Source organism: Callorhinchus milii, unplaced genomic scaffold, assembly GCF_018977255.1.
Source record: "Callorhinchus milii isolate IMCB2004 unplaced genomic scaffold, IMCB_Cmil_1.0 Scaffold7, whole genome shotgun sequence".
NCBI lineage: Eukaryota > Metazoa > Chordata > Chondrichthyes > Chimaeriformes > Callorhinchidae > Callorhinchus > Callorhinchus milii.
In genome coordinates this window covers 24,122,731-24,266,909 of record NW_024704748.1, presented here as the reverse complement: position 1 = coordinate 24,266,909, position 144,179 = coordinate 24,122,731, and the positions used below count along the sequence as shown (strand labels likewise).

Below are 144,179 nucleotides of genomic sequence, written 5' to 3'. Positions count from 1 at the left end.
AAATGCCTGATAATAATCCCTCAAGAAAAAAAAATAATAATTTGGTCACTCAATCCATGACTGTTTGTGGGACACTGCTGTGCGCAATTGGCTGCCGTGTTTCACCCACAAATATATAGTCAATTCACTTTACACTCTATTCTGTGAAGCATTTTGAGACGTCTTGAAGACGTGAAAAGCGCTATATTAAATGCAAAGATTATTATTATTATATTATCTTGCGGTCACACCAGACCAATAGCAAATAGGAATGATTTGGAATTATTCTGTATAGAATCATCTACTATTACCTGTATTCCATGTACTTTTAAGGCCATCCATGGCCTTGCCCCCTCCTACCTCTCTGACCTGCTGATTCCCTACCACCTGCCCACTCCCTCCATTCATCAGGCTCCATGTCTCCTGCCCGACCCGCCCTATCATGGTGGCGGGGCTTTCAGCCTATCTGTCCTCACACTCTGGAAATCCATCCCACAGTCCGTTCACCTCGCTTCCTCCCTTGCATCCTTCAAGGCCGGTCTCAAGACCCTTCTCTTCGACCGTGCCTTTGGTCTCCCTCTCACCTCTCTGCCTTCCCTACACCACCCCTCCCCCATGCTCGGGCCCCAAAATCTGACTGTTCAGCGCTTTGGGACGTCCTTCCGACGTGAAAGGCGCTCTATAAATGTGATGACGGACGGTCACTGAATCCTACCGTTATGTATCATGGTCTGTTCTATGCTAGACCAAGATTGAGCGGGTGTGAATGACGACTGAGTCAAGGTCGGTGAAACCAACAGTATGTACAGTGTTAGACTTCAAAACAACCACTCTTCTTCTCTGTCTGGGATAAGCATAAACATACTGTGAAGAGGACATGTTTATCATTAACTCTCCCAGGGAGATGTACATAAGGTCTGAATTATTTAACTGATGTTAAAGCCACTAAGAGCACAAACCACATTACTGTAATAAGACTAACTGCACTGTGAACAGGACAACAGCCTGGCTGTTATAAGTTGTTTCCATATTTTCATAAGCCTCCTTTCATTTAAGCATCTTTGACAGGAAGAATTCAATTGGGAAATGTTTATTTTTCCACTTTCTGACCCAGGAACATATGCTTTCTTTTGTGACTTATTTCTAATTCTCAAAGTTTATTTTACACAAGATGTCCACTATGTTGTTATGTGAAACCCTTTCAGAAACCCTCCATCAGTGTGTGATGGCCCATCTAAACCAGTAAATTGATCACATTATACAGTTTCTATTGTACAAATAATACCAACCAATTGCATTTGAATAGTGCCTTTGAGGTCGGGAGGACGTCCCAAGGCTCTGGACAGTCGAGGGTTTGAACCCTCTGGATGGTCTGTTGCTAGCAGAGGGAAGATTGGGAAGTCTGGTGAACCGAGAGGTGATGTAGTCTAGCCTGGTCTAGTCAGGATTGTATCTTTATTTCCCTAAAAAACTCTAGTGCCAATTTTAGGATTGATATGGCAATATTAGAAGCTCACCTGCAATCATATAAGCATTGCTGTTATAATATTAGGTTATTTTTTCTACCCTCAAGTGTGTGAGCAGCAAACGTTTAGAAGATTCTCTGACCTCAGACTGAAAATCTCTGTAGATCGTGGGAGTTTCTCCAGCAAGTGATGAGAAAATGCAGTTCCCAAGTAATTAAACATTTTGTTCTCATACACATGTTGCTATTTTAAAGCTAGCGGAAGATTCGCTTTCTATTTCAGTCCAATTACTGCAACATACAGTTTATTTCACTCAGTAATTCAATAGCTCCACACGTTCAAACTGTAATTGTGCATTACATTTGCTCTGCTGACATGCCTCGATCACCTAGTACTGAGACGCTAGGTTGAGTACAATAGATGCGGAAAAGTCTTCTCGAGTCAAGTTAAACTGGGAGGAGTGTCATTTTCCTATCCCCAGAAAGAAAACGCAAATAATCCACAAGTTATTTTTTTAACAGTTTAGTTAAGAATACTGTTTAGTGACTCTGTAGGTTCATCTGAAACTATTTTACAGGGAGTGCAAACAATCTCCCCTGTAACGTAAGCCAACTGTGAACTGTTAAACTTGGATCATTCCCTTCTCTCTCCAGCTCAGTGGTAAAGTGGGAACTTGGCTCAGGTTCAACATTCCATTCCCCCAACAGAGAAAAATATATAATCCAGGCTTAGCCCAGCTCGAATGTAGCACAGTTTGGTTTGGGCTTGAACCACCCAAGTATGGATAAACTTTCGTTTGAAGCTAGGACTCAATTTGACCTCTGCCACTTAAAGTCGAAACGGTCATTTGAAATTTACAAACATTAGGCCCGAAATTCCACCGTTTGGTCCTAGCCATTTGGACTTATTTAAGATTGCATAGAAATCAAAGTATGTTTTTTTCCAGTTCAGTCTTCGTTTGGAAAACCCTTTTCCACAGTTGTCAAAAATGAACCGACTTGACTTGATTGAAGAATTTTCTGTAATTCTTCACAACTTTTAAATTTTACAGCGAAATGAGGCTAAAGGTTAAGACTAGATGGAATCTCAGGCCTCTTCAATCTTCATTACTTGCTGTGTGTCTGAATGATAAGTTGATATGAACAGTACAAAAAGAATCATATCATTTATTTTATTATGTATATTGGAAGGAAAAGAATCCGCACTTATAACATTAAATATGTGGACTTAAATGTAGTGTATAACCTAGGTTTAGATTTTTTTTTCAAACAGCAACACTCACTTTGCTGTGGTACATGAGACTAGCTTGTATATTTCTCTTCAGCTGAAATAGCCCTTAACAATAAATCTTCTTTACACTGCTGTTACTTCATTTTATGGGAAATTTATGCACCAACATAAATAAAGCTTCAGCATTCGTTTCCTGGTGCCTACAAGTTGGGTTTTCAATCTTGTTTCAGTTACCGATTGTCCTCATTATATATGAGAGAATACACAAATCACCAATGGAGTCTGAATGCTGAATTTATGAACGTGATACAGTAGTTATGTTTTGCTGCTTCTTGCACAGCTGTATCTAACTCCTCTTTCACTCCATAATATTTGCTCTTGGTACCATAAGTGTAACAGCTTTATCATTGTAGAAAGGATGGCTGGAGAAATTTATTTTGCAGAGAGCATTTCTACAGTGTAAGGTTGAAGTGAAAGTGGAGCCCAGGTCTGGGGAACTTGTTTATACAAGAGCTCTACCACATATTATTACATCGTGGGATTGAGTAAAATACAGAGTTTCCTCCAAGCAATTCTTTAGCAAATGCTTCATTGCTGTTCTGAGAAAGGCACTGTTCAAAACTGTGTGTGCAGTTTCAACTCTTGAAACCTATCCAGCTGTCAGCTCCTAGAAGCAGTAGCCACGTCTTCATCCAAGAGTTCAACCTATCAGTTTAACATATACCAAACATTAAGCAGTGCTACTCGTGCCTCATTGCCAGAAAAGAAAACTACCACTGTAATCTAAGGAACGGTTTTTCAACACTGTTTTGTGCGGAGTTAGCTCTATGAATTTTGTAACTTCTTCCTGAAGTTCTCTCAATAATAATATATTATAAGTTCTCTCGATCTGGTCCTACTTCATCAAAACTAAGCTCAAATGTTCTCAATTTGTCCAAAATAAAAGCCTAGGCTTATCTTCTGGATTCTGATTAAGTTGCTGTACATTTTTAACTTCTGCTGTTCTTCATTTCGGATTTCCAGTTTTGACAGTTTTGGTTTTTAACCTCAGGAATACCAAAAGAGCCAAACAAGACCAGGGGCTCCAGTTGTTTGTTCAGACTGATTTGCCTAAACTTAGCCGGTCCGAGCTTCCTGAGGGAGCACGGCCTCTCGGGTGAGCTCCTTCCAGGAATCATGCAACCATATGCAGCTGAGCCAATACTTCAGGAGACGGAGAGGAGAAAAATGAGTCTCTACATAGGATTCTACTTAACAAAATTATTCCACAACAACTTCATATAGCGCATTTATATTGCACCTCTCATGCAGGTTGGTGTCCCGGAGCTCAAAGGTTCCCATTTTATAATAACATAGCATTTTCCCATTTTATAATAAATAGTTCCCATTTTATAATAAATAGTTCCCATTTTATAATAATATTCCTTCTTGTTTTCTCCTCCGCCCTCCCTCAGCATCCGACATTGTCCCTGTGAAGCGCTCCCACATGTAATCCTATGTGAAGGGCTCTCAAAAAGCAAGTTATTGTAGTACTTTTCATGAACATTTCTGTCTCATATGCTTTTAACTTTACTCTGCAAAATTAAGACAGTGTATTTCAATAGGATCCGATTGGGTTTCCGATTGCTTTGAAGCATGTATGTTGGAAATACATTTTGCCAGTTTGTTAATAAGTCTGTAATATCTTTGACTCTATTCCTATATGAAACTGTGTCAAACAGAATGAGTATTCTTCTGATTCTATTGTGATTGTTCGTAAAATAAAATGAGGTGTAGGAATGAAAACAAATCTACACTCCTCAAATTACACACAAACATTTAAGGTGACCTTCCATTCGATCAAATCTTAACATCTCCTCAAGGCATTATTATGATGGCTGATAAAATAATTGTCATTAAAGGTTTGGTGTCTTTGTATTTATACACCAGCCTAAATAGTTACACCATGCAGAATGCTGAGGGCTTTTATGGGAAATAGAAAAGAAAACAGAACTTTACTGACCTTAAACTCTGATTTCACAGAGTTTTAATTTAGCAAACTTATCCCTTGGGTAACACCCTCAAAACATACAATAACCGTAAGCTAATAGATTTTGCAGAGAGAAAAATCTGAATCGTATGTTCCATTCAACATCGGTTCCAGCCAATTTTGACCAGACTATTTGGAAAAGCAGCTTATGAGCTTTCCACATAAGCATTTTCATATAATCTCAAAGCTAAAACCACCAAAAACCCAGGGCTAAAAAGCTTTCTTTGTCATTCTTTTTCCCTTTTTATCGAACATTTACCAGATGCAATAGACAACTTTCCTTTCAGCTGCTTTTGATATTCTTTACTTTGTGACTCGAATACAAGTTGATTTAGTTTTAAACTGTTTTCTACCGTCAAATATTCGGATGCCACCAAAGTTACCGCGAAGCAAACACATCAGCCAAACACTTTAAAGATGCCATTTATTCCCTTCTTATTGTACCATTTAAAAATTAGACTGAGAAGTGAATATGTCATACTGCAGATTGTGAGTCTGTGTTGAAATGGTAAGTAAGGAAGAGAAGCCCCTCATCATTGGTCTATTTCAGTGGTAAATAGATGTAAAGAGCTGGAGGCTAGATTCTCTTCCTCTTGGATGGTAGCAGTGCTTTGGCAGTAAATCAGTGGTAAATCCACCAATTTCTAATCATGATCTTGCTGTTGTGTAGCTGTCTTGACATTCCCTGCAGCTCGTTGTCTAACATCCCTGAGACAGATGTCCTACGGATAACATGTCTAACTGAATGGAGCATGGCGTTCAGAAGTGGATTGGTTCAGTTAGTTGGCTGTTCATTGAGCCAACCTGTTTGTTCCTCATCAGATTCCTTACTAATATGTTTGGTTGAAGGAGAACCAAACTGGGTTGAACCAAACTATTTAAAACTGAGATAAATACAATTTTCTTTTGTAAACATCATCTTTGCTGTTTCTAAAACATTTATAAACTTTTTAACAAGACATTTCATAACAAAATTACACAGTTGTATGTTTCATCCACAAAATACAGTCAATTCACTTTACAATATATATTAGGCTTTGAAGCGCTTTGAGACGTCTCAATGATGTGATAAGGCATTATATCAAATCCAAGCATTATCAGTATTGTTTGCGGAGAATGATAGCCCCTGAAGCTTCGATTTATAGACTAAATAAATTAAAATAAGGCATCCTTTTCCTGTAGTCATTATAGATTGCAATGTAAATGCAATGACATCCAGCCTGACTGATACCCAGTTAAGAATTGCCGAACCTAATTCTAGATCCACTGCTTAATGTATGAATGTAGTATCCTGCATAAGGTTGAAGTACTTAACATATCATCTCACAGAATCTTCCCGCATGGCAAAGTATTGAGATGAAGAGCTGCGGCAGTGATTAAAAAATCATCAGATGATCCAATCATTTGGTTTAAGTGACCTTAATTTGCAGCTTGTCTATTGAATTGGCAGATGTTAGATTTATGGGTTCACTCTGCTGGTATTAGGATAAGAGCTTTTTAAAAAATCATTAACAATCAGCATGAAATTATTCTTTCCCAATGTTTTAATAACAGTTAGATTTTTTTAAAAAAACAGGATGATATGAAAAAGTTGGTTTTAGAAACAAAAATCATTAATAAAAAGAACTACTAAAAAAAACTGTCTCGTGGAAAATAAGTTTAGACAAAGCATTACATTTTTACCGTATCCCTGTAACAACACACTCTGCTGTCCAGAAACATGCTCATCTCTAACCATAATGGATTGTCTGCAAAAAAATACCAGAATTCTCATATTTTCTGCAATAAGAATTGAACTGCAGGATTTGTCAGATTCACACAGAAATTGGTGTTTTTAATGGTTTTGCTATACCTGCGATAGAGTACAATTTTCTCAGCATCATTTATCAAGTAACAAATCAATGAATTTTGTCACTCCCAGGAGTTGTTCAGCTGAATCCCTCTCACCTCCAAAATCCAGTTAAAGAGTCTAATCCTTTGCTGAAGATGGAAATAACCCACTAACTGCTCCGCAGTGAATTTCCAATTGCTTACGGCAGGGTAAGAACCACAGCAATGACTTTAAAAATAACCAGAGCTAATATTAAAGACAATATTATGCACGATTCACTTGGTGAATATAACTATCTTATAACTTACACCTTCACATAACTATTGGCTGCCACATTCACCCAGAAAACATAGTCTCTACACTTTATAGTAAATCTTGTGAAGTGCTTTGAGACATCCTCCTGACGTGAAAGATGCTGTATCAAGTGTGAGCATTATTATTATTATTATTATTCTACACAGAAGTAGAGTATTGCTCTACTGAGAAGTTGCTGCAGATGCAAGTTGAGGAGGTGAAGAATTTATAAGCAGCTGCAAAGGATCCCAGAGAATGAACAGAATGGGGCTATTGCTTGTAGTTATAGATCATATTTCACTAACATTAGCTTGGCTGCTTAGATTAGAATGCTAGTACTGACAACATATCAACCTGTCCGCTCCCTCCGCTCAGCAGGCTCTGGTCTGCTCCATGTTCCCCGCCCTACCATCAGGAGTATGGCTTTCAGCTTCTCTGCCACCACCCTTTAGCACTCCATCCCATATTCCCTTTGCATTGCTCCCTCCCTTGCCTCCTTCAAATTACGTCTCAAGACCCTCCTCTTCAACCATGCATTAGGCCACCTTCCCACCCCTCCAACCCTCCTGATCCCAACCCTCAGCTCAGGTCCAAATCCCTGACGTGAAAGTCGTTATGCAAATGTAATCTGTTGTTGTTGAAAAGGTGTATATCCAGCAAATCCTTCACTCTCACAGTTCCATGCTCCCATTTGCGAACTCGCCCTCAATTTACTTGATGGAAAGATCAATGGGCATTGAAAGAGCATTGAATACTGAACCACATCTTTTCTCTATTTCTATCAACGGTGCTCTTTATTTTTATTATATATATTTAATTTACACGCCATTAAGAAGCGTACCAAAAAAAAAAAAACATCCGTGCTGGCTCAACTGATAATGTGATTGAAACGGAGCCATACTGCAGCGGTGGGGGCTAAAATCAGCCTTAGCATCCCTCGGATAAAGCTTCCAAGTCCTCATTACTAGCCAGTGACTCTTCAGGTTAAATCAGACCAGTAACAGCTCGGTTATGAGGCCCAGTCACACTCAGATTGAAAAAGTTGCTGATGCTCACAATCGACTTATCCTTGCATTTTAGGTCCCTTTTCTGCAGTTCTGTCAAAAGTTATGCAATGTACCAGAGGGTGACTGATTCCTATGGAACTACAGTGCAAGCACAGCTCTCTGTCGCTCTCTCACTCTCTCTCTCTGTCTCACGGCAATTGGAACAGAAGCAAGAACAGCTGAAATGGGTGTTGGGATCAAATTCACAAGATCACAAGATTGGTTTGGATGAAGAAGGTCCCTTCAACCCATTGGAATTGTCCATCAGTCTATTCAAAATGTAACTTGCTGCTAAGAAAGATAAATTGGATAACATGAGGGAGAAGAGAATAGAGGGTTAAGGGAGAGGAGTTTAGGAGGGGTAGATGTGGAAGATAAACACAGGCACGGAATCGGAACAAATGGCGCCTATTTTGGTGCTGTACAGTTTATGTAATTCTGTGTAATAATATTGTTGTATATAGGGTAACTGTTCAGATTTTCTTTGGTACAGTTTTCATAATAGTTCAGACACCATCAGAATCCTTTTTGATTTCCAACCATTGAATTTTAGCCAGGCTGCTTATTCTTGGCCGGGTAATTTGAAGGAACATCAAAGAGAGGAAAGATATTGGCCTTTGTAATAATATTAATCCTTGCATTTGATATAGTGCCTTTTACGTCAGGATAACGTCTTAAAGAGTTTCACAGGAAATATTAATAATAATAATAATCCTTGCATTTGATATAGCGCTTTTCACGTCGGGAGGACGTCCCAAAGCGCTTCACAGAACACACTGTAAAGTGAATTGACTGTATATATGTGGGCGAACGCGGCAGCCAATTGCGCACAGCAATGTCCCACAAACAGTTGTAGATTGAAAATGACCAATTTATTATTGTTTTCGGTTTTGGAGGGATTATTATTAGGCTCTCTGTGGAGTAAGGAAACTTGCCCAAGGTTTCGCCCTCTGCCTGGAATTGAACTCAGGTCTCTCGCTTTCAAAGCGAGTGCTCTAACCACTGAGCTACAGGACTCCACATATTGTGAAGTCTAGGTACTGTGTGTTTTTGTAGAGCACAGTAGCTTATTAGGGTACAGCATAGCAATGTCCTAACACAGCCATGAAGTGAATGATCAGTTTTATTGGGGAATTGTTGGCCAGGTTCATGGCTAGTGATGAGGAGAAATTCTCTATCGAATACTGGCCATAAGAACTTTAATGTCCACCTAAATAAGCAGATCCTTAATAATAATAATCCTTGCTTTCGATATACTGCCTTATCATGTCTTTGAGACATCTCAAAGCACTTCACAGAATATACTGTAAAGTAGATAAAACGGTGGGGTTTTTCTTAGTGGGCAAAATGCAGCAGGCAATTGCATACAGCAGTGTCCCACAGACAGTCATGGATTGAGTGACCACATTATTATTATTATTTTTTGGAGGGATTATTACCACCCAGAAAGTGATCCGCCAATCGACTAACAACCCGGGTGCTACTTACTGCCTGGTTTAATGTCTTATCCGAAGGATGGCACCTCTAACAAAACAGTATATCTCCAGCATTCACTGGATAACAACCTAGACAATGAGTTAAAACTCCCAATGTGGGCTTGAACCCACAACCTCTGACTCCGAGGCTAGATTGCTATCAACTGAGCTAATGCATGAGAATGAATTAATAGGATATAATTAATACAGTAAGTAGATCTTTCTACTTATTAGGAAGCTGTACTAACAATAGCCAAAGACACAACTAAATCCAGAATTTCTCTGAGGGTGAAGGATAAGTCCATATTAAAATAGGAAATATAAACAAGCAGGATTGCAATAAAGTAATAACCATCACATGGCTCTAAATATTTATCGGCAACATTAAAGGTCAGCATCAGAATATAATAAAACACAGACGTTGAGAAGGAAACTAAGGGAATGTTAAAATAATTCACCCGAGGCAAGTTTCAGAAAGAAATTCCAGCTAGATTTGAACAGGTGGAGCAATCTAAATATCTTTCTAAAAGTCCCCATATTTCTTTCCATATGTTTGTATGTTTTGGCACTTACCTTCTTTCACAGATAATTGACCTGTATCCCACTCTACAGTCAATGGCTTACAGTATAACCTTAACTCGAGCTAAATTGGTTATAAGAAAAGCTTAAATCAAATAGAAATTGTGCTAAACTGGAGAATCATTAATAATGGAATGATGTTCCTTGCTTTATTAGGAATAATACAGGTTGTGACTTTTTTGAGTTTCTGAAAGTTTTAAGAAAATGAGAATTCAGCTAGTGACTGAAAATCCCAAGCATATCGAGAAACACAAATGAATCCCATTGAAAAATATACTTCCTGTACCATAAAGTAAAACTGCTGCATTCCTTTCTTCACCTTGGCAGCAATGAGATTGATTCACTGCGGCAATGCCTATCAGTGTGCCAGCACTGCCCAACCAGACTCTCCCAAGGATCCAACAGGCTATTCTGGATCACAGGAAAAATAGATATACGGTACCAAGAGTGTCCATCCTTGTTGAAGGTGCCATCCTTCAGTGGAGTCCCATACCATAGTGGCCCAACACTGACTCTCTGGTCCAGATGAAATTGGTCATTCATTTCATGGCTGTTTGTGGAACATTGCTGTGTGTAAAATTGGCTACAAAAACACAGTCACTACACTTACAAAAACTTTGAGACGTTCTTGCATTATAGGCTGCGTAAAATGCAAATGTGAGAATTATTATACAGAGCAAAAGGAAAAAGGATCAAGATAATGATCGGTTTGCTTAACAAATTACAATAATTGTTCGACACAATTCCAAAATGAATAATTCCAAGGAAACAGTCAAAATGTTGAATGTATGACATTTTACACATCAAACACCAGAAGAAAACCTCTGTTAACACTGCACGAAATATAGACATTTTAATGATATTTCTCCCTCACTATTGCACAGAAGAGTTTAATATCCAAGTGTTAAATAATATCATTGTGAATTCAGATGAATAGTTTAGCAGTTATGTAGCTCTAAGCCCAGATCAGTGCCCGCTTCTATAATAACTTTCAGTAATAACTTTCTCTTCCCTCCCTTTGCAGCTTCCAGCGAAGTTGACATTTCATATCCATGCTACTGCTATGAAAAATGGCTTGTCATACACACTGAACAGAGTAACCCATAAGGGTGCAAATAATGTTTTCAGGTACTGCGCAGCCTAAATGTGAAATCAGTCTGTATGTACCGTCAATCTCTCTCCTTCTGCTGATGGTGTGAGATTGGGTTAAATTGCACTAGATGTCACTTGCTCCATAAATTTTTCTAGTGCAGTTTATATTTTTTCAAAGGTCCTGTTAGCACGGAAATGCACAGAATAATTCAACATCGATGACTGCAAAATACCAACTACTGTAGTAAAAGTGCTTGACAAGCATCAGGCTTCTCTTGAAGTAGCAGTTCTTTACTTTTTATAAGGTTCAGACATAAAGGCGTTTTAATGAATTTGTGTTGACAACTACATATAGTCACCACAAAGCCGAGGGCACCCATGTTTTGGCTGCATTCATTTTGGCTCCACCAAGAATTTGGTTGAAGCCTGGACACGGGACTCATTTGAGAAACCACTTTGTGCTGCAATGGGACAATAGTAACTCTTCATCCAAACCGCTCTTATGAGATATTGATTGATAATATTCAGACCTCTCCTTGTTTGCCTAGGGAAATAATACTAATAACAGTCCTTGCACTGGAGGATTTACAATAGCCACTTCATTCATACAAATGACAAGACATATTACACTGATCGTACTGAAGGACCGCAAATAGCAGCTGAGAATAACCGTGTGGTTATGCTCTCCAAAACAGAACTTCTTACAGTCACAACACAATGCAACAACAGATGAAAGTCAATTGACCGTATATTTGTCCACAGTGTATTCTGTGAAGTGCTTTGAGACGACTCGAAGATGTGATAGGGCTCTTTATCAAATGCAAAGAGTATTATTATTATTCCTAGGAAGTTAATCATGCGCATCGATAACAAACAACAGTTGAAAACTAGGGTGTATTACTGTCAAAGAAATTCGACTGGCAGAGTACATGCTGTCACAAAAAATGAAATGATCTGAAAAGAGGCAGTAAATTGATACTTCAACCTATCGGAAAAAGAACTTATGGGAAAGCTAAAGGCCAGCAAAGAAATGTTTGCACAACCAGATTTGATCACAGGGGTCAGGGCAATGTTAAATCCTCATCAAAGTCCAAATCTGGTAAACGATATTATACTTGTTGTCCCTGGTAATCCTAAATTACATAATATGTCGTAGATGTTTATACAGCCTTCTCCTCAGGGTAGGATGAGTTTATGATAAAGTCTTGTAAATCCTCACCTAATTTTGTAACATCCTGTAGCTAAATAAATGAGGTGGTTCTTCTCTATCGAGTGCATCGTGCGTGCATTGAAAATAGAAGAGAGCTTATCCTGGACAACAGTCCCCCAAATAAGATGGTCATTGTTTCATAGCTGTTTGTGTGACAATATTGCATGTAAAATTGGCCGCCACAAGAGGCTACAAAGTACACACTTATTACACTTTACAATGTCTCTTATGAAGCACTTTCAAATGTCCTCCTGACGTTAAAGGTACTTATTATTATAAATCTAAAGGTATTTTTTATTAATATAAATCTAATCATATAAGATGCCTCTCACCAGGCAAGTACTGAGCTCATCATAATTTCTGAAAGTAAAGGTAACATGGACAGAGATAGTCAGATATCTTACAAACAGCCCCAACGGCCCAGTCGGTGGTCTTGATGATTCACCAACCAGACTGTTCTTCTGGTGTGGGTCAATCTTTCACCCAGTATTTCCTGCTTTTTCCCACAGGCTGGTAGACTAAGAGATACATCACCCAAAAGCAAATTCTGCAAGCCCATCCACACCTTCCTCGTGTCCAGAGTAACTGAAGAAATTATTGCAAAAATATTTCATGTGGTGATAGATCCAGATACATATCGATCGGCATTCTTCACTTAGGTTTTGTTTCAATTAGCAACCTGGTGTCCAATCAACCCATTAACCACACTGGTCCCAAACTAATCAGATAAGGGAATTTACCCCAAACTTTAACATATCTTTCATAGATACTGATCGACCGGCTGTGCTTTTCCAGAAATTTTGTGTCAGAAAATGTGGCATGATATTACCATAGTGCAAGCAGACTATATTATCACATTTTCCACAAGGCAGTAAGTTACCATAGAAATAGGTGTACTGAGACTTTTGGAGGCCACCTCATTCCAAAGGGTAAGCAGATAGTGGTTAGGAATACTTTTCCTTGCTTCCCACAAACAGAACAAAGTTTTAGTTTTCTATAATCTGTTTACATTGTACTCCATGTCCACACACAAAAGGGTCATCCAACCTAGTATCAGTTTAGATTTTTAGGTCATTACAGTTGGGGCCAAAGTAAACAGAATGGATAAAAAGCTGGTTTGTCTCCAAGTTTGTTTGTTTCTTTTTGAATTATTTAACACATAAATCGACCAGTTTTAAATAAAATATGAATTTAAGCATAATCTAATGTGATCAGGCAGGTTTACTAGGATATGTCCTTTCCCAATTTTCTCAATATTTTCATCAAATGCCAAAGTCTAATCTCTGTTGCTGACAAGTTACTAGAACAAAGGATGGATAGCAATTACTTTGTCAGTGCATCAATTACTAATGAGGCGAAAACTGCAACATCAATTGAAACGCGGCTCACCTTCTCTGCAGTTGTTCTTCGAGAAAGCATTTTATAATTTGGGAGCATATCTTCACAATTATTTACTACAAATGGAGGGCTGAAGACAAGACAGCGAGTGACAATACCTCACATATTATTCCTTACAGATAGAGGAGGGGTGGGGGGAGAACTAAAGGGAAATCTGGTATGTGATGTTATAATTATAACATAATATGTAGGAGCAGGAGTAGGCCATTTGGCCCTTCGAGCCTGCCCCGCCATTCAATCATGGCTGATCTTCTAATCTAACTCCAGCTAATAACCTGACCCTGCCTTATCCCCATATCCCTTAATCCCTTTTGCAATAAGAAATCTATCTCAGTCTTGAATATGTTCAAGGAAAACTACTAGTGGTAACATATTATTATAATAATAATCCTTGCATTTAATATAGCTCTTTATCACATCTTTGAGACATCTCAAAGAATTTCACAGAATATACTGTAAAGTGAATTGACTTTATATTTAAATGTTATATTATATTTCTATTATATTTATTTTTTATAAGATTATATTACATTATAACATTTCTCCTTTCTTCCCCCCTTTCCCCAGGTTTAATTTCATCAAGTCAATCATGGTTTTCATGCACAAGTCAAATAACAGAAGTCAAGTGTAATAAATAAATGATAACACAACAGAAATATAATCTAGCATTTGGTCGAACTCTTGTGGCTCACTGTATTCTCAATTCTTGAAATGTGTTATTTCACTGTTAATCTTGTGAATGCATTTCTTGTTGGGTGGAATGTTTGAGTTTAATGGTAAGTCTTCATTTCTTGCCTCCACATCAGTCCCTTTTTATTTCCAGTATATTCCAGCTGTATTAGACATGTCTAGGTTTTCCCAAGGACAGTAGCAGCAGATTTTATAATACAACTTACATAAATCAACTGCAATAAACAAGAGAGCTAAAATCAATCATAGCAGTCAGGCAAAATCATATTAATTCTTAGAACTGAGTAAACATTGGGTTTACCTATATTAATTCTATAATAAATACTAATCAGAGACGTGACAATACTGTCAGGCCTCGATGTCTCTGGTATCAATCTGCAGATCAACGCGTCCAATCAAATGCACTCCAGTGTCCGCACATTTTATCAATTTAGAAGCCTGTAATAGGCAATTGTTTGATAAATCCATTAACTTAAGAGATATCGGGATTCATTTTGCAAATATGGTCGCCACAACATAGGTGGGCTGGCCAGGCCCCAGAGGCAGAGCAGGGGAGAGCAACAAGGATGATCCCCATTGCTGAAGGAATGAATTATAAACAACGATTAGACGAGCTAGGGCTCTTCAGCCTTGAAACAAGATGTTTCAGAATAGACCTTATAGAGGTGTATAAACTTTTTTTTAAAAATGGGATTTAAAAAGAAACCCAGAACAATACTGCAGGTTGCACCAAGATAGTACAACAAGGGGACATGGGTTTGGAGTTGCAAAGAATAATTTCAGGCAGCTCTTCTGCTATTCTGGCTGAGCTCAGTGAATTTTGCAAAGGCTGCAAACTGTACCCAAGACTTTCCAGACCTCGTGGCTCAGTTTTACGCAGGGCACTGACTACCCAGTGAACCATCAGCCGAGCTTATACCAGAGGAATGTAATTGTACGGTATTAGAGTTCCTGGAGGCTTATCCTGCAATATAATCACACAGTGCATGCACATAGAATGGTACAACTGGCCATTCATTGAAATCCATATCATACATTTTTATTGCAATCTTTATTTGTTTTAGAAACCAGTATAGAGAGCGACAGATAGACAAGCAGACCACAGCATATGGGTATGCTGCCATAGCTGCCAGACCCACATTCCACGACTGACACAGTATAACATGTCTACACAGAGACTCCAAGGAATTTCACCACTTGCATTGGCCATTTATATATAGAATTACAGGTCTGATGGGCTTTTACTTTTACTAATTGAAGAAAAGGGAATTATATCCCAATACTTACTTGAAGGGAGCTACTCATGTATTATGCAATACCATAACATTAAATATACTGATTCAACGACACACCTCATATTTACTTCTCTAGGTATGCATGGTCAGAATTCAGACTCACTGCTAGATTGAATTTAAAAAGATTTGCAGCAAATGATTAACTCTGGCTGATTTCAAGCAGTGAAAGTATAGTTGTCCTATGAAGGTATCATGCTTTAGAATTAGAACATTACAGTGGCTGCACTTAGAATAACAAATGCAAGTACACAGCCTTTGATAAGTCAGCTTTTTTGAGTCTATTTGTGCAATTTATGCTCTTCAAGAGATTATGCCTTTATCAGACCACAAGTTCCAGCTTTACAGGGATGAATATCTAATGATTGGGTCTTTGGCATTTATTCAAGTAAGCAAGACATTGTGTACAGTATGTTGACAGCTCCATCCTTTTCTTTGTGGAAGCAAAGTCTATCTGTTAATGGAGCCTGAAGGAAATACCCTCAGATTTTCAGCCAGTGACTAGCAGGTTAGGAACGGTGGCCCGGAATTGCACTGTATCTGCAAATGAAATCATTGATGTGAATCTAACACATTCGTATAATTTAAAACACAATTATAAGCACACACAACTTTACAGAGTACAGCAAACAGCAGAATTGCCCCCTTGGAGATAGAGCAATTGTGCAGCCTCCGAAGCTAGGCATTAAAACTAACTGCATCTGCCTTTTTTATTGCAACAGCAGAGCAACAAATGGCACAGCAGAGAGAGCAAACCTGAAGCCTTTCTCTATGGCTGAGTACCACACAATACTAAGCAATAAAACACTGAGCTATCAGGAAGCAACAAAAGTAAAACAATGTTATGTTTCCTGGGATTTCACAGCAGAGCTTTCAACCAGAAATAACCTTCAATCCAATAATGGACCAATTTGTAGTGAAGTCTGTGTTGTTTCAGTGCGATTTTCTTGTGGAGCTTTTTGGTTATTAATACAGCTTTACACGAGATAACCTCAAGAAGATAGTCTCACTCTGTGAAGCTAACTTTCATTGAAACTTGGTGTCATCTGCAAATTTAGCTACTTTACACTGGGTCAGGAAATTGGACCCATTTTGACGGAATCCACTGCACTCACCAATATTGTAACTCAAGTCCGTTGCTCACATCATTCTGCTGCGAGCACAGTGCTCTTACTTTAACTGGGCATCAAAACCCCAGTTAAGAGGACAGGGCTTAAGAAAGACAATTGCACTTTAGTGTTTAGCTAGCCAGCAATGGCAGAAGACTTTCTAATTCAGTAACTATGAATAGCTCCCCTCCAGGAATGGAGATTTGGAATAGAGTCCAACAAATGGGAGCAATTCCAATTGAAAAAGGAGAAAATTAAACGATAATTTTCTGTCCTGGTCTGCAGAAGCTCTTAGTACACTTTGTATTAAACTTCTGGGATTGATATTGTAGACAAGAGAAAGTGCCTCACTTAAAATAGTATAGAGCTCATTCAAGATCTTCCTTTTTTCTTTATAACTCCAAACCACAGGTTTCTAAACTATCTTTATACAGACTTTTTAATGTTTTTTAACTGTTGCCTTTACTAGGGTTTATGAATGAAAATAGACAATATGATCAGAGGGAAACGAGATCAAAGAAGGGAAAGAAAATAATTATATCCTTTAATCATATCAAAGAACTTTTGGAGTATCGCCTGAAGTGGTCACACTGGAGAATGTGGCTGGTTAGATGGTGCACAGCCCCTTATAACCATTCACGAGAATCATAGAATATTACAGCACAGAAGGAGACCATTTGGCCCACCGTGCCTGTGCCAGCTCTTTGAAAGAGCTACCCAACTAGTCCTACTCCCCCGCACTTACCCCTTCAAATTTAACCGGTCCATAAAATAGAAAACGGGGCTTTTTTTTTTGCTTTTCATCGGTAAAAAAAACATAATTATTTCCATGGATAGCCAACTATCATTTGTACCAGTGGATTGTTACTGTGACCACTAGACTTTGGTTCACATTACAAAACGGTTTTGAATATGTTCTCAGGGAAATCACACATCAAACAAGACCCAAAATGAAATAATTATGGTCAAGGATTAATTTTGGCTTCAAATTGAAGGAAATAGAATAAAGCTATTTGAAAAATGTTTGCTCCATTTTTTTTAATTTGGAAACAGATTTTTCAAAATTTTATTAGAAACAGATTGTCATTATGCTGAGCTTGGTTTCCTCTAAAGCTCCAACGCCACAGATGGATTGGTAAAACTCTGGCATGGTAACAATCAATTTTTTTATTAGAATATATTTAAAACATGATACGTACATTACTGAAATTGGCGCCAGAACGCCTCTAAAGTTAGTGCCATCGGCAGTGTCATGCAAAGTGTTTGTGGTCCATGCCCATGATATAAGTGACAGCTTACAAAAGATTAGCTTTATACACACTTTTAATGTTCAGACAAATACAAGCCCCTTAAGTGACACCTGCTTACTCCGTCCACAAGACCGCAGAAACCTTCCCCTCAATGGGTTTCTTCAGTAATGCCAGTCTTACTGCTGTAACTACAAGTCTGGTAGATGAACACACTCTACATATCTTCTACACGTCAGTAAAACATTCCCTGGCATCCATCCAAATTCTCCTGATTGATGAGATTTGAGCTCAACTATTTGTAACCTCCTATTACGCATCTCATCTTCAAGACTTCCTAAGTCTTTTTTTGTTAATTAACCATTCTGTGCAATTTGGGACAATATGTCACTAATTGGTAACTTACACAACCTATAGTCTGATTAAATAATTATTAAAAACGTTCTGATTTGGTAGCTTACCATCAGCCGCTGACAGGGAGTTCCATAGTGTTGAGATTCTGGAAGAGAAATCGTTGAAGCAGAAGGCACGGTGATGATGTTTGGGTTCTGTGCAGTGATGAACAGAGAAGCAGAAAAAGTACTGTAATAAAATATCCCGTGCACTTGCAGACATGCCTCATCAGATGCCATTGACAGATTACTGTGAAGAGGTTGAAAGTTCCCTCTTCTTTTTGGACCCAAGGAATATGAAAAAGAGGTAGAGAAAGAGACCAAAGAAAACCTATATACTAATTTACAATTTAAAGATCGCAATCCCATGCAGCATAGTTCTCAAGGACACTTCACTGTACTGTATTGTTATACTACAGAGTAATGAGCCTTGGGGATATGTCTGGGATTCCAGATTTTACTGAGCAGTCACCAAATGGAAGCCAGGCAAGATGAATGGTTAAATAAAAACCTACAACACCAATAGATTGGTCAGAAGATGGCATTACATTCAATACAAGAAGCCTTTCATACACCTTAAAATGAACAGCACCGATTGTTCCATGAAAACTCTATTGCAATAATTGCTTGATCTATTGATTCTGGCAAAGCCCTGTGACCTAATAGCAGTCCCAAGCCTTTACTCATCGCGGGGCAAGCAAAGTATAGCAAACAGCACTGACATCATCCCATGACAGAGCAAGCTGCTTAGGAAGCCCCCCAGAGGCACACAGAGCAGGAGGTCTACCAAGGGCCAGAGATGAAAAGGGGGCAGGCAGGCTATTAGTGCTTTCTGGCCCTCTGTACACAAGTGGCACCTGGTATCAACAATTGCTCCTCAATGATCAGGGCGTGATGCACATCACTTCCAAGGTGCAACAGGCTGCAGTCTGTGAACAAGTCTTTTATAAAGCGCTCACGCGATTCATTTTTTATTAGTTGCTGCGAAGGAACTTCTGCTTTTCTCTGATGCGACTGTTATTGAAAGATTTATGATGCACTTTACATCTAAAATGTCCTTGTCTGACAGAATAACTTTCGTATCTATTCCTAACAGATTTATACTTTTAATTAATGATGGCTAATATTAAAATATTTTAATCTGCCTTTGCCGAGCTTCATGTCTGCTTTCCTTTTCTGCTCGCTCTCATTTCCGAGGATGACAGCAACAAAGATTTCAGTAGCATCTCTGCTTGGTCTGTGCCCAGAGGTTAATGTGCTGACAAATTTAGAATATATGTGATACGGTGGGGGGAAAACCAATGGAGCACGCATTTTGCATTGATACTGACTGCCTGGTCAGAACAGGACATTTAATTCAATACAAAAAGCCTCTCATACACCTTAAAATAAGCAGCTGCAGTCATTTTAAAGTCTAAATGGTGATATTACTTGAGCATGTTTTCTTTTAAAAAGAGAATGTGTGGGACTTGGGGCTATAATTAGCAAACTAACCAAATAGTACCACCTTCTGGCCTCTGTAGCCCTCAGCAATTTGTTCCAATCTGCAGCCTCAGACAGTAGATTGCTGTCTGCAGTTGCTCATGCATGCAACACTCTACTTTTTCTGTTTTTAAGACAGAAGAGCACAGTTCAGTTTTCTTTTAAAAACCTTTCTTCCACAGACCGCGAGGCTTTTGCAACATGGCTTTATTGAGAAGATGATGTGCACTGCACTGGAAGGAATTTGTTAACATTCAGACCGAATATGAACTGGGAATGCCCAAGTGGGAACCACTCCGAGCTTGTCAATGAAATGCCTGACTGCCTCCTGGTTCATTACATCAGGGAGCTCACAGATTGCATCTCCTCTCCCCACTTGGTTTTTGAGAGTAACCCAGACACTATTCATCGAGTAGATGTAGTTGAATAATGGAGCAATAGTGATCATAGCACAATCACATTCGATTTGATTTGGAACACTACATCCCCGGTAAACTTCAAGAGTAAAAGACTGCACTTAGTAACAGCGACTGGGGCACTAAGGATAATAATAATCCTTGCATTTGATATACCACCTTATCATGTCTTCGAGGCGTCTCAAAGAGCTTCACAAAATATACTGCAAAGTGAATTGACTGTATTTTGTGGGTGAAACACGGCAGCCAATTGTGCACAGCAGGGTTCCACAAACAGTCATGGATTGAGTGACCAAATTATTATTATTATTTATTATTATTATTTTGGGGGATTATTACTTCCCGGAAAAGCGATCCGCCAATAAATCAATTGAGGACAAATGGACGTCATTCAATGCAGAGCATGTACTTAGGTTCATACCTAAGTGATAGAGAAGCAAACTCAATAAAAAGTATTTCAGAATAGATTAACAGAAAAATTAAAAGGGAGATTGAGGGATAGAGTGCGTTGGGATTGTGGTGACGGTAGGTCTATATAGAAGCAGAAAAAAAGGTTTAGGGAACAGCAGATTAAAAGCAAAATACCAAAACTATTATAAAAGCAAATAGATATTCAAAGATATAAAAGCAAATAGAAGTGAAATTCCTAAGAGGATCAAAGGCAGCTGCAAATGAAGATAAATATATCAAATGGTTTCTTCGAGGATAATTTTAGCAGATAAAACCCAAACAATATAGCTTGCCATATCCAGCACACCAGAGTTAAATCAGAGTCCACGGGATCTCCAAGCCAATCATGGATAATACTTGCGAGAACGATGTCAGGAAATGTCCATTCATCGAGACCTAGGATTGCCAGGGTAAATATACACACACACAATTGTCACACCAAGGTGCTTTCACAAAAGACTTATTAAAAGTCTTTAATCACCGGATACATTTTGTAATTCAGTGCAATGGTGATGTTCACAAAATCGTTCCTCACATGGCATTTACCCTCACTTTTTTTTAAAAAACTCAAAAAATTGTATTACGTTACAGTCATTCATAATAACATATCGTGCTCTGAGAATTGGTTTAATAATAATAAATCTATTAATTTTTCAGTGTCAGCAGGGCTGCTGATGTGATGTAAGGAGCACCACAGACAACAATGGAAGTATTTTTTGCTCCTAAACCTGCATTTGTGAAGAACACTCACTTTCACACATACTGACTTTCCTGTCTATCACCTTCCATTCGGATAAAATGTTCCACATTCACGCTTGATTTTGCTGCTGAATGGAAGATCCTTACATCTGCAGTAGTAAGGTCCATGAGCAATCGTTCCATCTAAAATGTTTTTTTTCTATGAATATCCCATAGCTCCACGGAGCATGAAAAAACTGGAAGGGTTCATTTCCAGGAATGCTAAAGCCTTCCTGTCACTTGGCTGTTTCAACCGATTTGCTGGGGGGGGATTCTGTGTTTTTTTAAGTTCATTTCCCATCATAGTTAATAGAAGGCTATTATAATACAAATTTGATTCAGAAAAAGCACCGGAATAAAATGTAGGTTTTCCTTTCCAACAGATGCACATGAATACACAGAATAAGAAACGATCATTTGGTTCATTACCCATTTATGTCATCCCTTCAGTTTTGGGGGGAAATCCTGCATAGATACTCTCTGAACCCCAAAGGTACATACAATATTCAAACCTGATGTCTTTTCCTCCAAAGATAACATTCCTCCCCCATCTCCACAGCCTTAGTAGCAAAGAGTGCTTGCATTCTACCGAGAATATTATCATCTGATATATTGTCTTGGAAGATAATTTGTGGCTGTGTCTCCTCACAAGAACATCAGATAATCAGATGAGACATTAAACTGAGGTTCTGTCTACCTGTTCAGGTGGATGTTAAAGATCCCATGGCACCATTCGAAAAGAGAAGGGCAGTTCATCCCAGTGTCCTGCCAACAATCCCCCAAATGAAAATGGCCATTCACTGCTTAGCTGTTTGTGGGACATTGCTCAAAATCACAGTCACACTTTATATTATATCCCCTGAAGAAACGTCTCAATGACATGATAAGATGCTATATTAAATACATATAAGTTAATATTATATATAGTAATCCTATAGTGGACACCCACTTCAACATTAGGTATGGCAGCCAACGTGTAGGTCAAATATCGGAGCAGGCTGTTTGTAGCTTTTCCAACGCCATCTTAATATGATGGTAATAATGGCCCCTTTTAAAGTAGACTAACGCACAGCTTTAGGTCTGTGCCACCCAATAGCTCCACACAATATTAAAAAAAGAAAAATGATAAAAAATATGTCAAATGGCTATATTGTCATTTCCTGTGCTGACAAGCACTTCAGGACGCTACCCCATGTGATATTTGACTTACATGTTGGTTGCCATAGCTAGTGTATATAGTAATCCACTGTAGGATTACTATATATAATATTAATTTATAGGTATTTAATATAGTCAATAAAGTAATTCAATGTCCTAGTGAAGGCTGCATTGTAAATGCAAGTTGTTGTTGTTGATATTCCCTAGCATTTTGCTGATGGTTTCTTTTCCCAAATAGTCCTTTTCTTCATTGTTCCAAAATCTCATGTTTACCAATGAGAATCATTTAAAAACAAGTTTTGTAACAGTATAAAGTATAGGAAACCAGAGTCCTTGGCGATTAAACGATAGCAATGCATTTATTCCAAGATGCGCAAAAAACAGCATTTAGAGTCTCAATGTCCACAGATATAAAAGTCTGGATGCAGTTCATGTCCCATCATATTTTTACAGCATCTTAACAAAACTGGTGAACCATCAATTCTACTTAGACACAAAAAACATCTCCATTGCCCAACATGTCATTTAAACAGAAGCCAAACAGACTGTGCTCAAAGACAATTACTCTTCTAACATGTAATAAAGAAATCATTTTCAGAGCCCTGTCCCCAAAATGATTTTCCTTTTGTGTGCAGATTTGCTGACCTGTGAGTGTCAGAACTGAAATTATTCAGCATGAAGTAGATTGAAAAGTATTGATGAGTATATCAGTCAGCTCACAGCTGTCCAGTCAGACAGTGCTCTGTCATTTCTTATTTGCCATCACATTAATCTCTGCTTGAACTCTCTAAACACTATGCTCTGATGTATTTATTTAACACTTATTCATTTAATGGAGAGGTGGCAAGAAGCTAAAGAAAAGGCAACAAAAAAGCATGAAGCTTAAGCTTAAGGAATGGCAAGAAAAATAGCATGGATTGAAGAGTGCCTAACGGGTAGAAAACAGAGAGTAGGGATAAACGGGTCATTCTCAAATTGGCAGGATGTGACTAGTGGAGTGCCACAAGGATCAGTGCTTGGGCCTCAGCTATTTACGATTTGCATCAATGATCTAGACGAGGACATTGAATGTAACGTATCTAAATTCGCGGATGACACTAAACTCGGTGGGAGAGTAAGCTCTGAGGATCACGCAAAAAGATTGCAACGGGATATAGATAGGCTCGGGGAGTGGGCGAGTAGGTGGCAGATGGAATTTAATGTGGGGAAGTGTGAAGTTATTCACCTAGGTAGCAAAAATAGAAAAACAAATTATTTTCTAGAGGGGTAGAGATTAGATAGTGTTAGTGTTCAGAGGGATTAAATCTTAAATTGGAAAGATGAGAGATTAAACTGGGGTCCCTCCTGCCTGTTCAGTTGCACGTTAATAATCCCATGACACTCTTTAAAAAGAAAAAGGAGTTTTTCCCCTGTGTCCTGCATGACAGGCCCCTAGATAAAGAAACATTCATTCAATTCATGGCTGTTTGTGGGATATGCTGTGAGCAAATTGGCTACCATGTTCACCTACAAAAAACAGTCACGACATTTCACTGTATATCCAAAAAAGCACTTTGGGATGATGTAAAAGGTATTTTATCAAACTGAAGGATTATTAATATATTCATCCGATTGGACCCACACTCTAATATACTTTCTAATAAAACAAAACTTCTGTGTAATCAATATACTAGACGCTTCTTAAGGGCAACAATTCTGACCCAGCATAATGTGCTCTTTGTTTAATCCTTGTTGCTGTTAGGCAAACATGTGCGCTAATCTAAATGTGGGCAGAAAAGTCTACTGTAATTACACAAGAAATAATCTCATTAAATCTTCTAAAGGCCCACATTGTGTGATAAAAGAATGTAAAACTGTTGCATTAAATAAAGCTCTACCAGCTGTAAGGCTTCGAGACAGTCTTGACCGAGTTCCTGGTAGACCAGGACACACAACATGAAAGTTCCTGCAATATCTCCCAAATTAGCACCAGATCAAGCAGCATGCCCAAAACCATTTTTCTGGAATCTGAGTTAGAGCAGAATTTAGGTCTGACTATTGCTCTTCCTGAACTGGAAATATTGTACTTAACACTGACCCTGGGTATCTAATTTGGGAATACATTCCATTTCCCAGCACAGGCCTCTGACCGCTTGATGAACGCAGCAACAAACATTGAAAGTATGCATTGAACTCCCTAATGGGAAATACCAGTTGTTTTTTTCAAAAGCTTATTGCTGAAGCCTTGCGACAAAGTCTACAAATGTAATCCTTCCCAGGGTAAGCAGCTTTGACATGTGATCTTGTTATTTATGACATGAACAAGCTGAATCAAACTTTTTCCCTTCGTGGATCCCAATCACCAGCTCGGGTGTGGATCCCTGACTGTCCACAGCGCCTTGGGATGTCCTCCTGACGTGAAAGACACTATACAAATGTAATTTGTTGTTGTTGTTGCAAATATCTATACTCGCTCTCCTCCCGCTTTTTCTCCTCACCACTACCCCTTACTGTTACAGAATAGCTGTCCAGCTCATCAACCTGCTAAGCCAACTGGCATGTAATAAAAAAGGTGTCTGATAAATTTTAGTTTTGTGGCTGTTTTTGCATTTCATTACCACTATCATTAGATGGGAACAATTGGATTGTGAATTGCAATCAATCAGATATACTGTACCGAAAAAACTTGAGCTTCCTTTTTAAGACTAAGTAACATATATTTTATTAGCAGGAGATACATTTCTAGAGGTTCCCTTTTTAATTTTTTCTGCGCAAATTGGCTGCCATGTTTGCCTAAGAACGCGTACCACTACACTTTACAGAAACAAACTCTGAAGTGCTTTGAGACTTTGGAAAAACTCCTTTTTAAAGCAACAGCTCAAATGCAATACTATTAATTATTATATAAGGCCAAGTAAAGTCTACGATATTCATAGGAGATCCTATAAAATAATTGTTCTTTAACATATAATGAAAAAATATTGCTCACAAGCTACTCACAATAATTGGGAGGCAATTAAATAATTTCAAGCAAATGATGGATTCCTTGCACTTACTCTGCAATTGAAATACAGAATAACAATTGATTACAAAACAGCCGCCATCTGAACTGTTTCAAAAAAACAACAGCGCTCACTTTTTTTAAGAGCACAGCGAATTAATCTCCGTCTCAGTAAATACCTTTCACCAAAATGCTGTCACTAATTGTGTGTACTCGACTCTTATCTATGTTAATTAGGTTTAATTATGTTATCTTTATTGATAGTTCAATTAATGCTACAGTAGATCTTGCAATTTTCTAGCTTTGTTGAGGAAATTAGCCTACATAAGTATCATCTCTATGCAACATCAACATCTGTTATTCTTGTTAGCTCTAAATTGGTTGCAAGAAGTAGTTTTTTTTACTAAATTGCTTTCAACACATTGAAACGATGTTTCTTCATTGGTTTGTGGCTCTATCTTTATAAAATCCTGCAGCGCTGAAGGAGGCCATTCGGCTCGTCTTGCTGCTGTGCCTTTCCATTTGTTTGTATTTTGTGCTGCATTTGTCCTAGAGGTGTGGCAGCAATTTGTCAAATGTGCTGAATAAACAAGAGCTCCATATACAGAGGGAACTGTATAAGCATCGTCAACTAGACAGGCGCGAATCACACTTAGGTTGGTCTCCACAGGCCACATGAGCCTTTGCAAACAATCAACCCGGCTGTTTTCTAATGTCATTAAAGAGCAGATTGCATGACCAGCTCTTTAATAACATTAAACCAAATAGTGTTCTGTGTGTGTGCCTAGTGATGTTGGTATAAATCAGGCTTTAAACTCCAGGTCACTGGAGCTGATTTAATTTCACTTCGGCAACTGATCTCAATTCACTTCAAACAGTATAAATCAAGACATCAGACTGACTTTGTAATGAAAGATTATGAACAATAGGCTTTTTTTGTTCTATCATAGAAGCCTAAACAAGAATCAGAGAGCACAGTGATGAAGGATGTTGCTTATTGTCACAAGATCAAAAGAGACGTTTGGATGAAGAAGGCCCTTCGATCTCAACCTTACAGAACACCATCCTATCGTCTTCCCATTACAATATCAAACTGTTTCTTTAAGAGTGCTGGAATTTACACACTGCACATTTAGCGATCAAAATAACCAATTCAGCGTCTGTACAGGATGAAAAGCATCTCAGTACAGCATCCAGATTGGTTTGTCAATTAAACAGTTTAGTGCTCGTAATGTTCTGCCATTGAAAATAAATTGCCTGGAAATCAGTTTAGACCTTGGAGGGATCAATAGAAACAAACTGGATGCAATTTTGGAAATTTTAATACAGGTTAACAAGGACCTTTAAAGTGTAACTACACAAGATCTTGGTCAACCAGATAAAAGTAGTGAATTGTTAAGCCAAATCTGTTTTATTTTGCAATGATGAAGAGCTGTGGAGTAATACTAGTGGGGTTCAGGTGACGAAAGTTCTTCAGCAAATTCCATCTCACCCTTCCAGAATAGCAATCCTGCCATATTCCCAATTACATGCATCAAGCAGTTTCTTAGTACAGCTGTTGATTGCCCCCTGTATAAAGAAATACTTCCTGAGTTAGGCCCTAAACGTGCTCTTCAGAACCCTGAACCTGTGCTCTCTTGGCCTGTTTTTTTATGTGTACCTGAATGTATTGTTCTGGGTTTATTTTCTCTATCCCATTCTCTACATATAATCTACGACACTCCATTCTCACATTTTCTCTTATAAATACAATTTTAATCAATTGTTTTGTAAAACTTTATGTGAAAGGTGCTGTATTAATGCAAGTTATTATCATATCATTCAAGGTATCATTCCAAGCCCCACAACAATGTTTTGTTTTTTAAAATAAGATATTAAATTTAAGATATTAAATTCAACTTATATCTTCCTAACGATCCAAATCCAGGAAAACAATTGGGAGTGTTCTGACAATGGAGTTAAAGGAAGAAGTGTTGTGATTCTTGGCATCTCCGTGGCAGTGAATAAAGAAAAGGAATGAGACAACCAGAATGTGGAAAGCAGAACATTGTTCCAAACTATAACTTCCTGTTTCATGTAAATTTCAAACACAATTCTCTCAGGCCTTGCAATAGTTTAAGTTTTAACCTTCAAGTCTATGTCTGTGTATTTAAAGGTTATGTCCTTAAAACTGTTCTGCCAGACTAATGTACGAGTCAGCTAGACTGGCACAGCACAACAACTGGGTAACACCATGAGCTGAATTCAAGGACAGACAGGTGGAGAGTGTGGAGATAAGAGGCTATTTAAAAGGAGGGCGCAATGAGGGAATAGAGATTGAGAGCACTCAATTGAAAACTTTTATTCACCGAGTTTCAGCTTCAAAGACCAAATCTGATATTACACGTTTAAAAACAAAGCATGGAATGTGAAAAGGTTATTCACCCAGTGAGATCCACTCCATTCACACAAAATGCAAACCTTGCTCTCCCTTTCCTCTCTCCCATCCTCCCACGGATTTCAGTCTGGGTGGTATATACAACCAAAGCCTAAATAAAAAGCTGTAGTCTCTGAATACTAATTCAGGCAGGTTCAGAGACTGCGAAGATGGCAGATGGCCAGATTTCAGGCTCCTTTAGCAACAGCCTCTGAATTTTGGATCACAGATTGTTGCCTTACAATTTAATGGAATCAATATGCTGTGAAGTGGTGTCTAAAAAAAAATGATCCTGTTTAGAAAACAGTGGCCTTGCTAAGTGGAAATCCAAGATGGGGACTGGCTTGTTTTTTTAAGTTGGCTTTGCCAATACCATTATTCAGCAATTGGGAGCACATTATAATAATGTCCTCACTTAATAAAAAATGAAACATCTTTAGGAACCCTATCAATTTTGGATTCATAGATTACTAAGAGATGGCAAATTACTCCCATAGTACTTACTGTTTATCTAGAGGTAAATTAAGCACATCAAACTACAGGAGTACTCACACTTTTCCTGTCTGCACTTTAGGCATGTATAGCCAGCAATATAATACCTTCAAAGTGTCACAAAGACCCGGAGAAGGAATAAGAGTGAACTATACTTTCTGCTTATGAAAAGAACATAATGCAGTATGTCACTTTCAATGTGGTTGCTAGGGCAACATTTAGTATTTAGTGCACAATTTTTTCCACCTTGTGGGAAAAGGAAAGGCTGAGTTTCGACATATTCTGTTATGCTCAAATATGAAATGAAAATAATTCCTTGGAAGTTATATCTCATGGGCGTTCTCTGGTCTGAACAGTACTTTCCCTTGATGTCAAAAGAAAAACTTCCTGCCTCATGTCTGCATTTGCAGTCACAACACAGAAGAGTCCTACCCTGAAGCTTGTCAAATCAGTACAGAAGTTATGACAAAATGTCCTAACAGTACATCAGGTTAGATGTGTGCTGGCGGGAAGTTTTTAACTCATGAATTTCTGAAACAAATTATTTATCCCCTCCAAAAAATAAAACTTGCGGCTACAGAACCTCATATAGACAGACCCTGGGCATTGTAACTGACATCCCAGTCTTCCTTCTTTCTACGTCTCTAACCATAGAAAGAAAGTAAGCAGTACTGAATAATGACTCGGTCAGAAGATTAACTATCTGGGCGCACAATCATATGGAATTCAGATAGGAAATATATACAATATAATTGACATTGATATAGTGCCCTTCACATCGTGAGGACATCTCAAAGCACTTCACCATCACTGCTAAGTGGTGGAAGCGGAAAAGGGTACGAATTGAGGCTGACATGTAGGGGCAGGTATGTGCATTGAGGGAACCTCAGGAAAACACATTGAAGTTGATTAAGCAATCATGTATATACTCAGTAAAATTGAAAGGAATCAAGTAAGACTCACTCAAAAGCAGAGACAGGAGAAAATAATCATAAGTCAATATTTTTGTCAGTTATTTTTCCCTAGTAAATTAGACACCAAATGAAATTTGTTACAATGCTACTCGGAGATGAATCAAGTGAAGGCAGACAAAATCTGACCAACTGAGTTTTAGATTGTTATTTGCAATTAGACTCTGGATCTGAATCCACCGGGCCATGTTTTGTGGGATTGTCATGAAGGAGGGAATATTTGGACCAATTCCTTGGAAAAGAGACATTCCTACTGATCACAGACTTTCAACATGTAGAGCATGTGCTAAGCACCAGATCAAAGTGCTTTTCTGTCCAAAAGAATTAGCTGAACTCATGACATAACTCACATAGCACATAAACAGAGCCGTTACATTCTACTGGTTGTATTTATACTGCAGTGGTGAAAATCAATGTCCTGCTAAAACCATCTTTTCATGGTAGCTCTGCAGCTAGACTCCAGGACCAGCACCTTTTTATTGTGTTGCTCAATATCTCTTTATACTCCTAAAAAATACAGAACATCTACCGAATTGGTCCAAATCTGAAGAAAGTATCATTGATAACTCAAGGATGTTTAGAAACTCTTAACCATTTTATGTCATTTTTATGTCAACTGTATCAATGGACCTTCTGATGTTATATATGTGGCTACTCTGTGTTGGGTCAGCATTCCCCAGGGAACTACAGTATATTTTGTGCTACACAGCAATTTGTGACTAAAGCTCTTTAACAAGCCATTACTCAGATCTGTCTCCACAATAAATTATATCTGTCACCAAAGTGGTTGGGGGATGTGGGGTGTACTGTAACCCATCTAGCATTTGTTACACACAGTTAAACTCAGTTTCCTCTGCTTGCTGAAGAAAAAATGATTCCTCTGTAGGATAAGGTGATCTGATTAAATATATAATATGCACAGGATGCTATTATTTCATTTTAGCCATTTTTTCACTATTGCTAGATGCCCCAATGTACACACCTGATTTTCTTAGCCAAAGTATGAACATGGGCTAGAACACGTAGTGAGACTGCTGCTATTATTGCTCTTCAACAAGCCTCAGTCACATGCGTTTTATTGTGTGAAGTGTCTAAAATTAACTTCGCATCTACTGTATTCTGATAGTCTAAACAAGAGTGTTAATTTGTACAACACAATGTCGGTGGACGATTTTATCCCCATATTAACTTCAAGACTATATGTAGCACTTGTCTGTTTAACGCACCTCCAAAAGTTTGAAATTATGCTTATTATGAGCCATGTTATTTTACTATTATTTAAATTAAAACTTGCTAAAATTAGGTCATTGAATGGTTTGCATAAAAAAACACATTTCTGTTGTTTTAACTTCACTTGTGTTCAGCGCTTTGGGAAGTCCCCCTGATGTGAAAGGAGCTATATACAAATGTAATTTGTTGTTGTTGTTTTTGCTCCTTAATTTAGAAAGGGAAGTGGTAATTTTGTGCTACAAATTACAAATCATTGTAACCGAAACAAAACATTGTAAAACCAACCTCAAAACCAGGATAAATCAAGAGGCGTGTTCATGTTTTTATTGCATATATACTGTCTCGTTAACTCGATAGAGGAAATCCTTTAGTGGAGATGCCTAATGGATTCAGTGTTATTCGAATAATCCTACTCAAACTACATATATTACCAAGATCATCAGACGCTCAATAGCAGATTCCTCCTACCCTCTGGTGGACTAACACATTGGGCAGAGGAGAATGTTGGCATTGTACTCAGAGCAAGTGATTTTTTGCTGAACTTCTGATTAGTGGGAATCAGTCCACTATAGAGGACTGTTTGGATGTCCTGGGTTTAGGAGCACAGTGAACTCTAACAACAAGAGGCAAGTTTACAATCTACTGTATTTCCGTGTTAAAACTAATTTAATAATTTTATACAATCCTGCACCATCCTAATTTAAGAAAAAATGGTCTTGCAAGCTAAGTGGAATTCTCATCATTGTAGCATTCCTGGTATAAGGACTGTAAAACGTTGAGCCACAAATGTTGGTTTTGTTTGGATTAGGGATGATTTTCTTACAGCCTGCGCCGCACAAATCTTTAACAGATGCTCAAAGAGCCAGCTGCACTGGTCTCAGGCAGGTTAATGACTCCCCGGGCACTCTTGTATAATGTTATTTTAAAACCCTTTAGACAGAAGAGTGGGTCAGTGTTGTGTGTGTGGGGGTGTGTCCAGTTCCAAACTATGAGTCATTTGAAACAGAAGTTCCATGACTCCCCAGTGAGTCACCAGAATACCTGATATTCAGAGTGGAAGCAACAGTCACTTTGCCATATTCAGCCTCATTTAAAATGTCTGAATGTAGAACTCAATTCTTCTCAAGCAATGTTACCTCTAGTAACATATAAAGGCCACAAACTGAACCAACTAAGCACACACTGAGCAGTACATTTCTGTACACAACTGTGGTTCTATCCATACAGCTTTTTTGTATCTACTAATTCATCTGCATTATACATTATTGTGGGACGTTGTCATTATTTTATGGATCTCTCTCAATTTATGTCAATTCTATTTAAAGAAACCCAGCTGATTAGATACTAGCTTCACTTTAAATTGTATAAATCAAGAAACTTCAAGGAATCTATCTAGAAACATTGTCTGCATTAAATATTTGATTTGTTTTATACTTATCCTGATGAGAGATTCTGGGGCTGAGGAAGAGAATACTTTAGAGATTTAGTCACTCAATGAGTAAAATTCCACCATCCAGTAGTTATCAATGAATGATTATAACGATTGTCATTAAATTTGTATTTGCCATGTTAATATATATGCTGCATATATTTATATTTCTTTGTTGAAGACTACTCAAATTCCAGATCCAATTAAATAGATTGTGAATGTATATGAAAAGTGACCAGTGGATTTCCACAGGGATCCTCTCCAAGTCTAGTTATATACATGATTATAAACAGTACGGAGAAGGTGCCAATATTTTAGTAATATCCTTTTAGTAACCTTGTGATGATTACACTAAGCTATATGGTCAGGTGACGAGCACCCAATGCCTCTTCCCATTTCTAACTTTTCAATGATGTATAAAATAAACGAGTCCATATGATATTCCTGAGTGAGCAAACTTCAAAAAGGGTCTAAGTTTGTTGGAAGCTGTAGTTAACCTAACTTAGGTATGACTAAACATTCTGAATGATGTCGAGAGCATTTCTTTAAGGTGGATACCTTTCTTCCTACAATTCAATTATTGTTCTTTGGCACCCCCTAGTGTAATTGCATGAATGAGATACAATGCTGAGTGTGCATTCTCACAGTAGAATATATACATACAGGGATAATGCCATCCTAGCTTGTAGTCTAACTAGCACGATTAATATAATATATAATGGACAATGTGTAGATACAATAAATTGTCTGGCCTATAAATTCATACTTGAGATATTTGGTGTGAAACTAAAAGAATACATGTGATTCAAAACTACCTTAACTCAAAATCACGTAAAAACAAATTAATGTTAAGTGTCAGTTCTCAACATTCTTACTCCAATCGTTTTATTCATTATATGCCTTATAGACCTTTTTAATAAATTGCACCTAATACAGTAGATGCCCTTGATTTGTTTTGTGAGCATTTTGCAGGCAGTTTTTCCAATAATGGGAATCCAAATAATGCCAAATAATGAAGATGTAACTAGCAGGTCAGATAGGGGGGAACCAGTGGATTTAGTGTTTGGGGATTTTCAGAAAGCAATCGACAAGGTGCCTGCCACATAAGATTAGAGTTCATGGAATTAAGGGTAATATATTAGCATGGATCGAAGAGTGGTTAACAGGCAGAAAACAGAGAGTAGGGATAAATGGGTCCTTCTCAGATGGCGGGTTGTGACTAGTGGAGTGCCACAAGGATTAGTTCTTGGGCCTCAACTGTTTACAGTCTACATCGATGACTTAGATGAGGAAATAGAGCTTAATGTATCTAACTGCGCGGATGATACAAAGCTAGGTAGGAAAGTAAGCTGTTAGGAGGACACAAGGAGGATGCAGAGGGATATAAACAAGTTAAGTGAGTTGGCAAGAAGGTGGCAGATGGAGTATAATGTGAGGAAGTGTGAAGTTATTCACCTAGGTAGAAAAAATAGCAAAGCAAATTATTCTCTAGAGGGGGAAGAGACTAGATAGTGTTCAGAGGGATTTAGGTGTCCTTGTACACCAATCACAGAAAGTTAGTATGCAGGTACAGCAAGCAATTAGAAAGGCTAATAGCATGTTAGCATTTATTGCAAAGGGGTTAGAGTACAAGAGTAGGGAAGTCTTTCTGCAATTGCATAGGGCCTTGGTTAGACCGCACCTAGAATATTGTGTGCAGTTTTGGTCTCCTTATCTAAGAAAGGATACACTCACCTTAGAGGGAGTGCAACGTAGGTTTACTCGGTTGGTTCCTGGGATGAGGGGGTTGACCTACGAGGAGAGGTTGAGTAGACTTGGCCTATATTCTCTAGAATATAGAAGAATTAGAGGTAATCTTATAGAAACCTATAAGATTCTTAAGGGTCTTGATAGGGTAGATATTGTGAGACTGTTTACCTTGGTTGGAGAATCCAAAACTAGGGGTCATACTCAGGAATAAAGGTCAGCCTTTTAGAACTGAGTTGAGAAAACATTTCTTCACTCAAGAGGGTAGTGAATTTATGGAATTCTCTATCCCGGATGGCTGTGGATGCTCAGTCATTGAACATGTTCAAGACTGAGATCAATAGATTTTTAAAAACTAAAGGGATATGGAGATAGGGCGGGTAAATGGAATTAGGTTAGAAGATCAACCATCTTATTAAATGGCGGGGCAGACTCGAGGGGCCGACTCATAATGTTCTTATGTTCTTATTCTTTATTGGTAATGGTATTTTTAAATTTCTTTCAACACATAAGGTAAATCCTTACATCAAAACAGGTATATAATTTCAGACATTGAAAATACCAGATTACCAGAATAAAGCAACAGTGACCTCTAGTGTTCAAACCAATTCTAGATACAATTGATGAGTTAGAACTCACATGCAATCCTATCTTTGTTAACATTATTTTCCCCGAGAAAGTATAATGTTGGAAAGGCTGGGAGAATTTACACTTTGTAAGAATTTCATTCTGAAACCAGGCAATCCAGCTCAGAAAACACGCTCTTTCGCAATGATGCTAATCTTTAAACTCTTTGTCACATCCCTTTTGACCAATTGCAATGATTTTTTTTGCTACAATATGCATTGCTTGAAGATTATTGTTGTAACTTTCAAAATAAAGATTGCCGTTTGTTTTCCACCTTTCAACAATCTGAAAACCTGTCACTCTAAAGCTGCCCTGAAATTTGTATAATCAAGTGATCACATTATCAAAATAATCCTTGCATTTGATATTATCATGCCTTCGAGATGTCTCAAAGCGCTTCACAGAATATCATAGAATCGCAGAATTGTACAGCACAAAAAGAGGCCATTCGGCCCATCGAGTCTGTGCCGGCTCTTTGAATAGAGCAATGTAATGTCACTCCCACTCCCCAGCCCTTTCCCCATAACCCTGCAAACCCGTCCTCCTCAAATACCGGTCCACCGCATTTTTAAAAGTAGTTATCGAATCGGTCTCGACCGCCCTTTCGGGCAATGCGCTCCAGATTCCAACAACTCGCTGCGTGAAAAAATTTCTTCTCACCTCCCCTCTGCTTCTTTTAGAGACTATTTTGAATCCGTGACCTTGAGTCACCGACACACCCACCAGTGGAAACAGTTTTTCCCTTTCTAACCTATCAAATCCCTTCATGATTTTGAAGACCTCCTTAGGTCTCCTCGTAACCTTCTCTGCTCCAATGAGAATAATCCCGGCCTCTCTAGCCTTTCCTCAAAATCAAGGTCCCTCATTCCTGGTACCATCCTCGTAAATCTCCTCTGCACCCTTTCCAATGTCTTAACATCCTTCCTATAGTGTGGTGCCCAGAACTGGGCACAGTATTCTAACTGAGGCCTAACCAGTGTTTTATATAGGTTAATCATAACCTCCTGACTCTTGTACTCTATGCCCCTATTTATAAAGCCTCGTATCCCATTTGCTCTTTTTACAGCTTTATCTACCTGTCCTGCCACCTTCAAGGATTCATTTACCTGCACCCCCAGGTCTCTCTGTTCTTTTACCCCCCTTAAGACTGTATTACCAGCCTGTATTGCCTCCCCTCATTCTTTCTACCAAAATGCATTACTTCGCATTTCTCTACAATGAAATTCATCTGCCATGTGTCGCCCATTTTACCATTCTGTCTATGTCTTCCTGCAGTTGGCTGGTAACCTTCTCACTGTTTACTACCCTACCTAACTGTGTCGTCCACAAACTTGGAAATGGTACTTGCCATACCCAATTCCAGATCATTTATGTTTTTCAAGAAGAGCAGTGTTCCTAATACCGATCCCTGAGAGACGCCACTGTACACTTCCCTCCAGTCAGAAAAGCAGCTGCTCACCACAACTCTCTGCTTTCTGTCTCTCAGCCAGTTCTGGATCCATGCTGCCACTGTCCCTTTTATACCACGGGCTTCTATCTTTCTTACAAGTCTTTCATGCGGCAATTTCTCAAATGCCTTTTGAAAGTCCATATAAACTACATCAACTGCACTACCTTTATCCACCCTCTCCGTGACCTCATTGAAAGATTCTATTAGATTTGTTAGACAAGATTTGCCTTTAACAAATCCGTGCTGGCTGACCCTAATTAATTCATATTCTTCTAAGATTTATTCTGTCCCGGATTATAGTCTCCAGGAGTTTCCCCACTACTGATGTTAAGATGACTGGCCGGTAGTTCCCAGGATTGCCTTCTGTCCTTTTTGTACAGGGGAGTCACATTGGCCACTCTCCAGTCTACAATATATATTGTGAAGTGAATCGACTATTTTGTGGGCGAAATGGAGCATCCAATTACACAGAGTGTCCTACAAACATTCATGGATTGAGTGAGCAATTTATTATTTTTTTTTGAAGTAATTATTACCTTTGGAAAAGCGATCCACCGATCGACTAACAACTGGGTCCCTACTTATTGCTCGGTAAACAGAGGCGTGTGGAATAAGGAAACTTGCCCAACATTTCATCCTACCGGTAATCGAACCCAGGGCTCTCGCGTGCGAGGCGACTGCTCTAACCGCTGAGCTACAAGACTCCGACATAGTTGGGCCATAACCAAGAATTTCCAGTGAATCATATATTAACCTTCTCTAGAAAGCTGGTTGCTGGTGTGGGATGCATTTTCCTAAATCAGAAAAATATTGGCATGTAGACTAATAATCTTTCTGAACCATATTTTTTGTAATCTTGCACTGAAAATGCAAAAAACTAAACTTTTTACTGACAATCCCTTCCTCCAGCAGTTTCCCCACTCAGAAACCTTTCCCAAAGGATATCTGTTGCTGCAATACTCATTGGTTCACTAGTTTCTTATGAATGCATGAAACAGATCATTACCCCATCTATATCATTGCCCAAGTTTCTAGGATGCAAGTCCTCACTTTCTCAGTGTTAAAGGTTATACCTTATGTAGACATGTGAGTTTTAGGAAAATTGGAGGAAATTGATTTTAGATGAAATTGCACAGGCCTGCAAACAACCACTTAAGGGCATATGACCTGGAATCTGTACTATTACAAGTATAACCCATATGTTCCAAACGGGCTTCATGAAGTGCACTAATAAACATTGAAGATCAGTGTGACTCAGTCAGTAGTACTCGCACCTGAGCTGCATGAAACTCTGGTTTGGATATCTTGATGGATTTCAGCAGGTCAAACATCCAGTTGGTCAAAAGGAGTTTAATTTTCAACAGTGCAAGATGAAAGATTCTACAAAACTATGAACTATTCTCACTGCACCCTGTAAATACAATAATAATCCTTGCATTTGATATAGCGCTTTTCACATACACAGTATCCCAAGTTATGATCGTGATGCATGTATATTTGCTGCAAGCCTTCATCACAAAATGTGTTGCTTAAGGAGTGTTAAGATTACAAAAGGATTCAATAGTATATTCTGGTTCCATCAGAAAATGATTTGCATAACAGCACTAATTTATTGAACAAAGCCAAAACTCTAGACATTCAAAGAAAATTCACCGACTGGGAACCATTTCTTGTATTATAATCCATCAGCCACTCCACTTTCAAAGTACAGGATGTAGAGAACTGCATTTCAAGCAACATTGAAATCAAATTAACATTTGTTACGGATCAATTTACACATTACAAATAATAACAGGTCATTAAATAAATGTTTTAAATTTATGAAAATGCAGAGATTTCAGACCATTTATCAGTTAGTGCTGTACACAAACGGGCCAAAATTACTCACATGGTAGCCTGAAGCAAAATAAGGGTGACTAATGTAAACATCAAAACTGAAAGATATCAAAGGAGACATATAGGACTCCATGGTTTTGCATCTAGAGTTTTTTTTCCAATTACTCAACAGGCACCATTAATTATTGAAGTTATTAACTTGTATGCTTCTCTCAACTTCGATGTTTTAATTGGGAAAATTATTTAGATGCTTGTATTACACACCAGTTGAACTCTGCAATCAGTTTTAAAGAATTACTCATGATGTATACTACATTAAGGTTTTGTTTCCCCACATTCTTCAAGAATGCATTAATTTCTACAATATTAAACTTTTTACAGATATCTACAGATATTTTCAACTAGACTTAAGAAAACAAATGTATCCTCTACTTCCTATGAGCATTTGCAAGTTACTGGCAGACAGGGTTTCAAAACCACTTTAAACATTCAGGATTGAACAAGCATTCTCCCTACCTATCTTAAATACAACCAGCTCAGTAACCACTCAATAATGTATTGTCCACCCAAAGCACAACATTCAAGTTTCTAAAATATGGCTTTGATCAGCTTAATGAAAATATGCCACTTTCTCAATTCAGGTTTTCGTTCTATGAGAACTTAATAATCCAGAGTACACACAGGCTTTCCCACCCAAATCTTACAGATCAACAGCAATGTTTTTCTGACGGTCTAGATTTTAAAAAAGCACCAACGATAGAGACCTTGAGCCCATTTAAGATGAATGGGACTGCAATTTCACTTCAGACCAGCTACCACCCAAGTAAAGTGAACAGCTTTCAAATTTAACAGGTTTACAAATATTCCAAGTATTATCTGACCACTATAACTGCTCAAGATGTAAATATGAAGAATTGAGATGCTTAGCAATCTCTCAAACAGAAGCCTAGTTATATTTTGTATATTGCCAACAATAAATGTTAGCTGGAGGATGCCTGCTACAAATCTAAATCCAGTTTAACCTTCAAAAGATATTACAACGTGGCTTTAATTTCCTTCAAAAGGACAAGATAGTTTTCTGAATGATATCAACACATTCTCTTATTTCATCCTCCTTAATAACGAGAGGTGGTGAAAATCTAATAATGTCTCCGTGGGTCGGCTTGGCTAAGAGACCATAATCACGTAGGCGAAGGCAAACTTTCCAGGCATCAAAAGCTGAAAGAAAATATGAAAGAAAATGTTCAATAAAAGTTAATTGCTGAAATCATCAGTTTTCTCTGCTTGCTCAACGTCAGTTATGTTTCATGTTTTCTACAAATTGGTTAATTCTAAACTGCAATTCTTAAACCAACTCTAAGGACTCGTGGACCTCAAGTCAAATTTTGCACATCTGCCCCAAACTAGGTTACCATTGTGATGTTCACAATTCATAAGCTTACAGCAAAGGGAATTAGAAATTCAAGATAAAGTATCAAACATTCTATTTAAATGCATTAATTGAATAAAGATCAGAATGAGTTAATGTCTTTCGGAGGCTTAATCTCAAAATATATTAGTACAGGTGATTTGATCCTTACAAATCAGTAACATTTTTGCATTCCTGTCATAGCAATTGAATTGAGTGTGTTTAAGGTAGTATAGCTGAAACAATTTTCACAGTAAATTGCCACAATATTTTCATACTTTTTGTTTCTCTAATGACAATGGCATTCAATAATCCTTTTCCTCTCGTAGTAGTCACAATATCTGAAGGAAGTTTCATCAGTTCATCTCGAAGGAGCTTGCCCATTTTCTCTGCATTCTCTGACAAATTTTCCTCCTCAAGAACCTATATACAATAACACATAATAGAAGCACTGTAGATGACTGAACAATTCAAGAATTATAAAGTTTAGAGTAGAGTGTGTAATTAACAGTACAATCACGATCAGAAAGACTCTAAGGATAATCAGGCATTGAATAAGCACATCTTTCTAAAAGCATGCAAAACACATGTGCACAAAAGGAAAATTGGGGGCATCATAAAATTTAAGTTCGCATTAGTAAATGTTAACACAATCACTAAAAAAACTATTACAGCTATTACCACTGTAAGCTATTCCCCCCAGGTTGAACCTCTCAGACATACCTCAAGAGCAGCAACAGCAACACGGCATGCCACTGGATTCCCACCATAAGTAGAGCCGTGCTGACCGGGTTTAATGGTTAGCATGATTTCATCATCGCACAATACTGCTGATACCTGGAAACAGTGTCAATGTACTTAGTTAAAAAGGTTTTTGCTTGTTCCACCCTTGTTCTGAAGTTCCAAATTTTTCTTAAGACAAGAACCTACACTCATAACAAGTATACCTAATACAAGGTGCCAGCATTTAAATGGCAATTAGTTTCTATTTAAATGCTGGAATTGTTAATACAACACTTCTGTAGACAAAAATGACTCATTGCCTAACATGCTATGTAAATTGGAGTTTGGAGATATCATATTCAAGCTTTGCTCCTTTCACTACAAGAGGACTTAAGAAACCCAAGATATCCTGGATGCATTCATTCCATGTAATGTAACATCACTTACTGGATATGTCCCTCCAGAAAGGGCTTTTCCAAGAACCACAATATCTGGTCTGACATTTTCGTGGTCACATGCCAATCGGCGGCCAGTCCTAGAAAGTCCAGTCTGTACTTCATCTCCAATAAACAGGACCTGTGCTCATACAATGAGAATTAAGATGCTTAATTTCTGGTAAATATACAAAATAGTCAACTCATTTCACAGTATCTTGTGTGAAGCGCTTTGAGATGTTTCGAACACATGAGGCGTTATATTGAATGCAAGGATGACTATTATTATTAAATGAAGTACTCTTAATTGTTAAACTTTATTACAGCTACATGGTTTACAGCTTACATTGTATTTTGTGCACATTTCTCGCACTCCTTGAAGGTAGCCAGCATCAGGAACGATTACTCCAGCTTCTCCCTGGATTGGTTCTACCATAAATGCTGCAACATTGGGGTCCTGAAATGCCCGCTGGAAAACAAAAATCCATTATCTTCTAGCGCAACTTCAGCAAACAATAGAACAAAATCAAAATGTTAATTAGCATAGAACACAACAATTTTTGCAAAAACAAATTTATATTTGTAGAGTGCACTGGACTGTTCGGGGTTTGCTCCTGAGCTGGGAGTGGGGGCGAGGGCAATAAATGGCTAAAAGCACATTCAAAGAGGAAATTCTTGAGGCCGAACTTGGAGGTAAGGGAAGGGTGTAGCTGAAGGGACTCCAGGAATTCCAGAGAACGGGGGGATGGAAGGCAGATACACTATGAGCCTCTAGATACCTCTAATGCTGATAAATCATTATAGGGCACAAGCTCAAATCCAGGCATGAATGGTCCAAATCCATCATAACAGCTGGGATCTGAAGAACTCGAAACAGCAGCCATTGTCCTACCCCAAAAGTTACCAGCTGGAAAAAAGGAGAGAGAAATCAATATTGAATACATGGTCATATTATCTACATTTTTAAAAGATGGTTCACGGCACAGCCATGACAATACATGATAAAGGTAGGAACCCCACTATAATACAAACACTCAGATGCAGTAACAATCTGCATCATAAGCAAGGGGGCTTACATACAGCCAGGCCAGTCAGTGCTTCTGAGTTTGCCTTGCAGTGAGGCATGGTGGCCATGTGTTCAAAGCTGGCCAGCCACCCTTAATAATGCTCGTACTATTCTCATGATACGCAACTTAATCCATCAATTTACTAGGACAACTAAACTCAAATGAACATTCAGGTGGGATTAACTGATGTAGTTTTAATTAAAGAAAATTTATTTTAAAAAATTTCCNAAAAACTTACCTGCAAAAATTATTTTTGCTTTATATTTTGGAATTCCCTTAACATCGTATGCCCACTTGCGAGCCAATTTACAAGCAGTTTCTCCTCCTTCCACACCTGAAGCAAAATGTTATCAAATTAAATGATTTAAAAGGCAGACAGAGCAACATGAGTGGAACCTAGCAGCAAACACAGTAAATACCAACAACTATTGACTTCCAGATAAAAGTAAACAAGTGATAATAATACTAATCCTCATATTGGGTATAGCACCTTATTAGGTCAGAACACTTCACGGGAATTACTGTGAAATGGAGCAAATGTATTCGAAGGCAAATGCGGAAGCACAATTACCACTGCAATGTCCGACAAATCGTAATGAAATGAGTGACTAATTTTATTTGGGGGGGGGGATTGCTGGACTGGACACCTGGAGAAACTCTCTTCTCTTTTTGAATAGTGTGATGCAATCTTTGACATCTACCTGAACAGGCAGGTGGAACTTTGATTTAATGTGGTTAAAAGGACTAGTTTATAAAATGCTGATGATCAAAATTTCACAATCAAATACTATAGATTACAAGAGCTATGCAGAAAATTAAGTGGGAGACCTACCAAATGTTTCTAAAATCATTGTAAGGAATATTTATTATATTTATAGATCAGTTTTACAAATAAGGATATTAACTGAATAGATATGCTGTCATTTAACAGAATTTGTTGGCATCACTAGTTTCTTAGCCAGTCCTACAGCAGTCTATTTCTATTAGGCATAGGGGATTAAAGTCTGAAATCTCTAAAACCCCAGGCATTGAAATTAAATCTCAGACAACATAGTTGTCAGGACAGCAGTGAAATGATTGCCCATTGCAATCATGGGCAATAATTCACTGACTTATTTTTGTGAAAGACCTTTTGGAAATTGTCCCTTCTGTTTTGAAATGGAGCTATTTTGCTCAATCTTTGGTGCCTAATTTTAACAATTTAAACAAATTGACAAAACCACTGCTGATACTAACCTGTATTCATTGGTAGCACTTTGTCATAGCCAAACAGTTTGGTAATGTACTCCTCATACTCTCCCAGTACATCATTGTAGAAAGCTCGTGAGGTGAGGGTAAGTTTTTCAACTTGAGCTTTAAGTGCTGCAATGATCTTTGGGTGAGAATGGCCCTGATTCACAGCACTGTAAGCACTCAGGAAGTCAAAGTATCGTCTGCCTTCCACATCCCATACATAAACTCCTGAAAAACAACCCAACTTTATTTTGTTCACATTACCAGTACATTTCACATTTACAAAAAATACAATGCAAATACAAACAGAATCACAATAGCAAAACACTTTTTTTTACCAATACAGTGCAATTTGCAAAACTATTTAATAAACCTATATGAAATACTCAAGATAAAATCCCAATAAAACAGTATTAAAAACAAAATAAGATCACAATATATTAATTATGTTCAGCCCACAAATACTAGCAATTTGACAATTTATGTTTATATATTCCATGCTTAGTGTAAGCCTTGGCTCCTACCTTCTCCTCTCTCCAAAGCTACAGGCAGTGGGTGGTAGTTGTGTGCACCATACTTTTCTTCACGTACAAAAATTTCATCTGAAGTCAGTGCCTTCTCAGTTTTTAATGGTGCTTCTGTGGTGGCAGAATAAACTGCTGTCTTCAGGCTTCGGTTCACTACTGAAGCACTGGAGTTGATGTAACGTGACAGTCTGCACAGCATTTTTTCAGCACGTTTCAGAGTTTACTGTGTAGATTAAAAAAATGAATTCAGCCTGCAAGACTTGATAAGCTTAAGCTTTAGGTGATTAACTTATACCAAAAGATTCAAGTGGTTTCCTATGCAGACAATGAAGTACATAGAATATTTGCATTTTTCAATTATTATTGCTATTTTAACCTTGCAAAAAAAATTCAGCAAGGTAAGCTCCATTTCAAAGGATCAAATTCAAAAAAATCCTTTACAAAAATTGTATTGGATTCCATGTGGGTTAATAAATGTCATTATTGCCCACAATGATGCAATAGACGATCAACATTTCACTACTGTCCTAGAGATAGGTTAGTCTGATTCATGGATATACAAAGCTGAACAGTTGGCAGATTGCTACAACACATACAGCAAGTTAACTCATAAGAAGGCAAGGCATTATTTTGTTTTTTCTTCCTCATTTCTTTTCACCTTCACCCCCAAGAGCAGCCTCCTAAATCTATAATGCATTGCATTATGAAAGAGTATTTCAGCATGTCATTAAATATTTTTACCTTTCTAGGGAAGGAAAATTTGGGAATGATTCAGTACAAGTGTCTTTTTAGTCTAATATACTACTTCAGCCATTTGTCGGTTTGAAAGGAACAGTTGCTTCTTTTCATAAATAGTACACTCTATTCTTTATATCCAAATTGTAAACAAAGCTTCATTTGAAGTAACCAGTTCCTGGGTACATTTTAAAATCTCACTCAAAACTTTTCAGTCTCTTTACTACTGCTATGAATAAAGTTTATTCTACTTTATTTAAAAATAGTTTTGTCACATTAATTGCAGTCCTTGTTGAAAAGTGGACAGCAACAATTGGAAAGACCCTCAACTTTGTAATTAAACTTACATTCAATCATTCTATGAGCAAAAGTGTTACATATATATTCTTTTTGTTAAAATCCTAGGCAATTTATTCAGAATGTCAATGACCTTTTTTCCTTCCATTTATTTCAAGGCTTTAGCTACAACAGTCTTCCTTTAATAATTGACCTTCTATAATTTCATTCTTCAAAATAAGCTACTCACATATAACTGTGGTGACTGCAGTAACTAGTTTATATACCAGCACTAGGCTTGAAAAAAATCCTATTTAAATATTGTCTTTGGCTAGAATAATCAGTCATTACAGATTTTTGCCTGCCTGTCATTGAAGAGCCATGCAGCTACATTGAAGGAGAACCACCCATTGCGTCTGAAATATGATGCGTTTGTGTAGACCGTGCAGGAAGCCAAATAGTCAAGCATGTGACTGCCAGTTGCTGATTGGTCAGAACTGTCCAAACCCCTTACAACACCCAACAAAAATATGGCAGCATTGCAGATTATTTTTAAGAATCATGTGAACCCTGAAACAATTCTACTTAAATGATTGTGCTTGTGCTGCTAAGCCTTAAACCCTCTTTTTTAGTAGATTATTTGGGCATTATGAAAGAGTTTGAACTGTAAACACATTTTCAAAGGTAAAACAAATATTAGTGCAAATTGTAACTATGTTTCAAATCACACTGAAGATAAGTCCTGATTAGACAATACTTAAATAATAATCCTTCTATTTGATAAGAGCCAAAAGAACATCTCAAAGCTTTTCACAGGGCCCATACATTAATTTTTCAAATAATATTTTCACCAGAATACAACACCTGTACGTTTCATCCAGAGATCAATACTCTGCATCTTTGTTAGTTTTTTTTGTTATACATTGTTAAGAATACAATACTCTCATTCAGGTATCAATTTAAAATGAAACATTAACTAAATCCTGGAAAAACCATTGTGTTCTAAATAATTCAAGAGATTCAGAACAAAGAATCTGAATTGTTCAGAAAATGCTGGTGCAGCAGAAATTATTGATGCAGACTATTAAACAACCAACAAGCAAGCAGTTTATGGTTAAGAAGATGAATACACAATATAAACAGATTACATATTAGAAAACAGTCACAATCTTGGTATTTAAGATAATTTGCAGCGAAGCTATTTTAAAGGGAATGCTTGTACAAGGATTAACCACCAAGTCTACATCAAGTCCAAATCAAAAGCATTGCCTCACAAGCAAATAGCATTTAAATTATTATTAAATTATTGCTGGAGGCAAAAAAAAGTACACAATGCACACAATTTCCTGTAGCTCAGTGGTTAGAGCATTCATCTCGCAAACAAGAGACCTGGGATCGATTCCCAGCAGGGTGAAATGTTGGGCAAGTTTCCTTACTATACACGCCTCTAGTTACTTAGCAGTAAGTAGGAACCCATTTGTTAGTCGATTGACAGATCCCTTTCCCGGGGGTAATAATTCCTTCAAAAATAATAATTTGGTCACTTCAATGCACAACTGTATGTGGGACACTGTTGCGTGCAATTGGCTGCCACGTTTCGCCCACAAAACCGTCAATTCACTTTGCAGCACGTCCCGTGAAGTGCTATGAGACGTCTCGAAGATGCGATAAGACGCGATACCAATGCCAGAACCATTAAGGCTCCAACATTAGGTGCAATCGGTGCCTGTTTTGCTTTCACCTGCACCTCAACGTTGCCTGACGATTGACCAGAGAGGCTCAATTGAATGGTGCAGCTGCTGAAACTTTCGTTTTGGAGCCGCCAGACAGCATTCAGTGGCCGAGAGCAAGGGAGGGAGTGAGAAGGGCAAGTGAGGCGTTGGCCACTGAGTAGATAGGAGGCTGGTGGTAGCAAATGATGCGTTTCGTGTATGATTAATACCACCTGAAGAGTCTGTAATCTGAATCTCCGCTAACCTGCACGTCAAGTATCCGCAACAAGCCTCTTGCTTTCCACACGCACACGCAAACAATCAGTGGCCACACATCGCTCCGATGCTCGCTACATATAAACAGCTCGTCACAGTTTGCGGATAATTGCTAACAGATTAAAAATCTTACAACCGCCATAAATTCCCCATCAATTCTTAGGCACTTGGCTGAGCAACTCAATTGGCTGGTTCCCCCCCCACCCCACACACACACACGCACACCCTTGCGGGTGGTTATGCGGCAAGAGACCGGGCACCGCTGAGACAGAGCGGCCCCGGGGGTGGGTGGGTGCGAGGAGGAGAGAGTAATAGTGGGGGTGGAATGGCAGCGAAAGCCCCCGGGATACCGACTGGCAGTGGATGAGTCCTCGGCTTTGGCGGAGGCGCGGCGGAGGAAGTCTGGGCCGCTTCAAGCCGACACCGAGGCTTGTAACCACGGCCCGTGGGGAAGAGAGAGGGACCCAGTCACTTCCCTCTCAACCGCCCATTAACATGGATACGCATCTCCCTCCCTCCCTCCTCCTCCTCCGCCGCCATCCCTCAGACTAGTCCCAACTTCACACCCAACACTAACTCTCTCTCTCTCTCTCGCGCGCGCGCGCTCTCCCCCCCGCCATCTTCCCCTTCCCCAGTCCCCTCAGCCTCTCCCCGGGGACCTCAACCACCGTAACGTGGCGCTTTACATGGCGACGTCTCGTGTCAGCAGGACGTTCCCGAGGCGCTTTGGACAACGAAGGGTTTGCACCCGAGCCGCGGGCTGGGAGTCCAGAGGGGCGGAGAGGGGGAGTGACCAAAGTCGCGGCCGAAGAGGAAGACCTCTCTCTCCCCCCCTCCTCACTCCCCCCCCTCCTCACTCTTTTTCCCTCAGGTCTTGAGCCTCCTTTCCTGGCTTTCCCCGAGAATTTCCCTCCTTCCCCCTCTCCTTTTCTTCACTCTCTTTCCCCGCCGGGGGGGGGGGGGAGGGCTGTGGAGGGGATGGAGGTGTGTGTGTGTGGGGAGGAGAGAGGTCGGCGGTCCTCACCTGACGCTCGAGAACCTTTCCGGACCAGCAGTGCGCGAGCCCCGCCTGTCGCAGCCGTTTAAATAGCGGCTCGTGCGCTGCTCGCACGTGGCGACGTTGGCGGTTGGCTGGTGGAGGGGGGCGAGTCTGAGTCTCGCGCTGGGCGGGCGGGGCTGGGGGCACGGGGGGCGGGGCTGGGGGAGCAGGTGATGGAGGTGGGGGCGGGGCTGTGGGAGCAGGTGATGGAGGTGGGGCGGGGCTGTGGGAGCAGGTGATGGAGGTGGGGGCGGGGCTGTGGGAGCAGGTGATGGAGGTGGGGTCTGGGGGGCGGGGCTGGGGGGCTGGGGGCGGAGCTGGGGTCTGGGGGGCGGGGCTGGGGGCTGTGGGGGCGGGGCTGGAGTCTGTGGGGGCGGGGCTGGGGGCTGTGGGGGCGGGGCTGGGGGCTGTGGGGGCGGGGCTGGGGGCCAGGTGGGGGGGAGGGTTTGAGTGAATTGGTGAGTCCTGATTTGGCTTCCATCTGAGTTGAGCAGAAGCCAAGGGGCCGCCAAGTGGTTCGAAGCAGAGGCCGCCCAGCGACGTGTTCTCAGGGCAATCAAATACCGGCCCCCGGCCAGTGTCTCTCACCCAAACCCTGCGGAGTCCTGTGGCTCTCGGTGGTTGGGGCTGACCGAGCGTGAGGACCCGGGACGGATTCCGCCCCTCCCCACCCCACCCCACCCCACCCCACCGGTCAGGGCGAAACAAAACCTTGGGCAAGTTTCCTTGCTTTACTCCAACACGCCTCGTGTTTACCCAGCAGTACGTCAGTAAGTTGTTAGTCAATTGGTGGGATCGCTTTTCTGACCGCTGACAGTCCTGACCCCACCCCCTGACTGTCCAGCGTCTTGGGACGGACGTCCTCCCGACGTGAATAGGCGCTCTATAAATGTAATTTTGTCGTTCGTTTGTTGTTCTGGGCGTAATCATCCCTTCGAAATAACAATAAAGAAATGAGAAGAAATCGGTCACTCAACCCACGACTGTCTGCGGTACACTGCTGTGCGCCCACAAAATATACAGTCAATTCATTCTTCACGGTGTTATATTCTGTGAAGCGCTTTGAGACGTCTGGGGAAGACATGATAAGGCACTGTATCAAATGCAAGGATTATTATTATTGTCATTATTATGGGTGTGAGATTTGCTTGCTCCCGCTCTTTTACTCTCAAAATTTCTTTGTCCGTGCTTTACAAATCTCGTCCCTTGTGTCTGCTTTTAATACTCAACGAATCGAAATCAGGCACTACCTGCATCTTGTTAGGAATATTGACACTGAATAACAGAATCATGAAGTGACATTTATTGGATTATCGTTATTGAGAACCGTCTCGGCAAACATTTCACACACGTAACAATTGTCTTCTACTTAAATTTACTTTTATCCTTACGTTACAAAATCGTTGCTGTACAGTTTCTGTCCTTCACTGACAGTTTCTGATCATCTTCACCTCACACAGTATGTACAAATATAGTTTTGTATTATATATTGCTTGACATATTTACAAAATCATTTACATCAACACAAAATATGGTGAAAAGCATGCAGTGGATTTGGATATTTATCTAATATAAACTGCATTGTTTGTAGAGAGCAAATGAACCATAAGAAATTATAAATGATACCGTAACTGAATATTAGTTACAATTGATAACTGAAATTAGATGTGTACGACAAAGGATGTTTTAAATATGGAAAGGATTAATGACAAAACACTCAAGTAGTTTTATTTTGATACAGGTACAACTGGAAAACCGAATTTCTTCAAAATTACTTTTACTTTCCGAAACATTGCAATTTTGACGTTAAAAAGGTACCATCTGTAAATATGGTGTTTTGTTCCTAAACAAATCAGGCTGTCCATTTACCCCTACAATCTTATGTGAGGTTTAATAGTCTAAAGAACTGTTCCTAATTTAAACTCAGTAAATTCTGATTATTGCAGTATTGTTTAAGCCCATGAAAAAATATAATTCACCTAGTTTCTAAAAATCTGCTTGTAATATGTCAGTAAGTTATATTTTGCTAGAAATTATGCTATTGTTGGTGTTGACCCTCAACTGATCACCAATATCAGCATCGAAGGAACCTGTCCATGTTATTTTTCCTTTTTTAAGATCTCAAACCTCTGCGAACACAGAAACAGTGACAAACACTATATTGCTATTATCAGAACTTCAGACGCTTTGCTGGATAATTGGCATCAAACAACAACTACGTTGAGAAGTCATGTAGCTCAGTGGTTAGAGCACCCGCCCCTCAAGCAAGAAGACTGGGTTGGATTCCTGGGCAGGGCAAAACATTGGGCAAGTTTCCTTAGTCCGCACGCCTCTGTTTACCTAGCAGTAAGTAGGAACCCAGTTGTTAATCGATTGCTGGATCATTTTTGCGGGGGTAATAATCCCTTTATAAAAGTAAAAAATAATAATGATTTGATCACTCAATCCACAACTGTTTGTGGGACACTGCTGCGCAATTGCCTGTCTCATTTTGCCCACAATATCTACAGTCAATTTACTTTAAAGTATATTCTGTGAAGCGCTTTGAGACGTCTCCAAGATAGGGCGCAATATCAAATGCAAGGATTATTATTATTATGACTATTGTTTAAACATGATCCCATCCATCTGCTTTTTTATTCTTCCAAAAGATTCACTGGAAGATGTTAGTCTTCTACGTTGCTCCTCACCAATAACATTTCCACTAAAATTAATATTAAAAAATTAACATAAAGTTTTAGTAAATTGAAGTGTATGATTTTTATCAGTTTAGCATCATTAGTAAATAAATTGAGAATGCATTGGGGTTTACTAACTTCAGAGTAAACTTCACATTTGCACATGGGTAAATTGGAAAATATATTTAAGTGTATATTTAAATATATTAAAGTGATTCCTAATGAGTGATAGATAGAATTTGCCCCCAATATTATTTTGAATAATGTACCTGAAAATGTGCAATGCAGCACATTTGAATTTAATCCTGTTCAGCCTAGAATTTATTTGCATGGCCTACTTTGAGTCAATAAAGATAAAATAACAACCGGGAATTATCTGTTTTCTCCTAAGCTTATTGATTTATGTTAAACTTTTATCTGAATACATTGTAGCAGAAAACCCAAAGATGGTTCATTGCACGATGTTTTCTATATGAAGTTTAAAGTAAATTAAATACTATGAAACTAAAATTAAATAAGTAACATCATTTGATAAGAATGTAATATTTGAACTACATCAATAAGTGAAATAACGCAACCTCCATTACTCAGCATTTTTACAATTATTTAGATTGTGTATCGCAAGTGTTATCTCAGCTGCAGTCTCAATCTCAATAATTGACAAATACAGTATTTAACAGCTCAGATACTATAAGCAGAGCCAAAAATAACATGCTAAAAATTGAAAATGTTGCTTCCCCCCACAAAATGAACCTTGTACCGTACATGCTTCTATGTATTTATAACACAATGGAAATAAGAACTTTGCCAAATTTATTGAACACTATATATTCCACATTCTTTGAAATTGACAGAAATCTGCACCACCCGCACCACGTGTATTCTGAATGCCGTTAATAATTTACATCAAAATGTGTTATTATTTGTTTTGATTTGAGCAACTCTTGCAATTATTGATTTTTTTCCCTTTTTATTAGCAATAATCTAAATGATGGGTGTCAGGTGTAGGAGACCTCCCTCTCTGATTAACGTTTCAGAATGTCCACAAATGTTTCTCCATAGCATCAATGCACAATGTATTGTCTTTAACAACAAGTAGTTCATCAAACAAAAGTAAGCATATTGTTAGAAGTTATTTTAATTTTACCAGGAGACCTTTCAGAAAGTATAACATCATAATACTGTAGCATGTATTAGGGCAAATGTCAAAAATCGGGTGCCTGTGTTGATGGCTAATCATTTCAAAGTTCATAAACCACTTTCTTAAGTTTTGAATTGCCTGCACTGAAATGTTCCAAATGTGAAAAACATACTTGAAATGACGCAATGTGTTCAAGCACACTCCTCATCTTTTGAAAATTATTGAACATGTTTGAACAGCCTATTTTTATAGGCAGTACCTGTCTGCTTTGGAATTCACAAAAACAACTTCATTTGCCTCCTGGAGCACGGTATAGTCATTGCAAATAAAGTACTCTGAACTGTTGTTATAGTGAAGCATAGAGCGCTTGCAAGAATATAACTGTGACTTTTAACCCACAGTAACTTTAGCTTCCAATTAACTTTCTTGCTTTACTTATCTGTTTCAAACCATTATTATCAAATAGTTCACCATATGCTTGGGGGACATTTAAATACAACACCCCTATTTAAATCACACTGCTGTTTTTCACAACCAGGATAGTTCCTGCCACTCAAGATAATCTGGGCTATGAATACTTTCATACTTGGCTGTTAATATTGTATTGTTTATATTAGTACTATATCTGCAGGGCCAGATGTTCCAAAGCAGAGTATGATTACTTCAATAACTTGTTACCACTTTAATCCAATATTGAACCTCTAAACCCAATCTTGGCTTTCTGAAAGCTGGACACGAAAGTGTAAATAAGTTCATTGTTTAAATTCTTAGACCTGACAGTACCATTTAATAAAGAGTCTAACAAGTAACTTGTCTGGGAACTGTTGGAACATCTTGAGTCCAAATCCCTGACTTCCAGCACCTTGGGACGTCCTCCTGATGTGACAGGCCTTATACAAATCTAATGTGTTGTTGTTGTTGACAGTGAAAAGCAGTTCAGTCCAAGTGACTCATGAAGGTCATTCTAAACTCTCATACAGTGGGAAGCAGTTCTCTTGGGGATAAAATTGTTCTTTAAATTAGCACTTTTTGAAAGAAAAAAACAGAAATACATCTGGCTTGTACAAATGAGAGTTCAAGTAACGATCAGTCTATCGACGTAAACTGTGTCTACAAGTTCTTAATTTGATTGAGCAAATCCGCATAGTCTTCATAAATGTGGTGCGTAAAATGGGCTTGGGTAGTGAGAATTCAGGAAAGGAGACAGGAGCCCTCCAGTGGATGACATTAAAGGGATCGGAGTTGCTGGGGGGCAAATAACATTCCCTGCAGAATAAGTCTGAAAAGTGTGGAAGCTGAGAACACTTGGTCCAGGAGGACTTGGACTGACACGAGATAGGCTTGTAGATCCAGACTGAATTGTGCTGTCTGCCCCAGGATTTTGTTTTTTCCACTTGGTGCGCCTATTTTGAAACCAGATTTTAACCTGTGTTTCTGTAAGACTGAGGGCCAGAGCTAGATTGAGGCGCTCGCACACTGATAAATAGCGGGTTGTGCGGAATTTGTTCTCCAGGGCCACTAGCTGTTCATATGTGAAGGCAGTTCTCGCTCGTCTTGGTTTGGCACAGCCCGGCTCAGCTCGGCGACGTTTTTGTCTCGATGGAGTATGATCAGATCTGGATTCTAACTCAGCAGAAGACTGGTCGGTGTCCAATTCATGCAGCACAGTGTTTTTATCATCTTTAACTGGTTGAAGATTTCCATGTGGTTCCAGAGACTCGTTTGAAGTAACAAGAGTGGAATGTTGTGTGCTTTCTTCCCGATCGCTTCCATCTACAAACAAACAGTTAAAATCATATCAGCCAGATACATTTTTGAAATATATTACAGTAACATATTGCAAACATTTTTATTGTCTTACATTAAAACCGCATGCTCCATACATCTTAACTGTGCTAAAATGCTGCACAGTTCTGTAAGCTCGCTCATGGCGTAAGACAGTTATTCCCATAGCCTAGCAGTGGATAAAGGTATCAACAGATATAGCATAAAGTCACACAGATAAGTAGGTTTCAGACTAAGTTAAATACTATTGATGAAGACTCAGACATATCAAAGAAATCACAACAGCATAGACATATTTTATGTTTTGTTTCTTACAGAGATGGAACGGTCCAGTGTTTATCTTCCTTAGGATAAAATGTTAAACTGAGGAACCGCCTGCCTGTTCAGGTGAACATTAAAGAGAAGGGAGTTTCTCCTGGTGTCCTGGCCAACAAACCCGCTGATAAAATTGGCATTAACTTCATGGCTGCTTTGGGGATATTGCTGTGTGCAAATTGGGACTTAAAAAAAGAAGCAAAATTGAAGATATGTAACATGGGAGAGAGTGAGACGATGAGTGACAAAAGGGAATAGACGAGAAAACAAATAGTGAGAACCTGGAAAGCCTAAGAAAGACACGAAAAGAAAAGCAAGGGACGAATGTGCCCACAGTTTGCTGAGAAGCAAACTCTTTGTTGCTGATTACAGTACTCGGAAAGTTGTAAACAAATGATCTAAAGCAATACAATCAGTGCATATACTCCCCATTGAAATGTCAAGCAGAGTACAATTAGACACTCTCACTCTTTCAGAAGTTCTATCAGAACAACCATTTGCATTTATATAGCGCCTTCACCAGGGCGTTGTCTCAGACCGCTTAACAGTGGCAGAGCCTGACAGCAAGCCGGGGGTTGGGGGGGAAGGGGGGAGGGAGGAGGTGACCGTAAGAACCGTCAAAGAGGGAGGACTTGAGTCATGATCAAAACGATGGGAAGGAGAGGGCAAGGCGGAGGGATTGAGGGAGAGAGTTCCCAGGTTTCGGGGCGCAGTGGCTGAAAGCACAGTCGGTGATGGTGGAGCCCAGGGGAGAAGGGACAAGCAGGAGGCCAGAGGCAGCCGAGCAGAGGCAGTGGGTAGTGAAGTTGAGAGAAAGCAGGTCAGAAAGGTAGGGAGGTGCCAGGGCGTGAAGATTTGTAGATGTGAAGGGATTGTACACCATCACATTCATCTGTCTCATATTAAAGCTACACTTTGTTGCATTCAATCTGCACAACTATGATTAACTAACTCACAAGCAAGTAAAATGCATTATGATTTTAAAATCTGATACTTTGCAAACTAAATTGAATTTATTTAGGGGTTCTTTTAGAACCTCAACAATACGTTCCTTTCGTCTTTTCTCATTTCTCCCTTTTTTTCCTTTTTCACTTACTATTTGATCCATTCTGGTTAACGTTGGCCACGACTATTATCAGTTGTAATGCTGATGGTACTGACATTCTAGGTTAGCCATGTGCGAAAACAGAACAATATTACACTGTTTGTTTTATTCTGTAGGTTTAAAATTGCAATATCTGTTTGGGTCGGACCTTTTGATAGTGAATTTTCAAATCAGGTGTTTTTTTCTTTTGAAGGTCCAGCTAAAAAAATAGTCTGAAGTCTTGAGCTATCTCTGGTTAACTGAGTGGGAAGTTTGAGAAAAGTATGTAATGCCAGTCTGGAGGCTTCACAGGATATTTATTGAACAAAGCAGAGCGATGGGCGATCACCATCATTCGTGAAATAAAAAAAACTCAAATTTTTTTTTGTCACTGAATGAGAGTCACACGAGGGTCACGTTAATGTCTTGGGAGCTCATGCTATCTCTGAACATCCCCCCCCCCAGATGGCAAAGCAAAAGTAAGGTGTTTTTTTTTAATAAGGACGTCGTTTATCACTCTTCCAATAATAATGACATGGTTTAAGCATTCAGTTTGGGGACAGCACAATGCATCGTGGGCGTGAGACTGTTTTTGTTTGGGATTGCAAAGCATGTAAGGGGTGTGTGTGTGTGTGTGGGTGTGTGTGTGTGGGTGTGTGTGTGTGCAAATGCACACTGAATCCCTTCAGGTCGCAAAGCACAGTCATGTCTCAAAGGACAGATGGGGGGGGGGGGGGTGAGTGGTGGTGGTGGTGGTGGTGGTGGTGGGGATGGAGGGGGTTTGGGATTTCTGACAGGTTACGCGAAGAAAAAAAAAGGTCTCCAAATCTACACCCCCAGCCTCGGTGTTGCAATTAGAGTTTCAGATTTTAGCAGAGATCGATAATGCCATCTATTAAAGGTAAGTTGTAATCGAAAAAAATATTTGGGGGCTTCGATCTGCTTGAGACATGCGTGTCCGGGCTGTACCTGCAAGCTGCTGGAAGGAGATATGCACAAGTCAGTAATAGGATATCGATCATTCGAGCAGCCGCATCCTCCATGGGACGATTTAAACAATTACCCAAAGGCTTCTCTCTCCCAGTGCCAATCACACACAGCAAAGGGCTGTTATTGAACAACCGTAATTGTTTTTTTCGAGATATATATTAAAAAAAAAAGGAGCAGAATGTCATATTTATCATTTCGGTAGAATTTCACTCTCTCTCTCTCTCTCTCTCTCTAAGACGCGAGAGAGAGAGAGAGAGAGAGAGAGAGAAAATAGGAGAGCCAGATATCAAATTGGAATGGTTTGAATGTCTGGGAAGATATAGCACTGAACATTTTATATATATATATATGTGTGTACAGTGTGAATGGTAGGAAAACGCTTGATTCTCATTTAAACACTCTTTTCCATTGTCTTCCACTGCGTAAGTGGCCCCCAATGCATATGAATAAATAGGTACAATTTGCCCATATCCATTGCAAAAACTCATGTGTGTAAAAAAAAAATGCATCTGAGTCGCAGAGGGAATAAAGTTCATTTTCCAATCATTGGGATCGCCTGGAGTTACACAAAAAAAACACCCACAGCGAATAGTATAGCGAACAAACTAAAAGCTACAGCATTCATTCATTGCCTCTCTCTCTCTCTCTCTCTCTCTGTCTCTCTCTTCCAAACAACTTCTTGCGAATTTCATAAATCACAGTGACAGCTGTTGGCGGATCTCAGCGTCGGTTTCGGAACCACTGGAAAGTTAGACGACGCGAATGATAAATGCGGTCACATTTGTGCTCATTTGGGGAAACCGCGAACGGAACACGAGACACACAAACCATCTTTTACGGGTTTGCATTCCGAAGAACGGAACGGTGCCACTTTCTGCATCCAGTCTTGGTGGCGAACTAAAGCCAATCGGTTTTCCTGGTCGACGGGTATTTAAAAAGAAAAGAAAAAAAAAAAATAACGCATCGCATCGCTGTTAAGCAACGCTGCCCCTGTAACTCACCAGAATCGGTGCAGCTCGGATTGCTGGTGCTCACACCTGCCGCCTCCTGCACACTCTGCCCCTCGCCAGTGTGCAGAAGCACATCATCGCTGCATTCCTCTGATCTGTGCTCCTGAAGCTCAAGCGGCAGGACTTTGCCTGTGAACTTGTTGGGGTCGAGTATATCTATGATGGAGAAGGATATCTTGTGAGTGGGCGCCATCTCTTCCCCACTGTCCAGGCTCTCCAGCATCACCACCACCTTCTTTCAACTCCGAACGTGACACTGTCCGGCTGGCAGGTAGATCTCGTTGTCCCCAAGTCAGACGGGGGGTGGGATGGGGGGGGGAGTGGGGGGGGGGGGGGGTGGGATGGGGGAAAGCAGGATTTGCTGTATCACAGTAGCACAGGAATGCACCAGCAATTCGAGATGAATGGAGAGCTTCCCAAAAAAAAAAGAAAGCTCTATCACTTTGCAATGCACACCTGCGACACACACACCACACCACACACTCACACACTCTCTCTCTCTCTCTCTCACACACACACACACTCACACACACAAAAAAAAAAAGAAATCTGACCTGGGTACAGTACTTTAGCTTTGCAAGCAAAGACGAATGAGATATTTAACTGCGATGGAGAAGTCGGATCGGTCTTAAAAAAAAAAGGGGGAAAGACCAAAAAGGTGATGGATGCGTTTGGGACGAAGGTGCGAGCGGTTAACGTGGAGCCTTGTGCTACAGGGGGACTCCTCTCCCGGTTTGACTGGTCGGTCCTGGTAGTGGTCTCTGTGTACAGAGACAGTGGCTAATAACACAGCACACGTGGTGCACAGCCCCAGCGGCGGATCAACCATTAACACCACAGAGGCCTGTGGATCTGCATGGACAGGTTTGCCACGTGTGGTTGGAATAATAGTTGAACTGCACTTCAAAAGGCATTATATGGCCATTACCTCGTGTGCGCAAAACAAAAGGTTCCTTTTGTCTCCAGAGACCTCGTTTCGATTGCACCGTTGCAGCGAATGAGGAATTTAGCACAAAGTGTATATATATATATATATATGTGTGTGTGTGTGTGTGTGTGTGTATAAAACTTCCTTGCACAGTGTTTTGTTTCGTGTTGTGCATTCCACTAACAGTTTGCATGCTCTGGGTAATGGTTGTTTCGATTTTAAAAGGGCAAAGACGCACACACCAGATTTAATGCGACTTTTCTTTTTTTTTAAAAAAAATATGCACGTGGCTCTTGGTCATGTTCCTTTGAAATGTGCAGGTTATAAAATGTATCAGGTTCGGTGTATTTCTTTGCTGTCACGCTCTTTGACGTATCCACCTATTAGTTTCCATTTGATTGAGTGTCGCATCACTCTTCTCAGAGATCCCATTAGCTTCTGGAGGTTTGCTCTCTGAATATTTTCATTCCTTTTTTCAAAAAAAATCGAACAGTCAGTCTCCGGAAAGTTAAGCATTGCTATATACATAGATTAGAAGATCCAACTGCTCTTTCTGGACTCTGGTTATTATACAATTTCAAGTAAATAATCGTTGCATTATTTGATATAGACATCTTTCACGTCATGGGGGAACACATCGAAACACTTCACAGGGTTGGTTGTAAAGTGTAGTGACTGTATTTTTGCAGGGGAACTTGGGCAGCCAATTTGTGCACACATTGAACAAATGACCAATTTTATTTTTTTTGGGGGTTGGGGGGGTTGTTGGTCACAGGTACACTGGGAGAAACTCGCTTGTCTTTTCAAATACTGTCATGGGCTCTTTAATAACCACCTGAACAGATGGGCCGGACCTTGGTTTACTGTCCCGTCCAAAGGATGGCAGCTGTGAAATCAGATTTACACACTGTTTTTCACGAGCTTCCTCAATATTGAAAACCTGTAGATTTTAATTAATCGATCACGCCCTCAAATGACACAAGTAATGATTATTTCCACCACCACCACCACCACAACTGAGTTATTCTTTGCTATTTTACGTTGGTTAATTATTCGTACGACTGTAATAACTATGCTGGGAGAGGACATGCAGTATGTGATATGATAATAATCACTAGTGACAATTATCCAATCACACAGTGCATTCTCTCTTCTCTCTCTTCCCCACCCCCATCCCTATGTGTACATTTCATTATAATTCAAATTCAGATAAGGTTGACCAAGGAGGACAGATAAGCAAATAGGTTGACTGAGAATGAGAACTTTCTCAAAATAACTGACATAAGAACTGTCTCTCCAATACGCGTCTCATCCTCGATTTACCCAGAATCGTAGATACATATGGAGATTTCTCTGTTGATGTTGAAGTGAAGTAGGTAGATACTGTCTTACTTTGAAATACCCAGCTGCAGTGTCTAATATTTCAAGCGTTGAGTTGAAAAAAAAATGTTCTAAAAACCCATTAGATCCAGTCCATCTGGAACTTTTCTCACAAATCAGTGGAGCAATTCATGTTGCACTTTAGAAACCCATCCATCCCATCCGGCTCAGTAATTATACCCCACTGTCCACGGTAATTACATGGGGCTTTTTAAAAACATTATGTAGATCAATGCAATTCGCATCTGATGGTACCTTCAGAGGCGTTTCCAGACGAATGGAAATGTGGAGAGGTGGGGGATACTTCTACTTTTCAGTGTTATAGCCATCCTGCACCCAACTGGCAATACACACAGAAGCACTCTACATCCTTCTTCTTTTTTCACCGACATTGCAGCCCATGCTTTGAAAATTATTCTGATTCTTTCTTCCCTTCGAATGATATTTGAGATGCAATACTCGGACGAACATATGATGTATAAAAAAAAATTGCAGTTCCAACTAAATGTGCTGTCCTAATGCCAACGCCGAATGGGGTCCCACCATTTCATTTCGAATTGTTATAACTCAGTCTCGGGTGAACAGACAGATATACACCAGATCAGACAGTCTTATAAATTATGATACGGAACGTCGATGTCACTACAGCACATATGTACTGCCTACAGAACACTAAACACATCCACCTCCCCCAGGACTCCGATATATATATATATATAAATTTTACTGGAGGGAATAATAAATTAATGTACAAGAGTTGGTGTAAAATCTTTTGAAGTTGTCAGTGCTCACTCTGGCAGCACACGTACTCCACTTAAATTACACCTGATGCACTATAAGGTCGAGCTGGGATTTAACCTGAGATCAGTGACTATCCGAGTACCGTTTTTTGATATCCATATCAGCGTTAAAATGCGTTCACTAAATGTTCTGCACACACTTTCTAAGAAAGACCCAGTACTGTGCAGTGTTAATTCCAATCACGAAAGCCTGAGTACCACTTGTTCAGGATTCAGACTGGGAGTGAAGCATGATTTCGTGGTGGGTAACACAATAAATCGATTCAGAATCAATGTAGCTATCAATGTCGGGCCACATTGTACCATTATGTAAAGAACGTGTCGCATTCAAAAATGGTAATTTAACCAAACTGCAAGGATTCCCTGCGTCCGTCCATCCATCCAAAACATGCAATGAAATTCTCAGAATATTTCTATATGCACCACCCAAACCCTACACCTGGGAAAGCTTGCCATTTGGGAAACTGGGGGTCCTGTACTCATGCGACATCAACAAGCCAGGATGGCCACCTCCCTAGTTTATGTAAGTCGACAAAACGTATAGGGAATCTGCTGCCCAGAATAGTTCAAATCTCTTTATTTCCCTTGAAATATTCACCCAGAGTCTTATTTTAACAGGCGGCCAAAATGAAGAGGTCGAGTAGTAATCAGTCCTTTGCAAGCTGTGTTAATGTGATAAGGGACCTGAGTCAATAACACTTGCATTATCCATAAGAGAGGAGTTTGCGCCTTTCTTCATAGTTACAGTTTTGCCAGGACCAGAAAGCTGATGAATATATTCTTTAAGCCATTCCAGATATTAATCAGTTACTTTACAGTTGATAGTTACAATATAATTCATATCATTGATAAATATTGTAGGATTGCACTGGGATCGCCATTAAATCCATTGGCGACAATGAACGATAAAACTAATGTGACATATTCTTGGTCTTATGAGTGAATGTTTTTTTTCCTAAAACAAATTGCAATGCAATTGCAATGGATCCCTTTGAGACAAGAAGTGACATAACCTCAAATCCTTACTAACATAATTTCCTCGTAGCCACCACCAAATCCCCGTGTTTTTAAAAACAGATATTAGATAAGCTTTCCTGAATTGATAAACTTTATAGAGATCACATGTTAATAATCACAAAATATAATTCTATATGTCAAGGCTGTTGGTGTTCAAGCCTCGGTTCTTCCAAAGAGATGCTAAACCAAACATGGGTCCTTTCTGCCTATCATCAGGTGGACAACGACGATCATATGATATTATTGGAAAAGAGAAGAGTGTTTCTTCCAACCTTTTAGTCAACAGTCATCCAGATAAGTTGGTCATTCACCCAATGCTGTTTGTGGGACTTTGCTGGATGTAAAACACCTGCCATATTTGCTTACAGATACTCATTACACTTGACATTTATTATTATAAAAGGTTACTATACTTATATTACCATATTATTATACATCGACATGGTAACGCACTATAAAAATGAACCAAGTAATTTCTTCTTAAGGGAAATACAGACTACGCAGATCTTTTTTTTTCTTTTTCAGAAAGTACATCATTTCACCCCAAGTTTTTTTTTGGTGGGGGGGGGGGGGGGGGGGATACAGTGATACCACTGCAGCTCTCAGAGGGTTCGTTTGTTTAAGTTTATTTCCCGCAGAGTTGTGGTGAAATGTCCTGCCTTATGGCAGTTTAAGTGGCTCTTCCAGGGTAAGGGGATTAGCATTCAGCGTGAGTGCTGCCTTTAAATTGCTTTGACGCCAGGTGGGATTCAGACCTGACCTGTCCTGATGGCAGCTGATGGCTTGAAACACACTGGAATCAATATTCACAGCGGGTGTCCTCTGCTGATAAGACTGTCCAAGACAATGTTCACTATCAAAGCAGACAGCTGAGATATTACACTATTAGTGATGTTGTTTTAAATAACCTGCTCAATCGCTTATTCTGGTTAATGAGTTTTACAGTAGAGATACTATCTGTCAGGAGAAAATCCTGTAGAACCTTTGGAAATTGCAATACTCAAAACACTGGTAAATATGTAGCTTACCATGTACCATTTTACGTACGATATTACATATTTTGTATGTTTACAAAGTTTAGATGTCCAATGACATTATTCAAAAAAAAGGGGGGGAAAATGAGTGTATTGTGGACCATACGGTGGGAAGGGCAATACAGGCATTATTGATCTCTTATTTATTAGCTGCAGGCAATGCTGGATGACTGCAGCCAAAACTCTTTATCGTGTTACCACACACTTTATAAGTAGGGAATGTTATCTTTCTTATTACCATAAAGAGTGATTGATTACACATTCATTGGAAAAGTAATTAAAATCGGTTTCCTGATATCTGGACATAAGTCCTACCTAACATGACTTACCTACTATTTTTCTCATAACATGTGTAGCTTACGATAGACCCTTTCATGTGCGATATACATATTTTATTTCCAACACTTGTTTCTTAAAACTAAAACTCCTCCTGTGTGTGTGTGTGTGTGTGTGTGTGTCTCTTAGTGGGGGCTTTGTGAAAGGAGCAGAAAATATGTTCTTGCTGTGAGTTCTCACTCGATGGCTTACAAAGTCAGAGAAGCAAATCCTGCCTGTAAACCTTGGGCACTCTTTTTCTAAAGAGATAGAGATAGAGAGAGAGAGAGAGAGAGAGAGAATACAGGTTGCTACGTTCAGCGATGTGTGCATGAGACTCCTGTGCAGACTGTGGGGGTCGCTTTTAAGTCAAACTCGTGTTAAAACTTTCAGCAGCAACAGATCCGTCCGAGTGGCAGAGAACACAGTGTGTGATATTCAGCGCTGGGCGATGAATGCAATGCCTGAAGTGGTTCTATATTAGTATTCCTACAGTCAGCACATTGTGCAGATTCACCCCCACACACCCACACACCCACAGAGAGAGAGAGAGAGAGAGAGATACAGCGCTGTGCAAAGATGCAGCGCCGATTGGGCAAAAGTGACTACATTGGGGGGTGGGGGGGAGTTGTGCAGCGATCATTGAGTAGGTCCGGGGTAAGTCTGGCGCACAGTGTCCTGACCCCTTGTAGTCACTTCCCTCTGCAGCTGTCTCAGAGGCAGATCTTTGCCCAACACCATCTCCCGGAGTGCAGTGCAAGTGCAAGTGCACACACACAGAGAGAGAAAGAGGTTTTATTTTTGCACGTCCGCGATGGCTGTGTGGTGCGAGGCTGCGGGTGGTGTCAGAGGAGTGGTGCTGGACATCAGCGGAGTGCTGTATGACAGTGGGGGCGGTGGAGGTGTCCCCATCTCTGGCTCCACAGACGCGGTGAAAAGGTGTGTGATTTTTCAGCCGCACCACCAGCAGTGCTGCCGTTGTCAGTGCGGGGGGAGAGCCAACTCCCCATCACATCTGCAAACAGCATCTGCCCCGTGTGTGTGTGTGTGTGTGTGTGTTGTGTGTGTGTGTGTGTTGTGTGTGTGTGTGTGTGTTGTGTGTGTGTGTGTGTTGTGTGTGGACAGACACCTTTGTCAGTTCTTCGGTAACTAACCACTTCTTTCTGTTGATCACTCTTCCCAAGGATAATCCTTAGCAGGTTTTTCTTTTTGTCCCCCCCCCCACACTACCCCACCCCCCCACCCCCCCACCCCCAGCAAAGCACATCATGGCCATTCAACATGAATGATAATGATCATAATAATCCTCGCATTTGATATATCGCCTTATCGTGTCGTTGAGACGTCGCGAAGCGCTTCACGGTGGATTGACTGTATTTTTGGGGGCCAAATGCAGCACCAAACACAAGATGTTTAGGTTCCCTTGTAACTTCCTTGATCTATGTGCTGGCACTATCTACTGCACTAAATAGGATGTATTTTATTGGTGGGGGGGGGGGGGGGGAGTTTATTTGGAAAAGCAATTAACTTTTTTATGTATGCCTCTTCCTTGTAAACCTGCCGCGTTCGCCCACAAATATACAATCAATTCACTTTACAGTGTGTTCTGTGAAGCGCTTTGGGACGTCCTCCCGACGTGAAAAGCGCTATATCAAATGCAAGGATTATTACTAATTATTATTATTATTATTATTATTATCCTAGGCTGTTTAATATTTTATACAATAACGAGCAATGCTTCTCAGAATACGGTACCACTAGGTAGATATTTCATACTGCAAGTTTCCTTATGTGATATTTCATTGATGCTGCCTTAGAATCCATTGATCTGGTAAGACTAGATCTGGTCACTGCAGGTAAACCTTTCTACCCAGCACTTGCTGACGGGCAGCTTTATATCAGTGGAAACCTGATAGAACAGAAGACAAGGACAACCACTATTCATAATGTCTGGAAAATGTGGTCACTCTATTTAAAAGCTTTTAGACTTTTTGTCCCCACTTTCTGGAACCCTGTCGCTGATCCCTTCACCTCACCTTGTCTCTCATCTCCTTGGAGGTCCATCTCAAGACCTTCTTCTTGGACTGTGCCTTTTGGTCATCTTCCCACCCTACCCTCACTCCCTTGGCCCTCACCTTTCTTGTATAAAACACCCAGCTCGGGTGCAAGCCCTCAATTTTCTAGCACCTTGGGATGACCTCCTGACATGAAAGATGCTATATAAATGCAATTTGGTGGTGTTATTTTTCATGTCGTATTGACTGGGTTATCATAGCTGAGCCTATTCATGTCCTTCCCTGATATCACCATGTGCACACCTTTCAGCACGAAATGGGAGCAGGAACACAGGCTGATTTCTCTTCACCCCCACCTCCACGCCCCTTACCTAACCCAGAGTTTGTCCCACCTGCTCCACAGCTCAGACCAGCTAACTCAGTACCTCTCAGGATTACATAAAATTATATAGAACTTTACAGCAGGGAACTGTAGCTCAACTCGTCTGTGCCAGTGATATTTATACTCCATATCCCACCTCTCCTAATCCCTTCTTCTATATCCCTTCATTCCTTCTCCCTCATGTCTGCATCAAATTTCCTCTTCAAAACTAAACATTCTTATCTGTAAAACAGAATAATAATAGGATTTACAGTAATGTGTCCAACAACTATACTTTACATTAAATCCTGTGAAGTTCTTTAAAACTTCCTCTTTATGTGAAAGACATTATATCAAATGTAAGTATTATTATTTCAAAGGTTATTCGCATAATACAGTACCATCTGAGATAGCAACTAATTAGGAACTATATTTGGAGACAACATAACCTTTTACATGATTTACGTGAATGCAGTAAAAGGTAACTCGAAATGTAAAGATTTTCATTATTCAGTGGTTTAATTCACTCTTTTGTATCATGCAAATTACTGGTGTATATATAAATAACTTAACCTTTGTGTTTTTTTCCCAAAATATCTCTATACTAGCCTCTGTTTAACATTCATGAACCATTTTAAAGGGAATAGGGTAACGTTATGTCTTGCACATATTATATTGTATAGTGGTCATGTAAACCTAGTGATGTAGAGTAAGTCATGGTTGTACCAACTTGAGTTTGGCTGCTGGTAGGATTTATTTTCTCTTAACAGCAGGATGCAGTTGCAGTGATTCCTTCCTTTGTGAAAGGTAGGAATCTGAAATCCCTATTCAGTGCCAGCGCAGTTTACTAGTATTTTACATTTGTATCCTGATGGCCTGCCCATTGAGATTGATTCCATATGAAAAGCAAAGACTGGCTGGTGTTTTACAACATCCTGTTGCTTCGGTATAGTACATCTGTTAGCAGAACTTTAAACAAGGAACATGGGATATTAACAAAAGACCAGCAAAGGCCATACACAAGGAGGCAGTAGGAGCAGCTGGCCACTGTGTGTCCAGACAAAACCCTGCAGAGCATTATAGTGTCGAGATCACAGGAAAATCAGCAAGGGGCTTGTTGCTTACACAAAAATAAACTCATAAAGCAATCTGCCAGTAGGGAGCCCCGCATTTGTTAATTATCTGCAAAGTTTGAAGCTCGGGTAAGAAAAGATGAGCAAATTTCTTTGGGTTTGGGCTCAACCCAAGCTGACCCCAAACCTACATGACTCCAAACCATCTCCAGTCCACAAGTGCTCACTACAGTGTCTTAAACTGGTAACGTGTAAACTTAGCTTGGTTTTATTTATGGATTGCAAGTTTAAAATTATTACAAAATGGACCATTCTGAGACTTCACCAGTAACCATTACACGACTTGATTAGACAATCCTCATTTGAATCGCTTGGGACTTGCACTTACGCTTGTTTGAGTAGGGGAAATCACTGAATTATAAAGCACACATGAGTATATCCCTAACAGCAGCTGTTCTCTTTAAACAGAAACTTTACTACCTGAACTGTATGACCTGAAGGAGAAATCTTCAGTCCAGATGGAACCTTCTAGTGGAAGTAGTTGTGTAAAAGTAATGTTAAAAATGTCTATCTATTGTTTTTCTTATTTTAAAAGTTATATGCGTCAGCGTCAAAATATAGTGCAAAATGCATGCACTACCTGCTCAAAGGCCTCAATTCTTCCAAGCTGTGAAAACTGGGGAATCGGTCAATACATTCCACCTGCATATAACCTCAGTGCACCAGCTGGTTAATGAAATAACCCATTCCAGGCATTCAATAATGCTGATAAACTTCCTGCAGCATTTCTGTTGCACAGCAACTTTATTCACTGTAATAAATGTCTTTTTATAAATCCTGATAAAATTGTTTGCAGTAATGACAAGGTGAAGTCAGTGCAATATTAATGTAGCTTTAGCACCATACTTTTATGCAATTTAAGGTAGAGATTTCAATGCTAGAGAATGAAACACTAATGTGGGCATTTATTGTTTCCACAATATGTCTGCATGTCCAGGTAAAGTACAGCATTGTGGATATAAAGTGAAGTATCCCTGTTCTAAATCATCTGTTAACCTCTGCCTCAATTCACCAGTAGGAATATTATATTTTAATTTTACACATTGGCTATTCTTTTTGCTTGATGGTTAGTTCTGTTTTCTGGATCTCGGATCCCTTAGTGCTTTTTGCAGCTGACAAACATATCATGTCAGTCGGCACTAGATTCAAACCTGTTTGCCTGAGGTGAAAACCACACTGTTTCCATTCAGCATCAGTTTTAAGTCAACTTAGTACTGTATATAATGTAATCAGAAAGATTAACTTATCCCTAAGAAATGGGAGTGTACAGGACCTATAATGTGGGAGTCCTGTAGCTCAGTGGTTGGAGCACTCGCCTTGCAAGCAAGAGACATGGATTCGATTGCCAACAGGGCGAAACCTTGGGCAAGTTTCCTTACTCTACACGCCTAATAATAATGCCTCAAGAAAAAAAAGCAATAAAACTGCTCACTTCAATCCACAACTGTTTGTGGGACACTGTTGTGCGCAATTGGCTGCCGCGTTTCACCCACAAATATACAGTCAACTCACTTTACAGTATACTCTGTGAAGCGCTTTGAGGCGTCTAGAAGACATGAAAAGCGCTATATCAAAAATGCAAGGATTAAAAAAAATGCAAGGATTATAATGAGCTATTTCCTTTCACAGATTGTTGGTCTGAATTCACTAAGTACATTATAATTGTATTTGTCTTTTGAAAATACTGTATGTGTATAATGCTGCAGATAATTAATCATCACTTTTTATTTCCATTTTCTGCCTGGCTCGCATGCTTTTCCACTCTATTCTCTCTGTTTTAACTTTGCTTTTCATAGTTAACTGAAGAAATTTTCATTGGGTACAAATAAGGAAAGCTGCACAGACAACACTCTGTTCAATAGATATTGACGATCATTCAAAATATCCTCCATCAACAACTGCTAAATCTCACCTAATATATAATCAATAAAATAAATCAATCTCTCCGCAGAGGTTAAATAAACTATCCTGGGCAGGCGTTGCCTTTTAGCCTTTCAGATCTGTTTACTTGCAACAACTTTAACTTTAATTGCACCTTTTTAATACTTGTCCCCTTTATTTCTTATAGTATCTGTGCAGATAGCAAATCTAACTGAACTGGGGACTTTGAGAGCTAATGTATTTCACCATCTGCATGAGTGAGCAGGTGCTCCTTCAAACCTTTGTATTCTTCAGGGTTAATATTTCTCTTTTGCCAGATGTCCGATTAGGATATACAGGAGAGTTAATGTGTATTTGGCAGCGGAAATAATAAATTGGCTTAACGTCCTTGTAGGTGGGATATTCAATTCCATCAAAAGTTAAAAGACTCAAATGGAAAAGCACTGACTACTGACTGAGAACCACAAAAGACAACAGCAAATCCTTATTCAGTGGTTAGAATCAATTAACCCTTTGAAGCCCCCTGGTGCTTCAACACACTTGTCACCACAAATAGTAACTCAAGCATGATGTGCTTTTAAACCAAATTGTAATCGCACTCTTAAGGTCACTGTTTCTTAAACTGTGACCGCAGAGAAAATTTACTCTTTTTTTTAACACGTAACCAATACGTTTATGTTAATTTTGAGGCAAAGGGATCCAAATTGTATTTGCATTCAATGTCTTTATCAGGACATGTTCGAAGAATAATCCTGTACTTGTTACCATTTGGTTGATTTCAGATTTTTGCAGGAGTATCGAAGGTAAAATACATTGTAAATTCAAACTTCTATGTAAATAAGCACTCAAATACTGGATACAACAAAGACTTTGTTTACAGTCTCTGTGCTAAATTATACATGGCACAGAAGAATTAATTACAGCACAATGCTCTATTGTGCTCTAAAACTCGATATTAAAATGAAAACTATTTGGAGGCATTATACCTTGCAATGGTTGCGACAGTTAACATCAAATTGGGAGGAGGAAAGGGAAATTAGCAGACTATAGGAAACCTCGGAAATAAAGTCAAATTATTGCATTAGCATAAACTGATGCTATCTTAAAACTGTCAGTTTATTGGGATTGAGTATTCTGATTGAAGCAGAGTGCTGATGGCTACTTTTGTACTCTGTGTCTGTGTCAATGGTAGCTGTGTTAAATAAATAACCTCTTGCCTTGGTATACCACTTTTCACATTAGAAGGACATCCCAGGAGAAGGGATCTGAATGGATCGCTCTTTCAGAGAGCCAGCATAAACACGATGGGCCAAATGGCCTCCTTCTGTGCTGTATAATTTCTATGATTATTCATGCGTCGTTTGGAGGTGCCAGAATATGTTTGCTTTGGACAGGCTGCAGAATTTTGTGAATGGACCTGGAAGCAACAGTGCAGCTCTTGCCTCTGCTTTTAATATTCTATGACACAGTTCGAAAGGAGAAGGAAGTTTCTTCTGGTGTCCTGGCCAATAATCCTGTAGATCAATCGATCTACAGAGTTGTTGGCCAGGACACCAGAACAATCTAATCATTGTTTGGGACTTTGATGGTGCAATTGGTCATGTTTTTGCCTACAGAAAAAAAAACGCTTGACGATAATTACTTATGCCCTTGCATTGAGGACATGGCACCTCCTTAAAACCTTGTCTGTAGATCTGGTGACGGGAGCCAGATGAAAGTATGGCAGTAAGCGACTCAAGGGGCTCTGTCCTGTTTGTTGCCCTTCCAGCAACACATTCTCCTGTTGGCTTGTGATATACTCCCTATCGATTGGGATCAGAAACCACTTTCATCTGACACTGACTTGAGGATGGTGAATATGCCAGTAAGTATGGTGAAGGCTGCTCCTTCCACATGACACAGGGGTTGTAGAAATTCAATTACTTTATTTAATTAAGCACAAGACTGTTCATTAGTCATGCTTCGACATCTCATTTATTCTTCAGCTAATGGTGAAATTCTGCCTCAATCAACCTGATCTATCTGATTGTTAGAAATGTATTTTACTACTACATTGCCCTTTGGATAAATGAACCTTTGGATAACGGTGGTTGTTATGTTACGTCTTTGCCTGGCTGCAAACTTTACAACGAACCTCAGAGGGAGATGGACCACCCCCCCACCCCCACCCTCACCCTCACCACACCCCACACCCAGATGTTGTCAAAACTAGTGTGTGCAAAATGCTACTGATTTGAAAATAGAAAGGATATTGAATTGGTAATGGTGCTGCATAGGCCTTTGAGCCAGAAGGTTGTCAGTTCAAGCTGGGGGAAGCACTGTGTTGTTGGAGGTGAGATGTTAAACTGAGTTCCTGTCTGCCTGTGCTGGTGAACTTTAAAGATTCCATGCCACTATTTAAAGAGAGAAGAGAGTTTCTCTTGGTTTCCTGGCCAAGCTTATGAGCTGAGCAATACATAATGTAGGTTGAAGTTGGATGCTTGGGCTACCATATGGTTCCTCTGTCATGTTCTCCTATGGAAATTGCAGTGACTATTTTCCATGTGTATTGATATCATGATTCTATTAGAATAGAACCGAGAGAAGCTAGAATAGATATATAATGTACCGCACTTAAAACCTATTAAAGGAACAGATGGCTTTCTGTTTCTAGTCGCATTTGTGGTGCATAAAACTGTGGCAATGGAATGGCTTTTGAGATTTTTCTTTGCTCATTAAATGAGGGGCTTCAGCAATAGAAATTGAGAGGGCTTTTACCTATTTCAAGTGCAGTGTCACCACTGTGTGCTTCTGATGAAACAGTTAGCTCCAATGTGAAGTTCCAGAGTGGCCAGAATTTACCAAATTGTTGAATTCAGTTTTCACTTTGAAGTCTGTTTTCTGCAGATCTTAATAGAAGGGGCGGTAAAACTGGCTTAAAATTAAGGCTGTCTTGGCCCAAATTCTGGACATTCTAAAATGCTACTGAAATAGAGTATATCTAGGACAGGGGTGAGGAATTTCTCCCCAAATACCATTGGGCTTAATCCTGTATCTTGCAAGTGCACCCCTGCTGCCCCAGTGTGGCATTGAGCCCTCAGTTTCCTGTGTGATATTGTGAATTTAGTGCCACTTTAGGGCAGTTCTGTATTTTGGGGAAAGTGCCCTTTAGGAATTGATGCGAGGTTGCAACAGAGGAGAGTTTTCATGCCATCAGTTTGTCTGGATTTGAACCCAGAATCTAAAGGTCAAGGATGTTGACGGTGATATCTGCGATCATGATCCAGACATCAACCCACCACAACTTGAACTGTGTCTCGCAGAGCTTTATAATTGCCCAAATTCTGGACAATCTAAAATGCTACTGAAATAGAGTATATCTTAACCCAGGACAGTGATGGAATTTCAGTCACCCTAAATCGAGATATTTCACCGCATAACAGCGAGTGGTGCTGAAATTTATCCGTTAGGGTTTGTCAAGCACCAGCTTAAAGGGACATTTCTTAATTCTAAATTTCAGAATCCACAGCTGCTGCCTTACACGTTGTACTCGGAGGACACTTGCAAATCTAGCGACGCTGCGCATCATTCATCTATCGTCCAAGCTCGCACCTGACGATCAATTTGTCCACAGAAAAACTCATTCACTGATTTCGATGACGCGCTCCGCCCACATACACAAGGTTTAAAGGGATCATGGAATTTAGATTTACACAAGGTCAGTGGGGATGTACAGTAATTGTCATAACGCTTACCTGTTCTGGGCAGTAACAAATGCTTTTCATTATTTGCACATGAGCGAGCCTGGCAGATGCTGACAGCCAACAGATGTGTAGAATTCTGGGTGATTTGTAAGGAGTTGCACATCAGATGCCCTGTAATTGCACTGTGGGACACCATCAGAATATTGACCTGTCAGGGCGAGGTAAAGGTCAGTGCAGTACAGCCTTGTAGTGACTGAAGTACAGATCTTCAACAGACGTTAACTCCTCTGACAGCCCTACATTTCAATCTGCCTCGTGAATAGATGATGCTGCGTAGGGAGGCCTGGAGTGGGGCAGTAATAGTAATCCTTGCATTTGATATAGCGCCTATTCATGTCTTTGAGACGTCTCAAAGCCCTTCACAGAATATACTGTAAAGTGGATTGACTGTATACTTTGTGGGCCAAAGGTGGCAGCCAATTGCGCACAGCGTGTCCCACGAATAGTCGTGGATTGAAGTGAGCAAATTATTACTTTTTTGAAGGGTTTATTACCCCAGGAAAAGTGATCCGCCAATTGACTAACAACCTGGTTCCTACTTACTGCTAGGTAAACAGAGGCGTGTGGAGTAAGGAAATTTGCCCAACATTTCGTAATGCAGACGGGTGGTGAGGAGTATCATTTGCTCTCACTCCCGCTGGCCGAGGGTGGCTGGTGGGGGGTTTGGTGAGAGACAGAGAGAGGAGAAGGTGGGTGAGCAGCAATGCACTCGCAGACCGTACTGCAGTGTAGGATGGTGTGTTGAAAAGTCAGCCCGCTGCAGTACACTCAGCCTTTTAAAAAAGATCATTCTGTGTGAAAGCGATCACCACTCGCCTACCAACTGGAATCCTCGTCAACGAGTTTTGGTCACTACACTGGTCACTGACTGCCTCGCCTGCCTGATATTTCCTGGGGTGCCAGAGCTTTCTGTGAAGCCAGATGCCCATGGGCTTCACAATTTGAGGCCTTTCCTGGTCAAATTCTCTTCCATTGAGAAATGTGCCACATGTTGAGCGTAGGTTTTGCAAATTATCTGCATAAACAGATCATGTTTTTGAACTCTCCTGCCATTTTTGGATACAAACCCAGATTTACCTTGTGTGACTAGACATTACTGAGGAATGAGACCGTCGACAATTCCACGTTTTTTTTCAAGAGCAATGCACCCATTTCTCTTTCAACAATGTTTATACCAAACACACGGGTTGGTGCACATTTTACAAGTTGGCGCAATGCTGAATAAGTTGTACATGTAAATTTCATTCAAACTTCACACCGCTTAACATGATCTCCAGTTTAGCTTGTGACCAGTGACTTTTGTTTGATTACTGGAAAATGATTCAGTCCCCAATCCTCCGAATTCTACACGTCATTGAAATCAACGTTCTGTGTGACTCGCATACAAACAAAAACTTATTTAAAATGAAAGTTGAGAAGCAGATGTCATCTGTAGTTATCCAAAGGTAGCATGTGTTGTCCATTACCCTTACAAGGTCAAATTATAATTCATTATCGCTGATTAGTCCCATGATACGTTCTCTAGTTATTCAGTCAATTACATCAGTAAATTATGAGAGGCCTTCCTGAGAAAAATGAAATTACTTCACAATTCAGAACAATGGAGATATATTTGTAATGTAAATTTGACCGTTAATTGTAGCATTATATTAATGGTGCTGAGTGAACTAAGAAAGCTTTCTGTATGAAGGGCAATTACCTTTAACTGTAATTGATAATTCACACTAACTGTAATTAGCTAAGATAAATAGTGCTAAAGAACTTGATTGTTGCTCTCATTATGAAAGACCTGTCCACTCAGGCATTTTTTTTCCCCCATCTTAAAAATTCAGACTGAGTTACTCTGTTCCCTACTGTATTATATATATTTAATGAGTTTGTTTAACACCTTTATCCCTTCCTCTCCTGAAGGAGCTGATTTGTGCTGGAGTGCATTTCCACAGGTATCTATTGTCCTTCAGTATCTCACGTATGTACCTATTATTGTGTTATTCTTATTGCCAAGGAAGTAATACAGCAGCATTTGTTTAACACTCGCAGTCTCTCAATTTGGACTCTCTAGATTGCAGTCAAGTGCAAAAACCCTGCTTGTTTTTATTTCCGCTCCCCTAGCCCAGGACAGTGAGACCAATTGCAGAGCCACGTGTGTGAGAGATGCTAACACTGCACAGTTGAATGAACTGGAAACCTTCCAGGATTGAATGGCTCATGTTCCTAGACTTTCACAAAGAAACTTCCCTAGTAGTTCTGTTGCTAATGCCGTACATTTTCAATTTTGCTGTTCACGTGAGATCATTCTTCCCAGTGCTTGGCGGTTACTGAAGGGCTGCACGTTCTTTTTGGTTTATTGATTAAGACTAATTCTGTTGTAATTAAATAATTGCATTGGACTGAGGTGAAAGTACATGGGTGCATCATTCAATTATTGAACACTGACCGAACAGATAAGTAAAATGGAGGAAATGGCAAAGATAATTCAAATTCAAGCATTCCTGCATAAAATAAGGCATCACATTCTGAGATTTTTTTTAAAAAAACAAGTTTTTTGTGAAATCTTGATTCGTATTTGAAAGGAAAAAGCGCAATTAACTTTGCTTGTGATAAGAAGCTGGTGATTTTTCCAGATTTCTATCTAAGAATCGAGTGCTACTGAAACTTTAATGTCTTTTTGTGATTGCTACTGAAACGTTATCCTATGTGAAGGTCGCTGTATAAATGCAAGCTGTTGTTGCCACGATTTTCCTGGATCAGAAACTCTAGTTTCTCAGGTCTGCGAGAAACCTTGCGTGTTGTGACTTCAATGAAAATACAGTGTGTCTGTGGCCCACATTGAAGCTAACTTGCTGATTTGTTTTCTGCCACAAGGATCAAGGAGTCTGGCTTGAAGTTGCGATTCTGTACCAATGAAACGCAGGCCACCCGGGAGAAATTTGTGGCGAAGTTGCAGACCATGGGGTTTGACATAGCTGTTGGTGAAGTTATTGCTCCTGCCCCAGCAGCCTGTCGAATTTTAAAGGAGCGAGGACTCAGACCACACCTTCTTGTACATGATGGTTAGTGGCCGAGACATTCTTTCGCTCTTGTGCGGCATTTATATTTTGTTATAAGCACTTCATTTATTGACACTAAATCCATCAATGTGTTATTTGGGGACTATCTGCCCAGTGGGAGGGGTGAATTGCATGGTATTCTGAGTTTGAGGAAGTCCTGGACTCCATGAGATGTATAGTCTTCTCTTGTTTCATGCTTTATGTTTTATTCTTTAGGGGAATTAATAAATAATTGCCAGATTTTTACAAATAAGGTGCAAACAGTCTGTATGAAACACTATCTGTGAATTCATGGATACGGAGAGAAATACAGGTGCCCTGATTGTGTATTTACCAGCCCCCTCAAACAGGATTAAATAAAGACTCTTGTAGATCCATCTGTACACATGTTAATGCATGGTTTTCGATGGATCCCGTAATATGCAGCACCAACAGTATATGTCATAGCAAGTAAATCATCGATGCCCGTGGCACTGTATGTGAAAACGGATTCAAGATATCGAAATGTGCATCAGTAAGTGAGATGTTAAGTTGATGGTATTGCATTTTATTGTTGAAACGTGACCCCATCTTTTTAGGAATCCACAGTTTTCCTAGAAAGTACACAGTCGCTACATTTTACAGTATATCTTGTAAAGCGCTTTGAGGCATCCTCCTGACATGAAAGGTGCCATATCAAATGCGAGGATTATTTATTTACTGATTTTTTTTTAACTTCAGGTCTTCTACCAGAGTTTGACCAGATTGATCAATCAAACCCGAACTGTGTAATAATCGGAGATGCTGCAGAAAACTTTTCCTACGAAAACATGAACAGGGCGTTTCAGCTTCTGATGCAACTGGAAAAACCTCTCCTGTTCTCACTTGGGAGAGGGTAAGAAGGTTTACTTCTCCCTAAAATAAGAATTCCCTAAAGCCTCTTTCACCTGTCCCGGATAATTCATTTTTACATTGCATCATTGGAGAAAATTTAATCCGTCCAAGTTAATCAGGTGTAATTCAGTGAGAAACTAACAGAACTTTTGGCAAGGATCACAAGCCATTAAGGATAAGAGTGAGAATACAAGTTGTAATAATCTCTTTCTTGCATCACATCCTGACTTTGCATCACATACCTGTTCTTAAAGTGTCCCAAAGCTGCATACATTTATATGGAGATCTAATTTGCAATATTTCTTAAAGTTTGATAAACCAATTTTTTTTTACATTTTAGAAATTTGATAATTTGCAAGTTTCTTATATTTAAAAAAAATCTCAGAAATTCCACAAATTAGATGCCATTGGGTAGAAATTCCAACTTGGTCTAGCTTTACTCTATTTACATAGTATTTCAGAATGCCAGGATCTGACAAATTCTTAAATGCAGCCTTCATTTTGAAGTTTGTTTTCTGTACGTTTCTTTTAAGAACCTTTATGAAAACATCAAAATGAAGAGTGAATTCCACAACTTGCTAACACTGCACAGACCAGGAACTTGGAATATCTCTGATCTGTATGGCAGAGTAGTTTTCTCTGAAGAAATCGCAATGGCTATAGTTCTTCCCAGTAGGGAAAATTGTGAATACAGAAAGGTAAGGGAGGAAAAACGTCATCAGTTTAACATTACAATACAAAAGAAAATCTAATTCCCACGATGGTTGGAAAAAATGCTGAATTGAAAAGATCCTGTACAAAGTGCATCAACTTTGTATTCAAGTGTTTGAACCACAGTAGAAACTTACAAAATCATCCCTCTTAAAGACAGAGAAAGTAGGGAAGGATAGCAGCTCAGAATCATGTGAACTCCCATTGATTCAGTGGCATACATCTAGGTTGATGGAAATGAAAAATGACTCGGAAATGAAGTCAAAATTGGCAAGGCAGATCCACACTTCATTCAGAAAATGATAAGTTTAAAAAAGTTAGGCCAGCATGACTGAATCACTTCCAGGAGAATACCTGTAAATATATTGATTTACATTCAGCATCTATTTTAGATGGGATATGGAATTGGCTGTGTAATTTTTCCTGTCACGCCACTGTCAGGAAATGAACCTTGTTTACGCTAGCCTATGGAAGGTTAATGGTTGCTCAAGCAGAGGTCAAGTGGTCATTTGAAAGGGAGCCTTTGGTGTATAATCGAAAATGGCAGCACGATAAGCCATAAAACCATGTCCAACCATGTTGCACATTTCTCATTTGCTGTCAGATCTTAATGCAGTCCATCTGACACCCAACGGAAATAGAATTGAGGGAGGAAAAAAAATAATTTGCTGCAAATTCTGTCACTCCGCTGACATTATCTGCTTCAGAGGAGATGAATTACATTTCTATGGAAAAAACAATATAAATTAATCCAGTCTAACCCCAAATCTGAAATGGGTCATGTGGAGCCTATGGTAATACTTCATTAGGGTATAATTTATTCCCTTTTGCAGAATTGTACCAACAAAAGAAATTGCTGGATCTGTATGCAGAATAGTTTCTCAGGTAGAAATTCTCCGTTCTGTCTCTTGATACTTTTCAGCCTCTTCCATCACACGTACAAAGTTTCTAAATGTGAAAAATAAAACTTCTAGAAATGTTTCTGTTGCCTAAAGTAGCTTCTCTCTTGAACTAATAATGCCTCTGTTGGATTGTGTATTCACAGTTTTTCCTCATAAATGGAGAAGCTATATAAAATGCTCTCTGTATAACACGCTAGATATTATCTGAGTTTTTTTTTGTAGCTATGGTTTCTGTAAGGAAGGGTTACTGTATGTTTTTAATCATGTTCACCTTTCTATGTTCTAGGCGCTATTACAAAGAAACTGACGGGCTGAAGATTGATGTTGGTGTTTATATGAAGGCCTTGGAGGTACTGGAAATTAAAGTTTTTGCTGTAATAATAAATAATAATCCTTGCATTTGATATAATGCCTTTCATGTCGGCAGGATGTCTCAGAGTGTTGTGGTGTACAACAAGTACAATATAAGATGAATTTGAAGCATACAGGGCCTATCAAAGCAAAACCATTTGAATGTTGTAGCCATTTTGGGATTTAAAGTTGTGAGGTGAGGATTTTATTCCCAAAGTAATAACTGAAGAAAATTCATGAGTTACATGAATTTACGTTATTCACAAAAGCTTTAAGAATTTTATTTTGTTGCTAACCTTTTGTAAACTAAAGACTTTTTTTTATAAATTGTTCCCTTTACTGGTTGGCTTAATGGTGACATTTTCTGTCATTTACTTTTAATGTAATTTTTAAAAAAAATACAAAACACTGCAATTTATTCAGCTCTTAATGTGACAGCTGAGGTGTGTCAATCATCTCCAGCTCTGGGTTTTTGAGAGCTGATGATATTCTCTCTCACCAGCTGTTAGTTGAACCAACTCCTTGTCATGTTCAAAAGATTGATGTTTCATTTTAAAAAAAATAATAGCCTGCCTGACAGTGTCACACTTCAAAAAGTGAACTCGGGGCTCTTAATAATAATAATAATAATAATAATCCTTGCATTTGATATAGCGCCCTATTGTGTCTTCGAGACGTCTCAAAGCACTTCACAGGATATCCTATGAAGTGAATTGACTGTATATTTCTATCTTGAAGCTGTAAACCGAGGTAATGATAAAGCATGAGTGTGCATGGTTATATCTGGCTCAGTGTTGTGAAATAAAAACTAAGACAAGGTTGGAGAGGAGCTTGCCTTTTATACAGGACTTGCTTTCGACTTCAGCTGGAAGTATTATGTGATGGAACGCTAACCTGCGTCTGAATCACACAAGCTTCTTTAGTGTAGACCATTTAGCCATCATTAGCAATCGTATCTGCTTTCATTGAGGTAGTGATGGGGAGGATTGGAGGGGGAAGAAGAAATCCGTATGAAAAATTGCATCAGATATTACATCTTTAGTAATAAATGGTCTGTGGCCTTGGCATTTAATCAGAACATCAGCCATTTATTGCCTGATGCACACTTGACAGATGGATCACTTAAATAATCCACAACCTTGTTAGTTGCCTCCGTTGCTTTACAAATAGTTCTAGTTTATCTGTAATGTAAATCCACTCTCTGCAGCCAGCACTGTTTCAGAAAGGTTATCTCTTTTTTTAAAAAAAATGGTGTTTGTGCATTAGGTTTTTAGCACTGATCCATTCAGATTTTTTGAATTCTTTTTCCCCCAGTACGCCTGTGATATTCAAGCTGAGGTTGTGGGAAAGCCTGCAAATGCATTTTTCTTATCCGCGTTAACATCCATGGGATTGGAGCCACATCAGGTAAGGATTGAACTTTAATACCCGCCATTAATACTGAAATACTGGCGACCAGAATTTCGAACAGAGTTCCTTAAGAACAATTCCACTTGCGAGTCATGATTCCTTTCAGTAAAAGGAAGCACGATCATTCATTCTTCCTGGTGTGGTGTAGCTCGCTGGCTTTTATTCCGTCACTGTCAAACTGGGGTTCATCGATATTTGCAAAACTATCAGAAACCTTAATTATTGCAAGAAATCCAATTTACAAAAATCGCAAATTTGACACAATGATTACAATCATAATCATAGAATTCTACAGCACAGAAGGAGGCCATTTGGCCCATCGTGCCTGTGCCAGCTCTTTGAAGGAGCTGCCCAATTAATCCCACTCCCCTGCTCTTTCCCTATAGCCTTGCAAATGTTTTCTTTTCTGGTAAATATCCAATTCCCTTTTGAAAATTATTTTTGAATCTGCTTCCACCACCCTTTCAGGCAGTGCATTCCAGATTGGTGCAGAATTATGTGAGCTTTTGTCTTTAGAATTACGAACCTCAGCCAAATCATCCAGGGGGAAACACAAGTTGAGTTGTGTTCTTTCTTTGGAAAGAGGTAAATGTCACTTGTCTCTCCAAGCTGTTAGCTCAGTACAGAATGGTCATCACTGAATCAGATGATGGAGGGGAATTCTCTGTACAACTTTAAAGAATTCAGCAAAGCTAAGTCTGAAGACTGGCAATAGTCTAAACATATTCCATGTGGGAGGAAGGCTGGTGATATCACGTAAACTTTCTTATACATTTTCCCATTCTGACATTTTCTACCTTCTACATCGACTTTTATGCACAGAACAGGAATGCCTGAAAGTGCATTGACAACTTTAATAGTGGGACAAGGCTACTGCTGAATTGTTGGGTGGATTAAAATCCTCATTTCGGTCTACTTGCATTTGAACATGAATGAACTTTGTTTAACTCAGCACAAATATTGCATTAAAATCACTCTTAAATGTTGTTGCTAACACAGATTGCTAACAGCATTTCAAAGTCCATTTCAATGCATTCTCCTATGAATTTTGTTTTTGCTGAAACATTTTTTTAACGGTATTCCATTTTTATAATTTCAATTTGCTTTCATGAATGGAAAGAAAAATCTTGTACTTCTTTACAATCTGCTTCAATCAATAAAGCCATGAAGCATCTTTCCTGATAAGTGCCTTTCAATGGGTTGTTCTAATTATGCCCTTTGTGAAGGCTGCCTTATTTTTGCACACAGTGTAAAATGGAACTCTCCAAAGCTCATTTTTCATTTCAGTCTCTTCTCTGTGGATTGGGGATAATGTGTAGTCATTAACTCTTAAGAGGTGTTGTGAAGCAGAGCTTTTCACTAGTGCTTGCATGTTGTTGCGCTCCTAATAACTGAGTCAAGATTATTACCTGTGAAATGACTTTTGGGCGATAATTCTTTGGACTGGATGTTTTGTATGCTGGAGGCATAAAAATGATGCGTGTGCTTGTCTTTTTTTTCTTTGTTTTGTGCTACTTTACTTGCACGCGCGCTCTCTTTTTCTCTCTCACTCGTTTTCTCCTCCCTTCCCCCACCCCCACGGGGAGATGGCTTCCAACAGCAGAACAACTAAGATCAGAAGCTTACAACCTGGAGCTTGTAAGGATCCATGAAGGATTGAACCTGGATCATAGCATGTTGGGCCTTGTGTGCCTTGTGATCAATATTTCTTGTTTATAGTCTTAAGTTCAAAGTATCAAATTTCTCCTAGAATGCTCATGGAATACTCGGTGGTTTTATTTTTGAGTCTTGTTCCAAGACATAGGAGAACAGTCTCCTCTGATGTAGCTTTCGAGGGTGAAAATAGTTACAATTGGTAACTGATTGTTAATTTAGCAAAACCACAAATAAGCAGTTTGGGGAAACCGGTTACATTGGTTACATGGGGAATGCTTCATGAGAAGACTCAATGTGTTGTGAGACGATTTAAAAAATAATTGGTTGGGAAGAGGGTGAATGCTATGGAATGATGAGACTTGGTCTTGGAGAATTTGTTAGTTTTGGTAAAAATGACACAAGTGGAAGGAAATTAATCAATTGAATTTGCTATTAGACCACTGGAAATTCCGTCAGGCCGAAACACAGTGCATGTGCTAGACCAGTGTACCAGTCCGACTTTGCCAGGACAGAATCATGCCTCTGTTGCCGACAGGTGACCTCTTGCTAGTTAAACTGTTCCTGAAGCTTTCGTTTCTTGCTCCTAAATACAGGGCATTTTTCATTTTGATTCAGAGAGTCCCTTGAGTATCTGAGGTGCGATATTTTCTTGGTTAGTATAGAACGACTAGGATTATTGATGTCCAGTCAACAGTGTGCTCAGAGAGGAATGAACAGGACATTTCTACTGCCGGCTTGAGTCCTGATTAGAACTACTCTGATCTGGCACCTTTTCGAGCTTTTCTGATGGATATTAAGAACTTGTCTGAGTTTCTCCTTCATTTTTGAGGTTATAATAATAAATAATCATTTCATTTGGTATAGTCATTGGAAGAACGTCTCAAAGCGTATCACAGGATTTACTGTGAAATGGAATGACTGTATTTGTGGGCAAACACGGCAGGACAATTGCGCACAGTAATGTCCCACAAACAGCCATGAAACAAATGACCAATTTTTTTTATTTGGGGGATTATTGGCTGGGCCACAGGGAGAAACTCCCTTCTGTTTTCGAATAGTGCCACTGGATCTTTAATGTCCACCTGAACACAAACAAATATTACATTTGTATGGTGCCTTTCACGTTGGGAGGACGTCCCAAGGCGCTGGACAGTCAGTGTTTCAGACAGATGGGACCTCAGTTTAACATCTCATCGGAAGCTTGGCGTTTGATTACAAGTAGTAAATCAAAGCAAGTTTGTAAGTGATGTGAAATATAAACAAAATCTGTCTCATTACAACTCACCCCAGCATTTTACACACCTTATACTGGAGTATCCTTCCTTTCATTCTCTCAAATGGGCACCTACAACAAAGCTTCTACCTCATTGGATACATTTGGGGTTTAAAAAAAATACACAAATATTCTTTCAAAATAATTCTCATGCCCTTATCTATCTACATTCAAATAAAATTGTTTCTTACAGGGTGTGCCTTGTTTTTGTGATTTGACAAATGTTTAAATGAAAAAAGCCTTTTGGCACATCTGATGTTGTCTCTCCTTTACAAGTGTACCATTGTCTATGTTCTCTGATCTACAAGTACAGTATTAGCCAGGAGTGTGCTTTTAAGAAAATAAGTAATAGGAAGTCAGTAGAGTTTTTAAACAAGAAAGCAGCAAGCTTATTTCTGTAAATAATTACTCTATTCTCTTGCAATTTTAGAAATTGGTGTGTGCACAGTTCCTAGCATAATGTCTTCAGTTTGTTTCTGGAGTAGAATATTGGGCAGCAGTACCTGCTGTCGAGTTGCTGTTCTCAGCACGTCTGTAAACAAATCGCATGTGGAAATTATCACTTAATGTTCTAGCAGTCTTTGAGAAATGATTTTGAAGTAATTGAAAGTCTCCCAGGAGACACCCACGAGTAGAATAAGCCAAATATTTAATTGTTGACCTAGGTGTTCTTTCCTGAGTGCAAAATATTGTCATAACGAGCTCATGCGTGCAACGGACATGAGTTGTGAATTGTTCTCTCTCTCAAAAGAAGCCCTTGCTATCGGTAATCTACAAAACAGAAATGTACTTTGAGTTTAAAATAGTTATTTCCACGGAAGATTAATAGCAACCCATTGTGCAAGTTTAGGTTTTAAACGCATTTGCTGCATTCAAGGCCTTGATTGTTGTTTCTATTGGATTAGTTTCTCTCTCCCTCCTTTTTCACTCCCGCTTCTCACCCATCTGAAATTAAATCGCTGGAAGCACTGTTAAGTTTATTTCTGACATCCGAGAGACAAGCCACAGAACATTAATTCTTAATTCCTTTAGCGACCGATTCTGGTTCCCTATTAATCAAGACGCTGCTGTTTACTTTTCCCATTTACGACCATATTATAGGCTAGTCACACTGCCTGTCAGATGGTTTTTTCCCCCTCCCCATATTCCTACATTCTCTATCAGCCTAAAAAAAAAGTATTTTATACTCTACAGTTGATGACCGCAGCTTTTATTTCCCTTGACATAAGACCTTTCGACCTCTATCTTCTCACCAATGANTTTTTAAGTCCTAAATGATTTGGGAATAATTGCAGTGCCTTTAGTGATTATTACCCTTCACCGATAGTAAATCACTGAACTCCCTGGAGGGCAGAGTCCATTTTTGTATGCGTCTGCCGCTGCCTGTTACTGCAAGCACCACTGCTCATGTGCAGCTGTATTTTAAGCAGCAGCAGCATCTGCATGCATTCTTCCTGTGGGCTGACTCATTGGGCAAAGCATCTGATTTTCATTAATTAAACTGTTATTGCCGTTCAGATAATGAAGGTGGTCTGGGTCAGGTGAGGTTTTTACAAATGCTGGCCCAAAATATTCCGTTTGAAGCGTTACATGTACTTACCGGAATCTAAATGCCGGTGGTTTGCAACATGCTTTGTCAGTGATTACTCCCAAGTTTCGTGTAAATAGTGGCTCATCGTGGTACCCTAGGCTGTGGGCACTCTGCTCCAGAGCTGAACTGTAGGAGCGAGCTTTGAGTTGGCATGACATACTTTGTTACCCAAAAGAGTCACTGTTTGAAGTCCGATTTGTTATTAACAAATCGTGTTATGAAATGCTGCATTGAAGACCGCATGTGTAAAAGTGTTGAGCTATCATCTTAAGGCAAAATCTTCTGTGGTCATTATTTGCCCTTGTACACGCTCTTTAGCCTAAAAACAAGACAAATTATTAACTGTGTGGGTCTCGTTTATTTTTTATTTCTTCCATTATCTTCCCTCCTAAAGACGGTTATTTCTGGTGGGAGATTAGGTCTGTGAATGATGGAGTCTCTCTCTCTCTTTCTCTCTCACTCACTTTCTCCCTACCCCTCTCTCTCTCTCTCGTGTGGAATTACGGAAGCCTGCTGCAATGCCCACACTCTTACCCCATTGCCCACAAAATATACAGTCAATTCAGTTCACAGTATATTCTGTGAAGCGCTTTAGAGACCTCAGAAAGACGTGATAAGTCCCCCGCCCCCCCCAACCCCCCCTGCTGAACCACAGTACTCGTCATTCTTTCATGCATGCACTCCCACAGGAAGTGTCAATGGATTGAGATTTACTTTATCTTCCTAGCATTTCAGTGCATGCAAAATTTTGGCAAATTGTTGAGTGCAATAAACACAATTTGTCTCTTCCACAAATATTCATACCCTTATTAGCACTAAAATTTCAAGGCAGGCTCGTAGCTTTATCAAAAAGAGGTCGGCTCTTTAACTTGATGGTTCGTACAAAATAGATGCTATCCTTTCTCAAAGGAAATTTGAAACAAGACTGGTATTTCCACATATGGACTTGAACATCTTAACTGATGTAAGATCTTTATCACAGTCTGAGAAAATGCTATTGAGGGCCAGTTAGCTATTTTTATACTCGCTTGCCAGATACTGCTGATAACTGTTCTAAAATAAACTCCACCATCATCTAATTGTTCTGTAAATTTTGCCAATTTAGGACAAAGAATATGCAAATCCTGGAAAATTGCATGGTAACAGTCACCATGAGACCCTTTTTATGTTTCAAATGTGCCTAAAATAGCTCTTTTTGCCTGAATAACAAAGTTTTATAAATGTACAATTGTCATGCTAAACTTGTAAATAAATAAGCTGTTCACATGATGTATTCAATATTTTAAAAAAGAACCATTCAAATTGCTATCCTAGTGTCTGATTTAATTAGAGCTAATCTTGACTACTTAAAGGCATTTGCGTCAATGGATTAATGCATTTGTGTCATTAATAATTGACCTGAATGGCTTCATCCACATTGAAAAGATCACTGAACAGATAAATACTGCTGTGGAAATTACATAGCAAGAATGTTTTCTTTTTTAAAAAAGGATATATGCAAGATTTTATCTCCTCCCCTTCTCCCACATTTGATAAATATGGCTGTGTATTAATGTGAATAATAATAATAATCCTTGTATTTGATATAGTGCCATTCACATCAAAGTGCTTTACAGGATTTTACTTTAAAGTGCAACTAAATATCAGAAGGAAAGTGGCATAGTTAAATCTTAAGAGAAAATATAGATGCCACATACATACACACACAAACACTCACACACACACTCACAGGCTGCCGAGGAAAGGCCTATACATGTGTGGTACCTTCCAGTACCTCACCCAAGTGGCTAATCTTTATGCATGAGTCCCGGGGCACAGAGGATAATGGTCGCACACAGACTGTGATGAGTTGAATCAACATAACCTGAATGTAAAATCTGTGTGCCTTATTCCTTTATCGGGTAGGTCATAGGAAGGATTTCTCTAAATCTTTAAATGGAGAACAGGAACATCCACTTTATCCATTGCAGTATATTTGTAAATTTGTCATTACTTGCAACTTGCAAATGCCATTCATTAGTAAGTGTCCAAATATGTTAGCAATTGTCTCCGATCAGATCTTGACTCCGCTTCTAAGTAAATGGAAGGTTCACGCCAGATGGTCGTGCTCAATGGAAAGACAGCCACTTGATGGCATCTGTCATATAAAGCTGCAAATGATTTTATTTTACATGGAGTAATATGGCATGGAAACAAACCATTCGACCAAACTAGACCACGCGAGTCCCAACCCCTCTTATTTTTCTGGAACATCATTTTCTCTAAACCACCTGCTGTGCTATGATACAATAGATAGAAACAAACATTCCCCGACAGGCTTTTGCAAGGTTCATAGATTTTGATATCTGTTACAGTTACTCCCCCCAAAATAATCATGATACATTGTGCTTTCCTCTGACTTTACAACTAATGTGCACAGGAACATGGTATTTTCTTTCTTGAACAAGTAAACACTACAAAGCCCAGTGACCTTGAGTGTATTTCATTTTGCAATCTACTCTTGATTCCTCCATGTTGACTTCTATTCCAACAGCATAATAATAATAATAATAATAATATAATAATAATAATAATAATAATAATAAGAGAATTGTAAGTGGAGTATGGAAACCCTTCCGACAAAATATGTTGCTTTGAAGAAGATACAATATTTTGTAATCTGTCCACATATCTCCAGGTATGATATTTACCAGTGGATTCCAATATCCTGTATAATGATTACGGTCTAAGATGTCAGATCTATTCATCTTCGTGACAATTCACACCCAATACCTTGGGAAATGCAGACCTATCGAATGGATCTAATCTAACATCAGTTTCACTTGTATTTCATTATTTTTCCTGACAGGCCATCATGATTGGGGATGATCTTGTGAACGATGTAGGTGGAGCCCAGCAGTGTGGTATGAAGGGAGTCCAAGTAAGAACGGGCAAGTACAGGTCAGTACATATTCGGCTAAATAGAGCAGGAGTCTTGATTGGTTTGCCTACACCGCTGTTGCGCCCAGATTTGAATTCCAGCAAGCATGTTTCGTCATAGCCCTGAATAGCTGCAGTGCAACACAACGCAACCCTTGGGTGGAGTGTTTTTACCTAAGTGGAGTCCTGTAGCTCAGTGGTTAGAGCACTTGCTTTGCAAGCGAGAGACCTGAGTTCAATTCCAGGCAGGTCAGGGCGAAACCTTGGGCAAGTTTCCTTACTCCACACGCCTAATAATAATCCCTCCAAAGCCAAAAACAATAATAGATTGGTCATTTTCAATCTACGACTGTTTGTGGGACATTGCTGTGCGCAATTGGCTGCCGCGTTCGCCCACAAATATACAGTCAATTCACTTTACAGTGTGTTCTGTGAAGCGCTTTGGGACGTCCTCCAGACGTGAAAAGCGCTGTATCAAATGCAAGGATTATTATTATTATTATTAAATGAGGGAAATTATTGGCGGTCTATAAAGCTTGGCTTGTGAATCGTTTAATAGAGGGGCATCTTAATCTGCATCTGCTGTTTTGTAATTCAGGTGCAGTAGATACAGGAACAGGGTTGCAGAACAGAAATGGACAATGGTATTAATCTGTTCAGCTGATAACGTAATCGATTACTGCCAGTGTTTTACAGACCCTCCAGCTTGCTGTGATATGTTAAGCAGTTTTTGAGTAACCACTGAAAAATGCCAAGTAACCTCTAGATGGAGCTGTGAACTGCATATTTCCAAACATTACTGAATAATGTAATTGCAGTCCATATTTAGACATGTCATCAATTCATATCCTGGTAATTCAGTTAGTAGGATAGAAATAGGATATTTTGAATGCTGGATGAGAGAACTAATGCAAGATCTTAATTGCTAAATATATTCAATAGAATTCAGTGGAATAAATTGCTAGTTTGTCACTTGAAACAGATTGAATGTTAAACAAATGTACTGTAACTGATTCTGGTCCAAGGTCTTGCTTGCAGACTTAACAAATACAGAAGCTGGGTTGTTTGTACTTGTTATTTTGTTTAATCATACTTTGGATGTTGCCCTTGACGCAGCTTGTGATGGCAAATATTTAATTCTGATTATTTCCCATTATTGCACAAATCCTGTTGGATTGGTGCTGCAGTAGATGTCTTCCTTACCTGTCCACAAGAGAATTGATAGCAGAATAAGTAGATTGAGAAGGTGACGTTTAATCGGTTTCCCAAGTTGCTTGAAGAGGGTTATTAAATTTAATTACATTTACCAACTCTCATTTATTATTTCTAAAGTATTAATCACCAACAACAAATTGCATGTTTGTTCCCCAAATTATTTGTCAGGATTTTGAACTTGTATAGACCTTGCAAACATTCCAAGGGAGTGTTGGAGGTTCTGCCCTTCAGATGAGATTTTAAAACTGCCTATTTAGGTGGACATTAAAGATACTGTAACATTTCTTTTGGGGGGGGGGCGGAAAAGGGAGTTGTTTTTTACAGGTGTACACCATACTGGACAAATAAAGTTTGTGGGACCTTGCTGTGAGCAAATTGGCTGCCGTATTCCTAGGGGGAAAAAAATTACGTTTTCAAACTTCTATAAAATTATAAATAAAATAATGTGAAAATCATCAAAGCGAAGGTCTGAAATATTCCACTCGAATGATCGAAAGACTATTTGATTGCCCAGTTTTAGTGAATGCATTTATCGGTTGGTGGAACGTTTCCAAGGTTGCGTTATCTGATTAGCTTGGGTTCTTCAGATGACCCTGAATCCTACATATAGAACATTGCCCTGAACCTGTTGTAACCCCATCACTGTGAAACCCATGTGGTAGCCAGTTGTGCAATGCATTCCTTTTCTTGCAGCGCCATTTCTGACTCTCTGCCACAACATGGGCATCTGCTCAGGCTCTGGGATTGCAATGTCAGTTCATTTCATATACTTCTAAGCATCTGCCTTTTGATTCTAAAATCTACCACGAAAGTTAGATCCCACAGAATGTAACTGAATTATGTGTTGCACGCTATTCAGCATTGCATCCTCCGTATGTCAGGCCTTCAGTGTTGCACAGAATAATAAAATGGGCTGTTTATAGTGAAGTGTTTTTCACATTTGTGTGCCAAAGGAACATTGCTGGATGTTCCATGGCTATGATTTAATTCACAGTTTACAGTTTGTATGACATGCCCGTCTCATATTTTTTTCCTTTGGCTTGTGTTCGATCTGTTTTTCTTTCTTATGATTAGCTGTGCAGACAGGCACACTGCATTTTAACTCTTCAGTGAATCACTGATCACTCTGCATCACACCTATGTGGGTGGAAGGGTGAAAGTAATTGAGCAGCATGCGTATATATTTTTGTAAGTAAGATTCCTGTATTAAACCTTTCAGACCCCTAGGGTTTTTCTGCTACCCAGTGAGGGATAAGCAGGAAATCCCAATCTTAACACACCCATGTAGGGGTTTGGTCCGGCAGTTTTTATTTTTTCAACATTTCGGCCTAACTTTACCGAATGCTTTCTGGAATTAAATAAAATTAGTATAAAATTTTAGCCAACGCACAGCGTCGTAAAGTAGTTTCGGAGCAAAACATTGTATAATAATCCTTGCATTTGATACAGTGCCTTATCGTGTCGTTGAGATGTCTTGAAGCACTTCACAGAATATGTAGTAAAGTGGATTGACTGTATTTTGTGGACGAAACAAGGCAGCCAGTTGCAGTTTTCCACAGCAGTTGTGGATTGAGTGACCAAATTATTATTTTTTTGAGGGATTATTACTTATTGTCACAGGGGACATATCGGTGAAAAGGCCGTGAAAATGCCCAAATTACTGAAATAGTCGAGTGAATGTTCTAAATGTCATATACAAAATTGGAATTGGTAGCAAGAAAGGGTCACAAAGAGGACGGAGGTTCAATATCTTCTGTGTATTGTAAAATCAACTCATGTGTCTGAGCTTCCCAGGTTGTCCCAACAAGTAACTCATTTACAATGAACTTGAAGCTGTAGATTGGATATAAATTTCAATTAAGTACATTGAAACTTTATTTTATGGCCAGCCTTGTGAATCTGTTTATTGCCACGGTTCTACTGGAAAGCAATGACTTTTTACTTTTTTAAAAAATCTATCTGAATTGACTTTCTTGCCATATTAGCAGGTATCTTCTATAATTTGCTATGCATTTCCTTTCTTCATTGATTCCCTGCAGTATCCGTTTGCCAGCCTGAAGAGGGCAGCCAAATGACTTATTTTGCCCGAAATGGACAGTAATGCTTCTCCCATTTTCACAGCCTTCTCTGGAGTTTACAGGCCAGACTGCAGAGTGTTTCCACATCTACCAACATCTCTTGTGAATAGGATTCTTCCCACAAAGTAACTGTAAATCTGGTTCAGTGACTTAAAAGGTGTGAGAGCACTGACTGTTGTGTGGGACACTCCTTACTTTACCCTGTATTGCATTTGTAAACGTTTGCTTTTTAACAAGAAACATGACGCCAACCTCCTCGATTAGTAGCAGTTGACTGTTTGTTGCATAAATATTTAATAGCCAGCTGCCATGCTGAGTTACAATTTTGTTTACCACGGACCCCTTTTACCCAATTGTACTTTGCCTACAGTCTTGATTTTAAATTTGCTTTTTCCTGGCACACCAAATCCCCTATTGCCTAGGCCTAAACAAATGAATAATGAGTTTTATAAATGGTTCAGAACAAAATGTCATCATTCTCTAAGCAACGCAAAGCAGTGAACAGTTCATTTAAGATGCTGTTCAGTGTAGGAAGGGCTTTTTGAAGACATTTTGGTGTAGTTGTATCCCATTCCCAGCAAACTTATTTGGAAGATTTTACAATTGTGCTTTTCGTGACTAAATTTTTTTTTCCTCCACGAGTAAACGTTGAAAGTAAAATATCGTTAAGTATATCTATCATAGTTACTTTTCCCAAGTTAGTGTCTTTATAAACAAAGCGGCTTTGCCTTGGTTTACCTTCCCGTATGTTTTTCCTTTCCTTAATATTATGATGCTCTACACCATTCCTATCCTGCCAAGCTGAGTAGGCAAACACATGGTCAATTCTTATTCAGCTTCTGATGCCAGTATTGGCAACACACGTTTGCTGCTTCAAACCGTCATTAAGAATCCTTCTTGGGCTATTGTGTACATTCTCCTCCAGAGGAGGCAGAACTTGCAACGATGCAGCATAATGTGCAAGAGGGGACTGGATGGAGTGCTGTTTGATATTTGCTGTTTGCTTCATCTGAAGAGTGCAGATGTGTGGATCACAAATCACAGCAATAGGGCCAAATGCACTCAACTAAACATTATGCTAACATTTGTTTGGAAACGGCAGATCCATGTGCCTTGTGATTCAAATAACTGGCTGACTCAACTTATTGGTTTAGTCCTGAGAATGTGTGGCCTATCCAATAAGGTGCTTTGGTATCAAGAGATTGGAATCAATGCTTCATTCCAGATTTATAATCAGGTTGGCTGGATAGAGTGGAACTTTCCTGTTTGGAGATGTAAGTTTTTTTTAAAAATGTTAACTCTGAATCGAAAGGAAATTTGGGTGTGGATACTGGTTGCTGGAAGGAATGGGGGAGCAGTCTTGAATGTCTCTCCTTCCCTTTAGGGAAGTGTATGACTTATTCTTGTGCCTCCCCAATTACAGTGCACAGGTTCGGATCCTGGATCCTACTGTTTGAACTACAGTGAGTTGGTGCCCAAGTGTATTTGCCATTTCCATCAATGCAGAATTCTAATTTCTGATCAGTATGTACTGTGTAGATTTCACGTTCACTGTCAAGCGCTCTGGGAAGCTATCCCGCGTGAAGGGTGCTATATAAATTCATGTTGTTGTTATAAATTGGCAAATTAATGAATTTATGAAATTTATGATTGCTCATTCTTTTACTGAATAAAATCTTGCACTCTATGACCCACATTTAACGTAGAATGAAGGCAGAACCCACAGGAGAATTGCTGGTTTACAATTGTATTTTACCACCTATGAAATGTAGAATAGATATTTCAGTTGGTATGTTTCTTTGTGAGCTGTGGAAACATTATTCGCACAAAGTCTTGGGTTACATAAAACCTACTTACGAGTACCTCACAATTCCCTTTAGGCCCAGTAAAAGGTGGTGCTGTTTGTTTTAATTTTTAATTACATGAGCACTGTTTGCGTTTGCTACACATTTGCCTCTCGTAATTGGCAAGTGTCCAGCAGAAACTTAGTGTTTCATTGTTCCTGGCATTTGACCATCCCCTCCCTCTCCCAAATGGAATTTATTGAATTGTTGGGACAGATGCCGACAGGTGGTTGAAGTACAGTATAATGTTCTATGTGCCATCTGTTTATGAAGCATCTGAAGAGCCAGGGGTGTGGAAAAGTACTGACAGTAAAGAGCACGCAGCCAAGGAACCACTCTGACTGTTAGTGTGCGTGCATTACAAAACTGATCAATGCTTTCTGCTGCACAAACTTTTCATTAATATTTCAGTTTGTGCTCTGGGTTATTTTATTCTTTCAATGACTGCCTAACGATCAGGGGAGGGAGTGGGGAAGAGAAGCAACACATCAGCACTTGTAATTGCAGCTTTCAAAGTAAGTGTTCTTTACGGAAGCTCTATCCAGTTTGGATTTAGGGTTACAAATCACACACTGAACAGTCTCTCTCTTTAAAGCTGGACATAATGCATAATGGCAGCTGCCTGTTCCTTCAAAACCTTTACAATATAACCAGACCGACTGGATCTCTAGTGACTGCTACCTTGATGTAATGTGCCACTTGCACTGCGCTTTTTGTGGTAAAACGGGACTGACTGGCTTGATCTCAAAGCATGGTTGTCATTTCAGCAGCATATTGATCCAAACCACTGCAGTATAAATTCAGCTGGTGTCAATCAATTTGGGCTTCGTCCAGAAATGGCCCCTTAAAGTTTTGGGGAAAGACCAATGATTATTTGTTTTTAGTATTACATTGCTGGTTGTTTAATCCAATAACTAAGTTTTTCCTGAGTTGGTAAATGTGGAAATTATAAATGAAGCCACCAGCTTTATTCCCAGAAGCGATATTGTTCCATGGCCAGCAGTATGAGCTGGGCTTAGGTGGTTTTAAAGTGGCATACAGTTAATAGGAACAACCATGCCATGCGATCTGCTGGCCATAACTATGCAGACATATCTGTGATCTTTAACTGTAACCGAAAGCAACATGATGAGCTGTTGAATTTTGATACGAGAGCGAAGAATGTGGTAATTGATTACTTTGGTATTTGTGAAGAGTGCTGGGTGAGTTCAGGGTTATTTGGGCACGAAGAGGCCAACCAGCTTGTCCCATGTTAGTTTTTGGTATGTGCTGATCATGCATCAGTGTCCAGTGAGCACCACCTAAATTAGTTATTAATGAAAACTTCCTTGAATAGACTACAAGAAACCCTAATCTCTACACTTTTGGAGCCTTCACAGTTAATCTAATTATCCTTGCATTTGTATTGCGCCTTATCACGTATTCAAGATGTCTCAAAGCACTTCACGGGATCTATCTGCTGTGAACTGACATGAATATATGTATTATTTCTGTGTGGCTCAGTGCTGCTCATCAATGATGCCAATCAGCCTTCACATACAAAAGGATTTTGAGTGGAAAGTTCTGTGTGAATGCCACAATGGCCTTGCATGTTGGAACAACAATGTTTTGTGGTGAGATCCATGTTCACATTCTCTTTTCTTTCCCCACCCCCACCAACAGCTCTTCTCTCTATGTGTGCGGGGGTCTATCATTAACCCTCACATGGATAAGAATATAATGCTCTTGTCTATGGCACATGTGGGGGTGGATGGGGGAGAAAGGAGAATGTGAACATGGATCTCAACATGTGAGTGTGTGTGTGGGGGGGGGAGGGGGGGAAGAATTGTAAAGCATTACTGGAAAGAACATTTGCTGACGTGAAGTGTATGTGGCTGATGCTTTTTCCATTAATATCTGCGTTTGTTTGAACTTGGACAGTACTGTCAGTTGGTTTATTTTTAATTTGAGGTATTGTGTAACATGTAGAACATCTGTTACCCGTTCCACAAAAATAGCAGTTTTGTGCAAAGTATCAAACATGAATCTTCCTCTGCCTTTGTGTGCTCACTCAAGGCACTGTTAATTCTTTGAAGATTTCTAAGCGTCTGCACCTGCAACGGAACATTGAATTGAGCATTGGCAATTGAGTCAAATTGAAAATGTTAGTAACTCTTTAGCCATTTGAGGTTCCTTTTTCCTCTACAGTTTGGGCATGTGTCATCATTGCTGAAACAGAGGCTATTATTTGTGATTCGTCCGAACCCATGAATGTTTCATGTAATCTAAGCTGACGCTCAAGTGCAGTGCTGGGGTTGTGCTGCAGAGTTGGAGGTGCCGTCCTTCAGATGCGATGTCAAACAGAGGTCTCATTTGCCTGTTCAGGCGGGTGATAAAGATCCCATGGCACTATTCAAAAAGAGAAGGGAGGTTCTCCTGACCAACAATCCTCCAAAATAAAACTGGTTGTTCACCTTATGGATGTTTCTTTATTTTAGGATTTTTCAGTGTGTAATTTGCCTGCAGTGTTCACCTGCAAATTACAAATCTTTTGTACACACAATACAAGTCTATACATGATTCACTTCACAAAGTGCTTTGGCACATCTTCCTGACATGAATGATGCTACATCAAATGCCAGAATTATTATTTTTTGCATTGTGTAAACCAGGTGTGTAAAAAAAAATTAATTGTACAATTGATTTCATTTGTTAACTTTAGCATCTATAAACTGCAGGCTTGCTTTTATTACATTGGTTTACACAGCTTGAATTATAGATCCTAGAATTTAAACAGTGCATATAATAAACATCTGTTTGGCAGAGGGAGAGAAGAATAGGTGAAACTAATTTTGGAGGTCTGGATTGAAGGATTCAGGTGTTGAGTATAGCGTGTGTGACCATATTACGTTAACAAAAATGGGAGTGTTTTTAGAAAGATTTTTAAAATGTACCAGATCGCTTTAGAACAGCGTAGATTTGTATTTTATTAAGGCCTCTGTGGAGCAGAATTTAAGTGGCTTATGATCACAATGTAAAGCTCTCAATTTTACTCTGGAGGCTAGTGTGTAATAAAACCGAGTTAAGAGATCAGTTAACTTTGTGATTTCCTAGTTTTAATGCTTATTGCTGTTAAGTATTCTATGAACCGTGCTCTACAATGAGTCCTGGGTACATCCAACTATTCAATTGCTTCATGACCGATTTTCGTAAAGGAGTTATTGAAATCTATCTGAAATAACGTTTTCAAAATACTGTGTACCTTTTGTAGACGCTAGGAATAGTGGATACTGTTTTTAAACATGGTTTCTTTTTGTGTTGTTATGGCCCATGCTCTTCTGAGAAATTCAACTTTAAGTATCTTCTTTGTGAAACTACGAGGGCAGTTTCTAAAGGACAATGCTGCTTCCCGAAACCCGGCCCAGTCCTGGTGAGTTCTAAACACTGAAGATAATCTTAGTCGGAAACGACTTCAGAAGAGTAGAGAAAGCGATCTTTAGCTGTTTTTTCCTTTTAACTCGTTCATTTTTTCAGAATGCAACAGACCTGTTTCAATTAGTCATCAATGATAATAATAATGATAATAATTCTTGCATGTGATATAGCGCTTCACCACATGCAAAGTACAGTTGAGATGGCTCAAAGCGCTTCACAGAATATACTGTAAAATGTAACTGTATGTTATGGGTGAATATATATATATTATATATGAATAATAAATAAAAATAATTATGAAAATAGGTTTCACCTGCAGGGTTTTTGTCTCTATTTCAGGAGAGACAGGGACCATTGGCATCATCTCGGTATCCCACTACTGCTGATGCCAATCTCCAGTATAAACCACTGCAATGTGGTGGTTAGGATAGAATATTGTCTCTGCTCCTGGCATCAATGAAGTGTGTTCTTTGTGAAGGAATGGGTTTGATTTATCGTTCTTCACTTTACCTGTGGGTGTGTGTGACAGTTCTGGTTACACCGCAAGAGTGACATTGTGTTGAAATGTTATTGTTTTCAAACTCTGATCAACAGCTAAAAAGTGAAACGCAAATTGGACCATCGCTCATTTGCCTCATCAAATTTCTTCAGGCAAAGAAAATGCCTGTTTCTGTGTGGCTAGGTGGGGGCGGGGGAGGTGTGGAGCAGAAAAGAGACAAAAGCCGAAATGTGATTTACGGAGGGTAACAAGCCAAGGTTTGAATACTGGAGTTGGATAAATATTCTGGAGTTTTGCTCAGTTGCCATTAGGGACAGAGGTATGTTTGCAGTGTTTTCCTTCAGTGTGTGTGAGACATTAACAGGGTGGATTGTACGTGGTCTGTGAGTGAACTGGCTTCAAGCCCCAAATGCCTCCTCTCTGTCTGTGCTTGTAGAATCGCACAGATACAGGCTATTCATTTCAAGTCGAGCTATCTTCACATGAGCCACCTCGTCTAATCTAATTGCACTCCCACCTTCTCTCTTTCCCATGGCCTTTAATATTGTTTTCAGAGAATTTCTGGACTTTGCTTCCACTGTTTGTGACAGAAAATTCAACGTTCCAAACAGCGACTTTCATTTATATAGCACTCTTCTCATAATGTATTAAAGTATTTTACGAGGTTGGATGTTGAGCATGGGAGAGGTTGTCATAGGCGTGTTCGACAAGGTAGGATTTAACTTGGGCAAAGAGGGGGGCGAGACGGGATAGTAGAAAGAGGGAGTTCCACAGGTTAGGGGTGTAGGAACTATAAAGGCTTGGCCGCCAATGATGGTGTGAACAGGATACGGGGACACACAGCAAGCCCTGGTTAGCGGAGGCGAAAGATGGGAGAGAACCTGAGAGAGAGAAGGGTTGGATGGATTGTTTTTTTAGGTGAGGGAAACCTTAGAAACCAGTCAGTCAGCCCTCTAGATAAAGAATTGTTTTCTCACCTCCCATTGAATCTTTTTGTTGCAGTGTTACGTTGGTCGTATCCACGAATTGTATTTAGATTCTGGATATGGACTTGTTTGAAGGAGCTCAACAGCCACAAAAGTTAATTGTCAAATTTATTTTTGGTTTAAGGAAAGAAAAAGAGCAAGCTATTTGTCATTTCTCAGTATCAAATAAACAGAGCACAAGACTGTTACACAACCATTTATATGCAAGAAATATGGTTTGTTGACTCTAAGAAGACATAACTTTATCAGACCAACCCCCTCGTGAGATAATTAATATGCATCCACATAATCTCTTGAGTCTTAATGGTTTGTACTGGGAGGCACTTAAAATACAAACCCTTCACCCTCAGAATTGCTGGCACATTGCTGTAACCTCATACCAGAAGCCCATATGCTGTTAAGTTGTTTGTTCCACTTTATTTGTTGAAAGAAAGCCTTTTGAGTGCTTCTAAAGGTTTACCACTGTGGATTGGGACATCTGTAGGGATTGCTAATGTATATTGTATTTTTGTATTCATTTCTCAGACAATCTTCAGAGGGAATCTAGGTTACTGACCATACTTTTTTTTATTTTGATCCAGACTCACCTTCCACATTCTGAAATTATCTTGCATATTACGCCCCTAACCTCTGGAACTCCCTTCATCTCACCCATCTCTTTAAATCGTGCCTAAAATCTTCTACTGTGCCTATGGCAAACTCCCCTTACACGTTCTCCCTTGCTTGGAGTCTGAACCCACATTTTCTCCTATGTGAAGGGCGCTGTATAAATCCAAGTTATTGTTTACTGCTGTAGAGATTGAGAACTTTGTGATTAATTGTCAAACGCTCTTCTCATGAATCAAACCGAGGACTGGTTAGTTCTCTTTGGGATACAAGTTAGTCATTGGGCTATAATTAAAAGTGAAATCTAATGTTTGGCCTGAACCTGCTCAATACAATAAACAAGATCATGGGACCAGCAGATGCATTCATTGCAGTTGTCATCTGTCAATCAGAGTATTAAGACTAGCGTGGGATGAGTTTAAAGAATCGTTGCCTCATGTTTGTGGCCACAATGTGCAGTCTTATGAGTTCATGTGGTGACATGCTGATACTTATTAAGCTAATGCAGTATGTACTTCTGTGAACTCCAGTGGGCATTCAATTTATCCCTTAAAAATAAGGCATTGGCAGAAATATTTCATTTTTGAAGTATGCCTCTAATGCTTGATGTTGTTTGTTCTAATTCAAGATTTTAAGCGCAGCATTAGCTGTTAACTACATCATATAATAAGAATCCTTGCATTTTATCTTCCTCCTTACATTGTGGAAACGGCTCAAAGCGCTTCACAGGATTTACTGTAAAGTGCAGTGATTGTATTATTCGGGCAAATGCTAATGAATTACTTACATCTGTAAATTCTTTTGTGCATGTTTGCTGAAAAGATGCGATTTAATGGGTCAAAACGGGCCTTCACCCTTTTGCCTTGTTGTGATCTGTCATTCCCACTCCAGTAAAATCTTACATTTACCTGGTCATCAATCAAAGTGCATATTAAGGTTGGAGCACTTAAACAATTGGATTATTTTGGCAGCTTTTTAAACACTAAATCTTCCAACCCGGGACACTTGTAAAATAGTTTAATGCAGGATTTGGAGAAAGCCTAAATTTATTCAGCAATTGTTCTCTGAATAACAAGTTTTTCATTGTTCACGTTCTATTTTGATCTACAAATGGTCTTTGAGTTGTCAAAATGGCACCATAGCTAATTTCGGTTAAGCTTGCTAATCAGGTTTTAAGAATGTATCTTACTCTATTCGTCTTCATATAAAACCATTTTTTTAAATTCTGCAGGCCAGTTTTGTCTTTGTGATGCTTGTTATCAAGTTATGACTTACTGTCTAAGGGTTCCAGTCACTCCCTGATTGAGTGCAAACACAAGTACATTGAACTCTAGGACAAAGCTGGGAATTGTGACATGCGCTTAATGTATAGTGTGGAAAGGGTTGGTCAGGATCAAAAACACATTGTGGGTTTGTATCGCAAACTTTCCATAGAATGAACCCAACGTATTTGCGAACCAAAGTAAATCAAGTTAAAAGCTGTACAGACACCTTTACTTTCAACGGGCGAAATGTGGGGGGCTATAAATTGAAATGCAGATGACGTCTGTGATTTAAATGCTATTCAAAAGCTTATCTTGGCCTGCGAGTAAAACTGGAACTGCACACTGCTGTGTACGTGGCCATGATCTCAGCTCTCTATGGTTTTGTCCTATTACATTTGTACGTGACATTTCTTTGTACAAGTGAATCCTTTTGTTTTCAGATGTAGGGCTGTTTTGTTTTAATGGATTGACTGTTTAATGACTTTTTACATGACCGGTTTACCTACAGTGTCAAGCCTGCCTCTGCCATCCACCTGTAATGACAAGCAGCTAAAATTCCCTGTGCCAAATGTCCGAATGACCAACAATGGCCCCCTCCCGATTAGTTCTGATATAATAGATGTACTGAAGGAATTTGCCATTGGTGCTCCTGATTAGATAGGCATTTGATTTTGCAACTAAAAATAGGATTCTGACTTAACTCAATCAACATCCTGTGAGTCAGTGGTCAAAAGCTGGCTCGAGAATTCAAAACCAAAATCAAGCCTGCTCAACACTATCCCATATAGCACTGTGTTAACAAAATAATTAATAAATAAATAATTATTAATAAACAATAATTGATATAGCACCTTTCAATGTTGAGGAGCTGTGTCAAAACACTTCAGAGGATTCACTATGTATTTTGCTCAGCAGCGATTTTGTGCACCGCAATGTCCCACCGCCGTGAAGCGAATGACTGTTGACCATTGGAATAGAAATGTTTTCTAAATGTATTTTAGACCTTCATCCCCTCTCAATAGAAAATGTAAAATACTGACCCAAATTCTGGCTTTGATTGTATGCAGTTCTCCCTAACCTCGTCTTGAAAGAATGTTTTTTGGAGTCGCAACTAAGTACTGGATCAGTTGTCTGCATCAACGACAACAACAACTTCCATTTATATAGCGCCCTTCATGCTGGACAGTGTCTCGGAGTGCTTAACAGGAGATGGTTTTACCTTTTCAATCAAAACTTTGTTCTGAGAATACTGTGCACAAAGCGATCTTGTTTCTGTTCATGATCTCTTTATAACATTAAAAGCAACAGATGCTGGATGACCTGAAGTTCAGCAATTGAGCATTTGGGAGGAATTAGTTTGAGTCATGGGCTTTGCTTGAAGTCTGTTCTCCACAGGGACACAGTGGGATGTATACCCAAGTGATTTTATTTCTTAATCGGAGATGAGTTTAAGGATGAAGATTGTAATCCCTTGACCTATTTGGGATGTCCTCTAGCCAGTCACGGAGGAAGTTTCACATCCATGCTCCCAATCTACCCCACTCTCCCAGCTCCAGAGTTGTATTGGAAGTAGACTTGAAGAAGACAACTCCATTTCAGACTTATTACAATAATCCTGTCAGTAGTGCCGATAGCCCTGGTTCTGTTTCTCTCTGAGCGCACATAAATCAGTTAGTTAAAATTGATGAGTCTGGCCTGAAATTGACAAGTAAACTTGTTGGGGTGGTGGTGGCAGAGAGGCTATTGCAGCTGGTCTCTGTATTCATCTGATTTCTCTCCCTGCTGTTCAGCTCTGGTGCATTCAATAATACGGTTATCAATACTCCTTGTTTTGTAAATCTTCATTATTGTTTAATCCAGCTTCAGTTTGGGATCCTTAACCCTCAGCTTGTTGGTAGATCTGCACTGAGCAGCAAAACACATTTTCAGCCAATTCACTGATGTTGAAAATATAAGAATAATGTACAGTAAAAGCACTCAAAATCACACGCTTTGTGTTCCTACACTAACCAACCAGAATGAAACCAAAAAAATCACAAAAATACTAGTTTTACCCACGTTTGAACTGTCTTTCTCCCCCAACCCACCCACCACCACCCCCCCCCCCCCCTCATTTTCTCCTGTTCTTTTACCTTCATTTTTACTTAACATTAGAAGAAGTTGAATAGAGAAGCATGAAATGACATGCAAGTTAGCGCCCTTATGTACTTTCATGTTGATGTAATCTATGAGTTAATTTGTGATTGAGAAATGCCTACATGTGGGTTAAGCCAAAGTAACCATTTGTGGCTGTGTCAAAGGTTAACCTTCCAGTTTAATGATGAAGCTTTACTCCTCTACATTGATTACTTGGGTTGAGAAAGGTCACACTTTATACACTAGGATGACGTATAAAATAATTAGTTTGGTTACTAAACTACAGTCCTGTTTACATTAAAGTATGTGTATAAATGGCTCCATTTTATATAATTGGTCCAAGGGGCTGGTCCAGCCAGAGATGGGTATAGCAAGGGCCAGTATTTCAGGAATTTGATTCTGGCTAGAAAAATTTAAAGCACCAAATGGAACGTCAGATTTTCCATAGTCTAATAACCCTGCTTCAGCTGCAGTAGTTAATCTAATGTTCTGAGCCTCTGAATGTAATACACACGGTTTCAGGCAACTCTGTGAAGGCTTGATAGTACACCTATCTCCTCTCCCTCTTATCTGAGGTTAGTTTTATCTCCTCACTAAGATAAATGTTCCATTTCTATACTGGAAACTCTAGCACAAATATTGCATTATTCATTGTTTTAATATTAAAGTATTTAGCAGCAGATGTTAGTATGTTAGCAGCAGATCTGCAAGTTGCCCAGTTAGTGTTGTAGGTATAAAGGTGTTAATCCTGGGGAGCTGGGGTACTCTGCCTTTCCGTCATCTTGTTCACTGAGCAATAATTTCCAAGACTCTTACCCAGTGAGTCCTGAGCAGTAAAACTGAATCGTGGCAGCTCAATGGTACAGCAGTGCAATGGGACATAGTGGGGATTCATTTGTATTGGTCACACGGTAATTGTTGTTCGATGTTGATTGAGATTTGCAGTAACAAATATGAAAAGCTGTCTAAATCTGCAAAATGGTTTAAATACGATTCTAAAAGCCAGCAAAAGCCCAGAGAGCCAAACAGGTCTTTGGTGTATAACTGAACAGTATTGCTTAAACAGGTATAACTGAACTGCACTATCTTGGTTATCGATTGTATCTCTGTTCCTCAACTTGTTACTGACTTGTAATCTTCTTCAGACCGTTACTTAGCAATTGGGGGCACAGATGGTGCTTCATGTAGGATTCTACACAATCTGCAACTTAACGGTTTTAAGCAAATGCGAAAAGCCAATTCTGAGATATTGATCATTCAGTGGTTACTTTTACAATCTCGCTCATCATCCACAAAACTGTTGGTTCACTTGTTTTATAACAGACTAAACTGACAACTATTTACCACAGAGCAAACTGATCTGCTGGTGCGCCCCAAGTACAGGTTTAGTACTTTTAGTCTCCCTTCAAACTTTTACTGTACCTCACTCGTAGCTTGTGATTCTCACTCAAACCAATTGTGTTAAGTTACTGTTTTGTCCACATGCAATAGTGCTTCAGTGCTAGTTTAGTTCTATTTTCAAGTCTGTTACTTTATTTTAATTGTAACTGTTTTTCCAGTTTTTTTTAAATTTTATGCTCATCGTGTAACAAAGGTTTTACTGAAGAATTTGCATTTGTGTCTTTAAAAAGCTTGGGTCAAGTCACCCACTTGACTGCCTTTGCTTGGCCTCGGCTGAAAAAGACTGGTTGGGAAAGGGTGCATGTGTGCAGTCTCCCAACAGAATTAAAGGGGGGGATAGTGGTATGAAGCTTCATCCTAGTGGCTTTGTATCCCAGGCTGTTCTGAGAGCCAGCAATCTCCTTACCCACCAGCCTTGCCCCTCCAACCTTCATTAGCTTGACTGTAATCTGCTTCTATTAACCACGTGTCATGAAGGGGGGCAATTTGAATACAAATCTGTTACATAGATTTGTTTGCTATTTTGAAGTGACAAAGCATCCAAATGGCAGTGTATTTACAGGGTTGACCTTTATTGCTTTATCTGCAGGCCATCTGATGAACAGCACCCAACAGTGAAGGCAGATGGTTACGTGGACAATTTAGCACAAGCAGTTGACATCCTCCTGGAACATTTAAACAAGTAACGCAGCAAAGGACCGTGATACCTAGAAAACTGAACTGAGGATAACAGGTCAATTTACAGGGAAAATTTACAAATTAATTTGGTGTTTCACGTCATCCACTTGATTGTCTTTGTTTGGTCTCACCTGAAAAGGCTGTTAAGAGATGAGTGTGCATGCTTGTCCCTTTTGAAGATAGTTTTACTTACACAAGCTGTAGTCTGTCAAAATTAATGTAACTTTTGTTTACAGTCACATTGAGCTAATGCTGAATTGTAGAAACGAAGAGGCTTTGTTTACTAGCAATGCTGTGAAATTTAAATGGACACTATTACTGAATCTTAACCAGATGTGAGTAATTCATGCTGTATTCTTGCATTNAAAAAAATCGGATCTAAAGTTCAAATCTGTGATCTCAGTTTCTTGGAGTTTAAAGCCTAGACTTACACTTCAGCCAATGCTTAGGGAGTGCTGCATTATCAGAGGTAACATCCTTTAGGCTTAAAGGAGAGATGAGGGTCAAACAGATTGCACGTAGAGTTGAAGTATATTCTGTTGTACCCATCCCTGAATAGCTATAAACTTCCTGTATCATGAATTTGGATAATAATCCTTCCACTAGATATAGCACCTCATCACATCTTCAAGCTGTCTCAAAGCGCTTCACAGGATAGTGAAGTGAATTGACTATACTTTGTGTGTGAGACGTGGTAGCCAATTGCGCACAGATTGTAAAGCCGTGAATCCGTGAATTTGGAACAAGTAACAGAATTGTGTAGAAATAAGTGATCTAACCAGCTGCTAAAGAATAACGTTACCATGGCTGCGTTTATTTGATAATCAAATTTACAAATATGTTCTGATTTCCCAATTCCACTGATAACTGTCTTTTATCGCTTGTGTGGTTTTAACATGTGCACCGCCATCACTTCTGAAGCAATTGATTTGCATAATCCCACAGTAATAAGCAAATATTTTCAAAGCAGAACATTGAGACTGAAGTGTTCAAACAGAGAGCTTTATTTCAATATTCAAAGCCAAACACAAATTCCTAAGGACCCGCTTTGTACCAGTGCAATAGGAGAATAATGATCAGAGGCTCCTGTGAGCTCAGTCTGTGAATAATCTTCACTGAACAACGCAGGCCTTTGCTGAGAATAATCCAAGACCACACGCTCACTTGTACAGTGGCATGCGTTAGATTTGTTTATGCATTTTTCTGTCCCATGACCTTTCTCAGCTCATGATTTTGCAGAAGAGCAAAAGAGAGCTGAGAAAGTTCTTCTCTGCTAACTGTTCATGTCTGAAATGCAAAGCATCAAATTCAAGTTTGCCCCAGTTCCAAGAAAAATACTACACTTCTTCTGCTGAATTTCATCCATCCAGGGTCAATGTTAGATGGCTTCGATTGGAAACCCATTAATCCCTTAATGATTCTCAACAATGTGAATGCATTCACCCAACACTAATTGTTGGGTTCTTTATTTTGTGTATGTTTGCTTCCAAGCAGACGTCCGATTCTTCTTGCAAACCAAGCTGACCTACCCCGCCTCATGCTTGCAATCATCTTTTCTTTCCCTCTCCCCACCCCACTCTATTGTCGGGGACCCAGTCAGCTGGGTGAAGTTTTTGAGATGTTCTCCTGACATGAAAGATGCAATATCCTGTAAATATAAATTGTTGGTTTGTTTGTTTATTGTACAAAATGTTCAGTCATCCTAACCAGCTGAGTTTGCCACAGAGAGATATAAACCTGAACATTATAAGGTGGTTGTATAAACAGTGATGGAATTCAATTATAGACCAACTGTTGTAGCCAGCGTTTCTCCCACAAAATATAGTCAATCCACTTTACAATATATTCTGTGAAGCTCTTTGTGATGTCTCAAAGTCCTGATAAGGCACTGTATCAAATGCAAGGATTATTATCATATTACAGTCAAACTTCCAACACAATAATAATCCTTGGATTTGATATAGCACCTTTCACGTTGGGAGGACATCTCAAGGTGCTTCACGGGAGGTACTGTAAAGTGTAGAGACGATTTTGTCGACAAACACCGACAATATCACAGCACAGTGTTGAGCAGGGCCTTAGAGAAATCTACTACTCACACCACACTCTGTTCCCCCGATTGTGAGGTGCGAGTGTGTGTGCACAAACAATAAAGCACTATTGGTGAGTGGCACGCACAAATATTAACCTGAAAAACCAAGAACAAAATCTGTTTTGCCTCACTTTTATTGAAAGTTGAGAAGAGCCTCTATAAGACAGGAAGTGATATTCTTTTTAAAACAATCAAATTTGCTGAATTATAATAACGTATTGTATTTTTCAGAATCCTCCTCGTTTCTAGGTAACAATCACATCACAAAATGTTCTGAAATACAACAGTGCTCTCCAGTTTATTTCAGTCACTATCACCCACACTTTCACTGCTGGTATAAGCAGTCCATCTGACCAACCGCACTTCTAGAATGACAGACTCATCGTAAGTTTCCTTGAGATACCTTTATCGTTTGAGTTAAGTGTCCAGACTTGCCACATATAACTGCAGCTTTTGTGTAAGCTTCTGAAGTAAGGCAAACAGGTTATGCAGTGCTGTGTTATTGCTGCTACCAATGGTAGGAAAGGCAGTCTTTAGCCCCTGGGTTTTGTGGTCCAAATCTTTCAGAGTCATCCCATTCCACATCACGACAGCATTTCACGAGTTGCAAAAGCCTTCAGCGTTAAACAATGCATTCTGTTCCCGTCTGTTTCGCTACCACATGCAGGTAGTACTGTATAGGCATAAAATATTGCTTGGTCTACATTTGGAAAATGTTTAAAATGCTCAATACTTTGTCTTTCTCGGAATTCCTGACATTCCAGTATCTGCAATACCTAAACCAGACAAAGTCCTTTCTAAGCATGACTTTCCCGTACGTGACTCATTCCCATCACACTTCCGACAGTCTTTCTCTCGAGCTCTACCTGAAACCGGCAACACCGCTTGCATCTTTCCAACACCCTGTGGTTCTGACAAAATTCCCATTTCAGCTTATTGCAAAGAATGAGGTTGTTGATAATTTCGTTGCACGCAAGTAGAAGAGAATAGAAACTTGCAGTAGAAAATAACTCTTGTCTTGCGACAGGGAACAATTATAAATTTTTTAAAAATGGTGAATGGTTTTTTTTTCTTTTTTAAATGTTCATCTTACAAGTCCATTTATGGACACCCTGAGTCTACAATAGACACACACATGCGCTCACTCACACACACACACACAAATGCACAGATACTGGAACTTGGTGCTGTTCAAAGCCAGAGATGCCAACTCTCTTGATTTGGGCAGGATTTAACTCTCCATTTTACAATTACCAGACAAATTTCTGCTACTTTTATCGTTGAGGGGAGCCTCACCATCTGCTCTCCTCATGTGAACACTTGATTATCTCCCCCCTCTCTCTCTCAATATCATGTGTCTTGGCTGCTGATTTCCCCCCAGCCTCCAATCCTCCTGTACACCTCAGGGTGATATCAGACATGGAGTTCAGGCATGAGCAGGACAAACCTACTGAAACTAATCAGCAGCAAAGAAAACTAGAGCTGAATGGAGAGGCTAACCCTATTACTGGAAGTCTAGGAGGAACAAACAGACAGAGTTCAAAGGCAAAGTTTTGTATTGAGAAGAAAACAGTAAAATGTAAATTATAATGCAAGTTTTTTTTAAAAAATAAATCAGAAGCTAGTCATAATAAGAATATAAAAACCACTGCAAGCTTATAAAAGTCATCAGATTTCCCTTTGTGGGTCAAATCCACTGAGATCAGTTCTTGAGTAAGAAAGTCGGCATCCTGGTCAAACATTCGTTTACGGGTTTGGGGAAAGAGTGTCAATCATAAGATCGGAATTATAAACCACATTTACACTGCATCGAAACAACTTAAACATATAAAACTACTATGATCAAGCTGGTATAAAACATACATGAAGGGAAAAGGGCCCACTCTTTTATTCCGGACAGCTTTAAACTGGAGACTGCCTTGGGCAAATCCAAGTAGTTAATGAGTGGGTTAAAAAGAAATGGAAATTGCCGCTGCTCTCCTTGTTGTTTTCCCCTCCTGATCATCGCTCGGCAAATCTTGGTGTCAGTTCTAGTCATGGAGTTGTACTGAGTTCACGTGCTTTTGTAGAGCCCTTGCGTTTCAAAGCTCTGAAGAGAAGTCAATGTGTCAGAACTGTGCAGAATTTCATAAATCTCTTCTGCTCACTCATTGTACAACTGGGCAGTCAAAACGGGAAACTTCTTCAGTTGTTTTCTATCTGTTCAATATCCAGTTCGCAGTCCAGCTGAAATGTATCCTGTCCGCTTTCCCCCTTCCTCCACGTGTCCTTTTCGTTCTCCTCACTCTGACAGCTTTCCTTCACGGCTCCGAACCCTTTGCCTTCCTCCCTGGTTTTCCTTACGCTCGTGGCGAGCTCGCCCACGTTTTCGTGATGCTGCAGTTCCGGGCTGCAGGCAGGCGTGGTGCCTGGCATCGGAGCGGAGTCACAAAGGGACGGTGTCCATTTCTTTGTGGTGGTCACGCTCCGAGATGCAGGCTGTCCTTGCTGCTGGCAGCAATCGTCCCCAGCGCTGCCCAAAGAGCTGAGGCTGTGAAAATTCCTGAGATTCTGTGAATGGGAATCAAACAGCAGATTAAACACAGCTCTTTCAGAATTCAACAGCACTTCAGCAATCTCAAAACACAGTAAAAAGTGCATCATACGATTGTTCCTGGTGTTTTATGGTCTCTGTGAAACCGGGTCTACAGCAGTGCATGCACAGGGTAGAGCAGAACTTGGAGGGCACCAAGGAGGAAGGAAGGAAGAAATGGCCAGTTTTCCAGTTGTAAATCTGTGCCTATTAAAAGATGCCAGCATCATCTCCATCTCCTCCATTGACTTGAGAATAAAATATTTCACTTTAACTTTGCAGCATGCAATCGGCCTGCACAACATTCAGAAGCACCACCTTTGTTCCTGTTTATTCCAAAGGATGGGTTTCCAGGTGGGTTCAATGTGCACTATTACCAATTAAGTTTCGAACAGTTAAAATGGCGAGGAGAGACCTTTAATAAATGGTGATATTAAAATGCTTATAAGGGAGAGAGCCAGATGGACTGTAGTGGCAATGTTTTTTTTGGTGTTACCAATAATTTAACAGTTGGAGCTGTGGTAGGGTCTACCCATGAAGTCCATTGGAATTAGTTAACCACGCTAAAAGGGCAGGATTATTTCGAATGGACTAAGTTTTCCCATCACTGAAACTCCTGAACTCAGGGATTTGGCTTCCACTTACAAGCATAAAAGAGCCATATTATGTGCTGCCACATGTGTGCTGCAAATACACAGCGAAAAACTGGATTCACTCACTCAACCCTTTACTTTCCTTGTGCCAGACTGTGGTTTTGCTTCACATGTAATGGTGAATGTGTAATCATTGCTGTTGTACGACGCAGACCATCTTCTCTGCCTGCCCAGTAAGTGTTGGCCAACAGACACAAACAGCTTAAACAAACAGCTTAAGGGAATCCAGATCACATTGCATTGCAATCAGTTTTCTTCCAATTTCAGCAACTTATTATTTTTACTGTAGTTTCTTCAATCCAACACTGCAGACTAAAATATGCGAAGACAATAAGGAATTGATCCAAGCTCACAGTTCGGTATTTTGCACCATGTGTTTGTGCGTGTGCTACTGAGGAATTATACATGCGCTCAATTACACAATTACTAATGATAAGGGTGAGAATTATGTAAATAACCAATGCATTTATTGTTGTCAAAATTGTACTTAAATCATATTTATTTGCTTTGTGGGGTATATTTTGACAAACGGTGTTAAAAGTCGTGGAAAAATTGACAAGCTATTTGTTCACCTGCAGGGGCCTATGTTAGTGTATGGAGGCCAGAGGCTGAGTGCAGTAAAATGTGGTAAAACAAATGCTGGTTACTATCAGGCCTTACTACTTATAGAAGATATTCCCATCTGACTAATTATGAAGCAGAGTGCCCCACAGTTCAAGTGCTTGAGCGTTTAAACAAATCCTAAGCAGAAGGCTGCAAATTGAAGCAAGTCTGAGGCCCACTTACAGAAAACCCTGAACAAACAGCAGCAGACTGAAAAATTCTCATTAAAACACCATTCGGTTGATCCCAATACTTAATCTGCAATTGCATGCGCTTTTCTAGAAAGAAAATTGGGAACAGTTGTGGTTTATTTGCTTCTTTCTCAGCTTTACTTCAGTCGCTGCCAAGATTTATTGGTTAGAAAGAAAGGAGTGAGAAGAATAGGGTTAAAATGTTATTCCAGCAGATGGATAACTCCCTCGGGATGTGTGGGGAGAAGATCAAACCTTAACTTGAAACACGGAAAAACTCTATAAATATATGGTGGAACTCTGTAAATACTCAAACTGCTTACAGCTTTTTCTGGATATTCCAGAGCAGACTCGGACCATAAATTGTACTGAGGAGCTTTACCCCAGGATTAGTGTTGGGTTAGAATAAAAGGAACATCTATCCCTGTTTTGCTTTTCAAGGCGTAGATGGTTGTCTTGGTTACAGACATCACCGTGCTCGCAACAGTCCCCACAACATGGCAATACCCCATGCTGGGTCCACACATTTCCAGGCTTCAACACCTCCATGTGCTGAACTGAAATAAAGACGGGAATTGCCACAGCAGCGTCCCCTGGGATGAAACATGTAAAGGGACTCCCCACTGAGAAGCAGTACACTGGTACCATTAAATTTAATTTCAGTTCAGCGTTTGGGATCACAGGAGCGGAGGAGAGGAAATATCAACCCTCTGGAAATAAACATGGACAGTCTTAACAGCCACAAATAATTTGATGGCCTTCCTTCGCCAAATCAAATGTAAAGTACATTTAGCTTTACCTTGTTTCTTACCCAACCAAAAAACCCTGATCCTTGCATTTGATAATAATACTTGCATTTGCTACAGCACTTTATCACATTGTCGAAACATCTCAAAACGCTTCACAGGATTTTACTGTGAAGTGCAGTGTCTGTATATTTGAGGACAGATGCAACTGTATAGCGCCTATAATGTTGGAATGTCTCAAAGCGCTTCACAGGGAATTTCCTTCGAGTGTAGTGACAGTATTTCTCAGGAAAGTGGCAGCCAATTTGCATAGAGTAGAAGGAAACAAATGACTTGACTTCTAATATTTTGCTGACAGGCTTCAGAATGGGCTTGTATCTCATGTTGTCATTGGATCAACGGTCAAATATAATTTGTTGTTGTTTGTGGTTGGTGCACAACTCATTCTGTAGCTTTGAAACAAATGGCAAGTTCATTTTTAGCTACAACTGGAGATTTAATGTGTTGTTAATAAATTTGCATTATTCTGACATATTTGCGCTGTTGTTGCGATGCAGGAGCTTTAACGCGGTCTGGATTACAAGATTGCGATTATATCACAGAGCTGAGCCAACTTAATACAAACAAACCCTATACGCAGGACTGCATCAAGCTAATACTGTGTGGTTTGTTCTGTGATAGCACTGCACCGTTTAAAGTGTCGATCTGGGGGAAGTGGAGTTTCTGTGCAGAACCAAACCTTTCTTACAGGCACTGCAGTTGGAGCTAACTTGGGACAAATCAAACCTTTGTTCATTGTAAACTACTGTACCCAATCTTCAAACAGCAGGATCAGGACTGTTGGGGTCTGTGCTTCAGCCCCTGCTAATATAGCATGTGTTTGAAAATAGAACTCAGGGTAAGTACCAACTTGCATTTGTAAACCTGCAATAAAAGGAGGATTGCCACTTCCAGCCCCCAGGCCACAGGATGGCTACCACTGCTGTAAAGTGTAGATACTGTATATTTTATAGGCGAAGGGTAGAATAATGATGGTATTTCAAATCAAGGCGCTATACTAAGGAAGGAAATAAGGAAACAGAATTGTAGGACTCAGTTTTGAGTTGGACCTTTACAGCGTGGAAATAATGCAGTTGAAATTAGCAGTGTTTCCTTGTGGTAATTATCCCATTGAATGTTACACAAAAACGCTGCCAATTTCACTTCATTGTTGCAAAGAGGAGAATGAAAACATTTTTAGTAATTGTCCAATTTACTTTTCAAATGGAACCAAAGGCAACTGAGAGCCTCCAAACCCAGTCTGAGGAAATAAGAGTTTCATTTTGGAAATTGAAATGAAATTTTTTTTAAAAATGCACACATAAAGGAGTGAAACAAAGAGAAGCAAATAGGAGAAATACTCAGGGGGATGGGTTACTATTTCAATCAACAGCGATTATTACCCTCAAGTATAAAATCTTATTGAAAGATTAAATTAAACCTATGGGACATATTTCCTCCACACACACACACGCACACACAAAGACAGCCAGGCGTGCACAGTGACAGATATACAGCTGGAGACAGCTCAGAGAGGAACCCACACAGACAGGCAGATACACACACACACACAGTACATTTCCACCATCGGAAAAGAGGGATTGGAGGCGGACATCTCATAGAGTAAGTTCAGAAAAGCTTTACAGCAAGGCGCCCACACACCTGAAGTAATCAGAGGCCTGGGAGGGAATCGATCAATCATGGCACTTTGTGTTCAAGGGATGACGGCGAGGATGGAAATGTAAAAGCACCAGGAAAATAAATGAAATTGATTTTTAATTTAAAAAAGCTACAATGCATTATTAGTAGTAATTTTTATTAATATTATTGTTATAATCCTCACATTTGCTAGAGCACCTTTCAAGTCAGGAGGATGTCTCAAAGTGCTACATATTTTATAGGCAAACGTCATTATGTGTTAAAATAACCATTTAAAGTATTCATCATTTTTGCAAATATGCCAAAGCCCTTTACTGCAACTAAAGTTTAGGCACAGAATTGAGAACAATCTTAACTGCAAATTCCCTAGTGAGGGCAGTGGGCACTGCCAAGTAATGTACTCTCCAGTCAAAAGACACTATTTGGCGAATACTATTCAGGACACAGCTGCATATGGAGATTCCTATGTTGATTCTTTTAAGCACTACGCTTAATGGTGTTTGTAGAGAAAAAAAATTTAAATCAGATGCAGTCAAATAGAAAGCAGGCTGCGAGGAGTGGAAGAGGGGAGAGAGAGAGGCGGGGAAAGAGAGAGAGAGAGAGAGAGGGAGAATGCACACAAGAATGAAGTATGTTTCCTAGCGGTCAGAGGCAAAACAAAGGCATGTACACCCATTTTTTTGGTCAGCGGGGTATCTTGACACATGCGGAAGCCCATCCCTATGCTTAATATAGTGTGCAAACCAAACTGAGAATTCCATGCATTCGACTTACACATGGATAGATTGTTGGAATGGAGTTGTACTCTTCTGTAGGATCTCATCCTGCTTACCTATTCTGGAAAATACTAGGCGTAGGTTGACTAGAGCCAAGACTTGGGAATCCCAGAATGTGCGTTGGCGTAAATTGGGGCAAGCTTTCCCGCTGAGAGAATTACCTCATTTGCACTGTGCTCGCAGTAAATGGGTTCTTTTAAGAGTATAGAAACCCCTCGGTAGTTAGATAATTTGTTTTTCCACAGCTAACTTTTGTTTTTTCATCGTGAAATGATCAAAGCGTCCAAAGTGAATGCAAGAGCTCATCCTGTGTTTGACCAAAAACGTCGTTTTTTTTCTCTCTCTCCGCAGAATAGGTTTTTAACAGCTTTTGGCCGCAGCCAAACTGATCAGTTCTAATGAGAGAGAGAGAGAGAGAGAGGGCAGAGTTTCTGAAAGCATTCTTGCGATTATGTCTCACAGTTTGTTCCAAGGCTCGCATCCTGCAAGGAGTCAAAGTCCTCTCACTGTCAGAGACAGCTGCAAATTGAATCCCCTGGGTCCAAATCCACTTCACAACGAGCCCATGAATCTTGTGGCACAAACCAGTTCCAAATTCCGCAGCGTGTATTAGAGTGCGGGATAGGAGAGATTGCCTGGGAAAGCTATCAAGTGCACAACGGGATTGCCAGGACTCTCCTGGCACTTTCACACTGAAAATCTTCAGTACGTTAATCAGTCACAGGCGCAGAAAGTGGCTAAGGCTAATGGCAATTGGTACTTGGTTACTATAAAAATAATAACAGTAATAATGCTTGATTTTTATATTGTGCCTTTTTAAGTCAGGCGGACGTCTCAAAGCGCTTAACAGGGTTTCCTACAAAGTGTACTGACTGTGTATTTGTAGGCGGATTTGTAATACTATTTGATGTATAACACAGCACTGATGATCCAAACCAGAGGAAAAGAAAGATGCCGTTATTCCCATGCTGGAATGTGCGTTTCGTGGATCAGTATTTTCAGCTTGTTTGCTGTAACTTTTTATCCCCTTGCATTTTACTGAACAAATGTTATTCCCTGTAGGTGGGAGGAATGCACCAGTCAAACATGTGGAACCTGACTTTCTTAAACACTTGCCAAGTTGCAGTAACTGCAGAGGAAAGGTAGCTTCACTTTGTTGTTTGTTCTGTATCTGACTGTGTCTAACCTTACCTGGGAAGGTATTATGCTGATCATCAGCACTCCTAGTGGATAAAAGCCTTTCTGTCCGCAGCTTATATCACCAAGATGCATTCAAGCTATGAAAAATTATGCTAAAATAAAAAGAGCAATAAAGGAAATGAAGGTTAATGTACAGACCAGACCTATAGACAGGATCATAGCCTTCTGCAATAAGGCAGTGGAGGAGGAGGACTCAACTCACTTTGTCTCTTGGTGTTTATTCCCTACCATTGAGGTTACACCCTTTGTTAATAGTTACCCTCAGTTGTTGCCAACAGGAAAGCTCAAGAAACAAAACGTCTGTTCTGGTTATAAACCAGCTGGATGAAATCCCTCCCACAGAAGATTGCGTTTCAACCCGGGGAATGGAAGCCTGAATGTCTGGCAATGCAAGGATAGTTATCAAAAAGAGATGCTGGATCTCACTACTGAAATGGATACAGTGTGCGGGTTATAGTGACTGTGCAGCACAGTGATTTCCTTTAGATTTCACTTGCCAAACATCCAGAATTAATAGCCCATGTCTGTTCCTATCAGACCAAACCCAGTTATAACTTGATCCTCTGCTGGACCTCACCTGTTCAGCGGCGCATACTTTGGATGTAGGTCACTTAATCCTTCTATATAATTCATGGTGTCACATGGTGAGAAGTGTTGCCAGCGGGAACAAGAGGCTATTGAAAGGCAAACCTATACATTTCAAACCAACGAACCAAAAAATAATAATTTAACCTTCTTGTGGCATCAGAAGATACAATTAATAAACTTTCCTAAGCTTTTGTCAAGAGAATGGAAATGTAGATAACTGATCTCCCAATGATTCTGGGAAATGTCCCTTGCATCTTTTCCCACCAGCAGGCGAACGCCACTGAACCCTAAAACAAACATAGCTCAGTTACACTGCTTTTGACTTTGCTTATAAAAGTAAATTGGAAACTTGTGTTCAATTTTATGCCTGGATTTAGGCCTCAGAGGAGAAGCCTTGTTCTGAGCTTCTGACGTTCAGTGCAGTTCCCACCCAGAATGTTTCTTTTGGCCAAAATTCTGCCATCCATTCAGTAACCCCCATCAAGCCAAACTCAACGAAAGCTGTAACTCTTTAAGCACCTCGATTTACAGTTATCATACAAATAATGGGAACATATTTAGATGGACGGTGTCTTGGAGCGCTTAACCTTTGATCAACCTTTGATGTTAAGGGTATTTATATTATAATAATAATAATCCTTGTATTTGATATAACGCTTTTCACGTCGGGAGGACGTCCCAAAGCGCTTCACAGAACACACTGTAAAGTGAATTGACTATATTTGTGGGCGAACGCGGCAGCCAATTGCGCACAGCAATGTCCCACAACCAGTCGTAGATTGAAAATGACCAATTATTATTGTTTTTGGTTTTGGAGGGATTATTATTAGGCTCTGTGTGGAGTAAGGAAACTTGCCCAAGGTTTCGCCCTTTTCAGGTCTCTCACTTGCAAAGCGAGTGCTCTAACCACTGAGCTACAGGACTCCACAATTGTATTGAGAGATAATACAAGGGTAGAAAAGGCAGGGGATAAATAACCATTTATTTGTGTGTTGTATATTTTCTCCAATATAGAACACATACACACACACACACCACAAACACACATTAGGTTTCCCCACTTTGATAACCTCCATGTTTTTCTCAACACTGTGTGTATTTCAAAAGGGCAACTTCTAATTTTTTTATGGCATATAAATGATTCCCTTCATCTCCTGCTGAGCAGATCAGTTGTAAACTATACAGACTCATTCAGTTCTTGGAGGGCAACATGTACGCCTTAAAACCAGACATCCAGGACTTTATGATCCAGGGTACATTAAAAAGCAAATGTTGAGCAGCCAACACTACAAAAGGTTTGCTACATCTGTCTCATTGTGTAAAATTACAACTCAAGCAACTTCAAACAGCAGTTGTCGTGTATGCACGATGGGCCTTTTAAATTTCAGCCATTTCCCCATCGAGTAAGAGGCACTGATGTTAAATGATACCCTCAGCACGGCAACCCGACAAGAGCACTACAAGCTCCTTATAAAGGTCGTGCTTTTCTTTAGATTTGAGGAGAAACAGGTTGTTTGGACTGTAAAAGGAGCTATACTTGCACTACTGCAAGCTAGGTTTGGTTGCAATGGTAACACAAGGTTGTTTCTATGGGTCACTATTAGCATAGCCAGCACTGGGCAAAACATGAACAAGAGAACCTTTGCCAATTTCAAAAACAATGACTTCAAGAGAAACCAGATGAATCATTTGCAAACTGTCTAGAGAATTCAACTGAGTCATCTTGAAGTCTCGTTTTTCCCAAGGAAATTGATTCATCTTCCTTAACTTTCCCTCATAGTAGCTCAAATTCCCAATATCTGTTATTATGTTTATTGCAAGAAAAATCCTGAGTAGCGCCTACGAATCAAAATATCGCAAAGTGTTTACAGGTACTTACTCTCAAGTGTAATGACCGTTTTTGTGGGCAAATATGGCAACAAATTAGTACAGAGCAATGTCCCATAAACTGCCAAGTGATGAATGAACTGTTAATTTGGAGGACTGTTGGCCAGGAAACCAGGAGAAACTCCCTTCCCTTTTGGAATAGTGCCATGGGATTTTTAACATCCAGACGAGCAGATGGACAAAGCCCATATGCCTATCACACTCTTCTGCATTTACTATTTGCTCACCTCTACACCTTTTCAAGGTCAAGAATATCCTTCCAACCGAAAATACATTGTCTCATATGGAATATGACAACTCTTTGTACAGATTGCATTATGGAACTGCCTTAGTGGCTCTAATCTTCTCTATTTCCCAGTGAAAAGTGTTGGCTTCTGACCACACAGTCAAGGGAGGAAACTTTCCGCAAGGAAAAATCACTGACTCAGTCAAACACCACAGCACATCAGGACAGGGCATCAACCCACACTGCCTCCCAATACAACTCAAGTCACTAATGTAGATGGGTCAGGAAAGCGCACTGAATCTTTAACTCTAGTCAGGGGAATTTTTTTAAATAATGATCAGGATTTAATGACTTTTTATAATTAACAATGCCTGGGAGTTCATTTACTTCATTTACAATTTTAATGTTCAAGGTCTTTCAGTAATTTATTCCTATTACTTACAAATTCCAAGGAAACTCAAGACTCCTGTGATTCCCTCCTTTTAACTTTCCAGGCCTCATTTTTAATTATAGCTTCAGCACTCCCGCATTTGATCTGTTTTGTTTAAAAACAGATACGTATACTGCAAGCAAAGGAAAATCCACATAAGGTGAAGTTTTACTTGTTCTTCTTCATGTTGGGAACCCAAACTACTGGGTTGACGGCTGAGCTGTTAATCCTAAAGTTCGAATTGAGTTATCACCCCTCATTACATTGACAAGGAGTGATTTGAAAGAGGTGAAACTTCTCTACCTTTACAATGGTAATGCACTAATAATTACAGACAGAATTGTTTCATTAGTCCATCGAGTCTACCCATTTTGCTTCTCAAAAGATATGGTGCAGGTAATCACTCAGTTTAAAAAGGTGCAAATGAGTTCTTTCTTATTCCAATTTACCTCCAATGTGCTCAAATCTTTTATATATGTAGAAGATATTCCTGAATGTATTCCAGAAAACTGATTTCCCAGTTACACTGATATCAGGAGTATCTTTGTGATAAAGCAATAAAAATAATTCTTGTATTTGATATAGTGCCTTATCACGTCTTTGAGATGTCTCAAAGCGCTTCACAGAATATACCCTAAAGTGAGTTGACTATATATTTTGTGGGCAAAACGTGGCAACCAATTGCACACAGCAGTGCCCCACAAAGTGCCCCACAAACAGTCGTGGATTGAGTGACCTAATTATTAAGTATATTAAAATAAACTCTTACTGTGGTACACAGAAAAAACACATACACACTGCTCAAAGAAGTGCATCTAGAAAGGCCTCTTGTAACAATGAAATGTCACACTTGACATTTGACATCAAAATCTTCAGACAGTGAAATTCCAGCTTTTATCAAAGTATTCCCATTTTACGGACCATTTGATATGAAATTGCATATGACACACTTCCAAGCCCCCTCAGGCAGTTGTAAATACACCTATTCACTCACCTTGCACTTGATGCATCATATTCACTGCTTCAATAACTCTGCACATAGGCCCTTTCTATTCTTCCCAATTTCAGAGTTGCTGCAGTCAGTTCCTGTTCAGTGAATAACCTGCTTTCCCACAACATTTTATTCACTGGAAAGGAATTCACACAAAACAAAACACAGTCCTACTTCACAATTTCTGACAAGCTTCCAATTCAAATGGAATATTTTAGAAATGTAATGGATTTGCTCTTGCATTAAATCTTCTAGCATTTTGGTGGGCCAAAGAGACACCAGGGCCTCTCTTACACCCACAGCTGAAAGGAGCGATCATTTCCCTAATATCTTTCCAGTCGCATTTCCAATTTCTAGGTTTAGTAATCAGGATAAGACACATCCCAATATGTCAGGCAGCATATATAATAATAATAATCCTTGCATTTGATATAGGACTTTATCATGTCTTCAAGACGTCTCAAAGCACTTCACAGATATACTGTAAAGTGAATTAATTGACTATATATTTTGTGGGACAAATCCATCTCCAATCACCAGCAAGAAAAACTGAATGATGAACTTTTCCCTTTGCCGTCAACTATCCAGAGAATCCGAAACCTCGTAGCTGGCCAATTTTTATTTCTGTAAGTTACCTTTTTAACACTGTTTCCATTTTATTGCCAGTACTTGGTTCTCGGGTAGTTTCGCTTTCAAGTCAGCACATGTAACAAGAGGCTACTGTTGAATCAGAATTCATGAAATTGACCGGAAGATCTTGAGCAAAGGGATATTGCAGCATTTGGAGGATTACCGCAATATACATACTGTACAAATGGATCCTGTATGTATAAATGCATTTTACAAATCCCTTCAATCTCTCGGGGGTTTTCCTTTTCCAGACGTTTATCAGATTTAATTTTTTTGTGATGTATACTTTAGGACTAGATTTCAGATGTGCAGAAATAAAGCAGGAATTGTTGGTCTTATATAAGCCATGAAATGTGAAGCCTGAGTGGCCAATGTACTGTAGGTCAATACAGCTGGAATCTGGCAAAGTCACCGGTCAGAATCTGCCATTCACATCAACCTTGATGTCATTCTAACATAAAAGTATATAAATAGCTTAAGGGAAAAAAGCTGGCAGCTGCCAACCAAATGTCACTCAGTTTGTCCAGAATGGGTTTCATTCTGGTGCTCGCTACCTATCTCACAACTTTTACTCAGTTCTACGCAGCCAACAATCTGTCAAGAGCTGCAAATGACACCAAGTGAAATACAGCTGGAATCTGGAACCGTCAGATTTCCTCAGTAACCCATGTTCCCAAATTAATAATAATCTTTGTATTTGATGTAGAGCTTTACCACGTCTTCTAGAAGTCCCAAAGTGCTTCACAGAATATACTATAAAGTAAGTCGACTGTATGTTTTGTGGGTGAAACACGACAGCCAATTGCGCACAGCAGTGCCCACAAACAGTCATGGACTGAGTGACCAATTTTTTTTCCCCACCTAGCCTTAGCCTGTAAGGCTATTTGGTCTTACAGTTGTGCCTAATTGTTTGATCTAATACCTGGTCATCAAGACGTTATTATAGAGTGCAGTGGCTATGTATTTTGCAGATAAACGTTGCAGCCAATTTGCACACTAACTAGAATTTCAAAACAACAAGAAGATTACATTTGTATAGCACCTTTAAACCTGTCAAGAGAGAACAGGAATCAGCCTCAACATGATGCCTTCCAAGGCTGAATCACCTCCTGACACTCACTATCCCGATCACACTCAATCTCTTGGGCGAGGTACTGAACAGATGCTTTACACCAACAAGAGACTTCAGGAAGAGGAGAAGAGGAAAATGGCTGCAAAATAAAAATCATTTCATTTTGTTATCAAGAGGACAGAAGTGACTCAAAATATGAAAGTCAGGTCGATGTGCAGATAATTCAGGGCTCGAGCCTTGAAAACTTATTTAAAGGGGAGCTTGTGTCTGGTTGGTTCGGGTGTGATGTCTCTCGCTCAGGAAATCTCTGATAGTCCCGGATCTCAGGCTCCGGCAACACTAACTTATTCACAAACAAGCACATTTGATCATCGATGCAATGAAATCAACACATTCCAAGCGTTTACTGGGTCAGTAAATTGGCTCGACTGACAAAGCAAAGAAAGGACAACAGCCCATTAATGTGTAACAAACTTGCATGGAAAAAAAGATCTGAAAGGAAATGACTTTGATGCCATAGCCTGACTCAAGCAGAAGTTATGTCGGACTCCACAGGGATAGTAGTCTCAACAAGCTTCTTCTGGCCAAAAGTTTAGCCAAAAGATTTCTCCAGGATTCCACGGCCTTAAAATAATCTGCAACACTTCCTGAAAGTCAGAGTTCAGCATTTGGAGATGACTGTCTGGGATGCACTGCAAGCTGTATCTCAGGGCTCTGGGATGGATGAATGCAATTTTTGTTGAAATTGGACCCACCTACTACAACAACAACAACAAGATTGCATTTATAGAGCGCCTTTCACGTCCCCAAGGCGTTGGACAGTTGGGTCGGGACCCGAGCAGAGGGGAAATGGTCAGGGTGAGGGGAGGGAAGGGAGGGGGTAGAGAGTCGAGAGGGGAGCTGAAGGCACGGCTGAAGAGAAAGGTCTTGAAACCGGCCTTAAAGCAGGAAAGGGAGGAAGCGGCGAAGGCACTGGGGGATGGAGTTCCAGAGCCTCGGGGCTGAGAGGCTGAAAGTCCGGTCACCGATGGTAGGGCGGTTAGGGCGGGGGTGGTGTGGAGCAGACCGGAGCCAGAGGAACGAAGGGTACGGACAGGTACATGGGGGGATAGTAGGTCGGAGAGGTAGGAGGGTGCAAGGCTGTGAATGGCCTTGTAGGTGAGGATGAGGATCTTCAATTCGATCCTCTGGGGGATGGGGAGCCAGTGGAGGCAAGTGAGGGTGGGAGTGATGGGGTCATGGAGCCTGGTGTGCGAGTTTTGGATGATTTGCAGCTTGTGAAGCGAAGAGTTGGGAAGGCCGATGAAGAGGAATCTGCTACTGATCTGCTACAGTTTGCTGTAGCTCACGTTCATTTCAGTCACCAAATGAACCTGTCTTGGGGGCAGGTGTTTGCCAATTCACTCATCCAGCGCAGAGAGAGCACCTCGTGGAGTTGGCATTGTAACAACTGGGCTCTAGTGGTAAAACCTTGGCCCTGGCGAATGTAACCCTAACACTGTGGCTCCAGCACTGACAGTTTCCATTGGACTCTTACAGATCAATCTAATGTCTATTGTACAAATGAACCATAATTCAGCTGGAAAAAGGCAGATAAATAATAGTAATCCTTGCATTTGATATACGCTGCCTTTTACGTCAAGAAGACATCTCCAAACACTTTATGAGATTTACTGTAAGGTGTAGTGACTGTGTATTTGTATGCAAATGCAGCAGCCAATTCACAAACAGCAATGTTTCACAAACAGCCATGAAGTGAATGACCAATTTTATTTGGGGGACTGTCAGCCAGGTAGGTCACCCAGAAAACTCCCTTCTCTTTCCGAATAGTGCCATGAGATCTTTGATGTCCACCTGAACAGGCAGATGGGATCTCAGTTTCACATCTCATATTGTATTAGGTCTACAGAATGGGAATCTTTATTCCGTTCATACCAATTTTTCTTCTGAACCAATTTAAAATTCTAAGTTGTAATTCCATTCCTACTATAGCGTGGCAATGACATCTCACATTCACCCTTTTATTTGCTGTCCATATCACCCCACCACCCTACCCTCCAAGTAGTTGACCATGTTAATGCTTTCATATGAACACAGAGTTAAATAGTCACTTGAATATTTCTCTACCAACTCTCTTCCAACTCAATTGCCATTAGAACAGTCTGATAAGTATTCTATCGGTCAGGAGACAATTGATTACATGACAATGCTGCCCATTGCTGTTTTCTGTGATAAGGAAAGCAATACGTTTCCTAAGGGTTTCCACAGGAATCTCTTGAGTACCTCACACCAAAGATATTGATTTAAAAGCCCCTTTTTTTCTGTTTGTGTGGCTTCAAATCCTTTGTGTTCCTAACCTTGGCTCAATGAAATGCATCTGCTGTGAACAGGAATCAGGCACAAAGAGCGGGGTAATTGACTGGTAACATCCACTCGTAAACATAATGACTATCTTCGTCCACATAAAGGACCAGCACAAGTACATTTCACTGTAAAACAGGTCACTGTACTATTGAAAATTTGAGTCCATTATTCCACCAGGGGAGCAAATCATTTCAAATGGAAATGCTTTTTGTCTGTGGGAATTTTGTCACATCGCTTTCTCTGCAATGGCCTTGTAAAAAAACACATACATTTTCCAATTGAAAACATATTTCAATAGCTCCATGAAACAATTGTCAAACATCTGATAACCATGACAATAACATACTGGAATATTAACAGAGGATACCCGTTGAAAATTGTTTGGGACTCATTCAAAAGTCCCGAAATTCTGCCTCGTCTAGATCCACAAGACCAATTTGTGATAAAACTTTATGATGCTGCAGAATTCAGGAGACTTCTTAAATTTAGTGATTGATTTCAAAGTAGTGTATTTTTAACACCTGTGGAAAAACTAAGCTAGGACTGAGTCTTAAGAACGCTCCCCAATTCTGCAGGTTCTACGAGCAGGTCAAAGGTGATTTCCACCCTTCACTCAAATTCCCTTCCGAACCCTCCTCCCTCCACTCGAGGCGTTTCATAGTCTCAGTTTAGCTTCAGGGAGTCAACCCAAACTCTGAAGTACAGCTTTGGACTAAGCTGAATGTTACTGACATGCAATTGAAAGCACTTGAATTTATGGGAGTATCGTTAAAAACCTAACAAAAACACATCAATTATAACCTTGAGTACGTTGAATAATGTTTAGAATGTGGTGCAACTTCCACAGAAAGTGGGTCAGCCTAGCCCTGGAGCTAGTGGTAAATTTCCTTTATCTGCTGACAGCAGTCAACGTGGATTGAAATTGTGGAGTCCTGCAGCTCATTGGTTAGAGCACTCGCCTTGCAAGCGAGAGACCTGGGTTCAACTCCAGGCAGGGAGAAACCTTGGGCAAGTTTCCTTACTTGCCATCCTCCTCCACCGCCTTTCCTCTGTCATCCACCTCAGTGGGACCGCGCTCGCCTGGTTCGAGTCCTACCTCACAAACCACCAGCAGAACATCTGCACAAACGGTTTCTCCTCCCGCTCTCACCCAGTTACCTGCAGGGTACCCCAAGGATCCATCCTTGGCTCCCTCCTCTTTCTGATCTACATGCTCCCTCTTGGGGATGTCATCCGCAGACATGGGGTACATTTCCACATGTACGCGGATGACACCCAACTCTATTTTTCCACCTCTCTTTGCGACCCCCAGTCCCCTGATGTTCTGTCAGCTGCCTGTCAGATCTCAGGGGCTGGATGAGCACAAATTTCCTTCAACTGAACATCGACAAGACGGAAGCCATACTCTTTGGCTCTCATCAACGTCTAAAATCCCACGGCTCTCACCTCCTCCACCTACCCGACCTCACCCTAAAACTCTCCGAGTCCATACGCAACCTAGGCGTCAGGTTCGACCCCCAATTGTCCTTCCTCTCCCACATCCGGTCCCTCACCAGCACCGCTTTCTTCCACCTCCGACGCATCACCCGTCTCCGCAAATACCTTTCTCCGAAGGCCACTGAAACCCTGGTCCATGCCTTTGTCACCTCTCGGCTGGACTACTCTAACCCCCTCCTCGTGGGTCTCCCATCCACCACCATACATAAAATCCAAATCATCCAAAACTCTGCCGCCTGCATTCTGCCTTTGTTCCTCCGGGCCTGGCCTCCTCCTCGTCCCCCGAGTCCTCCGCTCCACCCTCGGCGGCCGTGCCTTCAGCCACTATGCCCCAAGGCTCTGGAACTCCCTTCCTCACTCCCTTCGTCTCACTCCCTCCCTTCCCATTTGCAGGTCTCTGCTGAAGACCTTTCTCTTCGACCGCGCCTTTGGTCACCTTCCACTCCCCCTCCCCTCCCCGTGGCTCGGCCCCGGGATTCGTTACTGTGAAGCGCTCTGAGACACCATCCGGCGTGGAGGGCGCTATATAAATCCAAGTTGTTGTTGTTGTTGTTGTAGTACTCCACACACCTAATAATGATCCCTCCAAAACAAAAAAAAATAAATTGTTCATTTTCAATCAATGACTGTTTGTGGGACATTGCTGTGCGCAATTGGCTGCCGCGTTTCGCCCACAAATATACAGTCAATTCACTTTACAGTCTATTCTGTGAAGCGCTTTGAGACGTTTAGAAGACGTGAAAAGCGCCATATCAAATGCAAGGATTATTATTATTATGAAAGGTGAGAGAGAACTTCCTTCATGATTTTCAGGGATGCATTTCCTCACATCCATTCTCCCCGGCATACAAGAACTAAAACAACAACAACAAAACTGGATTGATCCAGGATCTCTCCTGATTTTTACAACAGAATTCTCCATGAATGAATCCTCTTCCCTCGAGCACTCGATGCGAGTGCAAATGTTGGGTGACTGATTCCTAACTGCTTCTTGTGTTTGCTTTACCTGCTGTAAACTCTGACGCATAACTCATGCCATGTCCTCATTCTCCACGATACCTGTTTGTCAGTGAGGACAGTCACGAAAAGCGGCCAAATTTCCAGCGATGAACCTACCTGAATGCTGGGACTTTTGCAATGGAGTAAAAAAAAGGCCACAAGAACACAGATTGCACAAAGTCAACATGTAAAGTTCTGTGATGATTTCATTCACTTCGCCGTTTCTATGCGTAAAGAAATTGGAGAGAAAAAAAATGTAAGCCTAAGGTTAAAAGTCTGCTCACGACTTCATACCTGAGTCATCTTGGCGAGGTCCAGGGATGGTCTTTGCTCTTGAATTTGCTCCTGTCTGCGGCGCTTCATCCCAATTTTCTGATCGTTGAGGACACACGGTTGAGACCTGCATCGGAGCAACCTGCTGGTCTGTTGGGCGAGTTGGGCAGCCGAGGTGGGTGTGGACGGCAAGCTGAACTCCAGCACAGATATCTGCTCATGAGACAAGGACAGGGGTCTCAGCAGATCGGCTCTGTAAGCATCCCCTGGGCTGGAGCCGCCGAGCAGGTCTTCTTCGAACCTGCACAAGCTGGCGAGACCCAGATTCCCTGGCCTTGTGGGCAAGCAGACCTGCTGCTGGGAGCTGCTGGGTCACACGACAGAGAAAAGACATTGGATCTTGAAGGAAGACTGAAGCTCGAGCTCCTTTGTATTGTAGAGACCCCATTTGAGCAGCGCTGCACACTTCCCCCGCTGTGGCAGCGTCTTTTATCGACAGCAGTCCACACCTTTGACCCACTGGGTTTCCACGGAGACCGACAGCTGGACAGTTCATCTGAGAAAGACAGCGACCGACACTGACGTTTGCTGGGAGGCGCCGAAGGGTTTCCATTGCGGTCGCTGAGGCTGAGATCTTTGATTAAGCTGGTCACAGCACCCGCTGTGTTTGCATCCCTCGACCACACGCCACTCTCTTGACACTCCTCCGAACCAGTTAAACACGTCCATGGTGGATCCAGATTACTGGAGCTTTGCTCGAGTTCAATCTGACATTTCCTGAGGTCTCTCCACCGGTCACCGTCTTTTCAAAAAGGGAACAAAAAAATAAGTAGGCTTCAATTAGTGTTTTAGCCACGCAGATGCATCTGCATCAAGTTCACATAGACTATAAGAATCTTCGTTTAAACCTACCTTTTGAAATAATTTTAACGTATTCTCACCCTTGCAAAACAAAAAGTTAAGTCATTTGGTTAAAGAAAATCAGGGCAAGTCAGCGTCAATCCAGGCAGTCCGTCTAATCTGGCCCTGACTTTTGATGGGGTAAAAAGAAACACACAAGGGGCTCCATCATTGTGTCTAGTCACTGCACTTTTTGGGGGGCAGCTGGGTGTCTGACACATGAGGAAACCCATCACCGTGTTTAAAGAGCATCCAAACCTGAGAACGGCATGCATCCCACTTACACATGGAAATTAGAGAGACAGATTGTTGAAATAGAATGCGCACTCTCTCCCTGGAGGGCCGCACCCTGCTTACCTAATTCAGGAAAGTATTAGGCGTAGATTGGCAAGAGCCAAGGCTTGGGAACCCCGGCGTTGGGGTAGGACCCCGAGACTGTGACTTACTGCATTTGGCCTTGAGACAATGCAAAGGTAGACAGGTCCAGCTGGATTGAGGAATTGCTTATTCCAATCCTCTGCCCAATTCAATTACATTTAAACCATTCAGCAGTTCCCGCACTCTGTGGACATTGCAAATAGCAGCCCTGGTAATGGGAGCAACTCTGCTCTTCATTTCAAAGAAAATATGCCAGATATTTATACTTTCGAATTTGTCTACAATAAAATCTAAGTATTGGACATTCAGCCAACACCAACGCTGCACTAACGTATATTGTTCCATTTGAGCTCAAGTTTAATCACTTGGAAAAGCATGTCTTCAAAGTTTTTTTTACTAAAGAGGAAGTTCAGTCAACTAACAATTGTTCCATCATCAATAAGAGATATCACACATTGTGCCTTTGCTTCAAAAATACTGATAGACTTCCTCATTCGCAATATCGGAGCAGATGTTCTACACAAAATATCTGCTTCCAGATGGTCCATTATACTGTATAGAGTTCAAAGCATATAACAGAGCCAGAAATGAGTAAAAGATGATAAATGTACTAATCTCCCTTTGTGGAGCAAGCCAATGGAATACACTTCCCCTTTAAGCAACAGAGCCTCAAAATTTTATTTAGTCTTAGCCTGTAAGACCGCCGTTGCCTTAAACTTTAAGAAAATGGAACATTGTAGAAAATCCTTGCTTTCAGTTTAATTTGGAAGCTGATTATTAGAAAGAACCATCTTTCAAATGGAGACTAAGTTTAAGAATTTTCCACAATTTTTTTCGAGGGAAAAAAATGTCAGATTAAAACCAGGTGGAATTTCAGGCATTTGATGATGGCCTTCAGCCACTGCTTATGCTGATATAGAAGCAGTTCCTGTTTCAATGAACTGTACCACGAAGCACTAGGCTGGTGCTGTGGACAACGTCACAGAAGAGGCAACTTATCAAACTACTGCTTCTCATTCATTCAACAGGAAAGAAATTCTTTAATTCACACTCTTGAACGACTGTATGAGATGATGTTTTCAGATGATCTGGCAGATGCTCAGGGATCATTCTACATCACTAGTTAGTTACGATCAACTCACGAGTGAAAATATTTATCATACCACAGGCGTCCATTGTTGTGTTAATATGGCATTTTGTAATTAGCAATGGTGATTTAATTTGTAATTTAATTTGGAATTTTTATTAATTTAAGTAACCTTTAATGAAGGCCAAAGGACTTTGCTACTCTCCACGTTGTCATTTGAGCATCATCCACCCTAGTACGCAGAAGTGATGGAGTGCCCCCTTGAAAATCAGTAATTAAAATAGTAATTAAATATTAAATTCACAGAGCTATTCCTCAGCCACAAATACACGCCATTCGTTCATCAGTCGGCCAGATAGCAATTTTCAGCTCATCAACACAATCCGTGTCTGTCAGTACATGGCATTGACGCAAATTGAGACATGCCAACATTTTCAAGTCAATGAGTGTTACACTGTGTTCTGGAGCACTGGTATTGTGAGTAGGAACTGAAGTGGAAAGGTGAGCAATGGGTCATTACAGCGGGATTGAATTTGTGCCACAAACAGGATCATGTAGCCACTTCCCAGGTCTGATGGTAAGCAAACACTAGCTTACCTTCTGAGAAAACTCCACAGTAGAAATCATTCCCAAGCCAACTCTTAAAAAAAATTTTTAAAAATCTTATACCAAATGAATACACACCTTTCAATTAAGTATGGAATTGAGAGGGAGAAGCAAAGGAAGCCTTTTCATGGCTGGCTACAGATACCAGACACAATATGCACTCGAAGGAAATCAACCAATTCACTGTTAGCGATAGCAAGGTGCTTTACATCATCTTCAGGCTATCGGGCAAGACTAGAACAGTTTTGAAAGTCTGGGCGCTGTATAACAGAGCCTGGCTAAAGTTTGAGAAATCTATATTAAAATCCTGTTTACTTACTCTTCAAGAGCAACGCAAACTTAGAATAAAAATTATCCAGTTTACCAAAGAACAAAGCAAACCAAAAAAAATTTCCAAAGAAATTATTTGGAAGCAATCAGAAGGTAAGTCATAAGAATATGACAAATTAATATAATAATAATCCTTGCATTTGATAGAGCACCTTATCATTTTGTTGAAATGTCTCAAAGCGCTTTTCAGAATATATTGTCAAGTGGATTGACTGTGTATTTTGTGGGCGAAAAGTGGCAGCCAATTGTGCACAGCAGTGTCGCACAAACAGTTGTGGATTGACACCCAATTTGGAATAATTTTACATTGACAAGTTACAGGGACAGTAGTCATTGAGCAAAATGATTCAGAAAGGACTCAAATACATTGTCTTCAGTTTACTGGGGCCTTTTAAATATATTTCAGGATTTCCTTAAACAGTTTCAGGGTTCTTGGTACTTGAACGAAAGGTTCAAGGTGCAAAAAGGTGCAAAAAACAAAACCAAGAAAGGACTGAAATGACTGAAAGCTAAAAATAATAATTGCTGGTTCTGTGAAATGTCTTGCAAATTTATTTGACAGAAAACATTCTGTTTTGCCGAACTGACAAACTATCCCGCAGTGAAATACACTTTCTGGCTGTGTACAGTCTAGAGATGTGAACTGCACTACTTTTTTCCCCCCACTTTGAACTTCTGCTTTGTAGATGTTTCTTTGCTCGGAGCAAGGAGTCCTGTAGCTCAGTGGTTAGAGCACTCGCTTTGCAAGCGAGAGACCTGAGTTCAATTCCAGGCAGAGGGCGAAACCTTGGGCAAGTTTCCTTACTCCACACAGAGCCTAATAATAATCCCTCCAAAAACCCCAAACAATAATAAATTGGTCATTTTCATCTACGACTGTTTGTGGGACATTGCTGTGCGCAATTGGCTGCCGCGTTCGCCCACAAATATACAGTCAATTCACTTTACAGTGTGTTCTGTGAAGCGCTTTGGGACGTCCTCCCGACGTGAAAAGCACTATATCAAATGCAAGGATTATTATTATTATTATAAGGATGGATTTGTGGCATTTAGGAAATCTGCGGTTGGATGTGCGAGAGTCCGATCTCAAAACTAAAGATGACAGGATTATAAAACATTGCAGTAACAATCACAAACTTATCCATTCCACCCAGAATACAAACAACCTTGCTGAATCAGAGGTTGTTGCTTTTGCAGTGCTCATGGTCTTCACCACAAGTATCTCCTTCTACCCTGAGTGACAAGTGTGTTTATTGGCAGTTTTCGGTGTTACGCATGTTTTGCAACAAGAAACTGTGATGCAGTCAGCCTCACTGAATGCATGTGCCGCTCTTGCCTTCCTGCTGCTGATATTAACAATAATCCTTGCATTTGATGCAGAACCTTATCACGTCGTGGAGACGTCTCAGAACCCTTCACATGCTGTAAAGTGGATTGACTGTGCATTTTATGGGTGAAACATGGCAGACAGTTTGCTCACAGCAATGTTCACAGCAATGACAAACAGCCATGATAATAATAATAATCTTTGCATCTGCTAGAACACCTCATCATATCAATTCATCTCAAAAGTTTCATTGAGTTTTTGTAGTTTCTGTGACTGTATTTGAAGGCAAACGTGGCAGCCAATTTGTTCACAGCAATGTCTTACTAGCAATCAGGTGGGGCATGAACAATAACTGGAGGATTATTGGCCAGGACACTGGGAAATACTCCCTTCCCTTTGCTATTCCCTTCTGTTTGAATAATGTCATGTGGGTTCTTTAAACATAATATTCCACAAAGTGGAGATTCTCCAATGGAGTCAGACCCCTTTCCCCATACAGTGGAATGGGTGGTAAGGTATTTCCATGCAACAGGAATAATAAAAGTATATCAGCTTTAAAAACTTAGATCATTAGTGCCTTATGGTCACTGTATTTTAGCAATACAGCCTGCTGTCTCCAAACACACAGGCCACTGTAAGAGTATCATAATCTACCAATTTACTGATCAGTAACTCAAATAATGATGGAAATTCAAGAGCAGCACAATCCTTAATATGCAGTAGCTGCTTTTCAAGTGTTTGAAGCTGCGTTTCCACAATACAAGGGTTTATAAGACTATCACTGAATAATCATGCATTTCTGCCACCGTGACTTTACTGCTCCAACCAACCCAAGCCACTCACTATAGTAACAGATTAAGCTGCTTGGTTTCAACCACTGGCATTGCTAGAGAGATCTCAGTGTACTTTAATTCATTCCCTCACCCAGCGGGAAATGGTAGGTCATTAGAGGACATAACAGTGTGGGAGAAATATCCAATAAATAGTGAAGGGTGGAAATAAATAAAATATCATCTGATAGTCGCATGCTTCCAGGAACTGAAAGCAAAATTCCTTTAAACAAGGAGGTGTGCAAAATCTTGGCGTGCTAAAATGTCATTACGCATGCTTGGCGTAAACATTGCTCAGCAAACTCTCCCACTGTCTGTGTCTCCTGTTTTCTTAAAGGGACTGAGGCTTCTACATTTGTAGGACACTGCTGTGCGCCATTGGCTGCTGCGTTTCACCCACAAAGTGCACAGTCAATCCACTTCACAATACATTCCGTGAAGCTCTTTGACACGTCTCAACGACATGACAACACGCGACATCGAATGCAAGGATTATTATTATTATTACATCCGAAATGCTGCAGTCTTCACAAGAACTTTCTTGGGATAAGTTTAACAATGCACTTTTCATATAAGCCCTCTTATTGCGAAAAATCACAACTTCCGTTTATCAAGGCTCTCCTCGATGAGTAGGTATAGAAGGAGTTTTAGGCAAATATCTGAATTTCGATCAATCGAACTGATTTACAATTCCTTCTGAAAGATTAGAAATGTGGCTCAACATGGCTGAAACATCCTAAAACCCCTTAGTTGCTTTAAGAGAATGGTAGAGGCATGAGTAGTGGGAGAGTTTGCTGATTCGGCTCATTCTGTGCATGGGTGATGTTATTGATAGCACGCCAAAACTTCACACCTCCTAGTTTCATGAGCTACTGCTTTCAGTGACTGGAATCTCGAGACCTTCCACCAAATGATTTGTTTCTTGATTTCCTTCACCCCTTATTATTGTAAGTTGTTTCTCCCACTTAGTTAGACTCTCATTGACCTACTATTCCCTACAGAGGAGAAAGTTGAGAGGGACCGACTCAGGTCCTCACCCAGATCTTTGCCAATGCAGCTCTCAAAAAGGCTGAGGTAACAACGGTAACATTTGCATCCATCTGCCAGGTATTGGCAGATACACGGGATCTATGGTATTGAGAAGATCAGCTTAAGTTCACTTAACCTTAAAACTTTCTTTGCCTTATATCTTTGCCGCAACTCTAAGAGGCAAGGCTGGGACTTCCAAAAGTAATCCCTCCGATTTGGAGAGTCATCTTTTGTGCCCCTTATGTTGTACCTGTAATATTTATTAGGTCAGGGTATCAAGGGATATGGGGCAAAAGTGGGTAATTGAAGTTGAAGTACAGATCAGCCATGATTTAATAGAATGGTGGAACAGACTTGAGGGGCTGAATGGCCGACTGCTGTTCCTATGTCCCTATGTTTGGGACACATTATGTAGATCCTCTGGGCACTGATTCACATACTCTGAAAATAACTTTGGACATTTTTCCTCAAGCATCAAACCCTTTTGTGTGCATTTTAAGAAAGAAAATTCTCTTTAATGGAACAGGTTTCTGTCACCAATCCGTGAACTGTGACACCAGAGGCTGCAGCCTGGTTGACAGTACCTAGGAACGTAGGAAAACAGGGGAATGTGGCCATTTGTTCCATCGAGCCTGTCCCACCGATTTATTTGACCTTGAAAGGTCTTTTTATCCCATTGTCCCACCCTTTCCCCTTTAATACCTCTAATAATTGGCCTCTGGAGATATTTCTTGGTGTCAAATGATGCTCATGCTGCCCTTACCCTTGTATACCCTACAAGACCGTTAATGATACACCATAAGATGAATTTATATCAATTACCACCACTTACAAAACAGATTACAGCACTAAAACTTACCCATAACTCCACATGAGAAGAGAGTAGGCCCTTTACTCATCTTCTTTGGATTGTGCTGAAAATAATCAAAAGAGAAGTTTAAATCGGAATACATGCTCCTCGAGTGCTTTAATAGAGAAAGTCCTTTTACATTACTCGACTTACATGCAAAGAGTTTGCCAACAAAATACACAGTCGCTACACTTTACAGTGAATCCTGCGAAGCACTTTGAGACATCCTCCTGATAATTATCACTGTTATTATTGCACGCGTCACTCTAACTTGCTGCGGTACAATTTTGTTAAGAATTTGCTTCTTCTTTGAGCAAGAGAAGGAAATTACTAAAACGAAGAGTGGAAACTTGCTGTAAAGATTAAAGAGCCATACGTCAGTTGCTTTAAAAAAGCAGGTGATCCAAATCAATCCAAAATCTTCCTCCTCATCCTTCATTCCCCCATCACCCCCCCACCCCGCCCCATGCTGACTTGTTTGCCCTTTTTCTGAACTTTAATCTTACTCATGTGTGCACACACTATTTGCAAGTGCCAGGAGATCCCTAAGATATGATAGTACTGGCTTTTTTGGAGCAAGGTCTCAGCTACACAAGGATATCTTAACATCAACACCAGCAACCTACGGTGAGTGGCAAGGGACCTTGATCTAATTACATTCGAACATTTCTATCATAATGGTATTTACACGATATAGTATCCACTTTCAAAGGTTCATCGTACTAAAAGGAATCCACTCAAAATATTTCTCACTCACAGCAGTTGGTAAGAGAGATGCTGTGTCTCGGCCAACAGTGAGATATCGTAACTATTTGCAAGTGAGTTATGGTCAGCTTCACGAGTCATTTATCAATTTGCGGCCACATTAGAATCTATTTATAACAAAACTCTTAACCCTTGGGTGACTGTTTGGCAGATCTGCCATCTCTGAGAGGGTGACTAACTCCATGTACCCATTGCGATGCTGAATAGACCCTCTATCCAGCAACAAAAACATCAGGATAGCTTTGTTTTTTTATTAACTAACTAATACAATCGCAAATAGGCATCATTTAAAGTAAAAATTAACAATTCCAAAAATGACCTTGTATATTATTGCTCAGAATTTCACAGGAGGTTAGAAAGGTGTCTACCCATTTAGTCCCTGCTCTTTTCTTTTACCCTTTTATATTTAAAGCGCCCCTAGATGCTACCCCATATGAAGGGCACAATGTAATTGCAAGTTGTTGTTATTTATATTTCTTTTGTTTCCACTACTTTTTCCCTATTTTCTCTCTGCTCTTTTTATTCATTTGAACTATTACATTTTTGACTTCAAAAATCTATTTCTTACTTTTTTTTGCTTCCCTCCAGCTCCCACCACCTATTTTAGGGAAATAGAGGTCAGAACCTTGGGACGTCCTCCCGATAGGAAAAGCGCTATACAAATGTAATTTGTTGTTGTTGGGAAATGGGAGCAATTCTGTTTAAAAAGCAGTTATTTGTGGCCTGGTGTTACAACCAACGAACCAAGATAAAAGATCAAAGACTAACACAGGATTGCATCAACTTTCACCCACAAAATACATAGTCAATCCACATTGACAATATATTCTGTGAAATGCTTTGAGACGTCGCAATGAAGTGATGAGACATCATATCAAATGCAAGGATTATTATTACTATTAAGTTATTTGTGCATCTAAAAATCTCCCTCTTCCTCCCCAAGAGAACTGGCCCTTCCCACAGGAGGCATTCACAGCTCCCTAAGGGTTAATGTATCACTGAAAAATTTCCGTTTTACTTATTAAATACTAGCTGTACCCAGTGCAGCTACACTTGCAACCATTTTCATTTAATCATCCTTCTCTCTTTCGTCTGGCATTTTTATTTGTCCTTGAAAGGCTTGACCTTCGCTTCTTAGGCATCTTTATCCGTAAAGATTAAGAAAATGTGCTATTGAACTCGTTAGCATCCCTTGTTCACATATTTGCACACATAGCCTTTTGGGAGGACTCCTGTTGGGAGGACTCAGTGGGAAGCCTCAGTGGGAGGACTCCTGACACACAGGCAGACATTTTGTCTTTATTAGTATAGATGTATCTCTCTAGAAGGGTGTGTGACCTCTGTTGATATTTTATTGGGGCTTAATTAAAGCATTTTTAATATATTTTGTAATTTAGTTCATCAACGATAGGAGAACCTGCCCCAAAAATATGCCCATGACGCTCCCCCATGCAAGACCTTTCCAATGAGATATAAACCATGTCTCTATGTCAATCGGTTATTGCATTCTTGGGGGGGACACAGACACACACAGATGTTTCGTCTTTATTAGTATAGAAGAACAATTATGAGCACTGACGTATCTCTAATAGAACCCATTATACGATGTGAGCAGTCTCTTTCCTTTCTCCACAAGTGACTTTCTGCCGTCCAGACAAACCCTGAAGCACAGGGTCCAGTCATGTACTTATAAGGTCATTCTCAACCGGGGAAATCAATGACGTTTGGATAGTCAATAAAAGTATAAAGCATTTAAATAACTGTTGAAATTTATTAACAGCAGTGATAAAGAAATACAACCAGTCCAGAACTTCCATTCGTGCAGCAGGCCAGAGTGCAATCGTACTGTTGTAAATCTGTTTGGCAGAGATGTGATAAATGCTAATTTTACTTCTGAATAGCAGCCAACAGCAAATATTTGCTCTAACAAAGACCAGTGTCTCACAAATCTGACCTTACTGGCAACTAAGCTCAAAAAGAGACTTGGGGGGATATTGCATTTAAGTTGCCTATCGGTAAGTCTGGGATTTTCCTAACTTAATGTATGCCCAGGTTCAGTATGTGATGATTAACTCTACCTTGGAACTCTTGAAGGATTTCAGCTGACTGTATTGCTGAGGGAGGAGTTCCACGGGAGTACTGGAGTGTGGCACTTTGCCACAGGCATTCTGTGAAGACCTTTGGATTGATTTTAAATAGCAGCTCCTCTGTTCGTATACATGAAGGCTTTGTTAAAGCTCACTAGATCTTCTTGCAGTCCTGGTTGAACTATTCCAGAGGATGGGTATCTTGGTTTCATCTCCAAATGTAGGGACTTTTTTATGTGACTGAGTAATGGTCCTCACCCAGAACTCAGTGCTCAATAGCTTTGAACTGAACCGAGTCAAAGAACATAATATGGGTTTCGTCTCCCACCATCTAAACAGAACTACAATACCCTATTACTGAATGGATACAGTTAGGGTATGGACAGAGGCCCTGAATAATGATGCTCCTGGCCGTGATAAATAAAGTATAGTAATACTCACAAGTTGTATCAGTCGGGCCCATAATTCATATGACGTACACAAATGTCAAGTTACAGACAAACTGTATAAGTCATATAGAATCCGAATTAATTAATAATCTGCACTGCGCAAATGTAATTCAGTGTCCATTGAGGATGGGTCAAGTCTACATTTCCCCATCTTGACTCATCGCCACATGCGCACTTACTGGAAAGCATTGGAACAGTGTTGAATTGCGGGTATTTAAGTTCTTCTGCGCATTCGGTGACAGATCAGAACTAAGTTTCCCGCGATTCGATGCATTAGTGTGGGAGTAATGGAGGGTAGGGGAGTGCATTACGAGTTAGTAGGTGATAAATACGAGTAGTGCAAAGAAATTCAACTGGTTTTGAAAGGAAATTGAATGGGACTGTGGTGTATGTACATCTTAGGCAATTATACAATTTGTAAAGATAAAGCTTGAGTTTTACTGTACATCTTGAAGACATTCACTTTTCTAAGAGCCATTTCCACCACTGGTTTGTCACTAAACCAAAAGAGCCACCGGGATAGGAATACATGTGACAGATAATGGATGGAATACCATCGCCTTCCTTTCCTTGAATAGTATTTCTGGGGAAAATGCTAGGGGTAAATATTCATTGTGCCAGTAAGTGTAAATACATAAACGATGGACAATAAGTAAGCCATTCAGTCTATTTAGCATATCAGATAATCGCTCCTTGCTGCTAAATTATTGCACTTAACGGCTTGGGGAAATTTCTCGCCCTTGACTCCAAAACTTGTGCTTGAATCGGTCATCAATAACGCGCTAGCAATACAAGGCAACTCTGCTGCAATCCATACCACAGTCCTGCCGTGAAAGATAATAGCCCGGGTTTTATAAAACTCGATTTATAACTGGTCCATTAATGAGGATTCTCGGATAGCTTCAAATTGTATAAACCGCTTGTAAAATGCTTGGGGCCTGTTATGCGAGTTGAGTTGCGTAAACGTTTCTTTAAATGTTTATAATTTTTAATTAAAATTTGTAATTGCATTTTTTACGGTCAACTGCCGTTCTACATAGCCTGTGTTTACACATGGTCCACGCAACCCGCAGAATAGGCTCTATTTACACAACGCACATCATAGGTTTTACTGTGTCAGAATTAGCAGAAGCTGCAACATCAGAAAGAGATGATGAGTTGGTCCGAAGTTCAGGAGTGGTTGTATAATTTTACAACAACAAATTATCCTGTTTATATTAGGTGCTAGTTGCTAAAAGGTGCAACCATCCAGGACAGAGTATATAGACAGAATATCGACTTTAATCTGCAGCAAACCAGGAGCCCCATTTGTGACTTGGTAGCAGGTGTGAAAGGTACAAACCTCAGAATTCAGAAGTCCGAAACTTGAAGGGTAAAACTCCATTTCATTTCAACTTTAAACTTGCTCTGCAACTGAGTTACAATAATAATAAATGCAAGGATTATTATTACAATTCTATGGCAGAGCACGTTTAAAGTTAAAATGAAATTATATATAGATTTACCTTTAATGAATGCACAACTATGCAATATTGCATTTAACTCAATAAGCACAGAATATTCCCCAAACTAAACCCAGATCCAATTTGCACAACCAAATGCATCAGAAATAATATTTCTTGATGGAGACTTAGTGCTGAATATCATAAAGGGGAATCAAACACAAGAATACAAACTACCTGAGATATAAATACTGGAAAGAGGACTCCAGTTGAAATCTCAGTTGAGAACAGCATTGGTTTTCAGCATGTGAATCCACAGTAACATTTATTTTCTTGCTAGTCACAACGTCATGTTTCAGCTTCCCAGGGCATAAACTTTACTTCATTATCCCAGCTATCAATCTTGCTTTGATTCACTTTTGGTATCTAAACAGAGAGTGCTCTGCGGAATATTACCGCCTGTGAAATGAAATTAAACCAGAGACCTGTTAAGCAAATTGCATTCTTGGAATAAAAGAGGATCTGTATACAAATAGTGAATAGAATACAAAAGAGGTTCATTGTTTTCTGGCTATCTGCTCATGGTGCTGTAAATATGCCTGGAAACAGAAACCTCCACATTAGAACTCTTCGGCAATCAAATTTCCCTGCAGCAATTGATCTCTCCAAGGGTACTTCTACGACATTCTTGCAAATTGGGATGACTATCCACTGCCCCCCAGTGACCGGTCTGCCCCTCCAATGTCCTGCCGATAAGACAGAATGGTTGGTGTGTCACGAGCAGCGAGTTGGGAATACTGCGGGCTCAACTGGCTCAGGAACCAGACAACTGAGACCGCCACAGAGGGTTGACTCGATTCCAACATTCCATTGCCAAGTAGAGCCTTGGAGCCAGTTCAGATCCAAGGAAAATCTGCTTATCCCAACCCACCCCCACCCGGGGAAAGGTAAGGACAGACCATTTTACATCTGACAATGGCAGGTTTAAACCCTCACTAGGTGAATAGCATGTATCAGAAAGCCCACTAGGGTATATATAATATACTGTCACTACACTCTACAGTATATTCAGTGAAGCGCTTTGAGATGCCTCGAAGACATGATAAGGCGCTATATCAAATGCAAGCATTATTATTATAATGTGGAGTCCTGTAGCTCGGTGGTTGGAGCACTCGCCTCGCAAGCGAGAGACCTGGGTTCGATTCCCGGCAGGGCAAAACCTTGGGCAAGTTTCCTTATTCCACACACCTGATAATAATCCCTCAAGAAAAAAAATAAAAGACGTGAAGACGTGAAAAGCACTGTATAAAATGCAAGATTATATCATTACTATTATATAATAGGAAGTCCTTACAAAAAGTTTCTACCTGCAGAAGCCTTTTGTGATATTATTTACTTTTTTTTTTAAAAAAAATGCATGCAACAGAGAACATTAATAAACTTACCAGTTCTGGGTTGAAAGTATTGCATATACCATAATCCAAGCCCTTGTTTTGCAGACCTTTGGTTAAAAGAGTCACCATGGTAACATAGTCACCTTTCTGAAGCCGTCACAACGTGAGCAGAAGTCAGCAGATATCATTTTAGGCCACTTGACCCATTTGAGTGCAGCGTGGAGCTGAGTGCTGGAACCACTAATGCAATGTTGTCCCAATCTGCCGGCAACATGAAAAACAAAAAGGGAAAGGAATTAATACATTTATTTCCAACACTTCCATTGTTAAATAGAGAAAATACTCAGGAGTTAAATATCTATAACCTTCCACCAGTCTCACTCTCTTCACACACACACACACACACACTGCCAAGTCAAGATTCAGAGGTGATTTAGAAGGTGATTTGCTTCTAAATGGCTGCCAAATCTACTCTAAAACCATCTGTTACAGAGCAGTCCATGATGACAGTTACAGGAAACTTCACCTCCACTCTGTGTCTCTCTGATAGTATGGAAGCAGATCAAGATTTGATATGTGGGGAATAATGATTTTGAATCCTCACCATTGGTACAGCAAAGACTGGTGGTAAAGGCAGAACACCAATACACTACAATACAATACACTGCTTTGGGGCAATGTTGAAATTCGAAGGCCGGTTTTTAAACATATTTTTCTCTGAAACACTGCAGTGAGGAAAAGGAACAAAAACAACAAAATTGGGAATACCAAAAGGTATTTCATCCTGTGAAGCTTTTTGAGATATCCTCCTGACATGAAAGGAGCTGTATTGAATAATAATAATGCTTGCATTTGATATAGCGCCTTATCACGTCATTGAGATGTCCCAAAGTGCTTCACAGAACATATTGCGAAATGGATTGACTGTGCAATGTGAACGCAAGGATTATTATTTTCATATTTAGCTTAATAGAAAAATGGCTTTGCATCCAGATAAAAGGTCAAAAGAAAAGTCAGGTCGTTCTCCCACTTAAAAAATAATTTATTACGTTGCATTCAATTTTCCTGCAAATAAATTAGCACCACTTATTATTGTAATAAGGCACCTACAATACTGCAGTGCAGGGTCCAAATCCTTGACTGTCCAGCGCTTTGGGACATCCTCCCGACGTAAAAGGTGCTTTACAAATGTAATCTTGCATTGTATTGTACAAATATTCTTATACTCATTTCCTTTTTTCAATCTGACAGGTGTTTTTTTTGGAAGGTGGGGACATCCTTGTTTTGTTTGTGCGTTGCAGTTTGGAATTGAACGCAGGCCATTTTCCCCAAAGTTACGCTTCTCGATTGAACGCTGATAGATTAGCTGAAGAGATGTCCTCAATTGTTCACTGAGGACAACTGAGCTCAGCTGAAGAGGTATCACGCAGTGGGTGACGTCACTGTGAAACCTCACACCGAAAACCCAGAAGCTGTAATCAACCAGCAAATAGGTCACTGAGTGCTCCGAAACAACTGCGGTGTCATTTTAAACATAATTTTTATATTTATTATTGAAATTCCGTGAGATTTATTTTCAAAACAATAATCATGAAACGTGAGGAACATGAACAGGTTCGCTCTCAGCCCACAGCAAAAAATGGGGGTTGGGGGAGGGTGTGGGGGAGACACGGAGAAAGTTTGTGCACATTCCCAAGTTAAAATTATCAAGATGAGAAAGGAAATAATTTAGCACAAACAGTTCAACTGCTGTATAAACAAAATAACTGAGCCAGTTACGTTACTTGGCAGAGAAGAAAACTTTTTTTTTACTAGTTTGATGCTGAGATTTTTTGAGATCCACTTTCTTAATATAAACTCCAAGACTCCTTGCCATGAGTAACTGATTCAGAAAACTGTGTTTCCATTCCACATGAGTTTCTAAAGAGTCTTTCTGTAGAAAAGTAAATACAGGCCATGTCATATAACCAGCCGTTAGCTGGAAGTGATAAATAATTTTAGCAGAGAGCTACAATCACACTCACAAATCTGGATTTTTAGCGTAACATGGCAAGGAGCACAATACTCTATTTATATCACACATTTGAAATACAGCAATTCGACATCAGACTATGAAACCATGAAACCTGTGACACTGGACAACATGGAGATAGGATGAATCGTAGAATATTACAGTACAGCAGGAGGCCATTCAGCCCATTATGCCTGTGCCGGCTCTTTGGAAGAGCTACTCAATCATTCCCACTCCCCCGCTCTTTCCCGATATCCTTGCCATACCAGCTAGTAGGAGAAACTTGGATATAAAAGGGAAAAAGGGGAAGAAAATGAATCCTGAAAGCTAGGACAGTGCACCTGAAAATAAATCTGAGGCCATCATAAATGGATTTCAGTGACACAAATATTAAATGATTGCTCTCAGGAGGACTGTCACACACCTCACACCCAACTCATTTAAGATTTGCAGGAAAATAACCTGCTCCAAGGCTTTCACCAATGACCTTCTTGTGCAGACTATTGAAAACCATGTGGAAAAGGCCCACTATGACATATCCTTCAATCGCCCATTAGTCTCTGCAAGGAAGCACTCTCGTTACTGTAACTGCCCAAACTGATCGATTTACAACTCATTGTGTGGCAATTCATGGATTCAAACCCATCTCCTGCTGCAAAATTCTGTCAACATACTGTACCTCTCCTTTCTTCCTTGTGGGGACAATGGTTTCACAATGCTTTATTAGCTGTCAATGACTGATTACTAACACCTTTCTACCTATAATACCCAGCCTCTAAACAACGAGGATTTCCTTGGTAGCTGTATCTGTGGGGTTAAGGCGATGGTTTTACACTGCCTGAGCTTCACTCATATGGTGTCTAATGCCCACCAAGAGGATTCTGTTATGGCTACAGGTCACTGAAACAAAACAATACAAATGATGGGTCGGGATGCAATGACTATTTTAATCTGTCCATTCGATTCATAGTTAAGTCTGCTGGTAGCAGCTTAACTATTCTGATGTAAATGTTCGAAGTCACGGCCCTGACACAATCCCACCGTGCTGATTGTTGTTGTTGTAAATTTACTACAACAACAATTTAAATAGCGCCTTTCACGCAAAAGGCATGTCTGAAAGCGCTTGACCGAACGAGATTAATTAAAAATGAAGTGAATCTGTTATGCTGTCCATCAATCGTTTAATCCGTAACACAGCGAGGTTTTACGAGCAACAATGAGACGCATACCCAATTAATTTGAATTTTTGGGTTAATTCAGAGGACGAGCAAACATAAGCCAAGACAAGAGGAGAATCCTTTAATCTGCAGCAGATGGTCTATCTTGTTATACGTTAAACTGCCACTTAATATTAGTCTTAGATTTTATTAAAAACTAACTTGAAATAATAATTTACGTTTAAGTAGCTGAAGGGTGACTTTGACGCAGCTGCACCCTGACTGTGTGCTTATTGCCATGTGGCAAGGCTTCCTGCAAGACACGTTACAATGCCTGCCATTGGTCCTTTAAAGGACTTACATTGTGAAATTCTACACAAAAATTTTGCCATTGGGGCGCGTCTACATAAAAAAAAGTATCGCGTTTGCTGCAGATTGCTTCTCTTACAGAGCAATTCAGCCTGAATGTTTTTTTCCCTCTTGATTTGGGAGTGAAGTCCCATTATGATCACTTCCCACGAATTGTCAGGTTTTGTGGCTGGCAAACTGATAGTGACAGTATAAAACAGCCTTTCATTGTACCACTGACCGCAATGCCTTGCTAATTGTTTGCAGCCAATGGCCACATGAGTCTGAATTAATTTCTCATTGGCAGCCTGCTCGAAGCCGATGGCCGTATTATTGATGCTGGCAAATCATATTCCTGCAGCTCACAAACAGATTCCATGAGGTAGCAAATCTCACTTTACAATTAAAACCAACCACCGACCTCCAGATAACAAACCATGTTTTCAATCTCCTACACGACACATCTCACTGCATAGGAAATGCAGAAATCACGCCAACATATGGACTGAAAAGCTACTCTAACAAAACCTTCACCGTTACTGCATTGTACGGTTTGCTTCATATGTAGAACAAAGTTAAAGATCAATTCACAAGCACAAATCTTTCCTAAATACAAGCCAGACACTACATCTTAAGTATTAAATATAATAATAACAATCTTTGCATTTGATATAGTGCCTTATCATGTCTCAAAGTGCTTTAAAGGATAATTGTACAGTGATTTAGACTGTGTTTTGTGGGTGAAACACGGCTAACAGTTTGCGCACAACAATGTCCCACAAACAAAAAGGTACTCCAAAACCAAATATCTCGGACAGTAAATATGTACTGTCTAAGAGAATTGCCCAGCAAATCAACTGCTGATTATTACACAATACATTGCAATGATCGTATCATAAATAATGAATCTTCTTGTGTGCGCTTTATCACACATCAGAAACATAAGGGTAAAAAGTCCATTCAACATTATGCCTGATGCCCTTGGCGATGCAGGACTATAATGCAAAATCCCATTAGTTGCCAACATTGCCAAAGGCAATCTGCCTAATACTGAACGAGGACTGATACTGGAATTTTTAACAAATAAAGTAGTCCGCCGGCAATCACAGTCGATAATGATGCACACTGCCACCCCAAAAGTAAACACAACATTTAAATTGGAATCACCTTATCAAATTAAAATGGTGCAGATTGAACCAAGACAAACAAGTTACCAAATGTACATTCAAGTTAGCAGTGTAATCTCTGGGTTCAGGGGCAATTAGGAACCACGCAAATGTTAGTCTCCCTGGTCAATGTGTCATCTGAACTCATTGATTAAAATACTCTTGGCTTTCTATGTTACCCATAAGACAGTTATATATATTGGATAGAAAATCTTGCTTCGCTCAGAATAAAAAACCCTACAAGACGAAATCTATTCCAATAAGAGATTAGAAAAGGTTTTGAAAGCTTCTGGTAATTGGCAGGTTGATAATGTACGCAGACTAAATAGTATTCAAAGAAGATCTGGACGAAGAAGGCAAGTAGGTTAAGGAACATTAATTGGCTTTATAATAATTGCAAGGTACTGTCAATATAAATTGTTATTGTTGTTCTTGCTGTTAGAACGAGTAAAATTTTGTATCGGATAATAGTGGAGAATGAAAAGGATTTGGGTGTAATCATTGATCATTCAATGAAGTTTCCGGTCAATGCTATACTGCAGTCAACAAAGCTAATCAAACACTGCTCTAGGCTGCACCTCCAGGGTATTTGATTATAAAAATAAGTCAAATCCACTAACCTTGTACAGGTCACTGGTCCTTTCTAATATGGTGTGCATTTTGGGGACTCCCTGAATTCACAAAGACATCGCAGAGCTGGAGAAGGTTCAGCGGATGTTCTGTTCTGGACAGGAGGGGAGGGTATGCAGGATCTTCCCTGGGCTGAAATGCCTTTAAGAAACCACATTCAGCAAAGCCAGGCTTACAGTATTCCAACGGAAACTTGGTTGGCAGTGTGGACACAACTTCAAACCTGAAAGCCAAATCTCTGGCGCGTAGGACAATCAAAGCAAGGAAGTTCTATACTGCGTGGTTGCCCATTTAACTTTTATGCCCGAGCAAAAACAATTTAAATTTAGTAAAGAACATTGTGCAACTACAAACAATAAGCTCTATCCCGACAGAATGCACATTGCCCCCAGCCACTTACACAGTCAGCCCAGAATACTTACTTGTAAGTGATGTATACCCTATATAACGCCAAACTCAAGCTTCAAAATACCTTAGCCAGTCTTTTGTGTCTTCACAGCTGGAAACAGTTGCTCACTGTGGCAGCAGTCTGCACAAGACGTGCATGCTATAGTACTTGATCTCAGCAGCACACCATACCTTCATTCATCAACACAGTCAAAGGGAAAGTATTCTGCAATTCATCTCATGGAATCAAGCCTCAGTCAATTCTTAAGGATCTAAGAAGCATTTTAGACTGCTTGCATACAACGCTGGATAGGTGCTAACCCTCATGAGAAAGAAATGTTCTTAATCATTTTCTAATCTAATTCATTACTTGAAGCTTCAAAAAAAGTTATGAAGTTATTGTAAAGGCAAAGCACAGCAACAATCACAACTAGTGCACATGGGCAAAGATACTGAAGGATACTTTCATAGAGTAATATTATCACAATTTGTAAAACCAAACAGTGAAGGTTATGGTTCCACACTGCAGACAGTAGTTAAGCATTGGGGTGATTTATATTACAGCTAGTGTTTAAACAAAATGTTGGGAGAAATTGTTTTAAATGTATATTTACCTTTTTAAACTATAAAGCTTTGTTTAAAAAAAACATAAAAGTTTAAGGCGGTTCCCAAAAGGCTTGTGTGTAGCAAGACGCCTTCCTTTAATACAATAGTGACGGTGAAAATGTGATAGCAAAAAATAAACACAGGGAAGAGGAGCCCTCGGGAATACTATATAGTACCGTACTGGAGTCCTGTAGCATATTGGTCAGAGCACTCGTCTTGCAAGCGAGAGGATCCAGGTTCAATTCCCGAGCGGGACGAAACCTCAAGCAAGATTCCTTACCGTCCACGCTTCTGTTTACTCAGCAGTGAGTAGGAACTTGGTTGTTAGTCGATCGGCGGATCGCTTTCCGGAGGTAATAACCCTTCAAAAAAAATGTGGACACTCAATCCAGAACTGTTTGTGGGACGCTGCTGTGCTCAATTGGCTGCCGCATTTGCTCACAAAAAATGCAGTCAGTTCACTGTACGATGTATTCTGCGAAGTGCTTTGAGACGTCTCGACGACGTGATAAGGCGCCAAATCAAATGCAAGGATTATTATGTTATCATTGCTGTTGGAAATGTGACTTTTCCTACAGCAAGTCTTCACGGGCAGATCGATGTGTGTGTCTATCCATCGCCAGTGTGCACGCAGCTGGCGTAAAGCACTGCAGACTGGATTTAGGGAGAAGAACTGAGCGGACAGAGAAGCATACACACTTTAAGAAGGAAACCAAAACAAAAATCACAGGCTCTCTCCCCCCCCTTCCATTAAACACAAATCATTTCAACTCTCTCTATCCCTGCCTCCACCAAATAATAAGACTTTTTTCTTTTTAAAAAAAAAGGAGAAAGAAAAACCAGATTTCTCTTTTTTTTCAAAAAAAAACCTCCACAACAAATCAAAGTAGAGAAACTGCTAAACAAAAGGTTCTCTCGTTTCAGAAGGGAAAGGAACCTTTTATTTATCACACTGACTGCAGCTTGGCTTCCTTTCTCAGATTCAATCACTTTATTTCTGGGTGGGATAAGGGGAGGGAGAGAGACGTTGATAACTGTTGGAACTATTGCAACCAATAATCACAAGAAAATTAATGAATACCCACAGGAAGAGATCAGTCCTTGTCAGGCAAAGGATGGGAGACTGAGAAGGTGCTGGATCAGTTGAACAAAAAGCTCTCTCTGGGTATAATATATATATTTTATATATATATATATATATTATATATATATATATATATATATATGGATATTT

General features: G+C 39.8%; 4 protein-coding genes across 5 annotated transcripts; 1 reads left to right on the top strand and 3 right to left on the bottom strand.

The window, feature by feature from the left end:
* Positions 1 to 37,518: 37,518 nt before the first annotated feature.
* Positions 37,519 to 47,274, bottom strand: oat (ornithine aminotransferase). Its single transcript, XM_042336977.1, has 10 exons — positions 47,196 to 47,274; positions 43,170 to 43,395; positions 42,649 to 42,873; positions 41,651 to 41,746; positions 41,125 to 41,252; positions 40,692 to 40,814; positions 40,359 to 40,487; positions 39,912 to 40,025; positions 39,467 to 39,611; positions 37,519 to 38,998 (listed from the first exon to the last, which is right to left on the bottom strand). Exons 2-10 carry the CDS (start codon positions 43,369 to 43,371, stop codon positions 38,838 to 38,840), a joined length of 1,323 nt encoding a protein of 440 aa, XP_042192911.1. The 5' UTR covers positions 43,372 to 43,395; positions 47,196 to 47,274; the 3' UTR covers positions 37,519 to 38,837.
* Positions 47,275 to 52,104: 4,830 nt separating this feature from the next.
* On the bottom strand, positions 52,105 to 70,918 carry nkx1.2la (NK1 transcription factor related 2-like,a). Of its 2 annotated transcripts, XM_007903950.2 has the most exons (4): positions 70,812 to 70,918; positions 57,522 to 57,610; positions 56,205 to 56,369; positions 52,105 to 52,802 (listed from the first exon to the last, which is right to left on the bottom strand). In XM_007903950.2, exons 2-4 carry the CDS (start codon positions 57,571 to 57,573, stop codon positions 52,180 to 52,182), a joined length of 840 nt encoding a protein of 279 aa, XP_007902141.1. In that variant the 5' UTR covers positions 57,574 to 57,610; positions 70,812 to 70,918; the 3' UTR covers positions 52,105 to 52,179. The 2 variants fall into 2 exon arrangements, with proteins under 2 accessions (XP_007902141.1, XP_007902140.1); XM_007903949.2 differs by lacking the exons at positions 57,522 to 57,610; positions 70,812 to 70,918 and having other exon boundaries at positions 56,205 to 56,454.
* lhpp (phospholysine phosphohistidine inorganic pyrophosphate phosphatase) lies at positions 62,484 to 102,064 on the top strand (the record flags this gene model as incomplete). The annotated part of the gene is given in 9 exon segments (NM_001292242.1): positions 62,484 to 62,626; positions 73,686 to 73,873; positions 74,591 to 74,707; positions 74,710 to 74,717; positions 74,719 to 74,744; positions 76,643 to 76,706; positions 78,022 to 78,114; positions 85,486 to 85,577; positions 101,590 to 102,064. Coding segments are annotated over 9 exon segments (828 nt in total), but the record flags the coding sequence as incomplete, so codon positions are not given.
* Positions 102,065 to 104,076: 2,012 nt separating this feature from the next.
* fam53b (family with sequence similarity 53 member B) lies at positions 104,077 to 142,175 on the bottom strand. Its single transcript, XM_007903943.2, is given in 6 exon segments — positions 104,077 to 106,320; positions 123,188 to 123,460; positions 123,463 to 123,968; positions 130,513 to 130,567; positions 136,692 to 136,901; positions 141,943 to 142,175. Coding segments are annotated over 5 exon segments (1,278 nt in total). The 5' UTR covers positions 136,770 to 136,901; positions 141,943 to 142,175; the 3' UTR covers positions 104,077 to 105,954.
* Positions 142,176 to 144,179: the final 2,004 nt, after the last annotated feature.

Excerpts from the sequence above, each read along its gene's own strand:
- nkx1.2la (XM_007903949.2), bottom strand. The coding sequence starts at position 56,436 with ATGCTGGAGAGCCTGGACAGTGGGGAAGAGATGGCGCCCACTCACAAG. Across the intron at positions 52,803-56,204 it reads TCCGAGCTGCACCGATTCTG|ATGGAAGCGATCGGGAAGAA; the intron begins GTGAGTTACAGG and ends GTTTGTTTGTAG.
- oat (XM_042336977.1), bottom strand. The coding sequence starts at position 43,371 with ATGCTGTGCAGACTGTCACGTTACATCAACTCCAGTGCTTCAGTAGTG. Across the intron at positions 42,874-43,169 it reads AGCTTTGGAGAGAGGAGAAG|GAGTTTATGTATGGGATGTG; the intron begins GTAGGAGCCAAG and ends GTTGTTTTTCAG. Across the intron at positions 40,488-40,691 it reads AAATGTGCACAAAATACAAT|GTCCTGTTTATTGGAGATGA; the intron begins GTAAGCTGTAAA and ends GTATGAGCACAG.